The 144179-nt window shown below is 37.8% G+C and overlaps 2 protein-coding genes and 2 pseudogenes across 5 annotated transcripts; 1 reads left to right on the top strand and 3 right to left on the bottom strand.

Annotated features, from left to right (window-relative positions):
- Positions 1-6348: 6348 nt before the first annotated feature.
- LOC308648832 (serine palmitoyltransferase 1-like) lies at positions 6349-48737 on the bottom strand (annotated as a pseudogene). Its single transcript has 12 exons — positions 48673-48737; positions 46994-47101; positions 46005-46099; positions 32189-32282; positions 31146-31218; positions 24378-24510; positions 17639-17769; positions 14170-14259; positions 9779-9886; positions 8286-8381; positions 7898-7994; positions 6349-6407 (listed from the first exon to the last, which is right to left on the bottom strand). The product of its transcript is annotated as a serine palmitoyltransferase 1-like (transcript).
- A 12111-nt stretch (positions 48738-60848) lies between these two features.
- LOC308649350 (zinc finger protein ZIC 5-like) lies at positions 60849-63874 on the bottom strand (the record flags this gene model as incomplete). Its single annotated transcript, XM_081294954.1, is given in 4 exon segments — positions 60849-61592; positions 61595-61893; positions 61896-62235; positions 63815-63874. Coding segments are annotated over 4 exon segments (1443 nt in total).
- A 5187-nt stretch (positions 63875-69061) lies between these two features.
- LOC308648822 (myelin expression factor 2-like) lies at positions 69062-72104 on the bottom strand. Of its 2 annotated transcripts, XM_081293867.1 has the most exons (2): positions 70992-72104; positions 69062-70940 (listed from the first exon to the last, which is right to left on the bottom strand). In XM_081293867.1, exons 1-2 carry the CDS (start codon positions 72076-72078, stop codon positions 70276-70278), a joined length of 1752 nt encoding a protein of 583 aa, XP_081149993.1. In that variant the 5' UTR covers positions 72079-72104; the 3' UTR covers positions 69062-70275. The 2 variants fall into 2 exon arrangements, with proteins under 2 accessions (XP_081149993.1, XP_081149992.1); XM_081293866.1 differs by having other exon boundaries at positions 69062-72104.
- Positions 72105-75723: 3619 nt separating this feature from the next.
- On the top strand, positions 75724-118507 carry LOC308649351 (serine palmitoyltransferase 1-like; annotated as a pseudogene). The gene is made up of 12 exons: positions 75724-76518; positions 77690-77797; positions 78692-78786; positions 92507-92600; positions 93571-93643; positions 100280-100412; positions 107021-107151; positions 110533-110622; positions 114909-115016; positions 116413-116508; positions 116800-116896; positions 118389-118507. The product of its transcript is annotated as a serine palmitoyltransferase 1-like (transcript).
- Positions 118508-144179: the final 25672 nt, after the last annotated feature.

Below are 144179 nucleotides of genomic sequence, written 5' to 3' on the forward strand. Positions count from 1 at the left end.
GGGAGAAAGACAGGGGCAGGGGGAGTGATCTTTTTTTTTTTTTCTTTTTTTTTTTTGTGAGGAATACTGGAGCTTGAAAACAGGCTGCAGGTCTCATTCACATAAATCAAATAGCCTGGCCTCTGCTCAACATATACAAGGCACCTGAAGCCCAAATCTAGTTTGTACTTTGACCCAATGTGCTCAGCTTCTGTGGTGCGTAGGGCAGAGACTGGTGGGAGAAGAAATGAAATAGCATGGCCTATCTCTGTCACTAGAAGAGAAAAATCAAGTGAGTTTAACTAAAATCAAATAGACAAAAGCAATCATCAAATTCATTTGGAAAAATAAGAGATCCAGAATAGACAAAGCAATCCTTAGCAAGAAGAGTGAAGCAGGAGGCATCACAATACCAGAAGCCAAACTATATTACAGAGCAATAGTAACAAAATTGGCATTGTTTTGGCACCAAAATAGACAGGTAGACCAATGGGACAAAATAGAAGACACAGAGACAAACACATATAAATACTAGACAAAGGCGCCAAAAACCTACATTGGAGAAAAGGTAGCTTCTTCAACAAATGGTGCTGGGAAAACTGGAAATCCATATGTAGCAAAATGAAATTAAACCTCTCTCTTACCCTGCACAAAAATCAACTCAAAGTGGATCAAAGACATAGGCCCTAGAACAGACACCTTATGCCTAATAGAAGAAAATATAAGTCCAAATCTTCATCATGTTGGATTAGGACCCGATTCTTTAACAAGATTCCTAAAGTGTAAGAAGTAAAATTAAGAACCAATAAACGCAATGGATTCAAACTAAAAAGCTTCTTCTCAGCACAGGAAACAATCAGTAACACAAAGAGAGAGTCTTAGAATGGGGAAAAAAAAAAAAAACTTTACCACATGCACCTCAGATAGAGCACTCATCTCTAGGATATATAAAGAACTCAAAAAACTTAACACCAAAAACCCCCAAATAACGCATTCAATAAATGGGCTAAGGAACTGCACAGATACTTCACAGAAGAAGAAATACAACTGATAAACAAACATATGGAAAAATGTTAATTATTTCTAGCAATTAGAGAAATGCAAATCAAAACTACTTAAAGATTTCATCTTACTCTAGTCAGAATGGCAAGTGCTGGTGAGGATGTGGGGGGAAAAAGGTACACTCATACATTGCTGGTGGGACTGCAAATTGGTACAACCACTCTGGAAAGCAGTATGGAGATTCCTCAGAAAACTTAGAATTGACCCAGCTATCCTACGTGAAACAGCCACATCAATGTTTAGAGCAGCTCAATTCACAATAGCTAAATTAGGAACCAACCCAGATGCCCTTCAACAGATGAATGGATAAAGAAAATGTGGTATATATACACAATGAAATATTACTCAGTCTTAAAGAAGAATGAAATTATAGCATTTATAGGTAAATGCATGGAACCAGAGAACATCATGCTAAGTAAAATAAGCTGATCCCAAAAAACCAAAGGCCAAATATTTTCTCTGATAAGTGGATGCTGATTCACAGTGGGGGGAGAGATAGAGAAGAATGAAGGAACTTTGGATTGTGCAGAGGGGAGTGAGGGCACCGGGTGGGACTGTGGGGCTGTGAAGGACAGTAGAATTAGACAGACACTATTACCTATATGGTTACACTACTGGAGTGACTCTGCACCATCTGCCAGAGGAATGAAAAGCTGCGTTCAATTTGTATACAATGTGTCAAAATGTATTCTACTGTTATGTATAACTAATTAGAACAAATTAAAAAAAATAGAAGGAGGCCAGTAGAATAGAAGAAGGGGATGGGGGAGGGAGGGGAGGTACTGGGGAATGAAACTGATCTAATTACACTGTTGTATTATGTGCATGCATGAACATATTATAACAAATCCCACTGTTATGTATAATTATAATGTGCCAATAAAAAGGGGATGGGGGAACCCAAATGGACAGAGTGTTGCTCAAACCCCGAAACCGAGAATTTTTAAGAGCCTAATATACAGGCTTTAAAAAAACAAGTTTGGCAAATGTTTCATTTTATCCAAATAGGTAAATCCCATGCCCTGGGCTAGGTTTGAGCTCAGGGCAATCAACAAAGCAGTTACAGCCTCTTGGCATGCTCACAAGCTAGGGAGAAAGCTAGATGCCAATCACTGTCTTTCACAAGGGATGAGGAACCTATAAGTTTCTGAAACAAAGGCAAACCAGCACAGGCTGCTGAATTCTCCCCAACTCTATCTCAGAGATGACAAGAGTGAGTCAAGTGGAGAAATTAAAAAGAAAACAAAAGACAATGTAATGAAACAAGAGTGATAAAACGAAAGAAATTAATGAAAAAAAAATAACTACAATAAAAATATAGAGAGCCCCAAAATAACTTGCTATAGGGAAGACTGTGGAAAGATCATTCTGAAAATGGACAAGAGGGAAACACAAAATAAAAAGGGGAAATAACAGAGACACAGGAGAGATAATCACAGACTATCCCAAACAAAAAGAGGTCCCAGGCCTAGATATCCTTTAAGGATGGGGGCTACCCGACTCTAAAGAAACAAACCGCGGAGCCTTTTCTTCTCTGTGGCTCCATGAAGCTCTTGTTGAGCAAGAGTGACAAAGCTTCTACACAGGGAATAAGAGGAGGATGCCTGCTCTTTCTGCACAGACCAGACCAATCCAATAAAAGAAGATGTATAAGAATTGGGAAAGACAGAAAACCATTATTGCAGATAACGGGACTTCTGTGTACATCATTACAACACAATGAAACAAACTACAGGACACAATATCAATTTTAAAAATCATATTCTTACATATCAGCAATAGCCAAGTAGCAAATATAAAGCACAACATCATTCACAATAGCAACAAAATCTACAGATAGTCTAGACATTTTCTTTCTTTTTTTAATACTTTTTTTTAGTTATAGTTGGACACAGTACCTTTATTTTATTTACTTATTTTTATGTGGTGCTGAGGATCAAACCCAGGGCCTCACACATGCTATTTGAGTGCTCCACCACTGAGCAACAACCCCAGCCCCCTAGATATTTTCTTTAAAGGTCTCATAAAGATACAAGGGCCTTTCTGGAGGAAAATATTTAAATTCCATTAAAGAACACAAAGGAAGAGTTAAATGAATAGATGATGTTCATGGGTGACAATTCCCTCCATAGTACTGAAAAAAATTAATACAATTCCAATCAAAATGCTAGTAATAATTTTGGAGAAAACTGTATTCCAAAACTAAGACAGTAATAAAAGCAAATATAGTAACAAAAACAGAATTGAGCAAATAAACCAATAAATGGAAGAGACGGATCAAAAGCAGACCTATGTACAAATGGGAAATGTCTATGATGGTGGCTGCCCTATAAATCACTAGAAAAAAGGATGTGTCATCTGGATGTTTCTGAAGCTGTCCTTACTCATCTTCTCTTGACTCCAGTTTCTTCCTGTGGCCACTGTCCAGTTTCTGTTGCTTTTTATAGAAAACTGATAAAAATTGTCATCTACTTTGTGTTCAATCCCATTCTTCCCAGTTTCTGAGGAGCCTCCTGCTACCAGGCATCCCACCCCTCCTGAAGTGCTCACTGTCACAGTAAACTCCATATTATGAAATCAAAGACTCATCAACGTTTGGGGACCTGCCAGGACTGTCAGAAGCAGCACGCTGCATGGTGACCTACAAACCACCTTCTTCAGTTGGCCTCTTCTGCTCTGCCTTTTCCTGACTCGATCTCCTTGGCTGTTTTTTTGACTTCTTCACACTGAAATGTCTTGAACAGTATCTCTATGCTAATGGCTTGAAGCTCAGGACTCATTCTCAAACTTGTGTATCCAAATGCCATTCTCTACTGGAAGTCTGATGAGCATGCTAAGCTTAATAATACATTCAACACTGAATTTCCCCACCAAATATTTCTTCCAGTTCTATGCATTCACTTATCAGCTACTCCATTTTATTGCTCAGTCCAAAAACCTTAAGATCAACCTCGAATCTTCTTTCTCACTCACCCTGCATTTGAACTTCTGGCAGACAGAGTGGATTCCTCTTCAAATATATCCAGAACTCAAACACTTTTAACTGCTACTATGGAGGTGAAACTCAACACCACCTTCTGCCTGCATCAATCTCTTAACTAGTCTCCTTGCTTCTGTTCTTATTACAGTACAATATATTATTTCACACTACACAAGAGTAATTATGTCATGACTTAAATCTAGTTGTGCCGTACCACTCTTTCATGCATTGCTGTCGTGCCTGAGCCATGGCCAACAAGGTCATCACCTGGCCCTCACCTTCCATGGCTTTCCCTACTTCTCCCCTCTTGTCACACTGGCCTCAGACTTCTGTTTCATCTGTTGTCCCTTCTATCTCTCTTTCAGCATGTGTTTAGTATGAGGTACTTGGGAGAGTCTCCAAGTGTTGCTACTGAGTAGGTGAGTAGATGTAAGACCTGGAGTCCCGAAGTGTGGCAGAGAGAAACAAAATTTTGATTTGTCCACAGACGGGGGTCATGAAACAATTTAAAACTTCAGGTAAGGAAGAAGGCAAAAACCCTAAGACGAAAAAAAAAAAAAAACCCTAAGACGGTAATGAAAGAAAAGAGGGCCAGCAACGAAGTCCTAAAGAGCAGGGTTTTGAAGAAAGCCTTTAAAGGAGACAAAGATAATACAATTCAAAGCTGTAGAAGGAAACCCACAAATGTGGTGTGGCAGAATCTCAAGAAGGAAAGAGTGGTCACCTGTGTGAAAACCATGGCAACATAAGACAAGCCTGGTGGGTGTTGTATCACAGTAACGGCCAGTGGGGACCGGACCTCCACAGGACTGGTTAAGAGTAAAAGCCAGGTCTCAGCAGTAGGTTTCTAGTAGAAGTGAGAAATGAGAATGTAGAGAAAGCACACACAAATCTTGAGAAGATTAGCTACAAAGAGAAACCAAGAAATGGGGTAGATATGCTAGAGGGAAATGTGGAGCCATGAGTACAGGGAGTTTAAGGATAAGAGGGTCGAGAGGACTTGAATGTTACTGAAATAACTCAGCAGAGGGGAGGGACTGATGATAAGGCAGAGTGGACAACCAGTGGTGCTCAGTCCTTAAGAAAGATAAAGGGCCTGCAATGACTTGTATATAGTAGAGCAGGGGCTGGAAAATGGGGAAGACTAAGTCACAGCAATGTGGTTAGGTTGCCCACAAAAAGGAATTTCAGAGAGAATAAAAGGCAGGACAGAGCTGGGGGAGATGGAGGCCTGGACTCTGGAAAGGAACACAGTGAAGGACATCTGAGGTGTGCATGATGAATGTGCAGGTCTCCCAGCATCCTGCAGTGTGCTGGCATATTAATATTTCAGGAACCAATGTAACTGGAATCAACAAGTAATATCCCTCCAGCATGAATCATGCAAGACTAACTTCTGCTACTATCACAGACACACCTAGAATTCTAATTGTCTCTGCCCTACTTTATCTGGAACAGCTGCAATCTACTCCTTTACCTACTCCCCTTTTCTTTCAGCAGTCCCTGGTTTCCATATGGTGCAACAGAGAAAGATTTCCACAACTGAAGAGGCACTATGCCATAGGAGGCAACAAGGAAACCCTCAGGCAGTGTGAGATCATTTCCTATGAGACCAGAAATCAGCGTGAAGATGTCACCAACCTTAATTTTTTTCTCAAGAGGAATCTTAAAGAACTGTTCCTCTGCAATTTTTACTTTTTATAAAAAGAAAACAAACACATGTAACACTCACTGCAATTTCATTTCTTTTTCATGTCTTAATTTAAAATAAAACTTAGTTTATTAAAAAGTAACATGGGCAGGAGGAACTAGGTGCCATTCAGTGACATAACACTTCACACTCTTTATCTGTGCAGATTAAGAGCAATATGGGCTGGGGATGTGGCTCCAGCGGTAGCGCACTCGCCTGGCATGCGTGCAGCCCGGGTTCGATCCTCAGCACCACATACCAACAAAGATATTGTGTCCGCCGAGAACTAAAAAATAAATATTAAAAATTCTCTCTCTCTCTCACTCTCTCTCCTCTCTTACTCTCTTAAAAAAAAAAAAGATTAAGAGCAATATTACAGTGTTTACCTTGGTGATTTCTTGTGGGAAGATGCTGGACTGTTATTTTTATCTTCTGTGTTGCTATAATATGTTGTTTATAAAAACAAAGGCATGATTCTTTAAAACAATGACAGAAGAGTTGCCCCAGTTTTATACCTATAATAAACAGTTGAGTGAGCTGTTTTTGGTTTCTCGGCTGCAATGTGGTCAAATTTTAAACTTTTCATTTGTTGTTTAAGTATGGTACAGATAATTATGTTGGTTGAAAATTATATCACTTACCCTTGTAAAGCTTTATGAATTTGCTGGCACTTTTTCTTCAACACTGCAAAAATACCTAAATGAAAAAAAAAAAAAAACATTTGGTAGTATAACCTAAAAAAAATATATATATTTTTTTTTAAAGAGAGAGGTGAGAGACAGAGAGAGAACGAGAGAGAGAGAGAGAGAGAGAGAGAGAGAGAGAGAGAGAGCATTTTTTTAATATTTATTTTTAGTTTTTTTGGCGGACACATCATCTTTGTATGTGGTGCTGAGGATCGAACCCTGGCCACACACATGCCAGGCCAGCGCGCTACCGCTTGAGCCACATCCCCAGCCCAACCTTAAAATATTTTTAAAGGCCCAGTTCAAGTGCATCAATTTAAAATGCTGCAGGTATTTTTAATTAGTATCACTGAGCCAGTATTAGCACTCCTCTGAGAGCTTGAACTTTGTCTTTGGCACCTATTACCTGGCCTCTTCTCACTCGGACACTCCACTTTCAGCAAAATCTGGAATGACGATTTCTGAGTAAAACAACTACTCTTGTTATTCCAAGATTCTACAGATAACACGGCAAAAAATAAAAGTGTACAAATCTACTACTTATTTCTTTATTCTAAATTAATTTGGTTAAAAAAAAGTCAACTATAACATTTAAAAAAAAATTTTTTTTAATTCAAGGAAAATTCAAAAACAAAAGTATCTGACCAGGAAGCAGAGGAGTCAGGCCACCTCATAAGTAAGCTTCTGAATGTATGCACAAATTTGACTCATATCTTCTCATTCTCTGAATTAATGTCAACACTGAAGATTCAGGCATGCCAGGTATCAGGCATGCTTCTCCTTTTGTTTTAGTTTTGGTAAGGTGGTACTACTACAGCCAAAGACCACATTTTAAATTCTCTGTTGACTTTTATTCTGCTAAGTAAGCTATTGGTAAACCAGGCTTGGCCTCAGTACTAGCTGATGATTCAAAGGCTGAAAGAAAAAACTAAAATAGTTATAAATTCAGAAATACCAAAGAGCAGCACATTCTGGTTAATTTCTTAAAAAACTATAAACCAAACAGTGACTGGAAAATTTACATGAATGACAACGTCTAGGCCAGCACTAATGTAACCCCCCTCCTCTGGGCATCTTCTCTAGCTACAGCAGCCAGCCATGCTTTGGCTCCATCTCCAAGCCTAGGACAGAAGCTCTGATCCATGCCTTTGAGGCAGGGACAACTTCTTCACTGTCATTCTTCCTATAATTGCCAGATACAGAATGAGAACCCCTCATTCAAAATGCTTGGAACATTTCAGATTTCAAGAGTTTTTTGAATTTTGTAATATTTACATAAAACTTACTGATTGAGATTCCCTAATTTGAAAACCTGAAATGTGCATGTCTATCCTCAAAAAATACTGAATTCTGGATTTCAGATTTTCAGACTAGCGATGTTCAACCTGAAATGTAATTCGGAGCCTAAATTTTATTTTGGTAAATAATTTCCTTTAGCTAATTCCTCCAAAAACCAAGCCAGTAACATAGTTAAAATAACCTGAGTTTAAAAGATTGTACCTGGATTCTCTTCCATGATGTTGAGGGCTTCAATGGCAGCAGCAGCCAACAAAGGAGGTAATGAAGCCGAAAAGCAGTATCCCTGACCGGAGAGTCGCTAAGAAGAAATAAGTCAGAAGTATCACACATACTTCTTTGGGTAAATATTTGGATCATGACACTATCTACTGAACAGTGTCTCCACATGTGGTGAAGGGGTAAGATTCAGCCACGAGTAATCCATACAAAGACTTGTTAAAAGGGAGATAATTCCTAAAGGTATTGAGAGTCTCTTAAAAAATTGGCTTTTAAATAAAAACTGGTAAATTGAGAGTAAAATTCTGTATTATTCTGAGGTGACAATGAAGCAACCAGTGTCAGATTTTGCTTGTTTTTAAGAAAGGCTTACCTGATGGTCAATCACAAACGACCTGCCACAGCAGAAACCTCCAATGGAAGCAAGTGAATTCTCCATGTTGGCACTGATAAGATCAATATCATCAATCTGAGAAAATCAGGAGAAAGTGATAGTTATTCCTCCATGGAGATAAAACTTCAGTGTTAATTATGTCTGTAAATATATGAACTCAAACAAGCTACCTACATGAAAATAAAAGAGTAAAAAAAGATACAAAAAAATTTATTAAATCTATTGCTATAAGAATCACAGTTTTATGGTCTTCTCTGAAGTGTCTCATTTTACACTTTTCTGCTATTTCATCATGCATTCACACTTAGCTCAAAGCGGAAAAGTAAATTAAAAGATGAAATCTGAAGCTGTTTAATGTTAAAAATATAGTTTACAAAATAAGCTTTTTCCACTGCTAAAACAGTGGGCTAACTGGCTTTTACCCCAGAAAAAACTAAATCTACCTTTTTTTTTTTTTTTTTTTGAGAAATTACTCCAAAACTCCAAATATCATGGCAATAGAATTTCTGACCAAAGCAGACCAACTGGGCAGTGATAAACCTAACTAGCTACCCTGTGGGCCTCTAAGTTCCTACATCTTCTGATCTTGTACTTTTGCTCTCTCTTCTTTTGCTCCATCCCCTAGCATCAAGTTCCATTTTGGGTATATAGCAGGAGTTCAATTAAGTTCTTCCTTTTTTAAAAATTTATTTTATGTGGTACTTGGAATTGAACCCAGGGGCACTCTACTGCTGAGTTGCATTCCTGGTCCTTGAGTTAAGGTCTTTTGTTAGGTTGTTGAAGGTGGTCTTGAACTGGAGACTCTTGCCTCAGTCCCCTGAGCAGCTGGAATTATAGGTATGTACATGGCATCTTCAGTAATTACATCTTGAGGACTCTGATAATGAATTTGATAGTTAGTTCACATCTGGTGTGTTTTTAAGTGATTCACAGATGCAACAAAGATCTACATTCCTGCTAAACTTCTGTAATCTTGCTCTTAATAAAAAAAGATTGTTAACCTTTTATTATGAAAAGTTTCAAGCATATACAAAAATAGAATAGAATGAAGAATGCCCATCACCCAGATATAATCATTACCCACTCAAGAACACGGTTTTGTCTATGGCCCCATATTACCTGCCCTCCTCACTTCTTTGCAACAAATCCAGACAAATCCTTTTACTACTATCATAAACTTTTAAAAGGACTTCTAAGGCAATTTTTAATGATTTTAGTAAATGCATTGCAAGCTTTAACTGATTCTAGAAAGAGACATGAAAAGTCAAGATCACACACTCCCACTTCCAGAAGGAAGCTGGGGTCCCCTGGCCAGAATGACCAAACCCACTGTGGGCTCAGTGAGAAGACAGAGACCATAGTTTCATCCCTCTACAGGGATGAGAAGCACTGTCTTATATCTATGAAAACCCAGCACAATAGAGCCATATGTTTCCTATAGGAGGGGAATTTCCCCCAAATGGAGAACTTACACTGATTCCATAGTGCTCAGTGACTCCTCGGCCATGCTCCCCAAGGACTCCAAATGAAAGACTTTCTTCCAAAAAGATTCTTGCTTTGTATTTATATTTTAATTTAACCTAGGTGTTAAATAAAATCCAACTTTAAAATACTAATGATTAGCAGCAAATAGAGTATATTTCAATGAAAAAAAATTAAACCTGAAAATGTAAGCACAGTTGACTCAATATTTGTGAATCCTATATTTGCAAATTCACCTGTTAAAATTTACTTGGAATCTTCAAACCAACAACTCTCTTTACATATACAGTGTCAGAAGACAGGCATGTGTAGTGTTGTGGTGAAGAATTCAAGTTATTTGACACTTGTGTTCTTAGCTAAAGTTGAATAAGTCATTGTTTCAGCTCAGATACTTTTAACAAGTACCCTTTTCATGGACATTACTTATTGCCACACTTTTCTTGTTTTGGTGATTCTCTTGGTGATTCTGATATTTAAAATGGCTCCCAGTTGTAGGGTTGAAGTGCAAGAAGACTATGAAGTACCCTGAGAAAACCTGTGTCAGAGAAGCTTCTTTCAGGCATGAATTTTAGGGGCTGTTGGCTATAGGTTCAGGAAGAATGAGTAAACAATATGTATTATGTATTAAACATGGTGGCTTTACACAGAAACGCACTTAAAACAAGGTGTTTTAAGTGTGACAAAAATGTTGTGACTAGAGGCTCACAGAAACCTAATCTTAACCCTTATTTGCCTCAGTAGCATAGCTCAGCATTCCCATGTCAGCGTTTGTAGCAATACTTGGTAGAACATAACTATGGTGAATGAGAATTGAGTGTACTTTAGACCTCTAAAATGATCCAATTTAACTCAATAAAAAAGACAGCACAATACGAAATTTTTAAAAAGTAAATGTTAAAATAGTTATATGTACAGGCATGTAATCTATCAAAATTTTTAAAAAGTAAATGTTAAAATATTTATATGTACAGGCATGTAATCCATCTGTTATACACTGGTCTGACTGTACATACAAACTCCTGGGGATATGTAGATATTCCTCCATGGGTGGCTTTAATTTGGAATCTTGTTTTCATTAATATGGTTCATTAGTCAAAATGTTTTTCTCTTTATTTTCAGGCTTAGGTGGGTATTAATCTGTACCTTTTCTAATTATTTCACTGGTTTAAAAGAACACAATCTAATAATCCATTAGAAGCTGATATATGCATGTTTGTCTACAGATATTTTTTCTCTAATGTATAATTAATTTACCCATAAAATTTGAATATAATCAGTTTCATGACTGGATTAAATATAGCAATCAGCTACTACATTTTTATGTACATAACGTGAACAGTAGTTCTAAAGTCTTCCTCTGACTTATGTATCTGTTCTTGGGTCAGAATCACACTTCTAATTTTAAGTTTAATTAGATTAAATTAATTTTTCTGCTGAAGCTACAGAAATAATACATAAAATATATAAGCTGTTTTGGTGCCCCATATGACAAGTTTTTGATGATTTGTTTTTCATTGTTGAAATTTTACTGGCTATTCTTGCTAACCAATGTTAAACACGGAGGGGGAGTTGAAGGGGCTGGATGTCCATCAACAATGAATAAACTAATTTGGGGAGAATTACATCTTCTCAACACTGCTCTTTCCCATTCTTTAATATGAGATATTTTATAGTTTCTAAAAATCATATTTTAGAAAACATTTAATAATATCACAGTGCTAGCACAGAAAAAGAGCAATCAGCTAAACTTACTAACAGGAAACTCAGGATCAAACATTAGTTGCATCATGTAATCTTTACATGATCAATACTTACACATACTTGGTCTGTTCTCATATTTTTGTTTCACTGTATATTTCTTCATCAGCAATACCTTATGATCATACCCATGTAACATACAGTTTTAGAACCTTTTGGCCCATCACCTCCCCCACATCATCCTATCAGTCTTTGATACTCTCAAGAAATAGGGAGAAGAAAAATACATTTCTTGTGCTCTACAACACAGAAGTGAGCACCACATACAAAACAAAAAGATGTTGTGTCCGCCGAGAACTAAAAAATAAATATTAAAAATAAAATTCATTCTCTCTCTCTCTCTCTCTCTCTCTCTCTCTCTCTCCCTCTCTCTCCCTCTCTCCCTCTCTCCTCTCTCCTCTCTCCTCTCTCTTTAAAAAAAAAAACACAACTTATTTTAAAGCTACAAAAGTTGAGACAGTGTGGTACTGGTATAAGAATCGACATATAGATGAATGTAATAAAATTCAGAGTCTAGAAATAAACTTATGAATCTTTGATCAATTGATTTTTCACAATAATGCCAAAACCATTTCATGGGAAACAACTAGTCTTCAACGAACAATGCAAATAACTAGATAACCATATACAAACAAAGGAATAAAGTTGGATCACTACAGCATAGTATATAAAAAATTAACTCAAAATAAACCAAGGCCTAAAACTATGAGTGAAAACTATAAATTCTTCAAAGGAAAAAAGGAGTACACCTTCATGGCTTTTGATTAGACAAAAGATTTTTAGATATGACACGAAACAGCTAACTTGTACCACATCAAAATTAAAAATTTTGTGCATCAAAAGACAATATCAAAAAGTAAAGCAAAACTTCATATAATGGGAGAAGATATTTGTAAATAATATATATGATAAGGGCTAGTACCCAGAACATAAAAAAGAGCTCTTATAATTTAATAACAAAAAGACAACCCAAACAAAAAATGGGCAAAGCATTTGAACAGATATTTCTCCAAAGAAGATAAACAAAAATGGCCCATAAGTACCTGACAACAGGCTCAACACATTAGTCTTTTGGAAAATGCAAATCAAAACCACATGAGGTACTATTTCATACTACGATGGCTAAGAAAAGAAACAAATCAACCTAGAAAATAAGTGGTGGTAAGAATGTGGAGAATCAGAACACTGCTGATGGGAATGTAAAATGGTGCAGTCACTGTGGAGAACAGTGTGACAGTTCCTCAGGAAATCAAACAGTTTATCCTAAGATCCTGCTGATGGCAGCCCTACTCATAATAGACAAAAGATAGGAAAAAACCCACGGTCATTAAAAGATGAACAGATACAATGTGGTATATATTCACACAATGAAAGATTAGCATTAAAAAGGAATCAAGTATATGACACATAGCAGTAAAATGTATGTGAACTTTGAAAACATAGTAGTGAATGAAGTCAGCCATATTTAAAAGGTCTCATGTTATATAATGCCATTTATAGAAAGAATTCTGACTAGGTAAATCCATAGAGACAGAAAGCAGATTGGTGGTTGCTAGGAGTTAGGGAGAGAAGAATATAGACTGCTTAATAGGTATGGATTGTTTTGAAACTTGATGGAGTTGATGGTTGTACAACATGGTGAGTATACTAAATGCCATTAACCTGCAGACTTAATTTTTTTTTTTGGTGGTGTTGGGGGAGGGGTCAAACCCAGGGCCTAATGCATGTCGGGCAAGAAATCTATCACTGAGCCGCATTCCTAGCCTGACCTGTATACTTTAAAATGCCAGTTTTATGTTATGTGAATTTTACTTTGATATGGAAAATCTCAATGATCATGGTTTCTAAAAACAGTACACTGCTTTCAAGGTTATAAAGTTGAATTTTATAACATACATATTATTTAATTTGCATGAAATTCAATAAAGATCAAACTAATTTAAAGAAATGAAAAGCATACCAATGGTTGCATGGGACTAGAAACAGACACTGACTACAAAGAAGCATGAGAGAACTTTCTGGAATGATGGAAATGTTCTGTACCTTGGCTGTGGTGGTGGTGATGATGAGGTATATAAATCTATTAAAATTATCAAACTGTATACTAAGAGTTGGTGCATTTCACACACATCAATTGTGCCTCAATAACATGTTTTAAAAAAGAACTTTTTAAAAAAATTGTTGCTGTGGTGTTATGGATTGAACCTGGTGCCTTGTGCATGCTAGACAAGTGCTCTATACCACTAGGTTATATCCCCAGCCCTTTTAAAATTTTATTTTGTGACTGGGCCTAAGTTTCCTGGGCTGGCCTGGAACTTGTGATTCTCCTGCCTCAGTCACATGAATAGCTGGGATTACAGGTGTGCAATGCTGCAACCAGCAATAAAGTTGCTTTATAAAAAGTTTTGATTACTTTTTAAAGCCCAATGTTAGCATGTAAGTAATCTGCCTCCCTTGAATGATCAAAATATCTTTGATACCTAGTGTGCAAAGCACTGTAGATGTCACACACTCAATGTGGTCATGAGCAAAAGGCACATCTGCCAAACTATCCAATACTAAAATAATACTAAATAATGAATAAATGAATAAATACTAAAAAGTGAATAAACACGTTGCTTACCAATTCTGGAAGAGGACAAATAGTTCCAGTATTCATATACAATCCTTCTACTACAATGAAACGTCGAGTTACACGAGCCTTGCGAGGATTCTTAAAAAAAGAACCAGATATCTTAAATTTCAGTAATTCCAAGTCAAAAAATCTGTTACATACTCCCTACAAAGTTCACCTCACAAGATTTATTCATCAAAGAAAAATGGTCTAAATGAATTTAAAGCTCAATGTTTGAGATCCTGTTTTTTTTTTCCCCCCCTCAGACATGTTTTTCATTCACAGCACTGACTAGGGGACCTCACACATACTTACAGCACTTGAACTGTGTTAAAGCACAAAGGAAACCCTCCAACTCCAGAGAGACTGGGATGGGACCCAAGGAAACTCTGGAGAAATTTTATATCACGATGAAGCACTGATTCCTGGGCTACATGGGTAAAAATTACTGATCAAATAATATGGCTAGGATTTGTGCATTTCCATGTCTTTAATTTTTGCCTAAAAGAAAAAGAACCATAATGAAGATGATGATGATGAACAGCATCATCATCAAGCAGGGAGAGGTACAGATGGTACAAGAATGGCAGGATGCTGGTAACAATGTTGGGAAAAGGAATGGGAGAAACTGCAGCTCCCAAGAGCAATGCAACTGTTTCCTTTTGTGTGCATGGCAATTTTTACACAATCAAAAGTTATAACAAAAATCACAAACTCTGATCTCCCTGACATACCAAAGTATAGCAAAACCCTTGTCCTTCCTCACTCTCCCACTGACCTGTCACTGGGTCAAGTAAAACTCAACTATGACCTTGGTCTAATGATGTCGAAGGTTGGGTGGTGATGGAGAGCCTATTCAAATAATATGGATCTCCCAACACCCTGCTCACAGTAGGTCACTATAAATTCTTCACATGGTAAGAATCTGTAGATGCTTCAGGTGTGTCTGAATGAAAAAATACTGGTGGCCACAGATAAGAGTTAGAACTCACTTCCTACTCAAAAGGTTTCTTGCCTCTAGACATTTGCTCCATTGGACAGTTAGAAACTCAAGTATCAGCAATGCTTTAAGGGGGCAGTTTAGGCAGTTGAGGTCCAGCAAATTATACATCACTAAGGTTGTTCAATCTTGTCATTCAGTCAACTCAAAACAGAATGCTTCTCAGATAGCAATATGGATCTATCAGGAGTCAATGATGAAAAGAGGTCACCTTTATTTCACCATGGTGGCAGGCATTCTGCCTTAAAAAAAAAAAAAAAAAAAGTTCTATTTTACCTTTTTTTTTTTTTTTTTTTTTGGCTGGACTAGGAATTAAACACAGGGTCTTGTACACGATAGGTAAGTTTTATTATACTGAGCCATACCTCCAGCCCAAGTATTTTCTTAGGATTTTAAAATATTCATGTAAGAGTCATAAGAAATGAAAAAATATATTTAAAAAAAAGAAAAAAAAGAATTTAAAAATTAGCTATTTACATCACTCAATGATAATTTTTGTCTCTTTGTATATGTCTACTACTTTGTTCAAAGTTAGAATTATATTGCAATAATTTCAGAAACTGAAATTAAAATTAAAAAAAAACTGAAATTAAAAATATGTTATGACCATTTCTAGATTATTTAGTATTATTTAAAATATGATTTTAATGGAGATATTCTACTTTGTGGGAATAACACAAATAATCTAACTATTCTAATGTTGGATTTAAGTAGTTTCCCTCATTTTGCTTTTTGTTTGGGGAAAAAAAAAAACCCACCAACCTTTAACACCATTTCTGATTATTTTCTAAATGTGACACCCCACATATGGGTCAAAGGGGAATCTAAAGGGATATCTAAGTGGAATATATTTGCCCACTTACCTTCTAGGAGGTAGGTGCCAATTTAAACTCTTCCCACTGTTATAGAGCATCCTTTGTTTCAGTACACCTATGTGGGCACCGCTTAAAAAAATGTGCCATAATTTGAAAAACTAAATCCTTTAGGCTATTTCCTTAATCATACTGCAGTAAGGGTTATTTTTCACTTGCACAGTATGTGTAAGTAATCCTTCTATGAAATTTTATTTTTCATTATTCATGAAAACTTCCATGGATTAGAAATCTTATAAAACACATGGAATATGAATATGACATCTTCCAAATCTGTACAATATTAGCTAAATAAAATAATCTACAATACACTGAATTCTTGGTCATACTTTCCAAGGCAGTATTTTTCAATCTGGTGGCCAGCATGTTATTACTAAATAAGAATAATAGAGATCTTTTTTACAATCTATAGAAAGAAATTCAATGAAATGGATTCAAGTTTAGAAATTGTAGAAATTTCTCTGTAGCTTTTTTGTTTGTTTTGCAGTACTAGAGACTGAACCAAGAGACACTTTACCACTGAGTTACACCCACTGCCCTTTAAAAAAAAAAAAAAAAAGTCTATTTTTTGAGACAGAATCTCACTAAACTAGTGAGGCTGGCCTTGAACTTATGATTCTTCTGCCTCTGCCTCCTGAGTGTCTGGGATTATAGGTGTGCGCCATTGGGCCCAGCTTCCCTGTAGATTTTTCTAAACTGATCCTAAACAAAGATGACAGAATCCTAAATAAATAAAGCAAATATTTGGGAAAATGGAAATTAACACAAAATTGAGGAATGTGATGTGCATTTTCATCTGTTATTCTAGTTATGAATGAGTCAAGTCACATCTGCAAAGTCCTCTTGAAACAGTTGAGATAAAGGATACAACATTCAGGCTCCCAGAACAGTCCACCTATCACTATGTCCTGCTACAGAGCCACAGACCAGAACTACTCTTTCCATTCTTGTCATCATAGGAAAAATAAATTATAATCCTAATAGTGATGCTTTGAACGTACTTCCTCTGTGCCATTCTCTAATTAGAAACCAAGGGGGCAAATACAAACCACCACCACCAGGGGCTATTCATGTTCCTGGGACAAAGGACTGAAAACAGGGCTGCAGGTTGTAGGCAGTCCAATTACAGGGCAGTCCTTTCCCACAGGCAGCAGCTGCTTAGCGCTCCAGGGAAAGGATGGGGTGGGGAGAAAGGGTCTTACTTGGTTCATAAATAAATTAAAATCTGCTGCCATTCTTTCCTCCATGTAATTGGTACGTGATTTCTTCTGATATAATAAGCCTATTTTGAATCCACTAGATGCATGCCCTAATGAGTTTTGGTGGTACTATACAGAGCTGAGAGTGTGTATCTCCCCCACTCACTAAGTGCAAACTGTCCCTCAACCCCCTTAATTTTGCTGTATATAATTATGGCATTGACAAGGCAATTACAATCAGTCTTGGCTCTCCAACACGAAATATATTTAATAAGCAGGAACACGCTTACTTAATATCCAAATGTGATCCGCAGGCAAGTTTTCAATGACAAATTACCATTTCATATATAATTTAGCTGGTTAGAAAGTACAAAAGAACTGTATAATTTTCTTCAAAAGAATCATACCTTTTGATCTTCGATCTCTTGTTCTTTTAGTAGTCGCTCCAGGTCAGCTACATCATTATGCTTAAATAACTTAAATGTCACTACGTGATGCTTGTAATCCTTTCTGAATAGCAAAGCAGGCAGCACTATCTCTGCAAAGGAGAGAGGTTCACCAAATTGGGGTTAAAGGGCCTTGTCAACATTCTCAGGAAAGGAATGCTTGCTTTTGTGAGTTAACCAATCTCCAATTGTTAACTGGAACACAGCAAATAAAACATGTTTGAGCATTCATAGGTCACTGTTTGCTCTTCACTCTGCAAGTCCTTGTCACACAATTATCACATTTAATCTATTCTAAGCAGTGCATACTTGCCAAATTCTAACCTCTCTGAGATCAGGATGCACATATCAAATGACTCACATGCTTGCTCTTTCTAAGAAATACACAACATATTGGTGCAACTCACTATCAGTGTCATCTCTGATGTGACTGGTATTCTGCTATATTTTCTCATGGGAAGCAACAGTGGTAGCCCAGCTGGACAGAAGGGTTCTGAACAATAACCACTTAACTATAACCAAACGTTATAGGAAAAAACTATAGCTCCAACCTCACTCAAACCAGCAGAGACTGAGAAGGGAACCTCGACTTGACCCTTGAGGGGCTATAACAAAGTATCCCACACCCTCCCGGGGGCCATCAGAAAAGGCTAAGAAGTGAGCTGGGACTTTCATTGCTAGCTGGCGACAAGAGGACCCTGTCCTCCCCACTGGGGTGTTGGCAGAGACCACATGGGGTACATAAAATTCCATCCCAGTATTGGGGCACCCTCCTGGTTTTTGCTTGGTGGTGCCAGACGTCATTTAGGGAAAAATCAGTACTGTCTTCATCACCCAGCAGCAATGAAGAAACTTCCACCTCAGATGTTAATGGAGGCCAAGTAGGAACCTGGGATGGGACACCCTAGCAGCAGTAACAAGGAGGCAGTCCCCCACTCCTTCCCTTGTTAGAATAGTGTCAGAGAAAGCTGACTGAAAGAGTTGGTTTAAAGAAGGTATACACTATAGTACATAATATGACATGCTCAGGTTCCAATTAAATATTACTTATACCAAGAATCAGAAGAACTTACACAGAATGAAGGAAAACAAATGTCAATACTGAGGTGAAAGAGAAAACAAGATCATCTGACAATTATCTCAGAATATCCAACACAAAAATGTTTCAATGAGCAATTATTAACATGCCTGCAAAAAGTGAAATAATAGGAAGCCTCAGTAAAGAAAGAGAAGTTATAAAGAAGAATCCTGAGAAAATATTAGTACTGAAAAACAAAACAAGACTTTATTGAACGGATAGGAAAGAATCAGAGAATGGAAAGATGTACGAATAGAAATGATTCACGGTGCACAACAGAAAGAAAATAGGCTAGGAAGAAATGAGCAGAGATTCAGGGATCTGTGGGAGTATAATAAATGATGGAATATTTGTGTCACTAGAGTTGTAGAGGGAAAAGGGAAAAAGGGTGGGACTAATAAAAAGGTTCTCAAAGAAATAATGGCTCAAAACTTCCCAAATTGGACAAATGGCTTAAACCTATAGACTAAAGAAGCTGAGCAAAGCCCGGAACAGTAAACCCAAACAAATAGATGCCCAAACACACCATAGTCCAATTCCTGAAAACAAATGATCAAGAAAAATATCTGAAAGCAGCCAGAGAAAACAGACTTGGTAGAGTGCACAAATCTCAGTCTGATTTCTTTTCAGTGCTTATAAACCTGCAATGACCTCAATATTTTAGTTAATTTAAAAACATGAATATGAAATAAATAAGTGAACACAGACAACAGATTGAAGGAACAGACTTAAGTTCCTGAATAAACTTTGTGCTGAAATTTTCTGTGTGTGAAACATCATCACCATTCACTGAAAGGAAATGAAGCACTGTGCCTGATGGATTTGTCAAGACCAATTTATCAAACAACATTTTTACCTTTAGCATCCCTGCATTCAACTGAATTTCAGGCAAAAGTATTATATTTAAAATTATGCAGAATTGGAGGCCGAACAACATGGCAAGATCCTCTGAGTAAGATCTTCCAGCAATTGTCTCCCCAGATTCTGAATTTACCAGTTATTCATAAACTAAACTATTACCACCAAGAACTACGGAAGCCAGGTAAGCGAGAGACTACAGGGCTTGCTTTTAGTGTAACAAAATGAAAAGACACTGAAGAAAGCAGGAAGGAAGGAGTTACTAGAGAATCACCCCTTCCCTAACTCCAAGCAGAGAGAAACTTCCTGCATGGGGGAGAGACAGGGAATTAAGTTTAGGCCTTAGACTTGAAACACAGATACCAGGCCCACCATGATGAAACCTGGTACCAGAAAGAGTCCCATTACCCTTACCACCAGGGAAAACCTCTGAACTGAACCTATGGACCTGCATTAGCCAGGCTGCACAGAGACTGCCTCTGCCACCCCTCCTCCACGTTGGGGTGGCAGGCTTAGAGCAAGACTCTGCCCTTTGAGGAATAGGGCATGAAAGCTGGCATAGGAATGTTTTGAAGTGGGAGTGCCAGGCCTGCCATGTTAAGACTCAATGCTGGGTAGAAACCAAAGACCTCATTCACAAGCCAGAGCTCGAAGATGAGTGACTGAGACACACCTCTGCCTCAGGTGGAGACCCATGTGCCAGTGGGATAGGCCAAAGTTTTGGCCTGCATCACTGCCAGGACTGAAGTGGGCCTGAGGCACATTCCCCATGCTCCCGGACTGCATATGTCCCTGAAGCTGTGAGACTTTGGTGTGATCCAGTTCAAGTGTTAGCCTTGGTATCTGAAGAACTGTCTTTACCACTCCTTCCTCAATCTTGGGTAGTACAGCTACTGCTGGGCCAGTGCTCACAGATGGCACTCCAGATTTGCCTAAGCACCAGGTAGAAAAGGACATGCTGATTGGTGATATAGACTTGTGCAAATGAAAAGACACACTGAAGTCTTGGTATGTCCTTTAGACTGTGCAGGTCCTTATGGCTCAAGAAACTAGAAAAACACACATGTGAAGAACACACATACACACACACACACACACACACACACACACACACACAATCAATCAATTAAACACATAGGTGGCTCTTTGAAAAGATAGACAAACCCTTAGCTAAAAAAAGGATAAGACTCTGGGCTGGGGATGTGGCTCAAGCAGTAGCGCGCTCGTCTGGCATGCGTGCGGCCTGGGTTCGATCCTCAGCACCACATACAAAGAAAGATGTTGTGTCCACCGAAAACTAAAAATAAATAAATAAATAAAAAAGGATAAGACTCAAAAATCACAGACAAAACAACCAAAGAGATGAAAGATCTTTACAAGGAAAACTATAAAACAGTGGTGAATGAAATTAAAGAGGATACCAGAAAGTAGAAAGACATCCTATTTTCAAGGACTGAAAAAAAAATCAGTATTATTTAGATATGCAATCTAAAATCATCTACAGATTCATTGCAATCCCTAAAAAACAAAGACATTCTTCAAAGACAAGAAAAAAATATTTATATGGAACCACAAAAATCCCCAAATGGAAAAAGCCATCTTGAGCAAAAGAACAAAGCAGGAAGAACCATACTATTTAACTTCAAAATGTAATATAAACCTACAGTAACTAAAATAGCATTGTATCTGGTGTATAAGCAGATATATTAGACTAGTGGAACACAACGGAGAGGCTGTAAGTAAACAACCCGTTTCTAGGGTCAAATGATTTTGGGCAAACACGCGCCAGAGAAAAGATAGTCTTTTCAATGAATGGTGCTAGGAAAAAGTGCATATCCACATGCAGAAGAATAAAGTGAAACTCCATCTCTCACCAGTTACAAAAACCAACTTATAATGGATTAAGGATTTAAAGACCAGAAACTGTGAAACTATTAGAACAAAACAGGGAATATGCTTTAGGATATCTGAATGGTTAAACAAGTTTTTAGAAAAGGCCTCAAAAGCACAGAAAACATACGCAATAGTCAAACAGGATCACATCAAACTAGAAGCTTCTGTACAGCAAAGGAAAACAAGAAAAGTAAAGCGACAACCTACAGAATGGGAGAAAATACATGTGTTTCCTCAAAAACCTAAAAACAGCTGGGCATGGCAGTACATGCCTGTAATCCCAGCAGCTCAGGAGGCTGAAGGATCCTGAGTTCAAATCCAGCTTCAGCAACCACAAGGTGCTAAGCAACTCAGCAAGACCCTGTCTCTCAATAAAATACAAAATAAGGCTGGGGATATGGCTCAGTGGCTGAGTGCCCTGAGTTCAATTCCCACCCCCCCCCCACCGCCACCCCCCTCCAATAACTAAAAACATACCTGATCCAGCAAATCCCACTCCTGGTTATTTAACCAAGGGAAATGAAATCAGTCTGTTGAAGAGACACCTGCACTCCCATGTCTACTACAGCATAATTTACAATAGCTAAGAGATAGAAACAACCTAAATATCCATCAGCTGATAAATGGATTTTTAAAATGTGGTACAGTTGGGTATGGTGGCACATGCTTGTGATTCTACCTTCTTGGTAGGCCGAGGCAGGAAGATCGAAAGTATAATATAAGTGTGGGTAACTATCTGAAAATAAAAATTAAAAAGGGCTTGTGTGCAGTTCAGTAGCAAAGTACTTGCCTAGTATGGGTTTGACCCTTAGTACTATAAAAGGAAAGAAAAAGAAAGAAAAGAAATGTGTCACATAGAAAATGAAGTACTATTCAGCCATAAAAAAATGAAATCCTGTCATTTGTGGCAATCTGGATGGAAATGAAGATAACTACGTTAAATGAACCAGGCAGAGAAAGACAAATACTATATGATTTCACTCTTATGTGGAATCTAAAAACATCGGGAATGGGAAATTCAGAGTAGAATGGCAACTGTAAGATGACAGAAAGAACAGCAGGGAGGGAGAGAAGGGGAAAGTTTGGTCAATGGATACTAAGTTACAGTTAGATAGGAGCAAGAAGTTCTGGTGTGATTATAGACAGTAATTATGCACAGTATATTTCAAAACAATAGCTAGAAGAAAGCACATTAAGTCTTTACCATAAAGAAACCATAAGAGCTTGAGGGGATAGAAGTTTAAATTGATTTAGATAGTACATAATGTATACACGTACTGAGATATCACACTACCCAATCAATATGGACAATTTATATTTTTATGAATCAGTCAAAAATAGATCATGTAGAAGAAAATAAACTGTCTAATGATTCCCGGGAAGCAAAAAAGACACTAGGTATAGTGCATGGAAGGATATGTAGCTTAGGTTTCCCACCAGCTAAAACTCAAAACATAGTATTTATTGAATCTGATAAAGGTAGCTACAAGTTCACTTCTTCTGGACTTAAACTCAAAAACGAATTAATAGTGGGTCCTTGAATAAGTGGTAAATAGATGATGACATTGCAGTTATCTCTAACTCTGCTTTTATGGAAAACAAAGAAACACTGTTTAAATCAATGGCTTTCAAGTTAGTGGTGAGTCTTTCACAGTATTTAATTTTAATTAAAATGCCCAACTAAGCCTTCCTCAGTGCTCCAGATTACTGAAGGGTTCTGGTGAGGATTGGGTCACATATACCTTGAAAATCCCTAGGGAGACTCAGCTCTGTAGCGGGTGCAGTGGAAGGTTCTGCCACTGCACAAGCAGCACCTCCAGTGGTGAGTGGCAGGTAACAGGACAGTGCAGGGTCCAGGCAGGCCAGGCTCCAGCATTCAAGTACTCGGACCCCTCTTTTTTTTGTTCATTGATTTACTGAACTAATATTTAAATGAATACTATTAAATGATAAATGTGATCCTAAGCAATGGGCTTTCAGCAAGAAACAGAAGAAAATAATCAAAGATATAAAATTATTAACTGTTATAAGAACTAGAAAAGAAGAGTGGAGAGAGAATGTCTCTTCATGCTTGAGGGGAATGAAGGACAGGCAGTGGGAATGTCAGTGCATTGATTCATAAGGATATCAAATTCTTTCTGGCAGGGGTTTTGACCTGCTCTGAGAAGTTGAGCAAGGCTTCCCAGCAGAGCAGATATTATAAATATAATGAGCAGGAAATAAATTGATGACAAGAGGAGGGAACAGTATTCCAGGCATGGGGACTGCATGTACAAAGAACTTGAGGGGAGAGGAAACCAGTGTGTAAGGCTAATGAGGAGGCTACAGCTCAAATATCTGGGGAGAAATGGTTAAAAGGAGAAAAAAAAAAAAAAAAAGCCTGAAAAGGTAGTTCACATCTTCTCCTTGCCAGCCTTTGCATTTCTAGTGACAGCAGTATCATGCATCCAGGATCTGCTGTGGGCAGTAAGGACATTTTCAATTTATGGCTCCTGTGTCCTTAAATAAACTCTAAAGCGAGATTAGCAGAGATCTGAGTTTGGGATGGATGGGTGATGAGAAGTGACTGCCAGGCAGAATGAGCAGTGTGAGACCATGACATGGACTCAGGAGGCACCACAAGGCCACAGAACTGAACAGGGAGGGCAGGTGGTATGCCTCATCTAAATGTAAATAAATAAAATCTCAATAGCAGATGACAACTGAAACCTTCAAGCATCCTTGAGTAAATGTCTCATACCCTTTGTATATTTCTTTACAAATAAAAAGAAAACTTCCTATTACAGTATGTAGAAAACTTCCAATGGAAGAATTCTCTGAGATGGTCAACATTTCAAATTCTGACTGGAAGTACAAGTAAAGCTGACTTACACAAATACAATGTCTCCTCTCTTAGAGTAAGCAGGAATCGCACTGGCTATGGTGGAAAATCCATATGAATATATAATGGCTTCTTCAGTCTTCATAAATTTTGCCAGGCGCTCTTCCAAATCCAAATGAACATCTATTTCAACAAAAAAGTTGAATAAGTTAAAACTGTCTTATAATGATTGATTCTTCCTTTACACTAAAAAATAAAGAAAGGAACATAATAGCTTAATTATTAACACTTTCACCTTATGGATAAAATCTATTTTTTAAATAATAAACTATAAAAGATATATTAAAATAATTCTAGGCTAGAAGCACTTCTGAAAAACACGAAATTAACATCAACTACCTTCCTATCTATAAATGTGTGACAGAGGCAATTTTGCTTTTATTTCACTCTACTGTAGGAATTCCAGATCCACTGACTATCTACTTTAACTTCCTGGAGCAAAAACACTGAGGCCACGTTAATATACCGTCTTTTTGCGTTTTAGAGAAAGGACCTGTAAACTCTGCAGGAGATGGTAACATGTATTAGCAATTCAGTGACGATGTCTTTCACAATCTGTGTTAGTATTCTTTGTGGCATCTGCCATCTCTTTGTAGGATTGGGCTTCTGTCTGAATTTCTTAAGAGTATACCGGGAAATTCAAGTTTATAATACCTAAAGAAACAGGATACCTCCACAGAAGTAGCTTATGAAGAATGCTGATGTAATGATTAGATAATTTATAATTATTAAACTGACCTGTTTTTATTTCCCTCTTAAATCAGGGTTCCTTACAGCTGTGCCATGAGGCTTCATGTCCTGGGATGAAGGACAGCAATGCTTAGAGTGAACAGTCTACCAACTGCCTTTGATCCTTAGAACTTCAAAGTAGTTTTACAATGAGACATTATCAAGGAGAGAAATGAATTTTTAAACATTCCTTTTGCTCTTTTAACTGCAGCAGGACCCACATCTGGAGGACTAGATCACAGTTTTCCCATTTGCTCTGTGCAAGAAGCACTTCTGACACAGGAAGGAAGAAGCTGGGTCCTGCCAGCTCTGAGGGAGAAAGGAGCGGGTGATGATAAGAGATAGCAGAGACAGATTTTTGAGATGGTGGAAGAAGAAGCTGTGGTATGTTCCCTGAGGGGAAGTCTGAACTAGGGACAACAGCAGGGGCCAAGACATTTCCACGTGAGGGACGTTTCCAAGTGGTAGAGAGTGCGGATAGCTGGCAGGGCCCACTCTAGTTCTAGACTTCTTAAAAGGATGTTACAGAACTGTAAAAATGAAGTCACATTCCAGTCAAGTCATGATTAAACATAAAGCATGCTTCTCTTCATTTCATTTCAACTTATACAAATGGAATCTAGAGTCATGAAAGAAACACATGAAATATTCAATTTCCATTACCAATAGAGTTATCTTCAGACTGGATACTTTTCCTTATGTCAACATTAAACAAACGTGGGATTTTACAATAACACTAAGTTTAGTGGACTAGATCCCAGTTGAGCCAAGTAGGGGATATTGTGACATTACACCAAGTCCAAGGCACCTTCTAAGAGAGATGTTATTTAGTGAAAGGTTTCAGGCAAAACCTGGCTGGAGAGCGAAGAGTAGTTGAAAACTGAAGAGTCCAAGCAAATGAGTAAGGGTTAATCTCAGGGAGGTCATCCCTCACATCCTAGTGTTACCTCCCAGCCACTTCTCACTTTGCCACCAAGAAGACCCCAAGGAAGAGGCCTCCTTCAATTATAGTGCCTCTGATTGGGAGAATCTACCACAAACCTCCCCAAGTAGTCAGCAGATGGGCTGCCCAGGACATGGTGGACTGCTTTCATTAGACATCCCAATTTCAAAAAAGAAAATCATGCTATGGACACAGACACCTTGTTTTTGCTAACTATAAAAGGGATTTTATTTTAAATCATTCTATAGACTTCTTAGCTCTAAATGACTCCTGACTGATGAGAGATGAGACTGTAAAACTGAACATCGTTTTGTTTCAGGGCTTCAGAGTGAGCAAGTGAGTGGATGAAAACTGGCATGTTAGGACTACCCCATCATTACCTGCACTCCTAACTGTTTATATACAGGTGCTGTAAGGTAGCAAGAAAAACCTTCAAACTATAAATCAACACCTAAGTACAAAAGTTTCAGAAAGACTGGGCTTTCCTTTTATCTAAAGATTCTGGGTTTGGCAGATACTGGCCTTGCAGAGCAGGTTCTGTGACAGGGTGACTGCAGAACTAGTTTCTCTTGATGCTACTTTGTACAATGAAGAAACTCTCAACCCAAGGGAGGGGAGTCAGCAAGGAGGAAAACCGTCAGGGAGCTATTCTTTGACTTCTGATGTTCATGTCTTCTGTGAACAAATGCATTTCAGCAATTGATACTTCAGCTCTGGATGGAACAAAACTCAAGCACTGCATTCTCAAAGTCACAGCAGCAGATACCACTGCAGAAGGTGCTCCAGAGAGTCTCTACAAGACTCAGAGCACTGGGCCCATTTTCTCACACTGGCTTATCTTCATGTCTAGCTCCCAGATCAGAGGCTCTGGCAGCCAAGGCCACCATGAAGTTCAGATTACAGACAGGCCTTGGGGTCCCCCGTCACCTGGTGTGCATCTGGGAAAACCTAAAACTGCGCTGTGCCTCTCAGTGCCTCAGCCATATGGGATAATAGCTAGCCCTTCCTCAAAGGGATGTTAGATTCACATGGGTTAATGCCAATAAAGAACAGTGCCTGGAATGGAACAAGCAGGATGCTATGTAAGACTGCTCAATTAAAACGGTACCTGGAGAAGAAAAGGTTTTCTTTTAAAAGGGAAAACCCGGTTACAGTTTGCTATCTTAATTATCTGAATTTCTAATAATTACAGTCTCTTCTTCTAAGAACTACTTGTTTAGCTTCTTACTTAAAATGAAATCATGTGATAGCCTTCTGCACTGTTTTCTTGAGGAAAGACCAAAAAATAGTAAACTTTGTCACATTTTAGAAACATTTTACCTACTATGTTTTTCTCTAAGAGCTTCATATTTTTGCATTTATACTACTCTTTTGAAAAAGTCCTAGATACACAAGTTTTTCTGAAAGTAAAAATAATAAGACTTATGTATTCATTAGAACATAACTCTAGCACAGGATGTTTTTCAAAATGTTTTCACATGAGAATCCTACCAAACTTTTAAAAGCTATGCAAGAAGAGATATTCCCACCTGAGCCAACCACACCCTAGGACTGGCAGGAGAAAAGTGGCACATCTAGGAATTTTATGTCTAATGTTCTTCCCACTAAAATATGAAATGAAAGTTAAGTAGACTAACACAAAGAAAGAAGATGTTTTCAAAAAACACCCAAATGAACAACTGTTTACTAATGGCTCCAAACAGAATTAAATGCCATCATCTCTCACCAAGAAACCCTTACCACACAACTGTCTTTCCATTTGGTGAAGCCAAAGAGCCATGCAGGAATTACATATGTAAAACAGATCCCAGGGTACCAGGGAGAAAAATCACAGGTAAATATAGGTTTAAGTATATTAAAAGCAAAACAAAGAAAAAAAGTGTTCTTCAGAAGACACCCTCATGGGTGCACAGAGATCAGATAGCCTCGGAGGAAGAGAAGGCTCCTTAACTTCCTCAGAAGTCGGTGAGGAGACATTCTGGTCACCATTGTGAGAACTTGTTTAGCTCTACCTGCCATGCACCTGGGAGGCAGGAGAAGATTTAACCTAAAAAAAATGACATAAAATTTTAACTCAATCATTGCTATATTTCCTTTTTTTTTTTTTTTGTATTAACCATCTGGCTTATATGCTACTGTAAAAATAGTAAAAAGGGAATATTAAGGAGATTTACTTGTACCACAAATGATTTGTGTTCAGGATCTGAAAAATTGGAAAAAAAAAAAAGAGAGAGAGAGAGAGAAAGAGAACTAAAAGAGGGAATGGATTTGGAAAACAGATCCCTGAATATGATAACTCTAGAGAAGAACACAAAGAAGACAAAGTTAAAAGCTATCTTTTGGGGGCCCTGGGAAAAAGAGATCCTAAGCCTTGAACTAAACTCTTTAGGGATACACATAAGACTACAAGAGGGAAAGGGGTCCCTCATAACTGCTTCTGTGCTCAGTGCAAAGAGCAAATGTGCCCTAAATATTTAGAATAACTAAATTATACAGTGCATTTCAGAGATTTAAAATTTAGATTGAGATGACCAGAAATAGTTTGTGATATTGCTAAATGTTAAAAATTTAAGGTGCATTAATAAAACTAGAAATATTTAAATGATTACTTCCAGAATAAGGAAAAACAGAAAAAGTCATGCTGGAAACAAAAAAGTACAAATATGGGCATTTTATATATAGAAAGGAAAAAGATAACAAGAGAACTGTGCAACTATTAAGAAGAAAAGAAATAAGTTGTCTGAAGGACAACACACTCAGAAAACACGACAGATTACTTCCACCTGTCTCATTATAAAACTGTCCCACTGCAAATTAACTTGCAACTTTGGTCCAGATCCCAAAGTCTCTTCGAACCTTCAACTATAATTTTAGAATTAGGATGAATCAGTGACCAATAAAATAGCTTACAGAGGACTCAATAAGCAACTGTATTCACAGTTGCCTGGGGTGGCTCATTCAGATACCTGAAAGATCAAATCCAATTTAAATTTAAAACCCATTAATTTGGGGACTGGATTCCAGTGGTAGAGTGTTTGTATAGCTTGTGCAAGGTCCTTAGTTCCATTTCTAGCACCACAAAAAACAAAACAAGCAAAAATATATCAATTTCAATATCAAGGAAGAGAACAATAAATACTGTGTACAACAATTTTTCCAAAAATGGGGGAAACACATATGTATAAAAGAAGTTTTCATATTCTGCAAAACATATTCTGAAACACAAAATCTCTGGCAAAATTAAAAAACTAGTAATGGAAGCTTGTTTTTTCGAGGGGATGGAATGGTGATAGGGAGGACAGGGCAGAGGTTAAAAGGCTTCTCTTGTCTACTTCTGTCTTCTGTTTTGATGTTTACATCCTGTACTGAATTACCCGGTCAAGAAAATTAATTTAACAGCTATTAATCTAAGGACTTGATGTTTAAAAGCCCCCAGCATACTCTTATGCAAGTGATCCAAATGGAAAGTTAACTAGGCTATTTTAACAATGTATTTGATAGCTTTGGGAAACTGGTTTTGAAGATTTAAAACTTTTTTTCCCTTCACAATTTGATTTGGCAATAAATTTGTCTTCCCAGATTATCTTCTAAGAAGAGGTCAAGGCTACACATGCAAATAAAATCCACTATAAAGAGAGGCTTTTAAGAAAGCAATTTCTTTATCCCAGCAAATAGTCAGAGAAAGAAAGCCTCATTAATCAGTTGACAACCAACAACCTCATAAAAAATTGCCTTTTCTAGTTTTCTAGTACTTTGTTAAGGAAATAATTCCCTACCAATAAAAACCAAGCAAACAACGAGTGTTTGTCTTAAGACTAGAAGAAAGTGGGAGGCTCTGATCTAAACTCAGTCCTTTGATGTTGCCATTAAGACTGGGAGTCAGGACACTGGGTCTAATTTTAGGATTGAATTAATGAGCTGTGTGACTGAGAGGAAGATGCTTAACTTCTCTGGGATTTCTCCTCTTCTTCTGAGTAGTTGGGAGGGATGATAAAAGCAAGATTTTCAAGATCCATTAAGATGCAGGATTCTTGGACATTACTCTGTTTTCGAAATAAATTATGTAACCACCAAACAAGGAATAAAGAAAGATGTTCCCTTACATTAAATCAAGTTAACTGTTAAAACTAAAAACAAAATAAACAGAAAGATCCAGAAATGCAAATAAGGGTAGGAGACAGACGATGTCTCCCTTGATCTACTTACCCCACACTTGGATACTGGGTAAGCCAGAATGCTATTTTCAGCAATACAGTCATTTGAACAGTTATTTAACGACGTTTTCAGAAGAAAAGACCAACATACACTTAATAAAAATAGCCATAAAATGCCAAGATCTTTCTTAAAGACTAAGTTAGGGAGCTCATGACATTTGTTATACACTTACCCAAATATTTAATTAGCCTGCCTCGGGTCATAATCACACAAAGAAGTCAAAGAACTTTCATTCCAGAAAGAAAAAAGCTTGTAACTCCACCAGCAAATCTGTTGTTGCCTTTCTTCCTGGAACATGGTGCCCAGCTAGGGCTCTTTTCCAGTTCGGGCTCTTTCCCAGCCCCCTTTGTGGCTAGGTATGGCCTGGAGTTAGTGGTCACCAGAGGACAGTGGGTAGAAATGATGTGCAAAGCCACCTCTCCTTCAGAGCTACCCTGCACTTCTATTCCCCCATACTGTGACTTGTGTCCACCACAAAGACCAGGCCAATATCCTCAGACACTAGAGCAAAGAGATGGGGAAGACCTGGGTTCTTGGACAACTATGAGAACAGCACCACCTGCAAATGGGTCTTCTCCTAACAGCTGGCATGCATAATGCAAACAGTATTCTCCACACTGCTGTGTCTTGGGGCATTTGGGAACAGGAGCCCGATATGGCATGTTCTAAGGCACCCACAGCTCTTTTCCACAGGTTACTTTCAATCCCAGATCAGTGCACTTCCCAACAATGCTTCCAAACCACAAAATGAAAGTTAGGTAAGATATTGCGCATGTCAGCTTAACACCCAAACTGATCATATATTCCAATGAGCTCTGAAATCAATCTTAAAAGTAGAAGTGTTAAAAACAAGAGTATCACAACAACTTACCAAAAGTGCCATAAAATCCTCTAGGGCCACAGGTTCCCACTCCATACTTCTTAAGAGATGCTAAAGCTGCTGCCTATATTTTAGGAAAAATTTATATTTTAATAATTTATCTAAAAGTATAAAAATCAACATTTTCATGCTTTTTATTCTTTAACCCACACAGTTCCTTATCCTTCCTCTACTTCTCTTCCTTTCTTAGAACTAAGATAATTCTTTTTATTTTAATTTTATTTATATGCGACACTGAGAATTGAAACCAGTGCCTCATACATGCTAGGCAAGTGCTCTACCACTAGCCACAACCCCAGCCCAGGACTAAGACAACTCTAATAGGATGTAAGAAAACTACACGTGTGAAGACTCAGGTGTATGACTTAAAACATGGACAGTTATATTAGCTTGACTCTCAAAACCTGGTTAACCAAATGCCTTTATATTTTTTACATTGTGGATATAAGTCTTTCCTGAAAAATGTTTGCTACTTCACAATCCCAATATTGGGAATAAATCCCTAGCACCTTTCTGACTAATTCAAGTCTGGTTTACTTGGTACTTCGCTGTCACCCACACTAAGCTCTATGAGACATTCTTTTTTTTTTTTTTTTTTTTTTGGTACTGCTGATTGAACAAAGGGGCACTCAACCACTGAGCCACATACCCAACCTTATTTTATATTTTAATTGGAGACAAGGTCTCACTTGAGTTGCTCAGAGCCTCACTACTGTTGAGGCTGACTTTGAACTCATGATCCTCCTGCCTCAGCCTCCAAGCCGCTGGGATTACAGGCATGTGCCCTGCACCTGGCACTATTAGACATTCTCGCTTCCCTTTGTCTAAATCCAGGTTATGGGTCTGTCAAACAAAGCGTAATGGAAAATGCTTACACATCCCTTCTGATAGTCCACACTTACCTTTTATTTTATGTTCTGTTTCTTAAGTCAGTAATGTTATATGTGTCCTGGGGCATTTGGGAACAGGAGCCTGATATGGCATGTTCTAAGGCACCCACAGCTCTGCACACTTCAGCATTATGTGCTACTCACCTTAACCCTAGGATTATCCAGCAATCCAAGAAAATTAAAGGACGCAAAGTTCACACATTCTTTCCCATTCACCACAATGTTGTGGCTTGGAGGGCTAGGAAAAAGAGACAAAAGTGATACGCTTCAATACACATTCATGTCACATATTACCCTAGTGGTAGGCACAACAGAGTAGCGTAGCCATTCTGCCCTACTTGCATACCAATCTTCTCTTTTATTTTTAAGGAGTAAAAGGAAAGTAAAAACTAGACACCTTTCCATAAATTCTATTCTGAGTAACTTACCATGTACTACTTAAATAAAAAAGAAAAATGAGCTAGAATTCCGAGATGGGCAAATGGCAAATCTTTGCTTTGTTTTAAACTTTGCTTAAGAAAGAAGTAGCTAAATAAAGTATCTCAGAAATATCTGGAATTATACAAATAGGCAGGAAACATAAAATGATCAAGATCAAAAGCAAGAATAGGCAGAGTAAGCTATGATTAATGTTTAAAAATAAACAATATCTATAAGAAGTCATGAAAAAAATAATAGGGATTCCCCATCCTTACCCTACCATCTCCCCCCAAATTAGGAAACTGATCCAAGCATGGCTAAGATGGGAGAATGGGTACTTGAGGACCCCCTGGTAAGCCCTCTCCTGAATACACTGAAGTATAAGCCATGCTTCAAAAAATATAGGGTCAAACTACAGGTCATGAACCATTTATTCAAGGACTGTGAGACCATGTTCATTACAACCAGCCTATTTTGACTAAAGGGAACAACAAGAATATAATGGAACAAAGGAGACACAGCCATTGCACAGGGTGAGAGAAAGGACCATGCATGCCAGCAAACTCTGATTTCAGTTTTGTTTCTGTATTAGCCCGTGAACTGGGTCACTCTATAAAATGCACTGAAGCTAGAAAAGACTGAGAATTGTGGCTCCTGTCTCAAATAGAATTGGTAATTTCATGAGAAAAATAACACAAAATACTGGAAAACCAGAGAAGGAAAAGTCAGTCTGAAGTAAATTCACAAAAGCAAACTGACCCATACAAAGGCAAGAAGACTCAGTGAAAATAAAATGGACTGTAGATAGACACCATCTGCATTATGACTGCTGACAGCACTGGATGCTTGGGATGTCACCTGGACTCCATGATCAGGGTCATCACCTTTAAATTAGGGGGAGAATCTCTCTCTTAGGGTAACTGTGATTATAGAAGTGCATGCTCCATAAGAGATACTCTCTAAACATCTCCATTGTTCCATGGGCCTTTGAGGGCTTCTTTCAAATCCAGTGTTATTTACTTTCCTACTTATCAGGGCCTTCTGTGAGTGTCCCCAACTCTTCCCTGATTGTGGAGGTGCTGGCCATCACAAAAAGACAAACAGAAACACCTGAGTAGACAAACCCTTACTAGAGGTTGTTGACTCTGAGAATTTAAGTCATTCCATAAACACTGTAACACAAAAAGAATATAAAATATCAAGAGTAAGTACATCCACAGCTCCAGACTATATAGCCCTAAGCTGCCAGGGGGCAGCATGACATGATGTAGGGCTGGTATTCTGGTCTAGCGCTTAGAGAAGGAAAGGAAAGGAAATCAGCATCCAGTGCAAACTAAAGTCTCCTACCTGTCCTCCATGCAGGCTAGCTGGAATAAGTCAAACAAGGTACTAGACACAGGAATCTTGGAGCTAAAACCCTACACGGTACCTTGCAGAAGCAAGTCAGACCAAAGATACCTTCACAATCAAGGTTTCAGAGGACTTAAAAGGAAGGAAGAGAAAACTCTTCCCAATCACAATCACAACCCTCCCATGAGCAAGAGTCAGCAGACAAAAGAGTACAGAGGGGCGAGCACCTGAGAACTTGAGGTGTCAGAACAAGAAGGCGTTAAGGATCAAAAGCATAAACACAAGGAAAGATTGAGGCACTGTGAACAAAAGGACAGGCAGATAGATGTGTAAAATAACCATATGTAACTTCCAGAAATAAAAATTAAGTGTCAATAAAATTAGAAATCTAAGATACAGATTAAATACCCAGACACTATGGAAAATGAAAGAGCTGAGAAATATAAAGAAATGAAAAAATAGCAATCTGCACATACTGGACATGAAGGATACCAAGAAAAGGTTAAAAGAACATTAGGCACAAGGCTGGGTTGTGGCTCAGTGGTACAGCGCTTGCCTCACATGCGTGAGGAACTGGGTTTGTTTTTCATATAAATAAATCAATAAAGTCCACTGGCAACTAAAAAAAAAAAAAAAAAAAAAACATTAGGCAGATGTTCCAAATAAAACAATGGAGAAGAAAAGGAAAAGGGAAGAGATAACATTTCAAATAGATAACAGCTAAAAAGTTCTCAGAATTCATTTAGGACTGGAATCAGACTGAAAAGGAAAAACCTTAACAGGGTAAGAATAAATTATAGAAAGACACATATAGTCAAACAGCAGAATTCTACCAATAAAGAGAACAATTGTAAAAGCCACTAGGAAAAACAAAAGATGGGCACCAATTAGACTGACATTAGCCTCACCAAAATAGTGACAAAAACGTGATGGTGAAATTTTCCAAGGGCTGTAGGGAAAATACCCATCTAGAACTTATTTCTCTCTGTTACTCAAAAAGGTAAAATGAAAACATTTTTCAGTAAGAGATGAGATTATCTTCTACAAACCCCTACTGAGGGATCTAACAGAGAATATATTTTAGGAAAAAAACATTTTAAGTCCAAAGAAGTTGGATAGATAAAGCAATAAATACAGAGTAGCAAAGAAACTGGTAACAGGTAAAGGTAAGAAGTGGTATTTCACAAAAATAATAATCCAGGAGGGTGTAAACTGGGGGAACTGAAGAATTGGGAATAACCGAGGTAGAGAGTGGAGAAAGTCCCAGTCCTGTTCAGTAAGATGAGAAATTCTGATTAAAAGTTAGACAGAAAATGCTTATGTTAAATATGAGGGTTAAGAAAGAAATGAAGAAAAGTGAGTTGAGAAAATGAGATCAGGAAAACAGAATGCAAGGGGGAAAAAGAAATGAAACCAGTAAAAGCATGGTATTTAAGAAAGATGATGCTCAAAGTAGAATCTACAAGTCATCTGCTCCAATTTTTATCCCTGCAGTAACAGAGAGCCACATAGGTGAGCCCTCAGTCTCTCACATTACCCGGCACTTCTGCAATTACATCAGCTATTTGGGCAACACGAGCAGCAGAGATCAAGAGCTGCCAATCTAACATGTATTCTCTTATTTCTACCCTGCCACCTGGAACAGCAGAGGCATTTTCCAGTTGTTCCCGCAACTAGGTGTGGCCAGTGCTGCCTTAACCAACCTGACAAAGCAAAGCAGAAAGAGGACCTCTTTTCTTTTTTTTTTTTTTTTTTTTTTTTTTTTAGGATTTTAAATTAAACTAGAATAACAAGATTGGCTGTTCTCTAACTTGTTTCTAGTCCAAAACTACTTTTATTTTTTAAAAATTTCATTGGTGACTTATAATTGTATATGCCAGAGGGAGTCAATGCATTGTATTTGCACATGTACGTAACCTAATTTGATCTGCTTACCATTCTGTCTTAGGTGACTTATCAATAGAAGTCACACAACACCTCAAGAGTACAATAGCAGAATGGGAACCTGGGTCCCTGAACATTTGTGCAGCTGTCCCCTCCCTTCACCTGTAGGCAAAGGGAAATTAACAACTATTTTATTCAAACCAGGAAAGTTTGTATTTCCTATTATAAGGAGCAGAACTGAATTCTAACTACTGCCAGAAATGATCTCTATCAATTCTACTTTTAGGTAGTCAAAAGAAACAAATTTCTTCTTTCTACCTCCCTCTTTCCTTCTCTCTGCCTCTCTCTTAGACAGAGGTAAAATAATTTGACATAAATATAGCATAAATTCCCACCCAAATTATATATTCCTTGGAATAAGATTTCATAATGAAAGTATTACACAACCAAGTAAATAAACCTTTAAAACAAAAAGACAACAAAAAACTTTACCACAGGGGTCAAGTATAGGAGTGACAGTGAATAAATATTTGAGACTTGGGTAAAATACTGCAAAATACACAGATTTAAGAAATTATGGATCTCAAGTATTAATGAAGGTGAAAATGACATCTTGAAAATTAATTTTTGAAGTGATTAAAATGATAAATATGGTATCCAAGCTGTCTGTAAAGAATCAGAATAAGATTACTGCATGAAGTAAGGGGAATTGCAATATTTTCAAATAATACTATTTGTACAAAGAGATTTAATATATGTATGATTAAATTAGATAGATTATTTCTGGCTATTTCTTATATATCCATTTAATTTTACATATCAAAGTGGCCAAAAAAATACCTTAAATTTTACTAGGAAAATTATGAATTATCTCATATTTCAGCAGTATTAATATTTATTATACAAATAACTTAGTAATCACAATAAATGTATTCAAACCCCTCAGTTAAAAGATGAAGATACTGGACTGGGGTTGTATCTCAGTGGTAGAGCACTTGCCTAGCACAAGTAAGGCAGTGGGTTTGATTCTTGGCACCACATAAAAATAAACAAAATAAAGTTACTGTGTCCATCTATAACGAAATTGTTGAAAAAAAGACGAAGATACTGATTGGGCTTTTAAAACCCAATTATGTACAAAATAAACAAGAGTAAAGTTGAAAACAAAAGAGAGAATGATAATTATTAATTACTTATTAACTAAATTATTAATTACTTGTTAAAACTAAGCTGGTATAGCTACAGTGCTATCAGACAGACTTTAAGATAAAAAGTATTATTAGAAAAATGAGGAAAGCTGCTACAAGACGACAAAAGGAACATTCAAAACCACTAAAAAATACTGAGCCCTAAGACACCTAGCAACATACTTTCAAACCCACAAGATAAAGATCTGCATATGTAACACACAATATAACTTTAACATTTGCACAAACTCTCAATAAAGACAAAAGTAAATCTCAACAAGAGCACTAGTCTCATTCAGAAAGGATATCATCCACAACACTTTATGATCATAGTCAATAAATTATAAATTACTGAGAAGAACAAAGTTCAGGGAAAACACTTATGCTTTGGTTAAAGGAAAATATCAGAATGAAAATTAGAAAATACTTAGATCTGAATAACACATATATTAAAAATATAGGTTAATAGTATTTGTAAGGGAATTTATAGCCCTCAACACAGATACAGGAGTTTTTAAAGTTTGCCACAAATTCATTTGGCACTAAAACCTGTCCTAAACTGATGATGAACTATTTATTGCTTTTACTTATTCCACTGAGTGCAAATATTCACACGGGATGCTGCCCCAGGCTTCACGAAAAAGTGGTTCTCTAATAAGGAATAAGTACTTCATTATATTTCAAAACCTAAATAATTCTGAATTCTCCACTCTAAAGGTTTTGGAAAACTGACTGTGAATTAGTACTAGAAAACGTTAAAAATGTGTATTTTGTGAGTTCAACTGTATCAGAAAAAGAACAGTGTGAATCTAAAAGATGTAGAAGAAAGTTAAATATCAGGAAGCATCATTCAATTTGAGAAAAATACATGATATATAATGAAATAAAGAAAATTATGAATGCTCTTAATAGAGACAGAAATGATATTTGATAAAATCCAATATTTATTTAAAAATTAAAATTCTTAGAAAACTAAGATCAGAAAAGTATGTTCTCAAACTGAGAAGATAATATATACCCCAGATCTATAAATATTAAGTGGAAATTAATGGAGAAATATTCTGCAACAACAGGAACAAAACAAGAATGCTTGATTTTTTTTATTGCTCATCATATTATTAAAGGCCATACTGTATTATGAGGCAAAAACTATTATCTCTACAAACTTCAAAATTACATGGAAGGATAAGATAAGTAAACTAAACTCAGAAGGAAGAAGGTGGCACATATCAGTAATCCCACCAGAGGCAGGAGGATTTCAAGTTTGAGGCCAGGCAGGATGCTGTCTTATAATAAAACATAAGATCCTTAGTGAAATTCTGTCTCAAAATAAAATTTAAAAACGGCCAAGAGTATAGCTCAGTGGTAGAGTACTTATCTAGCATGTACGATGCCCTGGGTAGAATACCCAGTAATGCCCAAAAAGAAAAGGGGAAGAAAGTACTTTACACAAAGAAGCAGTAAATATTTCAGACCCTGGTAGTGCTAGATTTGGCACTGGTGCTGATAGGCAAAGAGACATAAGAACACGGAATGCAGGAAATTGTATACATAAAAATACTTGAAAATGAGAGCAGGTGCCCCACAAATTACTAGGTTACACATAAATTTCTCTATTTGGGCAAAGTTAAACTACCAGTACAAGAACGTGAAAAATATTTTTAAAAAGATCCTGTTAGCTTTTTAAAAATATCTTGTGACTTTGGAATTGACTTCTTTAAGTACATAAAAGCCTCCAAATAACAAATCAATGCCACACTGGATGCATTTGACCAAGTCAAAATTAAGGAATTTGTTTTCGTGATACCAAAGTAACAGGTGATAGAGATTTATTATATTATACTGAATCTAAGAGGTCATCAATTATATTTTATCTATCACTATGGAAGAAAAACAATGTCGATTAAAATGAAAGAATATATTTTTGTCATGTAGACCTATTTAGTTTATATTTAACAAAAAGGTTTATTAGTCATTCTTAGATACAGATCTTTGTCATACTGCTTTTATACTTACGGAAAGGAAAATATAATAGATACATCAAAATATACCTAAACCTCTTTATCCAGTTGTCTTTCTCTTCTGCGGAATCATCAGTATGCTGGGTATTCAGCAATATCCTCCTTGTGCTGTCAAGTGTATTTTAGCATTTTTAAAGCACCCCTAGACTACCTATTATTGTTATTGTCTTTCATTCTCAAGTTTTGATGCTAAAATTTTCCTACTGGAACAGTCTCACAGTTTCATCTTTCCCCCAATCAAATTACACGTTTCTATAAAGTAAGTTGTCACTGTCCAAAGGCAACAGGTAGTCTGACAAACTGATATTCAAGCCATGTTTTAGTCACAGCATCCTCTCTTCATCTGCTCAGTGTGGTCAGGCTATTTCTCCAGCCATACGTTGCCTTACTGACCAGCAGTGCATGTGACTTTATAGTAGCACTGACAGTAGGGAGAGCCAAGACCAAGTTCATCAGTACATAGGCAATGACAAACACAATATCTCTAGCCAACAATGACTCATCAATGACTCTCAGCAACTGATAATTCATTCCTACTTCAGAGATCTCAAAATAGGGGAAAAAACCCAAAACGTCTTAAAATCAATGCAATAGAGTACTACATCAAAAAACTAATGATTAAAATCTAAAATGCATGTATAACTTCTGCTACATAAAAGAAGACTGGGAATCCAGCAGAAAAAAATAGGTAAAAGACATGATGAGGCTAATCCATTTTTCAAGATGGCAGAAGAGACAGAGTTGCTAGGACACTTTCCTGGCTGCTCCATGGTGTGAAACCAGGAAAACAGGCAACTTCTTAGAAAGATGGGCGACAAAGAATTTTTAAAAGGGAGACTATACTGGGCTTTAATTCTGGACACCCAAAGTAGATTGGGGATCCAGGAGGTTGGATGTAATAAAATAAGGAAGAAATCCCCAGTGCCACCACAGCTGCAACAGCTGGAGACACCTCCATAAGCAACATGGAAAGAAAAGGGAATAAAGGAAACCACGTTTTTAGGATGCCTGAGGTGTGTCTGAGTATGGAGAGATCAGAGATCAAATACATTGCCTGACTAAACCAAAAGGCTGCTGAACAACATCATTGTGCAGTAAAGAAACCACCTCTCTCCCAGCAGCCTGTGGAAGATAGGAAAGGAACCATTTTGAAGTTGCGGAGCTTAGCAGCTGGAAAGGTTAATTCCTGGCAAACCTGAGTTTAGCCTGAAATACAAGCCTGGTAACCCACTGCACAACTCAGAGTGTGCCTAACTGACCAGAAGAAAATCAAATGTGGAGAGGGGTTTACAGTGGAGAATACTGATCGTGGAAACTAGCACCTGGCCAGGAATTCGAAAAGGTAGGGGTGGGATGTGAGAGACTGAGTTTGGGGACTGAAGACATGAGGAAATGTGGAGTCTGCAGGTGATGGAGTGGACTTAAGAATTAGCTTCTCCACTGCACCAGGAGAACCCAGGGGAGATTCCCCGGGTCTAGTCTTCCAGTGTGGACCAGCAAATGCAGGGCCCTAGTGGTACACAGATTTAAAATCTTCATATCAGTCACCACTCAACAACAACCTAGAGACTTCCTAAGCCTAAACTCCCCCTCCAGGATTCTGTCTATGGGATTTCCTCTTATATACTAGCAACCCCACCCTGAGGGCGAAGCAGGCATCACACTCCAGACACTAACACTGCTGAGAAGGGAAGGTGAGAAATATATGAACTCCAAAGGAAGCAATTCTTTAACTTTTGATCAAGATTTAAAATTTTTTTTTTCTTTTCTGTTTAATTGTGACCTGAATGGCTCATGGAGACCTATACATATTCATTTTTTTCTCCTCACTTCTAGCATTTTGGAAGCCAGTTATTTTTCATTGATCACTATTAAGATGTTTGATTAGTATATTTCAGTTTTATTATTAATATTTTTATTTTTAATTTAAAAATAATAATAATGTTGACTGTAAATGGTCTAAACTCATCAATCAAAAGATAGACTGGCAGACTGAATTAAAAACAAGACCTAACCACATGCTGTCTCAAAGAGACTCAGCTCTTAGGCAAAGACATCCACAAATTTAAGATAAACATCATGCACATGCATCATCTAAATAAGCAAGGCTTTTCATCCTAATTATCAGGAAAGTGATCTTTAAACAGAAGTTAATCAGAATGGATCAAGAACATCATTTCATACTGTTTAAGGAATTATATATCAAGACATAACAACTGTACATATTTTTCCCCCAAACAGTGGAGCACCTACATATATCAAACAAACCCTTCTCAATTTCAAGAATCAAACAGATCACAACAGAATAATACTGGGTGATCTTAACATGCTTCTCTCATCACCAGATAGAATCTCCATACAAAAACTAAATAAAGAAGGTGAGGAACTAAAAAATACAATAAATCATTTAGACTTAAAAGACACAGAATATTTCATCCATCATGCCTGAATATACTTTCTTCTCAACAGCAACAAATATCCTTCTCTAAAACAGACCATATCTTAGGCCACAAAGAAACTCTTAATACCTTGCATTCTATCAGATCATAATAGAAAGAAATTAGAAATCAATAATATAATAAAAAATAGAAGCTACTTCAACACCTGGAGATAAGATCAAGGATTAAATAAAAAAAAATTCTTAGAGGTAAATAAGAATAGCGACATAACATCAAAATCTCTAAGATACTATAAAATTAGTTCTAAGAGGAAAGTTCATTGCATTGAGCTTATTTATTAAAAGAACAGAAAGTCATCAAATAAATAATCTAATATTACACCCCGAAGCCCTAGGAGAAGAACAAATCAACACCAAAAGCAGTCAAAGACAGGAAATAATTAAAATCAGAGCAGAAATCAATGAAATAGAAATAAACAAAAAACAATTTAAATAACCAATGAAACAAAAAGTTCGTTCTTTGAAAAAAATAAATAAAATTGATAAACCCTTAGCCAAGCTAATGAAGAGAAAGAGAGAAAAAACTCAAATTACTAAAATTCATGATGAAAAAGAAATATCACAACAGACACTACTGAATTACAAACAATTCAAAACTACTTCGAAAATTTACATTCCAATAAAATAGAAAATCTTGAAGACATCAATAAACTCCTAGAGATACATGTCCTACCCAAATTAAATCAGGAGGACATAGAACATATAAACAGATCAATTTCAAGTAATGAAACTGAAGACACCATCAAAAGCCTACCAACAAAGAAAGGACCAGGACCAAAAATATTCTCAGCCAAGTTCTACCAGACCTTTAAAAGAAGAACTAACACCAATCCTACAAATTACTCCATGAAATAGAAAAAGAGGGAATCCTTCCAAACTCATTCTATGACGATGTATTACCCTTGATACCAAAATCAGACAAAGACACATCATGGAAAGAAAACTTCAGACCAATATTCCTGATAAATGCAGACATAAAAGTTCTTAATAAAAAGCTGTAAATCACATACAAAAATATACTAAAACAATAATGCACCATGACCAGGTGGGGTTTTTCCCTTGGATGCAAGGTTGGTTCAACACACAGAAATCAATAAATATAATTCATCACATCAACAGACTCAAAGTCAAGAGTCACATAATTATCTCAATAGATGCAGAAAAAGTATTTAAGAAAACACAGCATCTATTCATGATTAAAACACTAGAAAAAATAGGAATGAAAGGATCATACCTCAACACTGCAAGAACTATATATGACAAACTCAAGGCCAACATCATTCTAAATAGAGAAAACGGAAAGCATTCCCTCTAAAACAGGAACAAGACGAGGATGTTTTCTTTCACCACTTCTATTCAACAGTCTTCAAATCTCTAGTCAGAGCAATTAGGTAAAAGAATGAAATAAAAGGGGTATGAGTATGAAAACAAGAGCTCAAACTATTCTTACTTGCTGACAAGAAGATCCTATATTTAGAAGACCCAAAAAACTCCACCAGAAAACTTTTGACAACTCCTAAACAAATTCAGCAAAAGAACATGATACAAAATTAACACCCATAAATCAGTTGCGTTCCTATACACCAGTGATGAATCAACTGAAAGGGAAATTAGGAATAAACAATCTTATTCACAATAGCCTCATTAAAAAAAAAATACTTGGGAATCATTCGAACAAAAGAGGTGAAAGACCTCTACAACGAAAGCTACAGACCACTAAAGAAATTGAAGACCTTAAAAGATGGAAAGATATCTCATGTTCTTGGATAGGCGGAATTAACATTGTCAAAATGCCACACTACTAAAAGCACAATACTGATGAATATATAAAGTGATATATTCATATGAGGGAACAGTAATTAGTCATAAAAATGACTAATATATGCTACAATAGGATGATCACAAGTAAAATGAGCAAGACACCAAATGTTACATATTGTATGATTTATTTTATATGAAATATCCAGAATAGGTAAATAATACAAGTGGATTAATGATTGCCAGGATTGGGTATATGGAGAGGAATAGGAAGGAATGGAGCACGACTGCTAATAGGTTTGGGATATTTTTTTGGAAGTGATGAAAATGTTCTGGAATTAGAAAGTGGTGAGAGTTATATAACTCTTAATATATTAGTTATATAATTAAAGGTTATACAACTTTTAATATATTAAAAAACACCTAATTCAGGGGCTGGAGTTATGGCTCAGCAGTAGAGTGCTTGCCTTGCATGTGCAAGGCCCTGGATCCCATCCTCATCACCACACATAGATAAATAAGAATGAAGTTAAAAAAACAAACAAACAAACAAAAACCACCTAATTGAGCCAGGTAATCCCTGCTACTCCCAGGAGGCTGAGGTAGGTGGATCACAAGTTTGAGGTCAGCATGGGCAACTTAGAAAGATTCTGTCTCAAAGCAAAAAAATAATAAGAAGGGCTGAGGATACAGCTCAATGGTAGAGTACCCCTGGGTTCAATTCCCAGTACCAAAACAAACAACCAACAAACAAAAGAGACCAACTATCCTCCCAAACCACTTAATTATGTAAACTTCAAAATAAAAAATTTTATGTTACATAGTTATTTCAAAATAAAGCTGTTATTTAAAGGAATAAAATCAAGATAAAATATTTATTTATTTTTGTGTCAAGTCAGTACTGAATATAGTTACTGAAAAAATTGAAAAGCAATACACAATTTACCAATAAACAACAAAAAAATCCTTCAATTTTTTTTCTTGTAGTTTTTGCAAACAATTTACATAATATTCTGCATACTAAAAAAGAAGGGATACTAAGGATCACAAAAATTGAGGTGTTTCAACAAATCACTAAAAAATGATAAAATAATCAGTACAATGTGAAAAGTCAAAATAAAAAGCAACTTAAAAATATATAAAGTTCATACTACATCGATCTTTCCCAGGAATCTATTTATATTCTACTAATATAAGAGAGAAAACCAAGACAGAGCAAATAGACAATGCAGGAGAAAGAAAGTAAGTCCTGAGAGAATGGTGACCTGAGATTCCAGGCCACTGTGTGCAGCAGCTGCATTTAACAACCAATCAGGACTGGAGCAGAGTAAGAGTACTCTGGGAAGAAAAAAAGGAAATAAACCCAAGAGATAACTAATGTGTGTGAAAATCCCAAACGGAGATTTATACACCTAGAGGAAACTGAAGAGACAATACAAAGAACCAAACAAATGAGCAAAGAAAAATGACTGACACCAGGGAAAACAGAAGTGTAGGAAAAGAAAATGTAGTCACATAACACTGGCCTAATTAATGAATGATATTACCGTAGTCATTCGATTGTAGACATTAAAAAATTGAAGGACACCTTATAACTAAACTCTGCCAGAGAGGTGGGGCGTGTGGCTGCTGTTAGCTGAGCAGCAGATGTCCTGCTAAGGGCGCCTGGAGAACCGCACCACAGCCAAGGCCCACAGCTGACTATCGCACCTGCTAGAGGAAGGCTGCCTTTTTCTCATCCACACAAAGGCTGGAAAAGAGCTCCTACAGGCTTGGGGAGCAATCTGTTTTTATAAAGCCATTCTCTCTCTCACAATTAGAGGCTATAACAACATGGGAATGAAAGAAAAAACAAAACATGAAATAACAGCATAAGCAAGTTCCTTGGAAAAAGAGGTAAATACAAGGGAAAAAAGCTAAATAGAAAGTGATTCCTTCTAGAAAGTAGAAATCTGGAGTGAGGTAGGATGGTAGATTGCAGTTTTCCTCATTAAAAAAAATTTAAATTATGTACATGAATGACTAGTTATGAGAAGTCATGCTCATTTGAATAGAGGTACAGGACACAAAGGCACTCTTTCAGCTCTGAATATTAAGTGTTAGCTAATGCATTAAGAAAATCAAAACTATCTTAAGATTTCATCTCACTCCAGTCAGAATGGCACTGAATATTAAAAACAGCATACTATAGGGACATAGCCATATCAATGTTTATAGCAGCACAATTTACAATAGCTAAACTGTGAAACCTAGATGCCCTTCAGTAGATGAATGGATAAAGAAAATGTGGTATATATATATATATATATATATACAATGGAGTACTACTAAGTATTAATAGAAAATAAAATCACAGCATTTGCAGGTAAATGGATAGAACTGGAGAATATAATGCTAAGTGAGGTTAGCCAATCCCCAAAAACCAAATGCTGAATGTTTTCTCTGATATAAAGATGCTGATTCAGAATGGGGTTGGAGGTAAGGGAGCATGGGAGGATCAGACAAATTCTAGATAGAGCAAAGGGGGGGGGGGCATGGGAGTAGAAAAGATGATGGAATGAGATGGATATCATTACTCTAAGTACATGTATGAAGACAGGAATGGTGTGAATATAGTTTGTATACAACCAGAGATATGAAAATTTGTGCTCTATATGTATAATATACATTGTAATGGATTCTGCTGTCATATATAACAAATCAGAACAAAAAATAATTAAAAAAAAAAAAAGAAAAGAAAAGGAATAGGAAAAAGATGCTACTCATGATACAAAGGAAAACTATGGGTACCTAGAGACGAATCTATTGAAAAAGTACGCACTTTGGCAAACATAACCAGAGAAAACCAAGTTCAAGTTCTTCAAATAGCAAAACCAATTTACCCTGAAACAATGTTATAGTTGAGAGCAGGATGGTCTTTTGAAACAGGAGAAACAAGAGGTTCCGGTTGCCATTCTTCGATCAATTCTTCCTGTTCCTACAGGAGAAAAGGGTTACAACTCAGCACTGTCATTTCACACAGTCTTCAGCAATCTCTAAGCTACAGGTGTAGCCAGGCACAGTGGTGCACACCTGTAATCCTAGTGACTCTGGAGGCTGAGGCAGAAGGACTGTAAGTCCAAGACCAGCCTTAGCAACTTAGTGAGGCCCTTAGTAACTTAGTGAGATTCTGCCTCAAATAAAACAGTAAAAAGGGCTAGGGATGTGGCTCAATGGTTAAATACCCCTGGGTACAACCACCAATATCAAAAAACAAACAAACTCTCCCCTACCAAACTATAGGTTGTAATGGAAATTCATAATGAATTCACTATTAGAGATAACCTACATAGCTATTGTGGCTAGAATGAAAACAGAATCATTTCTGAATTTTATGTACTTTGTCCTTATTCCTTCCTTATCACAAGCTAAAGGTTCTATGGATGACTGATATTTAAGAAAATTTCATTTCTATGGTCAGGATTTTTTTTTTCTCCCTTACCATATACAACACATCAAGATTCCATTTTAGATGGGCGTAGGTAGGATTCTAACTCCAAATGTCCTTTGTAAAGTCCTCAGGGAGAACTTTCCCAGGGTTCAGAAATAGTTTAGCTTTTCTCAAGGAACTCATAATCTTTATATAAACTATTATAAAATACAATAGTTTTTCAGACTACTGCTTTCTCCCAGAAAATACAGGAATATAACTTTGGATACTGACTTTATCCCAAACTTTCCCAATATTTTGCCTATGGTGACATTTCATTCGTCTTAATTTCCTTACGTTTCAGAAGATATTTTAACATATCCTGTAGAGCTGAGGCACCACAATTCCTTTTGAGAGAGATGTAGCAATTACAATCATAACAAAACAAAACATGTTTCTTACCTTGACTGTAAGATCAGATCGTTCTTGTAATTTGTAAGTTTTAGAGAAAAGAAGTCTGATTATCCAGAGTATCAGAATTCCTTCCAAAATAAGATGATAAGCAGGGGCCTAGAAGAAAAACATAAAAGTGAAATAGAAAGCTTCAGCTTTTCAAATCTCTTTAGGACTGAAAATGAAATTTTAAAAATCTGACACAGAATCCCAATATTTACAACAGTATAAACTATCAGATCCTTCATGTTAATTTCAATTTTTACTGGTAGGAAATGACTAACAAAATATTTCAGTTTAATAACCCTTCTATCACCTCCATCGATCTACTCCAAGAGAAGCTAACAGAGTGATGTGGAAACCAGTTGCCACAATCTCTCTCTGTTCTTCTGCTTAACTGTATGTTTTCAGTCCAGGCTGACTTTCCTGTGGAAGATTTCAGATATTAATTACATCCTCAATTGGTTAGTTATGGGGTTCTGTACTCCAACACGTTGTTATTGGAAAAATCATTTCAAAAAAGTATTTAGAATTGTAAGCTAAATTACTTTCAAGCATTAGACTGAGTGACAATGATTCAATACAATTTTAAAAATGAATACACCAGAAATTGGAGACTGGAAAACTGCTGGCAAATTCACATATAAACTTTGAAGTCACGGCACAAATAATTTTAAAACTACATACACTCTATATACACACTCACACTCTCTTTTTAGATATACCATAGAAGCCTCCCCCAATATTACAAAGGACAAAGCAACCGGCCACAAGAACTGGTCTCTTCAAGACAATTTTAAAAAATTGCTGATTCTCCCTGAAACGTAATTTATTCAGTAACAAGTCTAAATATCCTTTTAGTTTTCTCAAGGACTAGAATTTAGCAGGTAGAGAGTCCATCCCACAAAGAAATCACTCTAAATGAGAAACTATCAGTCTAGTGAATTAATAAAATTCACAAATGCCACTTCTTTTCCTCCTCAAGAAATGTTCAGAGCTCCATGTGCTTAGTGATCACTGCCCTGAACAGACCCGAGAGACCCAGCAGAGCGTCCAGTTGTTCAGTGGACATTCTCTGAAACGGGTATTCTCATCTTTCATATGATCTCCACATCGCAAACAGCCAGCCCTTGAGGAACTCATTCTCTACCTAACATCTATTAAGAGACCTAAGTCGACGAGACGGACCATGGGATGACAATCGAGCTGATGGGCCTGAGTCCTCAGTCAGCAGCCTCTTTTCTCACCCACCCCGCCCCGTCCCCGTCAAGACAGGCTCCAGTCTCACAGGGCTCTTCCGAGCGGGCGCTCCGCCTTCTCCGGCGCCTCCTTCCCCGGCCCCGGACCGCGCTGGCCCACGGCACTCGCGCCCACACCGGTCACCCCTCCGTCCCACTCTGGTTTTCCCGGGCCCGCCGTTTCCCTCGGCCCCCTGCTCCTTTCCCGCGCCCCGAGGAGCCGGAAAACTGCGGCTCAAATCAAAACCTTCCGTCCGGGCCCGGCGGGTCCCTGCCCACAGCCCACGCTCGGCCGCCGGGACGGGGAGCTCCAGAGTCCTCTCAGCCAGGAACGCAGAGTCGGGCGGGACCGGGTCGGCCCAGCCGAGGCCTCCGACCGCAAGTCCACACGCACCGCGCCACCCTCCCCAGGGCCGGGGTTTCGTGGGCCTCCCGGCCCTCGGAGCCCACCTCGTAGAGAGCCTGCACCATCTCCACCAGGACCCACTGCTCGGCGGCGGTCGCCATGGTCGGCCCCGGAGCTCCAGCCCTTTCCCAGACCGCTCTGGGGACTGACCGGAGCCCAGGGGCGGGGGACACTTACTTCGCTATCTGCTTGCCTTCTTCGTTGGCATCGACCAGACAAGTCAACCCGCACCAGGCAAAGATAAATGACTCCTGGCTGCTCCAGCGGCTCTAGCGCCCCGGCGGGGGCGGAGCAGTGAGGAAGCCGACGGGCAGCCTAAGCTGGGGCGGCTGAGGTCCTCCTCCTGTCCACAAAAGAACATGCTCCTGCGGCCTGGACAGAGATGCACCCCGGGAAGAGGACTAATTGGGTAGTGAGCAACTAAACCGAGTTAGATGGGGAGCCTAGCACCCCAGTGGTCCAGGGGAGGAGAGTTGGAAGTATGGGGGAACCGACAGAGCAGAGTCCAGGGACAGGGCAAGGAAGGCGCGTTGGTCCACCCAGGAACTGTCTGAGACAAGGACAAGTTTTCTGCTCTGGGGTCTCAAGCATAGGAGAGGATCCTTGGATGTGGGCTTTGCCTGCCCCAAGAGAGGATAACCAGAAGACAAGTTGTAGACACGGGGAAGTCGTTGGGTGGAAGATTTGGATGTCCAGTCAGCCGCCCTGGCTGGGAGGCCTGGGAAGGCAGAGGGCCTTCGGGCTCCGGTCACTACCCTGGAGATACATGGTAACGCCCACCCTGGGGTGGGGGTGCGCTCCGGTTCCCTTCATTGTTTTCCAGGATCAAGAACTTAATAGGTGGATCTTAATAGGCGCTCCTTCTGCAGCAGCACAGCGAGAAAATGACTGTCCTGCTAATCTAGTTTATGTGTAGAAATCGACAGTAAACGACCGAGAGATAACAAGGCAAAGGGGGAAGAAAAGCCAAAAGAGCCGCCGCTACCTCCCCGCCCCCACCTCGGGGCTGCAGCGGCTGGGGCAGTGCTAGCTACCCGGTGCGTTTTCCTCCGGGAAATACCAGAGGGACTTGGGCCCAAGGTGGCGGCGAAGAACCCCGAGGTCTTGGCTAGTTGTTAAGGTCCCTCCACCTTCGAGACCGGGTCACTGCCGGGGTCTCGGCAGGGAATCTAAGCGTCCTCTTCCGACAGCGCCACCGCGTGGGCTATGGCCGAAACCTGCGACGCTGGCTCTGCAGGCCGCGTCCCGGAGCTAGCCCTTCCTCTTCGCCTACAGTCCAGGAGTTAAGGATGCGACGGGGGGATGGGCGGTCCCTGGACCTGGGCAACTTCCCACCATTCTACACAAAAAAAAAAAACGCCAGGGCGCTTGCAAAACATCATCACCTTCAGCTAGTCCCAACCCCTTTTAATAAAAGTACACCTGGAAAGTCCAAGCCACGGCACTCCAGCCGTACCCCAAACTCAGAGCAACCAGGCCTGCATCTCGAATTCCGCGCCCGCCCCTAGCAGGAGCCGGCCAGCTCCGGCAGCTGGTCCGAGGAGGACCAAACCGGAGCAGTTTTCTGAGTGCATTGCAGATCTGGGCCCCAGCGGGTCTTGAACTGCTCCTGAGAGGTTAAGAAAGCCTGCTGTTGGACCCAGCGTCCCCGGGCACTTACTGGGACCGAGGAAGAGGAGGGTAGTCGGTCTATCAAGCGATCCAAAGTCGTCGGGAGTGTCGGGGAACTTAGAGGGCTTCCACTGGCTGGAGCGCTCTTAGTTCTTTCGGTCGCATGAAGCCCCTCAGACACCCTCTCAGTCCACCAAGGCTTGACATCCGGGCTTGAGGTGAGCTATTTTGCTGTGCTGCCTTGTGTGGGTGTGAGCCTAATTGTTGGGCGGAGACCCAGTTCTTTGTTTTCAGCCACTCCCTAGAATGGAATGTATCAGTTGGTTAGTTCCTGGAACAAACTGTTATTGTTGTTTTGAGCACAAGCTGGAACTGGGTGTCTCTTGCCTTGTGGGACAAACAGCTGCACCCTTCCAAAACTAGTGTTGTTCTTCCACAGAAAGCGTTATTTTCTATCATTTTTTTCCTGCCCACATCTTAGTGGGCGTGTGACTGCTCTATTCCAACGGTTTATTCCACAGAAAATACCCTACTGATTAGATTAGACTTTGTATATTTGGTTTTCCAGGCGATACCTTCAGTATTCTTACGCACCCACCCTTTCAGTGGGTACTCACGGTAGCGCCCACTTTGGCAGAATTGATGATCCATTCAGCCCAACCGAGTGCTCATTGCAGTAACCAGCCGCATCGCATCGCACCTTTGCTGGGGGCATTGCGTACTGCTAGCTAAACGTGCTGGCAACCCCGAATTCCTGCAAGCATCTTCTGGCTTTGAAACTAATTTGTGTTCTATCCTTTCACCCCAAACGGGTCTTTCCCTTTGGGCACAACTGGAAACCCAGATGTAGGAGGGAAGGGCAGAGCCTGGGGCATTCCTCAGCTCACCTGAGTCCTTGACTTTGGAGGCCTCAATTAACTATCTGCTGTATCAGGATCAGTGGGTGCAAAGACATTGGGCCCGCGGAGGTGCTCTCTCCCGGAGTCCAGTCTTGGAGGGCAACTGGAGTTGGGGTTGGTTGTGCAGACTACCCAAAGCCTGTGTAGATCCCAAGAAGGGAAAAGGAGCTCGGTGTAACAGGAACGATGGGTTACCTCTTCAGAGATCAGCCTGACTTTGTGAGTAACTTAAGCAGCGCCTCTGAACTCGGGGAACGCGTGATGGTATACCTTCCTGTACCCCCATCCTCACCACCGGATCCTTTCCAGGACTCGCGTCTTTCCCACTACCCCCACGACACCCCTCCCCCCCCCTCCTCTTAAAGGCGTGCTGTGGGCACTTGGTTTACCCAGCCGGCGCTTCAGATGTTTATTTGCAGCTAATTGCTTGTGCTGGAAAGTGCTGGTTACCGGAGTCCAACGCTTCAGCCTGCGCAGGCTGACCCCGCCGGCTGCCGCTGGTTGATTCCACTCTCAGAAACCCTGCGACTGGGAGGCGGCTGTCACTCTGGACCAGGCCACCAGTGCTGCTTGGGACTCCCAGTAGGGGGAGCCACCGGGGACGCCATGACGACTTGCATACAGGGCCTCATGTGGGCATTGCAGCCAGGGTCCACCTGGAAAGCGCTGGTGGCTTCCTCTTCTGCCCTCCAGACACTAGCCACAAGCAAAAAAAGAAAGAAAGAAAAAGAAAAGAAAGAAAAACAGGGTCCACCCCACTCCCAATTGGTTTTTGTAGAGCGAAGAGGGCAAAGGAGAACTATAATAGGGCAGTGTGTAGTTTGCTCATGTCTATACACATATATGCCCAAACATATATATGCATATGTACATATGGTTGGAACTAGTTTTAGTTCCACAAAATTTGAGCCTCATTTTAAATATTTTAGGTGATTTAATTTCTTCTCATTGTATTTCCCAAGTCATTTATTTCCAGGAGCTTTTAGGTGGTCCCAGCTCAGTTGAGACCCACTGGCTTTGTCCTAATATCAGCAACAGATTCTCCTTTTGATCCCATAGACTTAAGTAAGTGTTTAGAAGTAAGAGTAAGAGACAAGTTTAAAGAGCAACATTAATCTAGGGTCAAGGCAAAAGCAGTTAGCTTAACTGTGAACCTACAGACCATTCTACTGTGTTCAGTGTGTCTGTACACTTGTACTTAGGGACCAGACAGTTCATGATCAATATTCTCCTGATAAAAGACTGCATCTTCTCCTTATACTAAAACACATCCATGGGAACCTGCAACTCATAAGAACTCTCCAAATGCCAAGTCATCAAATCCTCTCTGGAGGGAAGGATAAAAGCAAAGATTTTCAGACTTGGAAGGAAACCTGAAGATCATCTAGTCCTAGAGTTATAGTTTATTGGTGAGGAATTTGATCTTAGAGGCTAAGAATCACACTGCAGAGGAGAAAGCCCGGGAACACTAAGCTCAGACTGGAACTCTCCTCTTTTGACTCAGTCTAGTACAGTTTTGACTACAGGCACTATTACCCTTGTGATAATTATTTATCCCCACATATTTCAGAGTTTTTAGTAAGGCATACTCCTTTAATACTATTATTATTTAATATGGATATTGGTACTATTAGTGTTGTAATTATAACAAAGTCTGGAAGATAAATAGGGAGGCTGAAATTTAGAAATTGAATTATCTATAACATTGAAATATTTGGGGGAAAATTAAAAATATTGTTTTATACAGCTTAAGAATATTGAGTATATATACACTCTTGAATGAATGAACAAAACAGGAAAGGTGGAATTGGTAGTATCATAAAGGTATTCTTCAAGTTGAGTAATTTTTCTCCAAAATCAGACCCAACCAACTTAGTGCTTAATTTAATTCTGTGGATTTTTTTCTTGTCTTGCTTTTTTTTTGCCTTTTGCGAATTCTTTATTTTACTTTTAGTACTGGGAATTGAACCCAGAGGTACTTTACCACTGAGCTACATCCTTGGTCCTTTTTATTTTTTTATTTTGAAACAGGATTTTGCTAAGTTGCTGAGGCTGGACTCAGATTTTTTATTCTGCTGCTTCGGCCTCCTAGGTTGCTGGGATTACAGGTGTGCACCACTGCACCTAGCTCTCTTTTATAAATTCTCAAGTGTTAAATTCTGGTGTCATTTTCAAGGACCAAATGGAATGAAAGGATACATTTTTAAAATTTGAATTGAGAAAAATAAAATTTAATTTCTAAAAATTTGACTCAGCAACAGAAAGTTTCTAAATGAAATATTGTAGGATACCACCCCCCAATGCCATGGTTTTATAATAACCCCTATAAACCCCTATAAATATCAATGACATTTTCTCACTCTATCTATAATTACCTTCTTTTATATTTCCATAAGGTCAATACTAAAATTATTATTTACAGAGCCACTTTACTATTCTTTTTTGTATTCCTGTTCATAAAAGCAATGGAATACATTATCAAATGGAAATGTCTCAGTCTCTTTCCGTAACTAATGTCCAATATTTAGCAAATGGTGCTGTGATGTCATTCAAATGGGTATTGGGCAAGGTACCTATTGATGTATTGATTTCCCTTCTTCAAAGTCCTTTGGGAATTGGGGAGAAAGAGGAAAGTATAGGTTGTCTGAGATTCCCAATACCTACTCTAAAACACACGCGCGCGCACACACACACACACACACACACACACACAATTACATTCGGCTGATAAAATTGACAATTCAGAAGTATTGCTTACTGAAATTCATAATAGGATGACATTGAGGTCATTCAGCTGATCAACCCGAATTCCCCCCATCCAGTCATTTTATTTCCTTTTCAAATCTCAACCTTTTAAAAGTAAAAAAAAAACAAAAAAAAAAAAAACCAAATTTTCAGATAGTCTTCAGTGATGGGAGCAGGAGGAAAAGAGGAGGCTCACAGGAAAGAGTGGATATATATTTTTTAATACACTGTTTCTTTCAAACACACAAGCCCACAAATGCTGCTCTAGGGTCCTGTAAGCTCAACAGTATCCAAGAAAACTGGCACTTGCTGCAGATTTCATAAGGGATCTCAGTGTTCCATGGCTTGGTGTAACTTCTCACCTGGGAGGTCTCTGAGATCTTCTTATAGCCTAAACCTGTGATGGTTCACAGCACACTCATGGCAATAAAGAAGCTGCTCTGATTGTCTGGTTTTTCTAGGAGGGAATTTCAAAGCAGGGTTCCTTTCAGCCTCAATCATTAAACCAATTTTTGAGGAGAAAGACTTTTAATTCAAGTCCCAGTAAAAAATGCCAATTAAACTGCTCAGAAAAATTTCACATTGTAACATCTGTCTCAGAATTACCACACACAACAGTGTCTATAGCCAAGCTGCAAATATATGAATAAAAACTAACCCTAGACTTCCTCTCCTTTGGAACTAGGGAGGGTTGTGCTGCATTGAGTAACAGAGAAACTTTGCTCTAAGGCATTCCAAACACAACTGCATAGTAACTGCTTTGTTTTCTTGCTTTCTCCCCCCATTATAAGAGAAACTGAATATTTTTGTCTTCCAAGTTTTCTATACATTTGCCTCTAAGTTTAGCACTGTCATCTAGGAAATCCCTACTCATCAAAGCCACCTGATTATTCATTCTTGTGTGTGCTGGAGTTGGGGGAAGGCACAGGGAGAACATTCCCCTCCTTTCTCTAGCCCTCCCTGCTAGAAAAGGGGTGTATTTACAGGGCATGCAACTCATTTTCCTCCATTTGTGGGCCCCCTCTTGATGCTGGATTCCAAATACATACTCAAGAAGAAAGATCTAACACTGTCTATACCCATTTCTCTATACCAGGAAAGGCTGGTGGTGAAGATGTTGATGAGGGAAGTAGGGTGCAGAGGGAAAGGGAATTGGGACCTTCCTCTTTAAAGGGGGGATGCCAGTGTGTGTGACAAATGAATCTCTTTTTTAGAAGATAAATTGATTTAAACAATAGAATCCATCTTCTTGCAATGACTTAAAGACAATTAAAATTACTTAAAGATGATTAAAGTTTCTGTAAATATTGGGGGGGGGGAAGTAATTATGCTTCCAGATTTTAAATCTACACATTAATTCTGTCTTTGCCACTTACTAGTTGCATGAATTTGAGGAGGTCATTTTATCTCTCTGAGTCTCATATTCCTTATCTGTGGAATGGGCATAGTTCAGAAAGCTATCACATAAAACTGAGAATTAAACATAATACTCTATATAAATTGCACAGTCCCTAGAACATAGTAAAAATAGTAAAAACTAAGAAAATGTTCAGTATACTATTAAGATGTGGTAATTACTTATCTAGTTTCTCTCCCCACCCCCCGCCTCATTGATTCATAGGGCAAATGACTGAATTTGAATAAAGAGTCAAATATTGGCTCCCATTGTTTTCTTAGATCCATGGGTTTTTTTTAGACAAAATAACTCAAACTACACTATTATTTCACCCATAAGCAACTTTCTGTGAATTTTATTAAGTATCTCTCACTTGTCCTCACCTGTTTTTGCATCCTTTCTTCCTTTACAACAGCACTCCTCAGCTAGGCTCAGGGGTCAATGTTACCAGGACACTTCTAAGAGGCCATTTCAATATCATCCATAGAAGGCTGTGCTCAGGCATGTAGAACTTTCCGTCGTACACTTTAGAGCTGTGACATTATATTGGTTTGAAGTAGAGAAAAAGAGACTGATTCTTGCTGCAGGAACACAGGACAGGGTGTCATACTAAAAGGGGTGAGAAGACCATAGGCCCAACATTTATTTGACTTCTGCATTAATCATGCACAGTGGCCAATATTGTATGGTGTTGACAAAGAAATAAAACAAAGAAATAATCTGCTTTTCTGAAGGAAAATGGCTACACCTGGCTGGGGTGGGCAATGTTCTTCATTCAGTTTATAAATTGCTATGCTGTTCTCACTGTGATCAGATTTTTCTCAGGCTATATTCTTCCAGCTACACTGCTAATAGGAGCAGCCCCAGGACGGGGGCAGTGAAAAACAGAGTCTTCAGCAGAAGCAATGCCAAGGCATCTCTTCACCTACCTGCAAGACCCAAAGCAAAACCAGGGGCTCTGCAGGAAGCCTCAAAAGGGCTGCCTCTCCAGCCTCTAGCAGACAGAAGGGACAGTTCAAGATCAGTTTTCTTCCTCCTGCGGCTTTGGATCTCTTTTCTCTGACTTTCTCAGAGTCCCTCTTTATTCAGGGGGCCCAGCACTGCCTTGGACTGGAGAGACAGTTATTAAATAGGACACCAGTAGGGAAACACCCAAGGCACTGCTCAGTGGGGTTTTCTTTTTCATTCTATGTTTTGTCCTTTGTGAGCTCTGCCCAGATATTTACATCAGTTTGAAACATTGGGACAATAAAATTTCAATGACCATGCAAACTATGTTCACTCCCACAAACCAAACACAAATTGATTGCTCTTTACCAATCAATGTTCTTCAGCAGCTTAGGGGGAGACGCCAGGCTGAAAACCCTAGTCCCAAGATAAAAATCCTCAGGCTCTTGGGGCAACTGGGCTATTATAAACTGAGGTGGAACCATGAAGCCCGAAGTAGCAAGGCTCTGAACTTACCCTCCCCTCCTGCAAAAAAGCCATTTGCTTTTATTGCTTCTGTGGCTAAGCTATTTTCAGTCTTGGGAAAGGGAGGAGAATAAAGAGGGGATGGCCCTGGATAATAATCTTCAAACTGACGTGGATGACAGGTTCAGGCTTCCACTGACATCAAAAAACCTCAAAATGCAGTTCTTAGATCCAATCCAGTTTAACAAATATTCCGAGAAACTATTGTTACTATTACCATGTACATTTTACTTCCAAAAGTGAATTCAGAGATATCCATATAATTAGCACACCTTGCTAAATGGGGCTTACCTAAGATCAGACTTTCTTCTATGAGGTTCTATAATTGGCTTAACAGTGAAAAGTCAAAGCTGACATCTTATGAACAGGACCCTGTTTAAAGGCACACTTAATAATCATTTCAAAATGCTGTATTGTAAGGTAGGAACTGGTTCAGGCACATTGAAAAATATTATATTGCACCCTCTCAGAGCTTACAATCTAAAATCAACTATTAATAAGACTACACTCTGACCACACAGAGGATGAACAAAATACATAAGAAACAGAGATTTTATAGCCATATGTACAATGACACACAAATTTATGTTTTATAGTGTCAAATGCCAAAGAGTTGAATATTTAGAAATCCTGGTCTTAAAGGAGCTAGTTTCTACCCCCCACTGATGGTGTTTGGGTCTTTTCCATGGAGAGAGGGGCACCTCTAATGTTCATGGAAAGTACACCAATCAAGAGAACTATCTGCAACAGTGTAGAAAGAAACCTGGTGTAGACATTGAAGGCCACTTTCTGCTATGTACAGGAGCACATCTCACCAGACCATTGGTCAGAATAGGTTTTTGGAGACCACATAGTCAACTTGTTTCTAGCACAACCCAAACTCTCTCATTAGCTCTGTATTCCTTTGCGTTTGTGATTGCCATCCCCGTGAAATCCTCCTAAAAATATGTGTAGGAAGAATGACACACTGGTCTGACACATATTAAGTCATTCAGCTAAGATGTGAATAAAGTTCTCAAAATATAACCACTAACAGACTACCTATTATGTGTTTAGAACTATGCCAGATGGTGTGAGGAAAACAAGGAATTTACAAGATCTCACCCTTGTCCTTAAAGAACTGGGAATTCATTTAAGAGACAAGATTCACTCAGGTAGAACAGTTGGCAACAACGAAGACATAATCGATTTCCAAGGGAGGTGGCGCAGACTTAAGTAATATATCATGGAAGTGACAGATAAGCCTAAGAATTAAAATGGTCCAGAAATGTGAGGTTTTGGCTAGATCTGGAAAGATGGCTGAAACTGAGGTAGGCTGTGAGATGGGGATTGACAAGAACTGGGTGCTGTGAGCAAACTGCTGAGGCTTTGCTTCTGAGCCTGAACTGAGCAAGAAATTTGGTAGCTAGGGTAGGACTGTTTATGGAGGCTTCAAATTTTTCCCCAGAGGATACAGACATGATGGAGAAGAAACTAGAGCTACTAGTTTCTTAAATGCCCTTCTCTTAATTTCTAAGCCCTTTAAAAACAACCTTATCTTCTCAATATTACAAAAAGCATATGTATTTATGGTAGAGGCATTAAAAGGTACGGGTAAGAAAAAAATAAATAAAACAAACACAGCTCCAACAAAACAAAGGAAAAAGCAACAGAAAAGAACTCTAATGACTTCATTTGGTAAAGCTCGAGGAAAAGAAGGTTCATAATGAAAAGGATTTGGAAGAATTGTCACGACCACAGCAGACAATATGCAGGATGGCAGGAAAAAACAAAAGGTGAGTGGCAAGGAGACAACCTACAAGGTTAGAAAGAGCCTGCTTGTCAGAATCCTGAGGCCCAGACCCAGGGCAGGAGTAGTGGGAATGGTGAGGAGAGGCTGGACCTCAGAGGCCTCTCAGAGGAAGTCCGGGCAGGTGGGATTTCAGGCTTTCCCATAACTGAATAGCAGGGAGAGTCCTGCCTGCCTATTGAAGTCCCAGCTCCTGGGCACAGGGATCCTTGCCTGGATTTTCCCCCTCCAATTATTTTCTTCCAGAGTTGGGATTACCTAACATCTCAGAAACTGGTATGATCCCAATCAGGTATCCCCAAAGTATATCAAGAGGACACCCCAGTTCTAGAAATCACTTTCTGTAAGAGAGATCCTGGAGAATGTTTTTCAGCTTTTCAGAAAAACTTTCATGGATTCAGTCTCTTGGACAGACTTTCTGAAGCCTTCTTCACCCTTAGCCAGTGTAGAAGTGCTCCTGGGCTGGCTGAAGGCCAGATGAACATCGCCTTTGAGAAAGGGAATGTAAACTCCAGTGGTCCAAAAAGCAATGGCATGTCACAAGTCACCACACCACTTCCTCTCCATTGACAAGTCACTTTCCTCAGTTGCTTCATGGTTCTTGAACTCATTTTGCTGTAGTAATTCTTTTTTTTTTTTTTTTTTTTGGTTTTCACATTACGTTGTTCATTCAAGTAAGCTCAAAAATATATTTTTCCATTTCCTTTCCTTTTTTTTAAATAAACCATGAATCATAAATGATAATCTTTCACCAAAATGTATAATATAATTCTTTGGTGTGCTTTGAACTCTTCCGGGGAGTGGGAGGGAAGGGGGGAAACAATGTCTGAAAATAAATTAATTCAACTGTACAAATAAAAGTGTTCACATACAAGTTATTAACAATGACAAGACTACATCAACCACTCACAGCACACAAATTTCTACAAACCCTGGGGAGGGGGTGTCTTCAGGGTCTCTGAGGATAAATTAGTGCTCTTTAGTATATTTGTATGATGTTTCTGATGGACTACATTTTGCACAGGAGATGTGTATAGCAACTCCCTCCCCTCTTTCAATGTAAGTCATTTATTTCACATTATCATTTTCAAGAAGAGAGTTTGGGTGCTCAGTACTCAGGTGGAATAAAATGCACTCAAATGCATTTAGGCAGTAAAAAATAGAGACTTTTTTTTTAAAGGTTGACACAATAGTATAAAAGAGGAGTTGGCCCGTTTCAAAAACAACAGCTTTCAAAAAAAAAAAAAAAAAAAAAAAAGGCATCACACCTCCTCAGACTTGACTGTCAATGTTGGCATCCCAAAGAATTTATGCTCAAAAACAACCTCTTTATTACACAAGAAGTTTGGACACAGTAAGAAGGCAGCATCTGAGATTTCAGATTTTAAAAAAACAAAACAAAACAAAAACAAAAGAAAAAAAAACTCCAGAGAGGAAAAAGAAAGCACTTGAATTTCTTCTATTTTATAAAAGATCACAGTTTCACAGTTGTCTCTTGCAGCAGCTTTTCTTCTCTCCACTTTTGCTTGAACAATCACAGTAGCACAATACATGGAGATAGATTAAGGTTGCTGCACTTTTTTTTTTTAAATCACACAAGGAAGGGTTCTGAAGAAATAATCCTGTATAAAAATATCATGTTAAGATGAGATCAGTAATAAAAGCATGAAAATTAAAAATTATAAATATTAGAACTTAAAGGGCTTTTACAAATACTTTTGGACACAGGCACAGTCCAAGATCTGTTGGCGATGCAGCAAGTGTGTGGTTTACAATCAAGAGGCCTTTGCAGAATTAGGGCTTGACAAGGAGGCTCAAAAGCAGCCTACCTTATGGTGTCAAAGGCATTCAAGAGGCACTCCGGGAAACGCAGAGGGTCTGGTTGCTGTGTGAAGTTCTGACTTAATGCTCATCTTCTCCCCCCTTTAAATATATACACATACATGCATATATGTGTGTGATATATATACATACGTATGCACACACATATATATGTATCGGCAGTGTGTATCTCGGTTAATGTCTCCATTCATTTTCCTTGGTACAATTCGCCCTCAGCCCTGTCTCCCTGCAATGTACAAGTCCAGCTTGGATGTTTTTTGTTTTGCTTTTTTAAGAAGAAAGAAAAAAAAAGCCCAAATATCTTAATTAAATTAATTAAATGTACAAACACCATAGGGTTTCATACTGAATAAATAGGGCTAATTAGACCAGTAGCAAGTCTGAGTCACATGTTTGTCTCAGGCTCGGCATTGTCTCAGGTTAGGATATGGTCCAAGGACTCCCACTTATTAATAATGATAAATTCTAATGTATCGTCCGCACAACTTCAGGGTTCCCATACATTTCCTCATCTTCAGACTCAGAGGTGGTTCCGTTGCTGGAAGGTGTGTGGAGGTGGCTGGGGGCCCCACTGGCCTGGCAAACGTACCACTCATTGAGGTTGGTCACCTGAGGGGACAGAGTGCTAGAGCGACTCCTGGCTGGGTCCAGCACAGGGGACAAGGGGGTACCCACCGGAGTCCCCACTGATGAGTAACCAAGGGCTCCTGGAGAAGGTGGGGGGGGGGACTTGCAGTGAATCTTCATGTGCTTCCTCAGAGAACTCGGGTGAGTGTAGGATTTGTCACAGCCTCGGATCTTGCAGTAGTAGGGCTTGTCACTGGTGTGGACATGGGAATGTTTCTTTCGATCACTGCTATTGGCAAACTTCCTATCACAACCATCGAATTCACATTTGAAAGGCTTTTCCCCTGTATGAGTGCGCTTGTGGATCTTGAGGTTTTCAGAGCGTGCAAAGACCTTGCCGCAGCCCGGGAAGGGGCAGGGGAAGGGCTTCTCGCCAGTGTGCACGCGGATGTGGTTGATGAGCTTGTATTTGGCCTTGAAGGGCTTGCCTTCGCGTGGACAGTCCTCCCAGAAGCAGACGTGGCTGCTTTGCTCCGGGCCGCCCACGTGCTCCACCGTGACGTGGTTCACCAGCTCGTGCATGGTGCTGAAAGTTTTGGAGCAGGGCTTGGCGCCGCCGGCCGGGGGCGGTGGCGGTGGCGCCCGGCCAGCTCGTCGGGGTCGATCCGCTTGCAGATGAGCTCCTGCTTGATTGGCTGCCGCATGTAGCGCAGGAAGGCCCCGGCGGCCCCTGGGAGGTGGGGGTGGTGCTGGTGCGGGTGCTGCGCGGGCGCTGGCGGCGGCGGCGGCGCCGGGGGCGGCACGTGGTGCTGCAGGTGGGGCCCAGGCCCCGCTGCCGCTGCGGCCGCCGCTGCAGCCAGGTTCAGGTTTAAGTTCACGGCTCCATAGCCGTGCAGAGCGGCGGCCGCAGCGGCAGCCACCGCCCCGTAGTGCGCGTCCCAAAGCGTGGAGCGAAGGGCGGCTCTGCTCGGCCATACAGCTCAGCCGCCGCGGCTGCTGCCGCCGCCGCCAGCCCCAGACGCATTTGGCAGTTGAGCGGGTGTGGGTGACCGCCGGGAGCCCCTGGAGTGTCGTGCAGCGCGGGGAAGAGCGCCGGGCCACCGCCGCTGTCCGGGCCCGCGTAGGTGCCGCTGGCAGAGATGAACATGCTGGCCGAGTGGGGAGGCGGGGCCGGGTGCTGGGGGGAGCTGGTGCCGGACCTCTGCTCCCCTCCGAGCGGGGCCCCGTCGCTGTAGTAATTCTTTACCCCTCTTTTTACAACCCCCAGCAACCTTCCTGTCTTTAACTTATTTTTGAATCACAAGTCAAGAACAGAGCTATATTGCTAAAAGATACTTTTCTAAGCAATTAATATTTTTCTTCTCTGTTAAAAGTGGTTAGATCTTCAGAGATATCAGCACTTGCATTAACAGGAATTCTTATTGCTGGAACAGTAAAAGGAGTTTCAGGTTCTCATCTAATAGTGTTCTTCTTCATCCCATCACAAGTGCCCATCACAGGTCGACATTTTCCAGCTCCCCTTAGAGTGAAGAGTGATGCAGTAGCGTATGAACACGACCACGTTTTGGCTAAATGAGAGAAGTAATGGGTGCCACCATTTGATATTTATTTTAAAGAATCAGACAGGCACCTTCTCATCCCATTTGTCTGCTTGAGAAAATATAAAAATTGAAAATGTAAATTGGAACACAGAGATAAGATTCAAATGTTGAAGCTGATAGGCTGCTACCAGTTCTACATTACCCACCTCTGGAGCATTACATAACAATGATACAAGTTTCTACCCTGCATGTGCCATTCTACTTAGAACTCTTTATGTGGCTCTCAACATTTTATCCTGCTTTGTATATACATAAATTATGAAAAATAACATCCTTAATATTCATTCATTCATTCATACAATCTTCCATGAAAATATCACAGCATAACTAATAAGTTGGCGACTACATAGGCATGCAGACTTGAGTAGGATGGGGGAGGACTCATAATGTAAAGAATGAATTGTCTCTGGCATGGTGGCACATGCTTGTAATCCCAGTAACTCGGGAGGCTGAGACAGGGAAATTGCAAGTTCAAGGTCAGCCTCAACAACTTAGCAAAGCCTTAAGCAACTTAATGAGACCCTGTCTCAAAGTAAAAAATAAAAAGGGTTAGGGATGAGGCTCAGTGGTTAAGGACCCTTGGGTTCAATCTGCAGTACCAAAAACAAACAAACAAACAAAAGAATGACTTCTCACTTGGAAATCAGAAAAACTGAATCTTAATAATAGCAGTTGTCATTTACTGAATGTTTACTGTATTACTATAAGCAGGTAACTTATAAATGCTTCACTATAATTATCACAATTAACACAACCTTTTGAGGGAGATACCTTTTTAATCCCAATTTTTACAGATGAGGAGACCGAGATTTAAAAAGTTAAAAAACTTGCCCAAAGTCACAAACAAATAATCACCAAAACCCAGATTTGAAGCCAGATATGATTTCACAGCCAATATTCTCTTTCAACTCCTTCATCGCTCAGCTGAATGGCACTGGTTCTAAGGCTGTGCAGTGATATGCTGGGATCCAGACAACTAACTCAACCTATTTTTTTCAACACATGCATGTTGATGATAATGTTAACCTCTATATACATCACAAATGTGTGGTCAAGATCAATAAGATAATTTGTGGCACTGACTAGAGATTGTTGCTTTTGCTACCACTTTCCCCAGCCCTCTGATTCCCTAACTCCTCTGCTTTGCCTTCCTGCTTGTTCCTGATTAGGACTAACTGCCTTAACTGAAACAAATGATGGGAACTAAGGAAACTTGGTCCAGATTTCTAAATCACATCATACCCATTATGTAAGTGTGAATACAGGCTCCATACTTTTATCACCATCACCATCCTCATCCTCATCATCACCATCACCACCCATCACTCTACTGACAGGGAAACTCTTATAACCACCCTATTCTTAGATTTCCTCCTCTACCAGTGGTCCTTCCTGTAAAGCTAATAGTTCTTGCCCTCATCTCACCCTGAAGTTGGTTCTCAGCACCCTCTGCTGGGCTCTGTCTGCAGCTCAGAACCTCTTTCTGGTAGAGAGGGAAGATGGGAGGGGAGGGGAGGGGAGGGGGGATAGTAGGGGATAGGAAAGGTAGCAGAATACAACAGTCACTAATATGGCATTATGTAAAAATGTGAATATGTAACAGATGTGATTCTGCAATCTGTATTTGGGGTGAAAATGGGCTATACACGCCTAGCTTGCCTCACAAGATGTTGTGACAATAAAAAGTGTTAATTTGCTGAAAAGGACATTGAAAACTGTAAACTACTATGCAAAATCCACTTATTCCTGCATGATATCAATGTCTATGTGTCGATCCACAAAGTCGGTATAGAAAAGTAAAACAAGTTCTTCCACATAAAATGTATTGTTCAAAATTTTTTATATTAACCAAAGCAACACAACGATTAACCTTTACAAGCCTGAGAGGAATGTCAAGTTCATAGTAAACATCTAGTACTCTAAAATGTAGGTTCTGCATATAGAACCTGAGACCAGAAAAAGTCAGGATCCCTTCAGAAGTGAATCTCAAATCAAAGCTAGTTGGGGCCATGGGAATCTGTACCTCATCCCCACTCCCATTCCTGCAGGACAGGAGTCCATAGGACAGAAGTCAAAGTGAAACCCCTGGGTGTTTAGCCAGGCTGTACCCAGATTTGTGGGGTGTTTTTGTTATTGACCCTGTGTTGAAGCTGCCCTTTCCTCCTGTGCAGTCTACTTCCTTTGGCACTTTTGCCCATTTACTAGTCTTCAGCGCCCTCTAGGGTGGGGTCTGTCCTCTGAGCCACTAGAGCAGCACTGTCTGATATAAATATAATGCCACCTGTGGTATTAAAAATGTTCTAGTAGGGCTGGGGTCGTGGCTCAGTGGTGGAGCGCTTGCCTCACACATGTGAGGCACTGGGTTCAATCCTCAGCACCACATAAAAGTAAATAAATAAAATAAAGGTTTGTTTTCATCTGCACTAAAAACATTTTTAAAATGTTCTAGTAACCATCTTTTAAAAATAAGTAAGTCAAATGAATTTTAATAATGTATTTTATTAAGTCTAGCATATATTTTCAATAAGTAATGGATATAAAAGTTACTGAGATTTTTTCTCCACAGTAATTCTTTGAAAACTGTTGTATATTTTATAGTTATAGCACATTTCAATTTGGACTAGCTAGATTCTAAGGGCTCAAGGGTCATAGGTGGCTAGTGGCTACTGGATTCCACTGTGTGACACTAGTGTGAGTCACTGCCATGCTGAGCCTTCCTTCACCCAGTGCCATTTGGCTTTCCATATCTTCAAAGCCAAGTTTCCAAGGTTCCCAAAGTGCTAATAAAATAACCTGATAGAAACTCTTGTGACTGGATGGTAATAAGAGAGAATTAAAGGTCCTCTATACTTTTTCTCCCTTTGTTAACCTTTGTTATTTTGCTCTAGCTTCCACATAGGAGAGAGAAAACTTTGACCCTTGACTTTCTGAATCTGGCTTATTTCACTTAGCATTAGGTTATCCAGTTTTATCCATTTACCAGCAAATGTTATAATTTCATTCTTGTGTGTGTGTACACGTGTGTGTGTGTGTGTGTTTGTGTGTAAAATCATTCATATATATGTATGTGTATACATACACATGTAACATATATGCCAAGTCTTTATATTGAGTAATCTGGGAATAAAATTATAGTAGTAATGTTCTTGAATAGGTTGAGAAATCAGTTATTAAAGATAATAAAATTACTATTATACCAAATAGAAATTGAAAAGGAGAAGAGAAAAATGACAAAGAAAATAAAAAGAAAGAGTAAAGATAGAATGAATAAGTAATGCAAATTACAATAGAAACATCAGGGAAAAACTGGAAGGTATTTGAGGTAGAAGTAGGCAATGCAAGAAGGAAAAGAGAAGCTATGAGTAGCAAATGTCAACCTGAGCTAGGAAAACAAAAATAGAATGATCCCAGTAAATGCTTTAAAATATCAGAAGAAATAAATCAAATATGTTGAGTACTCCAATGTCAAATAATAGAACATCTGTGGATTCAATATGAAGAGTATTATCTGTAAGATCACTGCATGTGATAAGTCATGGCAAGGTAGGGAGATTTTTAAATGATTCTTTCTTATTTGTATTTCATCAGGATTTAGAAACTTTAAAAAATGTCCACTACTTCTCAACTTTATTTCTAGGTTTCCTTGGGTATGGAGGTAGTGATTACATAAGCTCCCAAATCTGATAGAATTGTAGGAGAACCCCCTAGTCCCTATCTTTGGTGTCATGCACCTACTAGCTTTCTCCTGGGTCAGAGGAGACGGTCGCTAATTGTGACTTAGTAACCAGGTTATTCCCTGCTAAGGTTGTTTTCTTAGATGTCCTCCTGAAGAAAACCTCCTTGTAGCATCCAGTATTGTCAAATCCAATTTGGAATCCCCTATGTATATTTTGGAGTGTGTGGGGTTTGGTGGTCTAAGGTAGAGATCTGGCTGATGTGCTGCTGGTTGACCTGCTGAGTGATATAGGGCTATCACCCCTTCTGAAGTGCAGAAGTTGTAGGTCAGTGGGCTTGTATCTGGATTGTGGATGGTGTCCCTGTGATTTTCATCTGTAAGTCCCTTTATGAGGTGTATTGCCATTGTGTCTGCATGAGGTTCTTTGCTGGCTGCTGGAAGTTATCTTGAGAACATGCCTTCTATGAGTTCATGAATCTAATTAAGAATTAAGTTAACTGGATGCTCTAGAATTCACAGCTATGGATGCTCCTAGAAGTACTGAGACACAAAAGCTACTTCTCTGGTTGCTATAGTTTTCCTCAGCAGCCAGTGTTTATTAGCCCTGAGGAGATCTGAGTTGGCATGGTTGGAGGGTGCTGAGTCTGCTGACTATTTCTATTGGGTGTGACAATGCAGGGTGCACAGCTCAGGGCTGTCACTGTCTGCTGTGGGATGCTTAGCACCTGCTCCTTTCTGCAGGGGCTTCTTTATAATGGCAGAGAGCTTGTTGGCTGTCTTCAACTGTAAGGCCTATAAATGTGGGCTCTCTGTGAGAAATCTGTGGCCCCAAAGCCTCCATCCTGGCTGCTGCAGATCAGTGGGTTACTGTTCCTGTGACTGGGGTAGAATTTCAGTTGGCCTGCCTTTGTCTGAACTCCTAAGGCTGGCAACTGGGAGCATCACCTTCCGTCCACGTGGGCTTCTTTGTAGCAAACAAAGTGCTTGGTGGCTGTCTGACAGTGTGGGGTCTGTGATGTCCATTCTCTTTGGGCAGTTTGTGGAATAGAAACCTCCACACTGGTTGCTGCAGATCACCAGGATTTTACCCATCACTGTGATGGAAGTGGAGTGTCAATTGGCCCATCTTTTCCTGAGGTCCTGCAGAAGCTGTGGGGTGCTCTGTACTGGGGTTAACACTACCCAGGAATGATTTATTCTTGGGTCAATTCCATCCCATTCCTCTTGTCCTAGGGGAGGGGGAGGGGGTTTTACTAACCTTCAGCTAGCAGCTATACCTCTGTAAGTTTCTTCCAATGAGATTACTGAAATAACCTGTTTCTAAGCAGTTTCCTCTGGTTTTATTTATCACTACAGGTGGGGAGAAGATTTATTGCTTTAATTTCTTCATAGGAGACTAGCTAGCTGTGGATTCTACTGAATGGATGTCCTGTTTGGTATAGTTTTCAGCCTACAATTTGGGTTAAACTGTGTGATCTTCTTCACCTTATATGCAGCTCCTGTCCTGTTTTAACTTGATCTGCCTTTTTTAAAGCAAATCTTGTTAAGGAAGTAAAATTACAGGCAATTTTCCCCCTCTCCTTCTATGTTACCCTTTCCCATTCAACAGACCTGGTCAGAGATTGGAGTCAAGGATTTCTGTCCTTATTTTCTGGTTCATTAAAAAATTCAATTCCCCATAAGTCTCAAACTGTCCCATATTGAGTTTTATGGTGTTTGCTCTGTCACTCAGCTGTCTGGTCAGCTGTTCTTTCTCTGCTTTGTTTCTGGCCATGGAGGAATTGAGTGTTGCTCTCCAGGTTCACTCTGTCATAAATTCCTCTCCTTGACAAAATTTATTCCTAGACATTGTACTATATTTTTGCAGCTGTCAAAAATGGGATTTCATTCTTGGTTTCTCTCTGAGCATTCTCATGATTGGTGTACAAAAGAGATACTTATTTTGGTGTGTTGATTTTGTGTACTGCAACTTTATTGAATTCATTTATCAGTTCCAGTGGTGTTCTAGTGGAATAGTTTATTTTTTTAAATATATAGAATCATATCTTTTACTATGAGGAATAATTTGACATTATGTCTTTCTATTTCTATTGTCTCTTGCCTGATTACTCTGGCTAAGATTTCCAGTACTAAACTGAGTAAGAGTGGCAGAAGTGGAAATAGTTGTCGTACTACAGGTTTTAGAGGAACAGTTTTCAGTTTATCCCTATTCAATGTTAAGTTGACTAGTGAGTTTGCCATATATACCCTCTATTATATTGAAATATATTGCTTCTATACCTACTTTGGTACAATTTTTATCCTAAAGGGATGTTGAACTTTTAGCAAATGCTTTTTCTGCATCTACTTAGATATTCACATGATTTTTGTCCTTCCATTTGTTGATAATGGTGTATTACATTTATTGAATTGAGTTGCAAATAGGTGCTTTAGTTGTGCTTTGTGAAAGGTGTTGAACCATTCTTGCATCCCTCAGATAAATTCCAATTAATCATGGTCAATAATCTTTTTTCAATGCTGTTGGGTTCCATTTGCTGGTATTTTATTGAGTATTTTATTTTGCATACATATCCATTAAATATATGGATCTAAAGTATTCTTTTGTGTGTGTGTGTGTGTGTGTGTGTGTGTGTCCTTGTTTAAGTATAGAGTAATACAAAGAGTTTGGTACAGTTCCTATCTTATCCATTTTTTTGGAATATTTTGAGAAGAATTACAATTAATTCTTTTTTTTTAATGTGAAAAATATTTATTTCTTCAGTAACATACTTTTGAAGAAAAAAAAATTGACTCAAGGGACAAGTTTATTATAACATAGCAAATTAATTTCATTCAATCTAATTCCCCAAATGATTAAATGAATTGTGCATTAAATGGTAATTAACTAAATTAAAATGAAAAGCAACGAGTAAGCTACATATCTTATTGAAAATGGTTTAATAAATAAAGATAATCATTATTAAATAAATGTTAAACTTAAATACTAACCCAAGAAAAATTTAAAAATACAAATTCAATAAGACTTGCTCTAACAATTTTCCAAAACTACCAACAACAAAAAAGTATCCAGTGTTTTTTTCTTATGAAGATTATTAATAAAACAGTATTATATGCACATTTTAACAACATGCTTTTCTTTTGCAGGTAAAGGAGACATGGCTATGTCTAACATTGTAGGATCCAATGTGTTTGATATGCTATGCCTAGGTGTTCCCTGGCTTATTAAAACTGCTTTTATAAATGAATCAGCTCCTGTAGAAGTAAACAGCAAAGGACTCACTTACATAACCATTTCTCTTAACATTTCCATTATTTTTCTTTTTTTAGCAGTTCACTTTAATGGTTGGAAATTAGACAGAAGGTTGGGAGCTGTCTGCCTGTTATTATACATTGGGCTTGCTTCATTATCAGTTCTATATGAACTTGGAATTATTGGAAATAATAAAATAAGGGGCTGTGGAGATTGATTATTCTTAATAGTGTTAATGTGGAAAATGTGAATGGTGGGGGTGGTAGAGAAGGAAAAACCCATTTCTTCATTTAAGTCAAATAAAAACATCCTAAATTTCAGAATCTAAAACTTACTTAATAGTAATTCTTTATCACCACAGAAAAGCAATTTAAAACCAACCAAAATCACATCCTAATTTGTCTGAGCCCTTTCTTTTCATGAACAATTACATATTATAAAACACAAGTTATGAAAAAACCATTTATCATTTACCTTACAATAAGTTGATAAAGGCTGGGGAAACTAGAACAAACACTACTATGTCATACTGAAAACAACAAGAAAATGGCTTATTTCATTAAAAACAGTATAACCATTCATTTAAACTGAATGACCAGACTTGCTGTCTTTAGGAAACCCAAACTTGAGATTAACAAAAATCACAGTATATTTTTAACATTATACTGTTAAAAGCTGGTGGGAATTTTAAAAGTTCATTTTTACAGCTTTTGTAAGCATACAGTATTACTAAAAAAATGACTTTTACTAGTAGATTCAGCAAAACAGATGAAGGAATGTTCCAACCGTGGTTTGAAATTATGCATTACGATCCAAGCGAACATCAATTTCTCTACCACTGATTTTTATGCCATTCATTATTCTGCAGGCTTTTTCAGCTGATTCTGGGGAGTCAAATCTGACCGTTCCACAACCTTTTGACTTTCCATTCTCCATTTTTATTTCTGCAAACATTACATGACCACACTGACTGAATTTCTCTTTGAGTTTCTGCCAAGTCAAGTCAAAAGGCAGATTTCTGACAAATATCTGGTTGCCTTTGGAGCCTATTCTGTCTCTCATTCCGCTTCCCATTGGCCCCGATAAAAATCCTCGATCCATATCGATGCTCCTTTCCAGTATAGCTCCTATACCTGGTCCCATTCTATCAAAGCTGGAACTCATGCGGTCTAGTCCCATCCCCATTCCTCCAGTCACACTGTTCATGCCACCCATTCCACCACTTATTCCAGATCCTACTGGACCCATGTTAGAAGCTCCTATTCTTCCTGCAAACCCTCCAATCATTGCACTGCCAAGTCTACCAAAGGAATCTCCAAAGCCCCGATTTATTCCAATATCACCACGTCCAAAATCTCGCTCCATGCTACTAGTCATCGCGCCACGGTATAGCTCTCCCATTCGGCCAACTCCACCAAATCCTCCCATGCTATTCATTGCTTCCAGACCACCAAACCCAATTCCTCCTCCAATTCTATTCATTCCTCCAAAACCTGGACCATCCATTCCCATACCACTTGGACCTAAATTTCCCATTACACCACCTATGTTCAATTGGCTAGCACTAATAGGCTGTCCACCTGGACCAAGTCCCATTCCAATACCTCCAAGACCACGTGGTAATTGTGGTGTTTTACTATCATGTGAACGGTAGTCTTCATGAGGGACAGACTTGTCATCCATTTTCACATGCATAGGTCTATCAAATAAAAACTGCCCATCGAACATAGAAATTGCTTGAACTGCTTCAATTGCTTGCTCAAAAGTGACAGTGCCCATTCCTCTGCTCTTTCCATCTTTGTCTTCTTTAATATCTGCCCGCTTTACAGTTCCAGCTATGCTGAACACTTCCTTTAGCTTCTTCCAACCAACTTTGAAGTCAAGATTAGCAACAAAAATTGTAGAACCAAGTCTACCAGCCTGCAAATTACTGATAACCTCAGGAGGAATGTTTGGATTATTGAGAATGGAAGGTGGTAAATTCATCAACCCCGATCCCATATCAGGGACATGTCCTCCTGGAAATGATCCTCCTGTTCGTTGCAATGCCCTACGAGCATTTTCTCCGTCAGGATCCTCTTTAATATTAAGGGGTCTTCCACTAAGATCATATTTGTTCATAGTTTCTAGTGCTTTCTTTACAAATTCTTCATCTTTGAATTCAACAACACCACAACCCCTTGATTTTCCTTCCGCATCCTTAAAGAGCTCCACGTATGTAACCTCACCAACTTTTTCTCTCATTAGATCTTTAATAGCTAGCCATTTCATGTCATACGGGATGTTGCTAATGAAAACTCTGTTACGATTTGGACCCTTCTTTTCTCCAGTGCCCAAATTCTTGTCTTTTGAATAAAGATGAAATCTATTGGCCTTCTTATTTCCTGAAGATTTTTCTTTTAAGTCAGATTTTTCTTCTTTCACTGATTCATCATTCTCCATTTTAACGCCATTGGAGCTACTGCTGTGCTGCGGAGGCTGCTTCTCCGGCTCCGGGGGGAGCGATTCTCGCCGCGATTCGCCCTGAGACTCTGCGGGCAGCTGATGAGGGCTGTCGTCGCCAGCGGCCCCGACCACCTCGGGCTCGTCAGCGTCCGCCATCCCGCCGCCGCTGGCTCCGCCTCGGCCGCCTGCGCTGAGGGGCTCCGAGCGCGACAATGGCGGCGGCCGGGCCAATTAATTCTTCTTTAAATGTTTTATAGAATTCAGTCAAAAAGCCATCACATCTTGGACTTTTCTTTGATGGGAGATTTTAAATCACTGTTTTGATCTCATTACTCATTATTGGTCTGTTCAGATTTTCTATTTCTTCTTGATGCAATCATTTTAGGGAGCATATGTTTAGGAATTTGTTCATTTCTTTCAGGTTTTCCAGTTTTCTAGCATCCGATTATTGATAGTAGTTTTTTTTTATGATCAATTTATTTCATGGAATCAGTTGTAAGATCTCCTTTTTATACCTCTGATTTTATTTATTTGGGCTTTTCTTTTTCTTTCTTTATTGTTTTTGTTTACCTAGCTAAATAGTTGTCAATTTTATCTTTTTTTTAAAAAAGCAATGTTTGCTTCATTTATATTTTGTATAGTCTTTTAAATTTTTACTTTATTTCTGCTCTGATCTTTATTTTTCGTTTGAATAATTTTACATTTGGTTTGTTCTTTTATAAGTACTTGAGGTGTATCATTAGGGTGTTTATTTGAAATCTTTCTATTTTCTGTTGTTTTCATTTATTATTATAAGTTTCCCTCTTAGTACTACTTTTGTTGTAGTACACAAATTTTTATGTTTTCATTTCAAGAATTTTTTTTTTCATTTTTACTCTCTTCAATGCCCCATTGGTTATTTAGGAGTATGTTGTTGAATTTTGATTTAATTGAATTTTTCCCGTTGTACTTGTCTATTTCTAGTTTTATTCCATTTAGCCCTTGGAAAATATATGACAGAATTTCAATTTTTAAAATACTTTTTAAGACCAGCATATGATTTAACCTGGAGGTTTTTTTCCATTTGCTGATGAGAAGTATATGTATATTGCTGTATTGGATGGGATGTTCTGTAACTGTTTTTCAGGTCAAAGTCATTTAAAATATGGTTTAGTTCTGATGTATCTTTACTAATTCTCTGTATGAATGGCTTGGTTATTGAGGAAAGTGGGATATTTATTTCAACAATTATTATGGTATTGAAATCTGTCTCTCTCTTTAGATGTAATAATATTATACTTATGATAATCATCTCTTCTTGCTGAATTTATTCTTTTAATATATAATGACTTTCTTCATATTTTTTTATAATTTTTGATTTAATTTTTCTTCTATTTGATATGATTTGAGCTGTTATTGCTTGCTTTTGATTTTTGCAGAATATCTTTCTTCAAACCTTCCTTTTTAGTCTGTTGTGTGTATCTTATTTAGTGAAGTAAAGTGAACTTCTTTTAGGGGACATATAATTGGAACTTGCTTTTTTAATCCCTTGACCAACCTTTTTTTGACTGGAGAATTTAATCCATTCATATTCAAAATTATTATCAATATGGTGTGAACTTACTCTGTCATTTTGTTGCTTTCTGACATTTTTACATATCCTTTCTTCCTTTCCACCTCTGGAAAATTTCCTCCGTTTTTCCTTACCTGAGAAGTGTTTTATTTCACTTCATTTCTGAAGAATAGTATTGTGGGACATAGTATTCTTAGTTTTCAGGGTTTTTTTTATCCTTCAGGACTTTGAAGATGTCATCATGTTGTCTTATGGCCTACACGATTTCTGCCAAGAAATCTGCCTTTATTCTAACCAGGATTTCTTTATATGTGACTTGACACAATTTTCTTCCTGTTTTTTTATTTTCTCTTTGGCTGGTACTTTTGAAAGTCTGACTATAATGTTCCTTTAAAAATGTCTTCTAGGGTTGAGTTTAGTTGATGTCCTTTGAGCTTTTTGATTCCTGATGTCCATATCCCTTTGAAAATGTGGGATTTTTTGCTATTAGTTCAATTAAAGGTGGTTTTGATTCATTTTTTCCTTTTTTTCTTATTCTACAACTCATATAATATGAATACTTTTTCACTAATAGTGTTCTATATATCTTCTTGACTTTCTTCATACCTTTTATTTTTCTTTATTTTTTAAAAAAGTATTACTTTTTCTTCCTTTGTTTTAGTAGGCTTTCTAAAATACCTGTCCTCAAGTTAGTAAATTCTTTCTTCTGCTGGATCTAGTTTGCCGAAGAAGCTCTCAATTACATTCTTTATTTCACTGATAGAAATTTTCATTTCCAAGTTTTCTGATTGATTTTTTTCAATGATTTCTCTCACTTTGTTAATATTCATGACATTCGTATCATGCATCGTTTCTTCTCATTTTATTGTATTATCTGTATTCTCCTGTTTTTTGTGTTTCCTTAAGATCATTGCTTTAAATTCTTTGCTGGAATTCCATAGATTTACTTTAAATTGGTATGTATTTCTGAAGAACTGTGTTCCATTGGAAGTGGCATGCTTCCTTGCTTTTTCATGTTTCTTGGGCCCCTACTTGATGTCTGTGTATCTTGTGTAACAGGTGCTTCTTCCTGTTTTATTTAGTAGCTTTCATAGGAATAATATTTTTTCGTTTATGTGTGATATAGGTTGTCAGTTGAATTGGGGCTTCGGTTTTGCTCTATGTACGCTCAGAATTATAAACTTCAGCTGTAATCAATTTCAGAAATGTCTTTGAGCCCCTCAACAGTCTAGGCTACAGCAATTCTTAAAGATAATGGTGCAAATTTGCAATGGATTTGGGTTTCCTGTAGTGTGTGTCATCAGGCTTCACTGAGTCTAGTTTTGATGGGGTAGGATCTTGTGATAGTGGCGACTGTAGTTCCATGGTTGTAGGAGGCAGAGAGAACCATCCAGTCACTGGAGGTGTGCAACACTGGCAGCATTAGTGCTGGAGTCATGCAACATGAAAGAGACTTTCCTAAAGACCTTGGGATGGTACAGGCTATCCCTGGACTTGAGGTATGGAAGCTGCAGGTTTGTAGCCACAGGGAATGGAAAGGATCTTTTCCAGGTACTGCAGTATTAGCATGGGCGATACCAGTATGTCTGGCACCAGAAATTGTTATCCCAGGACTTTGGATTCAAAGGAGATGTTGAGCACAGGTGACACCAAGGATTTTGGCATCATTATCTATAGACTCAAAATCATGGGATTTGAAAGGCACCATTCCTAGGCCCATATGGTAAGTGTGGGTCCTTCTGGGGCCAGTGATACTGGAGCTCTAGGACATGAATGATGCTGCCCCAAGGTCTGGTGGAAAAATTGCTGCTGGTGGTCGCAGTTTCAGTCTGGAGCTGCAGAACATGAATGGGACCATTCCCACTCCCACAGGGCAATTGTGGACAGTACTGTTATTTCTAAACTCAATAGCCTTGGTCCCATATCTTCAGAATGCATAATGGCCTGTCTTATGCTATGAGGTATACATAGGCCTTAGTCTCCTTACAGCATCAGAGGTTTGCTACAGGATTCTAATGCAGGATAGAGTCTAAGACTGACTGTTGTAGAACATTGGGTTGTGGGGCTTGTGGCACGTGTTGGAGCCCATGGAGAGCTTCATCTTTAGGTGAAAGCATTGGTTAGACCACAGAAAGCTTCTCAAGCTGGATTTAAGTGAGTACTATGGAATTCTGCAGTTAGAATTACAGGTTTGCTGCAATAATGGGTTACTGATACCTTCTGATTTCTGGGGTTTTTCAAAAACGAGGATGCATTCCCGAAAGACTCAGGTAGTTGAGGAGTGGAGAATTATGCGGCGACCTCTCTGTGTGGCACCCACTGCAGGCTCACACGGAGGCAGAAACCGGTCCGCCCTCCGTCCGCCCACGCCCGGGCAAGCTCCTCCCCCTCCAGGCCCCTCCCCTCCAGCCAGAGGCCCTTCTCCCTCCGCCCCCGCCCCACCCCTCCCTTTCGCTCCCGCAGGCCTCCTTCGGCTCAGTGCGCCGGCGCCAGGAGGTGCTGGGCATCAAGACGTCACTAGGCCGCGCCGCGCGCTCTTTGACGTCCGGGTGACCCGCCTTCCGGAAGGAAGCTCCGGGGCCGACCATGGCGACCGCCGCCGAGCAGTGGGTCCTGGTGGAGATGGTGCAGGCTCTCTACTGAGGTGGGCTCCGAGGGCCGGGAGGCCCACGAAACCCCGGCCCTGGGGAGGGTGGCGCGGTGCGTGTGGACTTGCGGTCGGAGGCCTCGGCTGGGCCGACCCGGTCCCGCCCGACTCTGCGTTCCTGGCTGAGAGGACTCTGGAGCTCCCCGTCCCGGCGGCCGAGCGTGGGCTGTGGGCAGGGACCCGCCGGGCCCGGACGGAAGGTTTTGATTTGAGCCGCAGTTTTCCGGCTCCTCGGGGCGCGGGAAAGGAGCAGGGGGCCGAGGGAAACGGCGGGCCCGGGAAAACCAGAGTGGGACGGAGGGGTGACCGGTGTGGGCGCGAGTGCCGTGGGCCAGCGCGGTCCGGGGCCGGGGAAGGAGGCGCCGGAGAAGGCGGAGCGCCCGCTCGGAAGAGCCCTGTGAGACTGGAGCCTGTCTTGACGGGGACGGGGCGGGGTGGGTGAGAAAAGAGGCTGCTGACTGAGGACTCAGGCCCATCAGCTCGATTGTCATCCCATGGTCCGTCTCGTCGACTTAGGTCTCTTAATAGATGTTAGGTAGAGAATGAGTTCCTCAAGGGCTGGCTGTTTGCGATGTGGAGATCATATGAAAGATGAGAATACCCGTTTCAGAGAATGTCCACTGAACAACTGGACGCTCTGCTGGGTCTCTCGGGTCTGTTCAGGGCAGTGATCACTAAGCACATGGAGCTCTGAACATTTCTTGAGGAGGAAAAGAAGTGGCATTTGTGAATTTTATTAATTCACTAGACTGATAGTTTCTCATTTAGAGTGATTTCTTTGTGGGATGGACTCTCTACCTGCTAAATTCTAGTCCTTGAGAAAACTAAAAGGATATTTAGACTTGTTACTGAATAAATTACGTTTCAGGGAGAATCAGCAATTTTTTAAAATTGTCTTGAAGAGACCAGTTCTTGTGGCCGGTTGCTTTGTCCTTTGTAATATTGGGGGAGGCTTCTATGGTATATCTAAAAAGAGAGTGTGAGTGTGTATATAGAGTGTATGTAGTTTTAAAATTATTTGTGCCGTGACTTCAAAGTTTATATGTGAATTTGCCAGCAGTTTTCCAGTCTCCAATTTCTGGTGTATTCATTTTTAAAATTGTATTGAATCATTGTCACTCAGTCTAATGCTTGAAAGTAATTTAGCTTACAATTCTAAATACTTTTTTGAAATGATTTTTCCAATAACAACGTGTTGGAGTACAGAACCCCATAACTAACCAATTGAGGATGTAATTAATATCTGAAATCTTCCACAGGAAAGTCAGCCTGGACTGAAAACATACAGTTAAGCAGAAGAACAGAGAGAGATTGTGGCAACTGGTTTCCACATCACTCTGTTAGCTTCTCTTGGAGTAGATCGATGGAGGTGATAGAAGGGTTATTAAACTGAAATATTTTGTTAGTCATTTCCTACCAGTAAAAATTGAAATTAACATGAAGGATCTGATAGTTTATACTGTTGTAAATATTGGGATTCTGTGTCAGATTTTTAAAATTTCATTTTCAGTCCTAAAGAGATTTGAAAAGCTGAAGCTTTCTATTTCACTTTTATGTTTTTCTTCTAGGCCCCTGCTTATCATCTTATTTTGGAAGGAATTCTGATACTCTGGATAATCAGACTTCTTTTCTCTAAAACTTACAAATTACAAGAACGATCTGATCTTACAGTCAAGGTAAGAAACATGTTTTGTTTTGTTATGATTGTAATTGCTACATCTCTCTCAAAAGGAATTGTGGTGCCTCAGCTCTACAGGATATGTTAAAATATCTTCTGAAACGTAAGGAAATTAAGACGAATGAAATGTCACCATAGGCAAAATATTGGGAAAGTTTGGGATAAAGTCAGTATCCAAAGTTATATTCCTGTATTTTCTGGGAGAAAGCAGTAGTCTGAAAAACTATTGTATTTTATAATAGTTTATATAAAGATTATGAGTTCCTTGAGAAAAGCTAAACTATTTCTGAACCCTGGGAAAGTTCTCCCTGAGGACTTTACAAAGGACATTTGGAGTTAGAATCCTACCTACGCCCATCTAAAATGGAATCTTGATGTGTTGTATATGGTAAGGGAGAAAAAAAAAATCCTGACCATAGAAATGAAATTTTCTTAAATATCAGTCATCCATAGAACCTTTAGCTTGTGATAAGGAAGGAATAAGGACAAAGTACATAAAATTCAGAAATGATTCTGTTTTCATTCTAGCCACAATAGCTATGTAGGTTATCTCTAATAGTGAATTCATTATGAATTTCCATTACAACCTATAGTTTGGTAGGGGAGAGTTTGTTTGTTTTTTGATATTGGTGGTTGTACCCAGGGGTATTTAACCATTGAGCCACATCCCTAGCCCTTTTTACTGTTTTATTTGAGGCAGAATCTCACTAAGTTACTAAGGGCCTCACTAAGTTGCTAAGGCTGGTCTTGGACTTACAGTCCTTCTGCCTCAGCCTCCAGAGTCACTAGGATTACAGGTGTGCACCACTGTGCCTGGCTACACCTGTAGCTTAGAGATTGCTGAAGACTGTGTGAAATGACAGTGCTGAGTTGTAACCCTTTTCTCCTGTAGGAACAGGAAGAATTGATCGAAGAATGGCAACCGGAACCTCTTGTTTCTCCTGTTTCAAAAGACCATCCTGCTCTCAACTATAACATTGTTTCAGGGTAAATTGGTTTTGCTATTTGAAGAACTTGAACTTGGTTTTCTCTGGTTATGTTTGCCAAAGTGCGTACTTTTTCAATAGATTCGTCTCTAGGTACCCATAGTTTTCCTTTGTATCATGAGTAGCATCTTTTTCCTATTCCTTTTCTTTTCTTTTTTTTTTTTAATTATTTTTTGTTCTGATTTGTTATATATGACAGCAGAATCCATTACAATGTATATTATACATATAGAGCACAAATTTTCATATCTCTGGTTGTATACAAACTATATTCACACCATTCCTGTCTTCATACATGTACTTAGAGTAATGATATCCATCTCATTCCATCATCTTTTCTACTCCCATGCCCCCCCCCCCTTTGCTCTATCTAGAATTTGTCTGATCCTCCCATGCTCCCTTACCTCCAACCCCATTCTGAATCAGCATCTTTATATCAGAGAAAACATTCAGCATTTGGTTTTTGGGGATTGGCTAACCTCACTTAGCATTATATTCTCCAGTTCTATCCATTTACCTGCAAATGCTGTGATTTTATTTTCTATTAATACTTAGTAGTACTCCATTGTATATATATATATATATATATACCACATTTTCTTTATCCATTCATCTACTGAAGGGCATCTAGGTTTCACAGTTTAGCTATTGTAAATTGTGCTGCTATAAACATTGATATGGCTATGTCCCTATAGTATGCTGTTTTTAATATTCAGTGCCATTCTGACTGGAGTGAGATGAAATCTTAAGATAGTTTTGATTTTCTTAATGCATTAGCTAACACTTAATATTCAGAGCTGAAAGAGTGCCTTTGTGTCCTGTACCTCTATTCAAATGAGCATGACTTCTCATAACTAGTCATTCATGTACATAATTTAAATTTTTTTTAATGAGGAAAACTGCAATCTACCATCCTACCTCACTCCAGATTTCTACTTTCTAGAAGGAATCACTTTCTATTTAGCTTTTTTCCCTTGTATTTACCTCTTTTTCCAAGGAACTTGCTTATGCTGTTATTTCATGTTTTGTTTTTTCTTTCATTCCCATGTTGTTATAGCCTCTAATTGTGAGAGAGAGAATGGCTTTATAAAAACAGATTGCTCCCCAAGCCTGTAGGAGCTCTTTTCCAGCCTTTGTGTGGATGAGAAAAAGGCAGCCTTCCTCTAGCAGGTGCGATAGTCAGCTGTGGGCCTTGGCTGTGGTGCGGTTCTCCAGGCGCCCTTAGCAGGACATCTGCTGCTCAGCTAACAGCAGCCACACGCCCCACCTCTCTGGCAGAGTTTAGTTATAAGGTGTCCTTCAATTTTTTAATGTCTACAATCGAATGACTACGGTAATATCATTCATTAATTAGGCCAGTGTTATGTGACTACATTTTCTTTTCCTACACTTCTGTTTTCCCTGGTGTCAGTCATTTTTCTTTGCTCATTTGTTTGGTTCTTTGTATTGTCTCTTCAGTTTCCTCTAGGTGTATAAATCTCCGTTTGGGATTTTCACACACATTAGTTATCTCTTGGGTTTATTTCCTTTTTTTCTTCCCAGAGTACTCTTACTCTGCTCCAGTCCTGATTGGTTGTTAAATGCAGCTGCTGCACACAGTGGCCTGGAATCTCAGGTCACCATTCTCTCAGGACTTACTTTCTTTCTCCTGCATTGTCTATTTGCTCTGTCTTGGTTTTCTCTCTTATATTAGTAGAATATAAATAGATTCCTGGGAAAGATCGATGTAGTATGAACTTTATATATTTTTAAGTTGCTTTTTATTTTGACTTTTCACATTGTACTGATTATTTTATCATTTTTTAGTGATTTGTTGAAACACCTCAATTTTTGTGATCCTTAGTATCCCTTCTTTTTTAGTATGCAGAATATTATGTAAATTGTTTGCAAAAACTACAAGAAAAAAAATTGAAGGATTTTTTTGTTGTTTATTGGTAAATTGTGTATTGCTTTTCAATTTTTTCAGTAACTATATTCAGTACTGACTTGACACAAAAATAAATAAATATTTTATCTTGATTTTATTCCTTTAAATAACAGCTTTATTTTGAAATAACTATGTAACATAAAATTTTTTATTTTGAAGTTTACATAATTAAGTGGTTTGGGAGGATAGTTGGTCTCTTTTGTTTGTTGGTTGTTTGTTTTGGTACTGGGAATTGAACCCAGGGGTACTCTACCATTGAGCTGTATCCTCAGCCCTTCTTATTATTTTTTTGCTTTGAGACAGAATCTTTCTAAGTTGCCCATGCTGACCTCAAACTTGTGATCCACCTACCTCAGCCTCCTGGGAGTAGCAGGGATTACCTGGCTCAATTAGGTGGTTTTTGTTTGTTTGTTTGTTTTTTTAACTTCATTCTTATTTATCTATGTGTGGTGATGAGGATGGGATCCAGGGCCTTGCACATGCAAGGCAAGCACTCTACTGCTGAGCCATAACTCCAGCCCCTGAATTAGGTGTTTTTTAATATATTAAAAGTTGTATAACCTTTAATTATATAACTAATATATTAAGAGTTATATAACTCTCACCACTTTCTAATTCCAGAACATTTTCATCACTTCCAAAAAAATATCCCAAACCTATTAGCAGTCGTGCTCCATTCCTTCCTATTCCTCTCCATATACCCAATCCTGGCAATCATTAATCCACTTGTATTATTTACCTATTCTGGATATTTCATATAAAATAAATCATACAATATGTAACATTTGGTGTCTTGCTCATTTTACTTGTGATCATCCTATTGTAGCATATATTAGTCATTTTTATGACTAATTACTGTTCCCTCATATGAATATATCACTTTATATATTCATCAGTATTGTGCTTTTAGTAGTGTGGCATTTTGACAATGTTAATTCCGCCTATCCAAGAACATGAGATATCTTTCCATCTTTTAAGGTCTTCAATTTCTTTAGTGGTCTGTAGCTTTCGTTGTAGAGGTCTTTCACCTCTTTTGTTCGAATGATTCCCAAGTATTTTTTTTTTAATGAGGCTATTGTGAATAAGATTGTTTATTCCTAATTTCCCTTTCAGTTGATTCATCACTGGTGTATAGGAACGCAACTGATTTATGGGTGTTAATTTTGTATCATGTTCTTTTGCTGAATTTGTTTAGGAGTTGTCAAAAGTTTTCTGGTGGAGTTTTTTGGGTCTTCTAAATATAGGATCTTCTTGTCAGCAAGTAAGAATAGTTTGAGCTCTTGTTTTCATACTCATACCCCTTTTATTTCATTCTTTTACCTAATTGCTCTGACTAGAGATTTGAAGACTGTTGAATAGAAGTGGTGAAAGAAAACATCCTCGTCTTGTTCCTGTTTTAGAGGGAATGCTTTCCGTTTTCTCTATTTAGAATGATGTTGGCCTTGAGTTTGTCATATATAGTTCTTGCAGTGTTGAGGTATGATCCTTTCATTCCTATTTTTTCTAGTGTTTTAATCATGAATAGATGCTGTGTTTTCTTAAATACTTTTTCTGCATCTATTGAGATAATTATGTGACTCTTGACTTTGAGTCTGTTGATGTGATGAATTATATTTATTGATTTCTGTGTGTTGAACCAACCTTGCATCCAAGGGAAAAACCCCACCTGGTCATGGTGCATTATTGTTTTAGTATATTTTTGTATGTGATTTACAGCTTTTTATTAAGAACTTTTATGTCTGCATTTATCAGGAATATTGGTCTGAAGTTTTCTTTCCATGATGTGTCTTTGTCTGATTTTGGTATCAAGGGTAATACATCGTCATAGAATGAGTTTGGAAGGATTCCCTCTTTTTCTATTTCATGGAGTAATTTGTAGGATTGGTGTTAGTTCTTCTTTTAAAGGTCTGGTAGAACTTGGCTGAGAATATTTTTGGTCCTGGTCCTTTCTTTGTTGGTAGGCTTTTGATGGTGTCTTCAGTTTCATTACTTGAAATTGATCTGTTTATATGTTCTATGTCCTCCTGATTTAATTTGGGTAGGACATGTATCTCTAGGAGTTTATTGATGTCTTCAAGATTTTCTATTTTATTGGAATGTAAATTTTCGAAGTAGTTTTGAATTGTTTGTAATTCAGTAGTGTCTGTTGTGATATTTCTTTTTCATCATGAATTTTAGTAATTTGAGTTTTTTCTCTCTTTCTCTTCATTAGCTTGGCTAAGGGTTTATCAATTTTATTTATTTTTTTCAAAGAACGAACTTTTTGTTTCATTGGTTATTTAAATTGTTTTTTGTTTATTTCTATTTCATTGATTTCTGCTCTGATTTTAATTATTTCCTGTCTTTGACTGCTTTTGGTGTTGATTTGTTCTTCTCCTAGGGCTTCGGGGTGTAATATTAGATTATTTATTTGATGACTTTCTGTTCTTTTAATAAATAAGCTCAATGCAATGAACTTTCCTCTTAGAACTAATTTTATAGTATCTTAGAGATTTTGATGTTATGTCGCTATTCTTATTTACCTCTAAGAATTTTTTTTTATTTAATCCTTGATCTTATCTCCAGGTGTTGAAGTAGCTTCTATTTTTTATTATATTATTGATTTCTAATTTCTTTCTATTATGATCTGATAGAATGCAAGGTATTAAGAGTTTCTTTGTGGCCTAAGATATGGTCTGTTTTAGAGAAGGATATTTGTTGCTGTTGAGAAGAAAGTATATTCAGGCATGATGGATGAAATATTCTGTGTCTTTTAAGTCTAAATGATTTATTGTATTTTTTAGTTCCTCACCTTCTTTATTTAGTTTTTGTATGGAGATTCTATCTGGTGATGAGAGAAGCATGTTAAAATCACCCAGTATTATTCTGTTGTGATCTGTTTGATTCTTGAAATTGAGAAGGGTTTGTTTGATATATGTAGGTGCTCCACTGTTTGGGGGAAAAATATGTACAGTTGTTATGTCTTGATATATAATTCCTTAAACAGTATGAAATGATGTTCTTGATCCATTCTGATTAACTTCTGTTTAAAGATCACTTTCCTGATAATTAGGATGAAAAGCCTTGCTTATTTAGATGATGCATGTGCATGATGTTTATCTTAAATTTGTGGATGTCTTTGCCTAAGAGCTGAGTCTCTTTGAGACAGCATGTGGTTAGGTCTTGTTTTTAATTCAGTCTGCCAGTCTATCTTTTGATTGATGAGTTTAGACCATTTACAGTCAACATTATTATTATTTTTAAATTAAAAATAAAAATATTAATAATAAAACTGAAATATACTAATCAAACATCTTAATAGTGATCAATGAAAAATAACTGGCTTCCAAAATGCTAGAAGTGAGGAGAAAAAAATGAATATGTATAGGTCTCCATGAGCCATTCAGGTCACAATTAAACAGAAAAGAAAAAAAAAATTTTAAATCTTGATCAAAAGTTAAAGAATTGCTTCCTTTGGAGTTCATATATTTCTCACCTTCCCTTCTCAGCAGTGTTAGTGTCTGGAGTGTGATGCCTGCTTCGCCCTCAGGGTGGGGTTGCTAGTATATAAGAGGAAATCCCATAGACAGAATCCTGGAGGGGGAGTTTAGGCTTAGGAAGTCTCTAGGTTGTTGTTGAGTGGTGACTGATATGAAGATTTTAAATCTGTGTACCACTAGGGCCCTGCATTTGCTGGTCCACACTGGAAGACTAGACCCGGGGAATCTCCCCTGGGTTCTCCTGGTGCAGTGGAGAAGCTAATTCTTAAGTCCACTCCATCACCTGCAGACTCCACATTTCCTCATGTCTTCAGTCCCCAAACTCAGTCTCTCACATCCCACCCCTACCTTTTCGAATTCCTGGCCAGGTGCTAGTTTCCACGATCAGTATTCTCCACTGTAAACCCCTCTCCACATTTGATTTTCTTCTGGTCAGTTAGGCACACTCTGAGTTGTGCAGTGGGTTACCAGGCTTGTATTTCAGGCTAAACTCAGGTTTGCCAGGAATTAACCTTTCCAGCTGCTAAGCTCCGCAACTTCAAAATGGTTCCTTTCCTATCTTCCACAGGCTGCTGGGAGAGAGGTGGTTTCTTTACTGCACAATGATGTTGTTCAGCAGCCTTTTGGTTTAGTCAGGCAATGTATTTGATCTCTGATCTCTCCATACTCAGACACACCTCAGGCATCCTAAAAACGTGGTTTCCTTTATTCCCTTTTCTTTCCATGTTGCTTATGGAGGTGTCTCCAGCTGTTGCAGCTGTGGTGGCACTGGGGATTTCTTCCTTATTTTATTACATCCAACCTCCTGGATCCCCAATCTACTTTGGGTGTCCAGAATTAAAGCCCAGTATAGTCTCCCTTTTAAAAATTCTTTGTCGCCCATCTTTCTAAGAAGTTGCCTGTTTTCCTGGTTTCACACCATGGAGCAGCCAGGAAAGTGTCCTAGCAACTCTGTCTCTTCTGCCATCTTGAAAAATGGATTAGCCTCATCATGTCTTTTACCTATTTTTTTCTGCTGGATTCCCAGTCTTCTTTTATGTAGCAGAAGTTATACATGCATTTTAGATTTTAATCATTAGTTTTTTGATGTAGTACTCTATTGCATTGATTTTAAGACGTTTTGGGTTTTTTCCCCTATTTTGAGATCTCTGAAGTAGGAATGAATTATCAGTTGCTGAGAGTCATTGATGAGTCATTGTTGGCTAGAGATATTGTGTTTGTCATTGCCTATGTACTGATGAACTTGGTCTTGGCTCTCCCTACTGTCAGTGCTACTATAAAGTCACATGCACTGCTGGTCAGTAAGGCAACGTATGGCTGGAGAAATAGCCTGACCACACTGAGCAGATGAAGAGAGGATGCTGTGACTAAAACATGGCTTGAATATCAGTTTGTCAGACTACCTGTTGCCTTTGGACAGTGACAACTTACTTTATAGAAACGTGTAATTTGATTGGGGGAAAGATGAAACTGTGAGACTGTTCCAGTAGGAAAATTTTAGCATCAAAACTTGAGAATGAAAGACAATAACAATAATAGGTAGTCTAGGGGTGCTTTAAAAATGCTAAAATACACTTGACAGCACAAGGAGGATATTGCTGAATACCCAGCATACTGATGATTCCGCAGAAGAGAAAGACAACTGGATAAAGAGGTTTAGGTATATTTTGATGTATCTATTATATTTTCCTTTCCGTAAGTATAAAAGCAGTATGACAAAGATCTGTATCTAAGAATGACTAATAAACCTTTTTGTTAAATATAAACTAAATAGGTCTACATGACAAAAATATATTCTTTCATTTTAATCGACATTGTTTTTCTTCCATAGTGATAGATAAAATATAATTGATGACCTCTTAGATTCAGTATAATATAATAAATCTCTATCACCTGTTACTTTGGTATCACGAAAACAAATTCCTTAATTTTGACTTGGTCAAATGCATCCAGTGTGGCATTGTTTTGTTATTTGGAGGCTTTTATGTACTTAAAGAAGTCAATTCCAAAGTCACAAGATATTTTTAAAAAGCTAACAGGATCTTTTTAAAAATATTTTTCACGTTCTTGTACTGGTAGTTTAACTTTGCCCAAATAGAGAAATTTATGTGTAACCTAGTAATTTGTGGGGCACCTGCTCTCATTTTCAAGTATTTTTATGTATACAATTTCCTGCATTCCGTGTTCTTATGTCTCTTTGCCTATCAGCACCAGTGCCAAATCTAGCACTACCAGGGTCTGAAATATTTACTGCTTCTTTGTGTAAAGTACTTTCTTCCCCTTTTCTTTTTGGGCATTACTGGGTATTCTACCCAGGGCATCGTACATGCTAGATAAGTACTCTACCACTGAGCTATACTCTTGGCCGTTTTTAAATTTTATTTTGAGACAGAATTTCACTAAGGATCTTATGTTTTATTATAAAGACAGCATCCTGCCTGGCCTCAAACTTGAAATCCTCCTGCCTCTGGTGGGATTACTGATATGTGCCACCTTCTTCCTTCTGAGTTTAGTTTACTTATCTTATCCTTCCATGTAATTTTGAAGTTTGTAGAGATAATAGTTTTTGCCTCATAATACAGTATGGCCTTTAATAATATGATGAGCAATAAAAAAAATCAAGCATTCTTGTTTTGTTCCTGTTGTTGCAGAATATTTCTCCATTAATTTCCACTTAATATTTATAGATCTGGGGTATATATTATCTTCTCAGTTTGAGAACATACTTTTCTGATCTTAGTTTTCTAAGAATTTTAATTTTTAAATAAATATTGGATTTTATCAAATATCATTTCTGTCTCTATTAAGAGCATTCATAATTTTCTTTATTTCATTATATATCATGTATTTTTCTCAAATTGAATGATGCTTCCTGATATTTAACTTTCTTCTACATCTTTTAGATTCACACTGTTCTTTTTCTGATACAGTTGAACTCACAAAATACACATTTTTAACGTTTTCTAGTACTAATTCACAGTCAGTTTTCCAAAACCTTTAGAGTGGAGAATTCAGAATTATTTAGGTTTTGAAATATAATGAAGTACTTATTCCTTATTAGAGAACCACTTTTTCGTGAAGCCTGGGGCAGCATCCCGTGTGAATATTTGCACTCAGTGGAATAAGTAAAAGCAATAAATAGTTCATCATCAGTTTAGGACAGGTTTTAGTGCCAAATGAATTTGTGGCAAACTTTAAAAACTCCTGTATCTGTGTTGAGGGCTATAAATTCCCTTACAAATACTATTAACCTATATTTTTAATATATGTGTTATTCAGATCTAAGTATTTTCTAATTTTCATTCTGATATTTTCCTTTAACCAAAGCATAAGTGTTTTCCCTGAACTTTGTTCTTCTCAGTAATTTATAATTTATTGACTATGATCATAAAGTGTTGTGGATGATATCCTTTCTGAATGAGACTAGTGCTCTTGTTGAGATTTACTTTTGTCTTTATTGAGAGTTTGTGCAAATGTTAAAGTTATATTGTGTGTTACATATGCAGATCTTTATCTTGTGGGTTTGAAAGTATGTTGCTAGGTGTCTTAGGGCTCAGTATTTTTTAGTGGTTTTGAATGTTCCTTTTGTCGTCTTGTAGCAGCTTTCCTCATTTTTCTAATAATACTTTTTATCTTAAAGTCTGTCTGATAGCACTGTAGCTATACCAGCTTAGTTTTAACAAGTAATTAATAATTTAGTTAATAAGTAATTAATAATTATCATTCTCTCTTTTGTTTTCAACTTTACTCTTGTTTATTTTGTACATAATTGGGTTTTAAAAGCCCAATCAGTATCTTCGTCTTTTTTTCAACAATTTCGTTATAGATGGACACAGTAACTTTATTTTGTTTATTTTTATGTGGTGCCAAGAATCAAACCCACTGCCTTACTTGTGCTAGGCAAGTGCTCTACCACTGAGATACAACCCCAGTCCAGTATCTTCATCTTTTAACTGAGGGGTTTGAATACATTTATTGTGATTACTAAGTTATTTGTATAATAAATATTAATACTGCTGAAATATGAGATAATTCATAATTTTCCTAGTAAAATTTAAGGTATTTTTTTGGCCACTTTGATATGTAAAATTAAATGGATATATAAGAAATAGCCAGAAATAATCTATCTAATTTAATCATACATATATTAAATCTCTTTGTACAAATAGTATTATTTGAAAATATTGCAATTCCCCTTACTTCATGCAGTAATCTTATTCTGATTCTTTACAGACAGCTTGGATACCATATTTATCATTTTAATCACTTCAAAAATTAATTTTCAAGATGTCATTTTCACCTTCATTAATACTTGAGATCCATAATTTCTTAAATCTGTGTATTTTGCAGTATTTTACCCAAGTCTCAAATATTTATTCACTGTCACTCCTATACTTGACCCCTGTGGTAAAGTTTTTTGTTGTCTTTTTGTTTTAAAGGTTTATTTACTTGGTTGTGTAATACTTTCATTATGAAATCTTATTCCAAGGAATATATAATTTGGGTGGGAATTTATGCTATATTTATGTCAAATTATTTTACCTCTGTCTAAGAGAGAGGCAGAGAGAAGGAAAGAGGGAGGTAGAAAGAAGAAATTTGTTTCTTTTGACTACCTAAAAGTAGAATTGATAGAGATCATTTCTGGCAGTAGTTAGAATTCAGTTCTGCTCCTTATAATAGGAAATACAAACTTTCCTGGTTTGAATAAAATAGTTGTTAATTTCCCTTTGCCTACAGGTGAAGGGAGGGGACAGCTGCACAAATGTTCAGGGACCCAGGTTCCCATTCTGCTATTGTACTCTTGAGGTGTTGTGTGACTTCTATTGATAAGTCACCTAAGACAGAATGGTAAGCAGATCAAATTAGGTTACGTACATGTGCAAATACAATGCATTGACTCCCTCTGGCATATACAATTATAAGTCACCAATGAAATTTTTAAAAAATAAAAGTAGTTTTGGACTAGAAACAAGTTAGAGAACAGCCAATCTTGTTATTCTAGTTTAATTTAAAATCCTAAAAAAAAAAAAAAAAAAAAAAAAAAAAGAAAAGAGGTCCTCTTTCTGCTTTGCTTTGTCAGGTTGGTTAAGGCAGCACTGGCCACACCTAGTTGCGGGAACAACTGGAAAATGCCTCTGCTGTTCCAGGTGGCAGGGTAGAAATAAGAGAATACATGTTAGATTGGCAGCTCTTGATCTCTGCTGCTCGTGTTGCCCAAATAGCTGATGTAATTGCAGAAGTGCCGGGTAATGTGAGAGACTGAGGGCTCACCTATGTGGCTCTCTGTTACTGCAGGGATAAAAATTGGAGCAGATGACTTGTAGATTCTACTTTGAGCATCATCTTTCTTAAATACCATGCTTTTACTGGTTTCATTTCTTTTTCCCCCTTGCATTCTGTTTTCCTGATCTCATTTTCTCAACTCACTTTTCTTCATTTCTTTCTTAACCCTCATATTTAACATAAGCATTTTCTGTCTAACTTTTAATCAGAATTTCTCATCTTACTGAACAGGACTGGGACTTTCTCCACTCTCTACCTCGGTTATTCCCAATTCTTCAGTTCCCCCAGTTTACACCCTCCTGGATTATTATTTTTGTGAAATACCACTTCTTACCTTTACCTGTTACCAGTTTCTTTGCTACTCTGTATTTATTGCTTTATCTATCCAACTTCTTTGGACTTAAAATGTTTTTTTCCTAAAATATATTCTCTGTTAGATCCCTCAGTAGGGGTTTGTAGAAGATAATCTCATCTCTTACTGAAAAATGTTTTCATTTTACCTTTTTGAGTAACAGAGAGAAATAAGTTCTAGATGGGTATTTTCCCTACAGCCCTTGGAAAATTTCACCATCACGTTTTTGTCACTATTTTGGTGAGGCTAATGTCAGTCTAATTGGTGCCCATCTTTTGTTTTTCCTAGTGGCTTTTACAATTGTTCTCTTTATTGGTAGAATTCTGCTGTTTGACTATATGTGTCTTTCTATAATTTATTCTTACCCTGTTAAGGTTTTTCCTTTTCAGTCTGATTCCAGTCCTAAATGAATTCTGAGAACTTTTTAGCTGTTATCTATTTGAAATGTTATCTCTTCCCTTTTCCTTTTCTTCTCCATTGTTTTATTTGGAACATCTGCCTAATGTTTTTTTTTTTTTTTTTTTTTTAGTTGCCAGTGGACTTTATTGATTTATTTATATGAAAAACAAACCCAGTTCCTCACGCATGTGAGGCAAGCGCTGTACCACTGAGCCACAACCCAGCCTTGTGCCTAATGTTCTTTTAACCTTTTCTTGGTATCCTTCATGTCCAGTATGTGCAGATTGCTATTTTTTCATTTCTTTATATTTCTCAGCTCTTTCATTTTCCATAGTGTCTGGGTATTTAATCTGTATCTTAGATTTCTAATTTTATTGACACTTAATTTTTATTTCTGGAAGTTACATATGGTTATTTTACACATCTATCTGCCTGTCCTTTTGTTCACAGTGCCTCAATCTTTCCTTGTGTTTATGCTTTTGATCCTTAACGCCTTCTTGTTCTGACACCTCAAGTTCTCAGGTGCTCGCCCCTCTGTACTCTTTTGTCTGCTGACTCTTGCTCATGGGAGGGTTGTGATTGTGATTGGGAAGAGTTTTCTCTTCCTTCCTTTTAAGTCCTCTGAAACCTTGATTGTGAAGGTATCTTTGGTCTGACTTGCTTCTGCAAGGTACCGTGTAGGGTTTTAGCTCCAAGATTCCTGTGTCTAGTACCTTGTTTGACTTATTCCAGCTAGCCTGCATGGAGGACAGGTAGGAGACTTTAGTTTGCACTGGATGCTGATTTCCTTTCCTTTCCTTCTCTAAGCGCTAGACCAGAATACCAGCCCTACATCATGTCATGCTGCCCCCTGGCAGCTTAGGGCTATATAGTCTGGAGCTGTGGATGTACTTACTCTTGATATTTTATATTCTTTTTGTGTTACAGTGTTTATGGAATGACTTAAATTCTCAGAGTCAACAACCTCTAGTAAGGGTTTGTCTACTCAGGTGTTTCTGTTTGTCTTTTTGTGATGGCCAGCACCTCCACAATCAGGGAAGAGTTGGGGACACTCACAGAAGGCCCTGATAAGTAGGAAAGTAAATAACACTGGATTTGAAAGAAGCCCTCAAAGGCCCATGGAACAATGGAGATGTTTAGAGAGTATCTCTTATGGAGCATGCACTTCTATAATCACAGTTACCCTAAGAGAGAGATTCTCCCCCTAATTTAAAGGTGATGACCCTGATCATGGAGTCCAGGTGACATCCCAAGCATCCAGTGCTGTCAGCAGTCATAATGCAGATGGTGTCTATCTACAGTCCATTTTATTTTCACTGAGTCTTCTTGCCTTTGTATGGGTCAGTTTGCTTTTGTGAATTTACTTCAGACTGACTTTTCCTTCTCTGGTTTTCCAGTATTTTGTGTTATTTTTCTCATGAAATTACCAATTCTATTTGAGACAGGAGCCACAATTCTCAGTCTTTTCTAGCTTCAGTGCATTTTATAGAGTGACCCAGTTCACGGGCTAATACAGAAACAAAACTGAAATCAGAGTTTGCTGGCATGCATGGTCCTTTCTCTCACCCTGTGCAATGGCTGTGTCTCCTTTGTTCCATTATATTCTTGTTGTTCCCTTTAGTCAAAATAGGCTGGTTGTAATGAACATGGTCTCACAGTCCTTGAATAAATGGTTCATGACCTGTAGTTTGACCCTATATTTTTTGAAGCATGGCTTATACTTCAGTGTATTCAGGAGAGGGCTTACCAGGGGGTCCTCAAGTACCCATTCTCCCATCTTAGCCATGCTTGGATCAGTTTCCTAATTTGGGGGGAGATGGTAGGGTAAGGATGGGGAATCCCTATTATTTTTTTCATGACTTCTTATAGATATTGTTTATTTTTAAACATTAATCATAGCTTACTCTGCCTATTCTTGCTTTTGATCTTGATCATTTTATGTTTCCTGCCTATTTGTATAATTCCAGATATTTCTGAGATACTTTATTTAGCTACTTCTTTCTTAAGCAAAGTTTAAAACAAAGCAAAGATTTGCCATTTGCCCATCTCGGAATTCTAGCTCATTTTTCTTTTTTATTTAAGTAGTACATGGTAAGTTACTCAGAATAGAATTTATGGAAAGGTGTCTAGTTTTTACTTTCCTTTTACTCCTTAAAAATAAAAGAGAAGATTGGTATGCAAGTAGGGCAGAATGGCTACGCTACTCTGTTGTGCCTACCACTAGGGTAATATGTGACATGAATGTGTATTGAAGCGTATCACTTTTGTCTCTTTTTCCTAGCCCTCCAAGCCACAACATTGTGGTGAATGGGAAAGAATGTGTGAACTTTGCGTCCTTTAATTTTCTTGGATTGCTGGATAATCCTAGGGTTAAGGTGAGTAGCACATAATGCTGAAGTGTGCAGAGCTGTGGGTGCCTTAGAACATGCCATATCAGGCTCCTGTTCCCAAATGCCCCAGGACACATATAACATTACTGACTTAAGAAACAGAACATAAAATAAAAGGTAAGTGTGGACTATCAGAAGGGATGTGTAAGCATTTTCCATTACGCTTTGTTTGACAGACCCATAACCTGGATTTAGACAAAGGGAAGCGAGAATGTCTAATAGTGCCAGGTGCAGGGCACATGCCTGTAATCCCAGCGGCTTGGAGGCTGAGGCAGGAGGATCATGAGTTCAAAGTCAGCCTCAACAGTAGTGAGGCTCTGAGCAACTCAAGTGAGACCTTGTCTCCAATTAAAATATAAAATAAGGTTGGGTATGTGGCTCAGTGGTTGAGTGCCCCTTTGTTCAATCAGCAGTACCAAAAAAAAAAAAAAAAAAAAAAGAATGTCTCATAGAGCTTAGTGTGGGTGACAGCGAAGTACCAAGTAAACCAGACTTGAATTAGTCAGAAAGGTGCTAGGGATTTATTCCCAATATTGGGATTGTGAAGTAGCAAACATTTTTCAGGAAAGACTTATATCCACAATGTAAAAAATATAAAGGCATTTGGTTAACCAGGTTTTGAGAGTCAAGCTAATATAACTGTCCATGTTTTAAGTCATACACCTGAGTCTTCACACGTGTAGTTTTCTTACATCCTATTAGAGTTGTCTTAGTCCTGGGCTGGGGTTGTGGCTAGTGGTAGAGCACTTGCCTAGCATGTATGAGGCACTGGTTTCAATTCTCAGTGTCGCATATAAATAAAATTAAAATAAAAAGAATTATCTTAGTTCTAAGAAAGGAAGAGAAGTAGAGGAAGGATAAGGAACTGTGTGGGTTAAAGAATAAAAAGCATGAAAATGTTGATTTTTATACTTTTAGATAAATTATTAAAATATAAATTTTTCCTAAAATATAGGCAGCAGCTTTAGCATCTCTTAAGAAGTATGGAGTGGGAACCTGTGGCCCTAGAGGATTTTATGGCACTTTTGGTAAGTTGTTGTGATACTCTTGTTTTTAACACTTCTACTTTTAAGATTGATTTCAGAGCTCATTGGAATATATGATCAGTTTGGGTGTTAAGCTGACATGCGCAATATCTTACCTAACTTTCATTTTGTGGTTTGGAAGCATTGTTGGGAAGTGCACTGATCTGGGATTGAAAGTAACCTGTGGAAAAGAGCTGTGGGTGCCTTAGAACATGCCATATCGGGCTCCTGTTCCCAAATGCCCCAAGACACAGCAGTGTGGAGAATACTGTTTGCATTATGCATGCCAGCTGTTAGGAGAAGACCCATTTGCAGGTGGTGCTGTTCTCATAGTTGTCCAAGAACCCAGGTCTTCCCCATCTCTTTGCTCTAGTGTCTGAGGATATTGGCCTGGTCTTTGTGGTGGACACAAGTCACAGTATGGGGGAATAGAAGTGCAGGGTAGCTCTGAAGGAGAGGTGGCTTTGCACATCATTTCTACCCACTGTCCTCTGGTGACCACTAACTCCAGGCCATACCTAGCCACAAAGGGGGCTGGGAAAGAGCCCGAACTGGAAAAGAGCCCTAGCTGGGCACCATGTTCCAGGAAGAAAGGCAACAACAGATTTGCTGGTGGAGTTACAAGCTTTTTTCTTTCTGGAATGAAAGTTCTTTGACTTCTTTGTGTGATTATGACCCGAGGCAGGCTAATTAAATATTTGGGTAAGTGTATAACAAATGTCATGAGCTCCCTAACTTAGTCTTTAAGAAAGATCTTGGCATTTTATGGCTATTTTTATTAAGTGTATGTTGGTCTTTTCTTCTGAAAACGTCGTTAAATAACTGTTCAAATGACTGTATTGCTGAAAATAGCATTCTGGCTTACCCAGTATCCAAGTGTGGGGTAAGTAGATCAAGGGAGACATCGTCTGTCTCCTACCCTTATTTGCATTTCTGGATCTTTCTGTTTATTTTGTTTTTAGTTTTAACAGTTAACTTGATTTAATGTAAGGGAACATCTTTCTTTATTCCTTGTTTGGTGGTTACATAATTTATTTCGAAAACAGAGTAATGTCCAAGAATCCTGCATCTTAATGGATCTTGAAAATCTTGCTTTTATCATCCCTCCCAACTACTCAGAAGAAGAGGAGAAATCCCAGAGAAGTTAAGCATCTTCCTCTCAGTCACACAGCTCATTAATTCAATCCTAAAATTAGACCCAGTGTCCTGACTCCCAGTCTTAATGGCAACATCAAAGGACTGAGTTTAGATCAGAGCCTCCCACTTTCTTCTAGTCTTAAGACAAACACTCGTTGTTTGCTTGGTTTTTATTGGTAGGGAATTATTTCCTTAACAAAGTACTAGAAAACTAGAAAAGGCAATTTTTTATGAGGTTGTTGGTTGTCATCTGATTAATGAGGCTTTCTTTCTCTGACTATTTGCTGGGATAAAGAAATTGCTTTCTTAAAAGCCTCTCTTTATAGTGGATTTTATTTGCATGTGTAGCCTTGACCTCTTCTTAGAAGATAATCTGGGAAGACAAATTTATTGCCAAATCAAATTGTGAAGGGAAAAAAAGTTTTAAATCTTCAAAACCAGTTTCCCAAAGCTATCAAATACATTGTTAAAATAGCCTAGTTAACTTTCCATTTGGATCACTTGCATAAGAGTATGCTGGGGGCTTTTAAACATCAAGTCCTTAGATTAATAGCTGTTAAATTAATTTTCTTGACCGGGTAATTCAGTACAGGATGTAAACATCAAAACAGAAGACAGAAGTAGACAAGAGAAGCCTTTTAACCTCTGCCCTGTCCTCCCTATCACCATTCCATCCCCTCGAAAAAACAAGCTTCCATTACTAGTTTTTTAATTTTGCCAGAGATTTTGTGTTTCAGAATATGTTTTGCAGAATATGAAAACTTCTTTTATACATATGTGTTTCCCCCATTTTTGGAAAAATTGTTGTACACAGTATTTATTGTTCTCTTCCTTGATATTGAAATTGATATATTTTTGCTTGTTTTGTTTTTTGTGGTGCTAGAAATGGAACTAAGGACCTTGCACAAGCTATACAAACACTCTACCACTGGAATCCAGTCCCCAAATTAATGGGTTTTAAATTTAAATTGGATTTGATCTTTCAGGTATCTGAATGAGCCACCCCAGGCAACTGTGAATACAGTTGCTTATTGAGTCCTCTGTAAGCTATTTTATTGGTCACTGATTCATCCTAATTCTAAAATTATAGTTGAAGGTTCGAAGAGACTTTGGGATCTGGACCAAAGTTGCAAGTTAATTTGCAGTGGGACAGTTTTATAATGAGACAGGTGGAAGTAATCTGTCGTGTTTTCTGAGTGTGTTGTCCTTCAGACAACTTATTTCTTTTCTTCTTAATAGTTGCACAGTTCTCTTGTTATCTTTTTCCTTTCTATATATAAAATGCCCATATTTGTACTTTTTTGTTTCCAGCATGACTTTTTCTGTTTTTCCTTATTCTGGAAGTAATCATTTAAATATTTCTAGTTTTATTAATGCACCTTAAATTTTTAACATTTAGCAATATCACAAACTATTTCTGGTCATCTCAATCTAAATTTTAAATCTCTGAAATGCACTGTATAATTTAGTTATTCTAAATATTTAGGGCACATTTGCTCTTTGCACTGAGCACAGAAGCAGTTATGAGGGACCCCTTTCCCTCTTGTAGTCTTATGTGTATCCCTAAAGAGTTTAGTTCAAGGCTTAGGATCTCTTTTTCCCAGGGCCCCCAAAAGATAGCTTTTAACTTTGTCTTCTTTGTGTTCTTCTCTAGAGTTATCATATTCAGGGATCTGTTTTCCAAATCCATTCCCTCTTTTAGTTCTCTTTCTCTCTCTCTCTCTCTTTTTTTTTTTTCCAATTTTTCAGATCCTGAACACAAATCATTTGTGGTACAAGTAAATCTCCTTAATATTCCCTTTTTACTATTTTTACAGTAGCATATAAGCCAGATGGTTAATACAAAAAAAAAAAAAAAAGGAAATATAGCAATGATTGAGTTAAAATTTTATGTCATTTTTTTTAGGTTAAATCTTCTCCTGCCTCCCAGGTGCATGGCAGGTAGAGCTAAACAAGTTCTCACAATGGTGACCAGAATGTCTCCTCACCGACTTCTGAGGAAGTTAAGGAGCCTTCTCTTCCTCCGAGGCTATCTGATCTCTGTGCACCCATGAGGGTGTCTTCTGAAGAACACTTTTTTTCTTTGTTTTGCTTTTAATATACTTAAACCTATATTTACCTGTGATTTTTCTCCCTGGTACCCTGGGATCTGTTTTACATATGTAATTCCTGCATGGCTCTTTGGCTTCACCAAATGGAAAGACAGTTGTGTGGTAAGGGTTTCTTGGTGAGAGATGATGGCATTTAATTCTGTTTGGAGCCATTAGTAAACAGTTGTTCATTTGGGTGTTTTTTGAAAACATCTTCTTTCTTTGTGTTAGTCTACTTAACTTTCATTTCATATTTTAGTGGGAAGAACATTAGACATAAAATTCCTAGATGTGCCACTTTTCTCCTGCCAGTCCTAGGGTGTGGTTGGCTCAGGTGGGAATATCTCTTCTTGCATAGCTTTTAAAAGTTTGGTAGGATTCTCATGTGAAAACATTTTGAAAAACATCCTGTGCTAGAGTTATGTTCTAATGAATACAGAAGTCTTATTATTTTTACTTTCAGAAAAACTTGTGTATCCTGGACTTTTTCAAAAGAGTAGTATAAATGCAAAAATATGAAGCTCTTAGAGAAAAACATAGTAGGTAAAATGTTTCTAAAATGTGACAAAGTTTACTATTTTTTGGTCTTTCCTCAAGAAAACAGTGCAGAAGGCTATCACATGATTTCATTTTAAGTAAGAAGCTAAACAAGTAGTTCTTAGAAGAAGAGACTGTAATTATTAGAAATTCAGATAATTAAGATAGCAAACTGTAACCGGGTTTTCCCTTTTAAAAGAAAACCTTTTCTTCTCCAGGTACCGTTTTAATTGAGCAGTCTTACATAGCATCCTGCTTGTTCCATTCCAGGCACTGTTCTTTATTGGCATTAACCCATGTGAATCTAACATCCCTTTGAGGAAGGGCTAGCTATTATCCCATATGGCTGAGGCACTGAGAGGCACAGCGCAGTTTTAGGTTTTCCCAGATGCACACCAGGTGACGGGGGACCCCAAGGCCTGTCTGTAATCTGAACTTCATGGTGGCCTTGGCTGCCAGAGCCTCTGATCTGGGAGCTAGACATGAAGATAAGCCAGTGTGAGAAAATGGGCCCAGTGCTCTGAGTCTTGTAGAGACTCTCTGGAGCACCTTCTGCAGTGGTATCTGCTGCTGTGACTTTGAGAATGCAGTGCTTGAGTTTTGTTCCATCCAGAGCTGAAGTATCAATTGCTGAAATGCATTTGTTCACAGAAGACATGAACATCAGAAGTCAAAGAATAGCTCCCTGACGGTTTTCCTCCTTGCTGACTCCCCTCCCTTGGGTTGAGAGTTTCTTCATTGTACAAAGTAGCATCAAGAGAAACTAGTTCTGCAGTCACCCTGTCACAGAACCTGCTCTGCAAGGCCAGTATCTGCCAAACCCAGAATCTTTAGATAAAAGGAAAGCCCAGTCTTTCTGAAACTTTTGTACTTAGGTGTTGATTTATAGTTTGAAGGTTTTTCTTGCTACCTTACAGCACCTGTATATAAACAGTTAGGAGTGCAGGTAATGATGGGGTAGTCCTAACATGCCAGTTTTCATCCACTCACTTGCTCACTCTGAAGCCCTGAAACAAAACGATGTTCAGTTTTACAGTCTCATCTCTCATCAGTCAGGAGTCATTTAGAGCTAAGAAGTCTATAGAATGATTTAAAATAAAATCCCTTTTATAGTTAGCAAAAACAAGGTGTCTGTGTCCATAGCATGATTTTCTTTTTTGAAATTGGGATGTCTAATGAAAGCAGTCCACCATGTCCTGGGCAGCCCATCTGCTGACTACTTGGGGAGGTTTGTGGTAGATTCTCCCAATCAGAGGCACTATAATTGAAGGAGGCCTCTTCCTTGGGGTCTGCTTGGTGGCAAAGTGAGAAGTGGCTGGGAGGTAACACTAGGATGTGAGGGATGACCTCCCTGAGATTAACCCTTACTCATTTGCTTGGACTCTTCAGTTTTCAACTACTCTTCGCTCTCCAGCCAGGTTTTGCCTGAAACCTTTCACTAAATAACATCTCTCTTAGAAGGTGCCTTGGACTTGGTGTAATGTCACAATATCCCCTACTTGGCTCAACTGGGATCTAGTCCACTAAACTTAGTGTTATTGTAAAATCCCACGTTTGTTTAATGTTGACATAAGGAAAAGTATCCAGTCTGAAGATAACTCTATTGGTAATGGAAATTGAATATTTCATGTGTTTCTTTCATGACTCTAGATTCCATTTGTATAAGTTGAAATGAAATGAAGAGAAGCATGCTTTATGTTTAATCATGACTTGACTGGAATGTGACTTCATTTTTACAGTTCTGTAACATCCTTTTAAGAAGTCTAGAACTAGAGTGGGCCCTGCCAGCTATCCGCACTCTCTACCACTTGGAAACGTCCCTCACGTGGAAATGTCTTGGCCCCTGCTGTTGTCCCTAGTTCAGACTTCCCCTCAGGGAACATACCACAGCTTCTTCTTCCACCATCTCAAAAATCTGTCTCTGCTATCTCTTATCATCACCCGCTCCTTTCTCCCTCAGAGCTGGCAGGACCCAGCTTCTTCCTTCCTGTGTCAGAAGTGCTTCTTGCACAGAGCAAATGGGAAAACTGTGATCTAGTCCTCCAGATGTGGGTCCTGCTGCAGTTAAAAGAGCAAAAGGAATGTTTAAAAATTCATTTCTCTCCTTGATAATGTCTCATTGTAAAACTACTTTGAAGTTCTAAGGATCAAAGGCAGTTGGTAGACTGTTCACTCTAAGCATTGCTGTCCTTCATCCCAGGACATGAAGCCTCATGGCACAGCTGTAAGGAACCCTGATTTAAGAGGGAAATAAAAACAGGTCAGTTTAATAATTATAAATTATCTAATCATTACATCAGCATTCTTCATAAGCTACTTCTGTGGAGGTATCCTGTTTCTTTAGGTATTATAAACTTGAATTTCCCGGTATACTCTTAAGAAATTCAGACAGAAGCCCAATCCTACAAAGAGATGGCAGATGCCACAAAGAATACTAACACAGATTGTGAAAGACATCGTCACTGAATTGCTAATACATGTTACCATCTCCTGCAGAGTTTACAGGTCCTTTCTCTAAAACGCAAAAAGACGGTATATTAACGTGGCCTCAGTGTTTTTGCTCCAGGAAGTTAAAGTAGATAGTCAGTGGATCTGGAATTCCTACAGTAGAGTGAAATAAAAGCAAAATTGCCTCTGTCACACATTTATAGATAGGAAGGTAGTTGATGTTAATTTCGTGTTTTTCAGAAGTGCTTCTAGCCTAGAATTATTTTAATATATCTTTTATAGTTTATTATTTAAAAAATAGATTTTATCCATAAGGTGAAAGTGTTAATAATTAAGCTATTATGTTCCTTTCTTTATTTTTTAGTGTAAAGGAAGAATCAATCATTATAAGACAGTTTTAACTTATTCAACTTTTTTGTTGAAATAGATGTTCATTTGGATTTGGAAGAGCGCCTGGCAAAATTTATGAAGACTGAAGAAGCCATTATATATTCATATGGATTTTCCACCATAGCCAGTGCGATTCCTGCTTACTCTAAGAGAGGAGACATTGTATTTGTGTAAGTCAGCTTTACTTGTACTTCCAGTCAGAATTTGAAATGTTGACCATCTCAGAGAATTCTTCCATTGGAAGTTTTCTACATACTGTAATAGGAAGTTTTCTTTTTATTTGTAAAGAAATATACAAAGGGTATGAGACATTTACTCAAGGATGCTTGAAGGTTTCAGTTGTCATCTGCTATTGAGATTTTATTTATTTACATTTAGATGAGGCATACCACCTGCCCTCCCTGTTCAGTTCTGTGGCCTTGTGGTGCCTCCTGAGTCCATGTCATGGTCTCACACTGCTCATTCTGCCTGGCAGTCACTTCTCATCACCCATCCATCCCAAACTCAGATCTCTGCTAATCTCGCTTTAGAGTTTATTTAAGGACACAGGAGCCATAAATTGAAAATGTCCTTACTGCCCACAGCAGATCCTGGATGCATGATACTGCTGTCACTAGAAATGCAAAGGCTGGCAAGGAGAAGATGTGAACTACCTTTTCAGGCTTTTTTTTTTTTTTTTTCTCCTTTTAACCATTTCTCCCCAGATATTTGAGCTGTAGCCTCCTCATTAGCCTTACACACTGGTTTCCTCTCCCCTCAAGTTCTTTGTACATGCAGTCCCCATGCCTGGAATACTGTTCCCTCCTCTTGTCATCAATTTATTTCCTGCTCATTATATTTATAATATCTGCTCTGCTGGGAAGCCTTGCTCAACTTCTCAGAGCAGGTCAAAACCCCTGCCAGAAAGAATTTGATATCCTTATGAATCAATGCACTGACATTCCCACTGCCTGTCCTTCATTCCCCTCAAGCATGAAGAGACATTCTCTCTCCACTCTTCTTTTCTAGTTCTTATAACAGTTAATAATTTTATATCTTTGATTATTTTCTTCTGTTTCTTGCTGAAAGCCCATTGCTTAGGATCACATTTATCATTTAATAGTATTCATTTAAATATTAGTTCAGTAAATCAATGAACAAAAAAAAGAGGGGTCCGAGTACTTGAATGCTGGAGCCTGGCCTGCCTGGACCCTGCACTGTCCTGTTACCTGCCACTCACCACTGGAGGTGCTGCTTGTGCAGTGGCAGAACCTTCCACTGCACCCGCTACAGAGCTGAGTCTCCCTAGGGATTTTCAAGGTATATGTGACCCAATCCTCACCAGAACCCTTCAGTAATCTGGAGCACTGAGGAAGGCTTAGTTGGGCATTTTAATTAAAATTAAATACTGTGAAAGACTCACCACTAACTTGAAAGCCATTGATTTAAACAGTGTTTCTTTGTTTTCCATAAAAGCAGAGTTAGAGATAACTGCAATGTCATCATCTATTTACCACTTATTCAAGGACCCACTATTAATTCGTTTTTGAGTTTAAGTCCAGAAGAAGTGAACTTGTAGCTACCTTTATCAGATTCAATAAATACTATGTTTTGAGTTTTAGCTGGTGGGAAACCTAAGCTACATATCCTTCCATGCACTATACCTAGTGTCTTTTTTGCTTCCCGGGAATCATTAGACAGTTTATTTTCTTCTACATGATCTATTTTTGACTGATTCATAAAAATATAAATTGTCCATATTGATTGGGTAGTGTGATATCTCAGTACGTGTATACATTATGTACTATCTAAATCAATTTAAACTTCTATCCCCTCAAGCTCTTATGGTTTCTTTATGGTAAAGACTTAATGTGCTTTCTTCTAGCTATTGTTTTGAAATATACTGTGCATAATTACTGTCTATAATCACACCAGAACTTCTTGCTCCTATCTAACTGTAACTTAGTATCCATTGACCAAACTTTCCCCTTCTCTCCCTCCCTGCTGTTCTTTCTGTCATCTTACAGTTGCCATTCTACTCTGAATTTCCCATTCCCGATGTTTTTAGATTCCACATAAGAGTGAAATCATATAGTATTTGTCTTTCTCTGCCTGGTTCATTTAACGTAGTTATCTTCATTTCCATCCAGATTGCCACAAATGACAGGATTTCATTTTTTTATGGCTGAATAGTACTTCATTTTCTATGTGACACATTTCTTTTCTTTCTTTTTCTTTCCTTTTATAGTACTAAGGGTCAAACCCATACTAGGCAAGTACTTTGCTACTGAACTGCACACAAGCCCTTTTTAATTTTTATTTTCAGATAGTTACCCACACTTATATTATACTTTCGATCTTCCTGCCTCGGCCTACCAAGAAGGTAGAATCACAAGCATGTGCCACCATACCCAACTGTACCACATTTTAAAAATCCATTTATCAGCTGATGGATATTTAGGTTGTTTCTATCTCTTAGCTATTGTAAATTATGCTGTAGTAGACATGGGAGTGCAGGTGTCTCTTCAACAGACTGATTTCATTTCCCTTGGTTAAATAACCAGGAGTGGGATTTGCTGGATCAGGTATGTTTTTAGTTATTGGAGGGGGGTGGCGGTGGGGGGGGGGTGGGAATTGAACTCAGGGCACTCAGCCACTGAGCCATATCCCCAGCCTTATTTTGTATTTTATTGAGAGACAGGGTCTTGCTGAGTTGCTTAGCACCTTGTGGTTGCTGAAGCTGGATTTGAACTCAGGATCCTTCAGCCTCCTGAGCTGCTGGGATTACAGGCATGTACTGCCATGCCCAGCTGTTTTTAGGTTTTTGAGGAAACACATGTATTTTCTCCCATTCTGTAGGTTGTCGCTTTACTTTTCTTGTTTTCCTTTGCTGTACAGAAGCTTCTAGTTTGATGTGATCCTGTTTGACTATTGCGTATGTTTTCTGTGCTTTTGAGGCCTTTTCTAAAAACTTGTTTAACCATTCAGATATCCTAAAGCATATTCCCTGTTTTGTTCTAATAGTTTCACAGTTTCTGGTCTTTAAATCCTTAATCCATTATAAGTTGGTTTTTGTAACTGGTGAGAGATGGAGTTTCACTTTATTCTTCTGCATGTGGATATGCACTTTTTCCTAGCACCATTCATTGAAAAGACTATCTTTTCTCTGGCGCGTGTTTGCCCAAAATCATTTGACCCTAGAAACGGGTTGTTTACTTACAGCCTCTCCGTTGTGTTCCACTAGTCTAATATATCTGCTTATACACCAGATACAATGCTATTTTAGTTACTGTAGGTTTATATTACATTTTGAAGTTAAATAGTATGGTTCTTCCTGCTTTGTTCTTTTGCTCAAGATGGCTTTTTCCATTTGGGGATTTTTGTGGTTCCATATAAATATTTTTTTCTTGTCTTTGAAGAATGTCTTTGTTTTTTAGGGATTGCAATGAATCTGTAGATGATTTTAGATTGCATATCTAAATAATACTGATTTTTTTTTCAGTCCTTGAAAATAGGATGTCTTTCTACTTTCTGGTATCCTCTTTAATTTCATTCACCACTGTTTTATAGTTTTCCTTGTAAAGATCTTTCATCTCTTTGGTTGTTTTGTCTGTGATTTTTGAGTCTTATCCTTTTTTATTTATTTATTTATTTTTAGTTTTCGGTGGACACAACATCTTTCTTTGTATGTGGTGCTGAGGATCGAACCCAGGCCGCACGCATGCCAGACGAGCGCGCTACTGCTTGAGCCACATCCCCAGCCCAGAGTCTTATCCTTTTTTTAGCTAAGGGTTTGTCTATCTTTTCAAAGAGCCACCTATGTGTTTAATTGATTGATTGTGTGTGTGTGTGTGTGTGTGTGTGTGTGTGTGTGTATGTGTGTTCTTCACATGTGTGTTTTTCTAGTTTCTTGAGCCATAAGGACCTGCACAGTCTAAAGGACATACCAAGACTTCAGTGTGTCTTTTCATTTGCACAAGTCTATATCACCAATCAGCATGTCCTTTTCTACCTGGTGCTTAGGCAAATCTGGAGTGCCATCTGTGAGCACTGGCCCAGCAGTAGCTGTACTACCCAAGATTGAGGAAGGAGTGGTAAAGACAGTTCTTCAGATACCAAGGCTAACACTTGAACTGGATCACACCAAAGTCTCACAGCTTCAGGGACATATGCAGTCCGGGAGCATGGGGAATGTGCCTCAGGCCCACTTCAGTCCTGGCAGTGATGCAGGCCAAAACTTTGGCCTATCCCACTGGCACATGGGTCTCCACCTGAGGCAGAGGTGTGTCTCAGTCACTCATCTTCGAGCTCTGGCTTGTGAATGAGGTCTTTGGTTTCTACCCAGCATTGAGTCTTAACATGGCAGGCCTGGCACTCCCACTTCAAAACATTCCTATGCCAGCTTTCATGCCCTATTCCTCAAAGGGCAGAGTCTTGCTCTAAGCCTGCCACCCCAACGTGGAGGAGGGGTGGCAGAGGCAGTCTCTGTGCAGCCTGGCTAATGCAGGTCCATAGGTTCAGTTCAGAGGTTTTCCCTGGTGGTAAGGGTAATGGGACTCTTTCTGGTACCAGGTTTCATCATGGTGGGCCTGGTATCTGTGTTTCAAGTCTAAGGCCTAAACTTAATTCCCTGTCTCTCCCCCATGCAGGAAGTTTCTCTCTGCTTGGAGTTAGGGAAGGGGTGATTCTCTAGTAACTCCTTCCTTCCTGCTTTCTTCAGTGTCTTTTCATTTTGTTACACTAAAAGCAAGCCCTGTAGTCTCTCGCTTACCTGGCTTCCGTAGTTCTTGGTGGTAATAGTTTAGTTTATGAATAACTGGTAAATTCAGAATCTGGGGAGACAATTGCTGGAAGATCTTACTCAGAGGATCTTGCCATGTTGTTCGGCCTCCAATTCTGCATAATTTTAAATATAATACTTTTGCCTGAAATTCAGTTGAATGCAGGGATGCTAAAGGTAAAAATGTTGTTTGATAAATTGGTCTTGACAAATCCATCAGGCACAGTGCTTCATTTCCTTTCAGTGAATGGTGATGATGTTTCACACACAGAAAATTTCAGCACAAAGTTTATTCAGGAACTTAAGTCTGTTCCTTCAATCTGTTGTCTGTGTTCACTTATTTATTTCATATTCATGTTTTTAAATTAACTAAAATATTGAGGTCATTGCAGGTTTATAAGCACTGAAAAGAAATCAGACTGAGATTTGTGCACTCTACCAAGTCTGTTTTCTCTGGCTGCTTTCAGATATTTTTCTTGATCATTTGTTTTCAGGAATTGGACTATGGTGTGTTTGGGCATCTATTTGTTTGGGTTTACTGTTCCGGGCTTTGCTCAGCTTCTTTAGTCTATAGGTTTAAGCCATTTGTCCAATTTGGGAAGTTTTGAGCCATTATTTCTTTGAGAACCTTTTTATTAGTCCCACCCTTTTTCCCTTTTCCCTCTACAACTCTAGTGACACAAATATTCCATCATTTATTATACTCCCACAGATCCCTGAATCTCTGCTCATTTCTTCCTAGCCTATTTTCTTTCTGTTGTGCACCGTGAATCATTTCTATTCGTACATCTTTCCATTCTCTGATTCTTTCCTATCCGTTCAATAAAGTCTTGTTTTGTTTTTCAGTACTAATATTTTCTCAGGATTCTTCTTTATAACTTCTCTTTCTTTACTGAGGCTTCCTATTATTTCACTTTTTGCAGGCATGTTAATAATTGCTCATTGAAACATTTTTGTGTTGGATATTCTGAGATAATTGTCAGATGATCTTGTTTTCTCTTTCACCTCAGTATTGACATTTGTTTTCCTTCATTCTGTGTAAGTTCTTCTGATTCTTGGTATAAGTAATATTTAATTGGAACCTGAGCATGTCATATTATGTACTATAGTGTATACCTTCTTTAAACCAACTCTTTCAGTCAGCTTTCTCTGACACTATTCTAACAAGGGAAGGAGTGGGGGACTGCCTCCTTGTTACTGCTGCTAGGGTGTCCCATCCCAGGTTCCTACTTGGCCTCCATTAACATCTGAGGTGGAAGTTTCTTCATTGCTGCTGGGTGATGAAGACAGTACTGATTTTTCCCTAAATGACGTCTGGCACCACCAAGCAAAAACCAGGAGGGTGCCCCAATACTGGGATGGAATTTTATGTACCCCATGTGGTCTCTGCCAACACCCCAGTGGGGAGGACAGGGTCCTCTTGTCGCCAGCTAGCAATGAAAGTCCCAGCTCACTTCTTAGCCTTTTCTGATGGCCCCCGGGAGGGTGTGGGATACTTTGTTATAGCCCCTCAAGGGTCAAGTCGAGGTTCCCTTCTCAGTCTCTGCTGGTTTGAGTGAGGTTGGAGCTATAGTTTTTTCCTATAACGTTTGGTTATAGTTAAGTGGTTATTGTTCAGAACCCTTCTGTCCAGCTGGGCTACCACTGTTGCTTCCCATGAGAAAATATAGCAGAATACCAGTCACATCAGAGATGACACTGATAGTGAGTTGCACCAATATGTTGTGTATTTCTTAGAAAGAGCAAGCATGTGAGTCATTTGATATGTGCATCCTGATCTCAGAGAGGTTAGAATTTGGCAAGTATGCACTGCTTAGAATAGATTAAATGTGATAATTGTGTGACAAGGACTTGCAGAGTGAAGAGCAAACAGTGACCTATGAATGCTCAAACATGTTTTATTTGCTGTGTTCCAGTTAACAATTGGAGATTGGTTAACTCACAAAAGCAAGCATTCCTTTCCTGAGAATGTTGACAAGGCCCTTTAACCCCAATTTGGTGAACCTCTCTCCTTTGCAGAGATAGTGCTGCCTGCTTTGCTATTCAGAAAGGATTACAAGCATCACGTAGTGACATTTAAGTTATTTAAGCATAATGATGTAGCTGACCTGGAGCGACTACTAAAAGAACAAGAGATCGAAGATCAAAAGGTATGATTCTTTTGAAGAAAATTATACAGTTCTTTTGTACTTTCTAACCAGCTAAATTATATATGAAATGGTAATTTGTCATTGAAAACTTGCCTGCGGATCACATTTGGATATTAAGTAAGCGTGTTCCTGCTTATTAAATATATTTCGTGTTGGAGAGCCAAGACTGATTGTAATTGCCTTGTCAATGCCATAATTATATACAGCAAAATTAAGGGGGTTGAGGGACAGTTTGCACTTAGTGAGTGGGGGAGATACACACTCTCAGCTCTGTATAGTACCACCAAAACTCATTAGGGCATGCATCTAGTGGATTCAAAATAGGCTTATTATATCAGAAGAAATCACGTACCAATTACATGGAGGAAAGAATGGCAGCAGATTTTAATTTATTTATGAACCAAGTAAGACCCTTTCTCCCCACCCCATCCTTTCCCTGGAGCGCTAAGCAGCTGCTGCCTGTGGGAAAGGACTGCCCTGTAATTGGACTGCCTACAACCTGCAGCCCTGTTTTCAGTCCTTTGTCCCAGGAACATGAATAGCCCCTGGTGGTGGTGGTTTGTATTTGCCCCCTTGGTTTCTAATTAGAGAATGGCACAGAGGAAGTACGTTCAAAGCATCACTATTAGGATTATAATTTATTTTTCCTATGATGACAAGAATGGAAAGAGTAGTTCTGGTCTGTGGCTCTGTAGCAGGACATAGTGATAGGTGGACTGTTCTGGGAGCCTGAATGTTGTATCCTTTATCTCAACTGTTTCAAGAGGACTTTGCAGATGTGACTTGACTCATTCATAACTAGAATAACAGATGAAAATGCACATCACATTCCTCAATTTTGTGTTAATTTCCATTTTCCCAAATATTTGCTTTATTTATTTAGGATTCTGTCATCTTTGTTTAGGATCAGTTTAGAAAAATCTACAGGGAAGCTGGGCCCAATGGCGCACACCTATAATCCCAGACACTCAGGAGGCAGAGGCAGAAGAATCATAAGTTCAAGGCCAGCCTCACTAGTTTAGTGAGATTCTGTCTCAAAAAATAGACTTTTTTTTTTTTTTTTTTTAAAGGGCAGTGGGTGTAACTCAGTGGTAAAGTGTCTCTTGGTTCAGTCTCTAGTACTGCAAAACAAACAAAAAAGCTACAGAGAAATTTCTACAATTTCTAAACTTGAATCCATTTCATTGAATTTCTTTCTATAGATTGTAAAAAAGATCTCTATTATTCTTATTTAGTAATAACATGCTGGCCACCAGATTGAAAAATACTGCCTTGGAAAGTATGACCAAGAATTCAGTGTATTGTAGATTATTTTATTTAGCTAATATTGTACAGATTTGGAAGATGTCATATTCATATTCCATGTGTTTTATAAGATTTCTAATCCATGGAAGTTTTCATGAATAATGAAAAATAAAATTTCATAGAAGGATTACTTACACATACTGTGCAAGTGAAAAATAACCCTTACTGCAGTATGATTAAGGAAATAGCCTAAAGGATTTAGTTTTTCAAATTATGGCACATTTTTTTAAGCGGTGCCCACATAGGTGTACTGAAACAAAGGATGCTCTATAACAGTGGGAAGAGTTTAAATTGGCACCTACCTCCTAGAAGGTAAGTGGGCAAATATATTCCACTTAGATATCCCTTTAGATTCCCCTTTGACCCATATGTGGGGTGTCACATTTAGAAAATAATCAGAAATGGTGTTAAAGGTTGGTGGGTTTTTTTTTTTCCCCAAACAAAAAGCAAAATGAGGGAAACTACTTAAATCCAACATTAGAATAGTTAGATTATTTGTGTTATTCCCACAAAGTAGAATATCTCCATTAAAATCATATTTTAAATAATACTAAATAATCTAGAAATGGTCATAACATATTTTTAATTTCAGTTTTTTTTTAATTTTAATTTCAGTTTCTGAAATTATTGCAATATAATTCTAACTTTGAACAAAGTAGTAGACATATACAAAGAGACAAAAATTATCATTGAGTGATGTAAATAGCTAATTTTTAAATTCTTTTTTTTCTTTTTTTTAAATATATTTTTTCATTTCTTATGACTCTTACATGAATATTTTAAAATCCTAAGAAAATACTTGGGCTGGAGGTATGGCTCAGTATAATAAAACTTACCTATCGTGTACAAGACCCTGTGTTTAATTCCTAGTCCAGCCAAAAAAAAAAAAAAAAAAAAAGGTAAAATAGAACTTTTTTTTTTTTTTTTTTTAAGGCAGAATGCCTGCCACCATGGTGAAATAAAGGTGACCTCTTTTCATCATTGACTCCTGATAGATCCATATTGCTATCTGAGAAGCATTCTGTTTTGAGTTGACTGAATGACAAGATTGAACAACCTTAGTGATGTATAATTTGCTGGACCTCAACTGCCTAAACTGCCCCCTTAAAGCATTGCTGATACTTGAGTTTCTAACTGTCCAATGGAGCAAATGTCTAGAGGCAAGAAACCTTTTGAGTAGGAAGTGAGTTCTAACTCTTATCTGTGGCCACCAGTATTTTTTCATTCAGACACACCTGAAGCATCTACAGATTCTTACCATGTGAAGAATTTATAGTGACCTGCTGTGAGCAGGGTGTTGGGAGATCCATATTATTTGAATAGGCTCTCCATCACCACCCAACCTTCGACATCATTAGACCAAGGTCATAGTTGAGTTTTACTTGACCCAGTGACAGGTCAGTGGGAGAGTGAGGAAGGACAAGGGTTTTGCTATACTTTGGTATGTCAGGGAGATCAGAGTTTGTGATTTTTGTTATAACTTTTGATTGTGTAAAAATTGCCATGCACACAAAAGGAAACAGTTGCATTGCTCTTGGGAGCTGCAGTTTCTCCCATTCCTTTTCCCAACATTGTTACCAGCATCCTGCCATTCTTGTACCATCTGTACCTCTCCCTGCTTGATGATGATGCTGTTCATCATCATCATCTTCATTATGGTTCTTTTTCTTTTAGGCAAAAATTAAAGACATGGAAATGCACAAATCCTAGCCATATTATTTGATCAGTAATTTTTACCCATGTAGCCCAGGAATCAGTGCTTCATCGTGATATAAAATTTCTCCAGAGTTTCCTTGGGTCCCATCCCAGTCTCTCTGGAGTTGGAGGGTTTCCTTTGTGCTTTAACACAGTTCAAGTGCTGTAAGTATGTGTGAGGTCCCCTAGTCAGTGCTGTGAATGAAAAACATGTCTGAGGGGGGGAAAAAAAAAACAGGATCTCAAACATTGAGCTTTAAATTCATTTAGACCATTTTTCTTTGATGAATAAATCTTGTGAGGTGAACTTTGTAGGGAGTATGTAACAGATTTTTTGACTTGGAATTACTGAAATTTAAGATATCTGGTTCTTTTTTTAAGAATCCTCGCAAGGCTCGTGTAACTCGACGTTTCATTGTAGTAGAAGGATTGTATATGAATACTGGAACTATTTGTCCTCTTCCAGAATTGGTAAGCAACGTGTTTATTCACTTTTTAGTATTTATTCATTTATTCATTATTTAGTATTATTTTAGTATTGGATAGTTTGGCAGATGTGCCTTTTGCTCATGACCACATTGAGTGTGTGACATCTACAGTGCTTTGCACACTAGGTATCAAAGATATTTTGATCATTCAAGGGAGGCAGATTACTTACATGCTAACATTGGGCTTTAAAAAGTAATCAAAACTTTTTATAAAGCAACTTTATTGCTGGTTGCAGCATTGCACACCTGTAATCCCAGCTATTCATGTGACTGAGGCAGGAGAATCACAAGTTCCAGGCCAGCCCAGGAAACTTAGGCCCAGTCACAAAATAAAATTTTAAAAGGGCTGGGGATATAACCTAGTGGTATAGAGCACTTGTCTAGCATGCACAAGGCACCAGGTTCAATCCATAACACCACAGCAACAATTTTTTTAAAAAGTTCTTTTTTAAAACATGTTATTGAGGCACAATTGATGTGTGTGAAATGCACCAACTCTTAGTATACAGTTTGATAATTTTAATAGATTTATATACCTCATCATCACCACCACCACAGCCAAGGTACAGAACATTTCCATCATTCCAGAAAGTTCTCTCATGCTTCTTTGTAGTCAGTGTCTGTTTCTAGTCCCATGCAACCATTGGTATGCTTTTCATTTCTTTAAATTAGTTTGATCTTTATTGAATTTCATGCAAATTAAATAATATGTATGTTATAAAATTCAACTTTATAACCTTGAAAGCAGTGTACTGTTTTTAGAAACCATGATCATTGAGATTTTCCATATCAAAGTAAAATTCACATAACATAAAACTGGCATTTTAAAGTATACAGGTCAGGCTAGGAATGCGGCTCAGTGATAGATTTCTTGCCCGACATGCATTAGGCCCTGGGTTTGACCCCTCCCCCAACACCACCAAAAAAAAAATTAAGTCTGCAGGTTAATGGCATTTAGTATACTCACCATGTTGTACAACCATCAACTCCATCAAGTTTCAAAACAATCCATACCTATTAAGCAGTCTATATTCTTCTCTCCCTAACTCCTAGCAACCACCAATCTGCTTTCTGTCTCTATGGATTTACCTAGTCAGAATTCTTTCTATAAATGGCATTATACAACATGAGACCTTTTAAATATGGCTGACTTCATTCACTACTATGTTTTCAAAGTTCACATACATTTTACTGCTATGTGTCATATACTTGATTCCTTTTTAATGCTAATCTTTCATTGTGTGAATATATACCACATTGTATCTGTTCATCTTTTAATGACCGTGGGTTTTTTCCTATCTTTTGTCTATTATGAGTAGGGCTGCCATCAGCAGGATCTTAGGATAAACTGTTTGATTTCCTGAGGAACTGTCACACTGTTCTCCACAGTGACTGCACCATTTTACATTCCCATCAGCAGTGTTCTGATTCTCCACATTCTTACCACCACTTATTTTCTAGGTTGATTTGTTTCTTTTCTTAGCCATCGTAGTATGAAATAGTACCTCATGTGGTTTTGATTTGCATTTTCCAAAAGACTAATGTGTTGAGCCTGTTGTCAGGTACTTATGGGCCATTTTTGTTTATCTTCTTTGGAGAAATATCTGTTCAAATGCTTTGCCCATTTTTTGTTTGGGTTGTCTTTTTGTTATTAAATTATAAGAGCTCTTTTTTATGTTCTGGGTACTAGCCCTTATCATATATATTATTTACAAATATCTTCTCCCATTATATGAAGTTTTGCTTTACTTTTTGATATTGTCTTTTGATGCACAAAATTTTTAATTTTGATGTGGTACAAGTTAGCTGTTTCGTGTCATATCTAAAAATCTTTTGTCTAATCAAAAGCCATGAAGGTGTACTCCTTTTTTCCTTTGAAGAATTTATAGTTTTCACTCATAGTTTTAGGCCTTGGTTTATTTTGAGTTAATTTTTTATATACTATGCTGTAGTGATCCAACTTTATTCCTTTGTTTGTATATGGTTATCTAGTTATTTGCATTGTTCGTTGAAGACTAGTTGTTTCCCATGAAATGGTTTTGGCATTATTGTGAAAAATCAATTGATCAAAGATTCATAAGTTTATTTCTAGACTCTGAATTTTATTACATTCATCTATATGTCGATTCTTATACCAGTACCACACTGTCTCAACTTTTGTAGCTTTAAAATAAGTTGTGTTTTTTTTTTTAAAGAGAGAGGAGAGAGGAGAGAGGAGAGAGGGAGAGAGGAGAGAGGAGAGAGGGAGAGAGGGAGAGAGAGGGAGAGAGAGAGAGAGAGAATGAATTTTATTTTTAATATTTATTTTTTAGTTCTCGGCGGACACAACATCTTTTTGTTTTGTATGTGGTGCTCACTTCTGTGTTGTAGAGCACAAGAAATGTATTTTTCTTCTCCCTATTTCTTGAGAGTATCAAAGACTGATAGGATGATGTGGGGGAGGTGATGGGCCAAAAGGTTCTAAAACTGTATGTTACATGGGTATGATCATAAGGTATTGCTGATGAAGAAATATACAGTGAAACAAAAATATGAGAACAGACCAAGTATGTGTAAGTATTGATCATGTAAAGATTACATGATGCAACTAATGTTTGATCCTGAGTTTCCTGTTAGTAAGTTTAGCTGATTGCTCTTTTTCTGTGCTAGCACTGTGATATTATTAAATGTTTTCTAAAATATGATTTTTAGAAACTATAAAATATCTCATATTAAAGAATGGGAAAGAGCAGTGTTGAGAAGATGTAATTCTCCCCAAATTAGTTTATTCATTGTTGATGGACATCCAGCCCCTTCAACTCCCCCTCCGTGTTTAACATTGGTTAGCAAGAATAGCCAGTAAAATTTCAACAATGAAAAACAAATCATCAAAAACTTGTCATATGGGGCACCAAAACAGCTTATATATTTTATGTATTATTTCTGTAGCTTCAGCAGAAAAATTAATTTAATCTAATTAAACTTAAAATTAGAAGTGTGATTCTGACCCAAGAACAGATACATAAGTCAGAGGAAGACTTTAGAACTACTGTTCACGTTATGTACATAAAAATGTAGTAGCTGATTGCTATATTTAATCCAGTCATGAAACTGATTATATTCAAATTTTATGGGTAAATTAATTATACATTAGAGAAAAAATATCTGTAGACAAACATGCATATATCAGCTTCTAATGGATTATTAGATTGTGTTCTTTTAAACCAGTGAAATAATTAGAAAAGGTACAGATTAATACCCACCTAAGCCTGAAAATAAAGAGAAAAACATTTTGACTAATGAACCATATTAATGAAAACAAGATTCCAAATTAAAGCCACCCATGGAGGAATATCTACATATCCCCAGGAGTTTGTATGTACAGTCAGACCAGTGTATAACAGATGGATTACATGCCTGTACATATAAATATTTTAACATTTACTTTTTAAAAATTTTGATAGATTACATGCCTGTACATATAACTATTTTAACATTTACTTTTTAAAAATTTCGTATTGTGCTGTCTTTTTTATTGAGTTAAATTGGATCATTTTAGAGGTCTAAAGTACACTCAATTCTCATTCACCATAGTTATGTTCTACCAAGTATTGCTACAAACGCTGACATGGGAATGCTGAGCTATGCTACTGAGGCAAATAAGGGTTAAGATTAGGTTTCTGTGAGCCTCTAGTCACAACATTTTTGTCACACTTAAAACACCTTGTTTTAAGTGCGTTTCTGTGTAAAGCCACCATGTTTAATACATAATACATATTGTTTACTCATTCTTCCTGAACCTATAGCCAACAGCCCCTAAAATTCATGCCTGAAAGAAGCTTCTCTGACACAGGTTTTCTCAGGGTACTTCATAGTCTTCTTGCACTTCAACCCTACAACTGGGAGCCATTTTAAATATCAGAATCACCAAGAGAATCACCAAAACAAGAAAAGTGTGGCAATAAGTAATGTCCATGAAAAGGGTACTTGTTAAAAGTATCTGAGCTGAAACAATGACTTATTCAACTTTAGCTAAGAACACAAGTGTCAAATAACTTGAATTCTTCACCACAACACTACACATGCCTGTCTTCTGACACTGTATATGTAAAGAGAGTTGTTGGTTTGAAGATTCCAAGTAAATTTTAACAGGTGAATTTGCAAATATAGGATTCACAAATATTGAGTCAACTGTGCTTACATTTTCAGGTTTAATTTTTTTTCATTGAAATATACTCTATTTGCTGCTAATCATTAGTATTTTAAAGTTGGATTTTATTTAACACCTAGGTTAAATTAAAATATAAATACAAAGCAAGAATCTTTTTGGAAGAAAGTCTTTCATTTGGAGTCCTTGGGGAGCATGGCCGAGGAGTCACTGAGCACTATGGAATCAGTGTAAGTTCTCCATTTGGGGGAAATTCCCCTCCTATAGGAAACATATGGCTCTATTGTGCTGGGTTTTCATAGATATAAGACAGTGCTTCTCATCCCTGTAGAGGGATGAAACTATGGTCTCTGTCTTCTCACTGAGCCCACAGTGGGTTTGGTCATTCTGGCCAGGGGACCCCAGCTTCCTTCTGGAAGTGGGAGTGTGTGATCTTGACTTTTCATGTCTCTTTCTAGAATCAGTTAAAGCTTGCAATGCATTTACTAAAATCATTAAAAATTGCCTTAGAAGTCCTTTTAAAAGTTTATGATAGTAGTAAAAGGATTTGTCTGGATTTGTTGCAAAGAAGTGAGGAGGGCAGGTAATATGGGGCCATAGACAAAACCGTGTTCTTGAGTGGGTAATGATTATATCTGGGTGATGGGCATTCTTCATTCTATTCTATTTTTGTATATGCTTGAAACTTTTCATAATAAAAGGTTAACAATCTTTTTTTATTAAGAGCAAGATTACAGAAGTTTAGCAGGAATGTAGATCTTTGTTGCATCTGTGAATCACTTAAAAACACACCAGATGTGAACTAACTATCAAATTCATTATCAGAGTCCTCAAGATGTAATTACTGAAGATGCCATGTACATACCTATAATTCCAGCTGCTCAGGGGACTGAGGCAAGAGTCTCCAGTTCAAGACCACCTTCAACAACCTAACAAAAGACCTTAACTCAAGGACCAGGAATGCAACTCAGCAGTAGAGTGCCCCTGGGTTCAATTCCAAGTACCACATAAAATAAATTTTTAAAAAAGGAAGAACTTAATTGAACTCCTGCTATATACCCAAAATGGAACTTGATGCTAGGGGATGGAGCAAAAGAAGAGAGAGCAAAAGTACAAGATCAGAAGATGTAGGAACTTAGAGGCCCACAGGGTAGCTAGTTAGGTTTATCACTGCCCAGTTGGTCTGCTTTGGTCAGAAATTCTATTGCCATGATATTTGGAGTTTTGGAGTAATTTCTCAAAAAAAAAAAAAAAAAAGGTAGATTTAGTTTTTTCTGGGGTAAAAGCCAGTTAGCCCACTGTTTTAGCAGTGGAAAAAGCTTATTTTGTAAACTATATTTTTAACATTAAACAGCTTCAGATTTCATCTTTTAATTTACTTTTCCGCTTTGAGCTAAGTGTGAATGCATGATGAAATAGCAGAAAAGTGTAAAATGAGACACTTCAGAGAAGACCATAAAACTGTGATTCTTATAGCAATAGATTTAATAAATTTTTTTGTATCTTTTTTTACTCTTTTATTTTCATGTAGGTAGCTTGTTTGAGTTCATATATTTACAGACATAATTAACACTGAAGTTTTATCTCCATGGAGGAATAACTATCACTTTCTCCTGATTTTCTCAGATTGATGATATTGATCTTATCAGTGCCAACATGGAGAATTCACTTGCTTCCATTGGAGGTTTCTGCTGTGGCAGGTCGTTTGTGATTGACCATCAGGTAAGCCTTTCTTAAAAACAAGCAAAATCTGACACTGGTTGCTTCATTGTCACCTCAGAATAATACAGAATTTTACTCTCAATTTACCAGTTTTTATTTAAAAGCCAATTTTTTAAGAGACTCTCAATACCTTTAGGAATTATCTCCCTTTTAACAAGTCTTTGTATGGATTACTCGTGGCTGAATCTTACCCCTTCACCACATGTGGAGACACTGTTCAGTAGATAGTGTCATGATCCAAATATTTACCCAAAGAAGTATGTGTGATACTTCTGACTTATTTCTTCTTAGCGACTCTCCGGTCAGGGATACTGCTTTTCGGCTTCATTACCTCCTTTGTTGGCTGCTGCTGCCATTGAAGCCCTCAACATCATGGAAGAGAATCCAGGTACAATCTTTTAAACTCAGGTTATTTTAACTATGTTACTGGCTTGGTTTTTGGAGGAATTAGCTAAAGGAAATTATTTACCAAAATAAAATTTAGGCTCCGAATTACATTTCAGGTTGAACATCGCTAGTCTGAAAATCTGAAATCCAGAATTCAGTATTTTTTGAGGATAGACATGCACATTTCAGGTTTTCAAATTAGGGAATCTCAATCAGTAAGTTTTATGTAAATATTACAAAATTCAAAAAACTCTTGAAATCTGAAATGTTCCAAGCATTTTGAATGAGGGGTTCTCATTCTGTATCTGGCAATTATAGGAAGAATGACAGTGAAGAAGTTGTCCCTGCCTCAAAGGCATGGATCAGAGCTTCTGTCCTAGGCTTGGAGATGGAGCCAAAGCATGGCTGGCTGCTGTAGCTAGAGAAGATGCCCAGAGGAGGGGGGTTACATTAGTGCTGGCCTAGACGTTGTCATTCATGTAAATTTTCCAGTCACTGTTTGGTTTATAGTTTTTTAAGAAATTAACCAGAATGTGCTGCTCTTTGGTATTTCTGAATTTATAACTATTTTAGTTTTTTCTTTCAGCCTTTGAATCATCAGCTAGTACTGAGGCCAAGCCTGGTTTACCAATAGCTTACTTAGCAGAATAAAAGTCAACAGAGAATTTAAAATGTGGTCTTTGGCTGTAGTAGTACCACCTTACCAAAACTAAAACAAAAGGAGAAGCATGCCTGATACCTGGCATGCCTGAATCTTCAGTGTTGACATTAATTCAGAGAATGAGAAGATATGAGTCAAATTTGTGCATACATTCAGAAGCTTACTTATGAGGTGGCCTGACTCCTCTGCTTCCTGGTCAGATACTTTTGTTTTTGAATTTTCCTTGAATTAAAAAAAATTTTTTTTTAAATGTTATAGTTGACTTTTTTTTAACCAAATTAATTTAGAATAAAGAAATAAGTAGTAGATTTGTACACTTTTATTTTTTGCCGTGTTATCTGTAGAATCTTGGAATAACAAGAGTAGTTGTTTTACTCAGAAATCGTCATTCCAGATTTTGCTGAAAGTGGAGTGTCCGAGTGAGAAGAGGCCAGGTAATAGGTGCCAAAGACAAAGTTCAAGCTCTCAGAGGAGTGCTAATACTGGCTCAGTGATACTAATTAAAAATACCTGCAGCATTTTAAATTGATGCACTTGAACTGGGCCTTTAAAAATATTTTAAGGTTGGGCTGGGGATGTGGCTCAAGCGGTAGCGCGCTGGCCTGGCATGTGTGTGGCCAGGGTTCGATCCTCAGCACCACATACAAAGATGATGTGTCCGCCAAAAAAACTAAAAATAAATATTAAAAAAATGCTCTCTCTCTCTCTCTCTCTCTCTCTCTCTCTCTCTCTCTCTCGTTCTCTCTCTGTCTCTCACCTCTCTCTTTAAAAAAACATATATATATTTTTTTTAGGTTATACTACCAAATGTTTTTTTTTTTTTTTCATTTAGGTATTTTTGCAGTGTTGAAGAAAAAGTGCCAGCAAATTCATAAAGCTTTACAAGGGTAAGTGATATAATTTTCAACCAACATAATTATCTGTACCATACTTAAACAACAAATGAAAAGTTTAAAATTTGACCACATTGCAGCCGAGAAACCAAAAACAGCTCACTCAACTGTTTATTATAGGTATAAAACTGGGGCAACTTTTCTGTCATTGTTTTAAAGAATCATGCCTTTGTTTTTATAAACAACATATTATAGCAACACAGAAGATAAAAATAACAGTCCAGCATCTTCCCACAAGAAATCACCAAGGTAAACACTGTAATATTGCTCTTAATCTTTTTTTTTTTTAAGAGAGTAAGAGAGGAGAGAGAGTGAGAGAGAGAGAGAATTTTTAATATTTATTTTTTAGTTCTCGGCGGACACAATATCTTTGTTGGTATGTGGTGCTGAGGATCGAACCCGGGCTGCACGCATGCCAGGCGAGTGCGCTACCGCTGGAGCCACATCCCCAGCCCATATTGCTCTTAATCTGCACAGATAAAGAGTGTGAAGTGTTATGTCACTGAATGGCACCTAGTTCCTCCTGCCCATGTTACTTTTTAATAAACTAAGTTTTATTTTAAATTAAGACATGAAAAAGAAATGAAATTGCAGTGAGTGTTACATGTGTTTGTTTTCTTTTTATAAAAAGTAAAAATTGCAGAGGAACAGTTCTTTAAGATTCCTCTTGAGAAAAAAATTAAGGTTGGTGACATCTTCACGCTGATTTCTGGTCTCATAGGAAATGATCTCACACTGCCTGAGGGTTTCCTTGTTGCCTCCTATGGCATAGTGCCTCTTCAGTTGTGGAAATCTTTCTCTGTTGCACCATATGGAAACCAGGGACTGCTGAAAGAAAAGGGGAGTAGGTAAAGGAGTAGATTGCAGCTGTTCCAGATAAAGTAGGGCAGAGACAATTAGAATTCTAGGTGTGTCTGTGATAGTAGCAGAAGTTAGTCTTGCATGATTCATGCTGGAGGGATATTACTTGTTGATTCCAGTTACATTGGTTCCTGAAATATTAATATGCCAGCACACTGCAGGATGCTGGGAGACCTGCACATTCATCATGCACACCTCAGATGTCCTTCACTGTGTTCCTTTCCAGAGTCCAGGCCTCCATCTCCCCCAGCTCTGTCCTGCCTTTTATTCTCTCTGAAATTCCTTTTTGTGGGCAACCTAACCACATTGCTGTGACTTAGTCTTCCCCATTTTCCAGCCCCTGCTCTACTATATACAAGTCATTGCAGGCCCTTTATCTTTCTTAAGGACTGAGCACCACTGGTTGTCCACTCTGCCTTATCATCAGTCCCTCCCCTCTGCTGAGTTATTTCAGTAACATTCAAGTCCTCTCGACCCTCTTATCCTTAAACTCCCTGTACTCATGGCTCCACATTTCCCTCTAGCATATCTACCCCATTTCTTGGTTTCTCTTTGTAGCTAATCTTCTCAAGATTTGTGTGTGCTTTCTCTACATTCTCATTTCTCACTTCTACTAGAAACCTACTGCTGAGACCTGGCTTTTACTCTTAACCAGTCCTGTGGAGGTCCGGTCCCCACTGGCCGTTACTGTGATACAACACCCACCAGGCTTGTCTTATGTTGCCATGGTTTTCACACAGGTGACCACTCTTTCCTTCTTGAGATTCTGCCACACCACATTTGTGGGTTTCCTTCTACAGCTTTGAATTGTATTATCTTTGTCTCCTTTAAAGGCTTTCTTCAAAACCCTGCTCTTTAGGACTTCGTTGCTGGCCCTCTTTTCTTTCATTACCGTCTTAGGGGTTTTTTTTTTTTTTCGTCTTAGGGTTTTTGCCTTCTTCCTTACCTGAAGTTTTAAATTGTTTCATGACCCCCGTCTGTGGACAAATCAAAATTTTGTTTCTCTCTGCCACACTTCGGGACTCCAGGTCTTACATCTACTCACCTACTCAGTAGCAACACTTGGAGACTCTCCCAAGTACCTCATACTAAACACATGCTGAAAGAGAGATAGAAGGGACAACAGATGAAACAGAAGTCTGAGGCCAGTGTGACAAGAGGGGAGAAGTAGGGAAAGCCATGGAAGGTGAGGGCCAGGTGATGACCTTGTTGGCCATGGCTCAGGCACGACAGCAATGCATGAAAGAGTGGTACGGCACAACTAGATTTAAGTCATGACATAATTACTCTTGTGTAGTGTGAAATAATATATTGTACTGTAATAAGAACAGAAGCAAGGAGACTAGTTAAGAGATTGATGCAGGCAGAAGGTGGTGTTGAGTTTCACCTCCATAGTAGCAGTTAAAAGTGTTTGAGTTCTGGATATATTTGAAGAGGAATCCACTCTGTCTGCCAGAAGTTCAAATGCAGGGTGAGTGAGAAAGAAGATTCGAGGTTGATCTTAAGGTTTTTGGACTGAGCAATAAAATGGAGTAGCTGATAAGTGAATGCATAGAACTGGAAGAAATATTTGGTGGGGAAATTCAGTGTTGAATGTATTATTAAGCTTAGCATGCTCATCAGACTTCCAGTAGAGAATGGCATTTGGATACACAAGTTTGAGAATGAGTCCTGAGCTTCAAGCCATTAGCATAGAGATACTGTTCAAGACATTTCAGTGTGAAGAAGTCAAAAAAACAGCCAAGGAGATCGAGTCAGGAAAAGGCAGAGCAGAAGAGGCCAACTGAAGAAGGTGGTTTGTAGGTCACCATGCAGCGTGCTGCTTCTGACAGTCCTGGCAGGTCCCCAAACGTTGATGAGTCTTTGATTTCATAATATGGAGTTTACTGTGACAGTGAGCACTTCAGGAGGGGTGGGATGCCTGGTAGCAGGAGGCTCCTCAGAAACTGGGAAGAATGGGATTGAACACAAAGTAGATGACAATTTTTATCAGTTTTCTATAAAAAGCAACAGAAACTGGACAGTGGCCACAGGAAGAAACTGGAGTCAAGAGAAGATGAGTAAGGACAGCTTCAGAAACATCCAGATGACACATCCTTTTTTCTAGTGATTTATAGGGCAGCCACCATCATAGACATTTCCCATTTGTACATAGGTCTGCTTTTGATCCGTCTCTTCCATTTATTGGTTTATTTGCTCAATTCTGTTTTTGTTACTATATTTGCTTTTATTACTGTCTTAGTTTTGGAATACAGTTTTCTCCAAAATTATTACTAGCATTTTGATTGGAATTGTATTAATTTTTTTCAGTACTATGGAGGGAATTGTCACCCATGAACATCATCTATTCATTTAACTCTTCCTTTGTGTTCTTTAATGGAATTTAAATATTTTCCTCCAGAAAGGCCCTTGTATCTTTATGAGACCTTTAAAGAAAATATCTAGGGGGCTGGGGTTGTTGCTCAGTGGTGGAGCACTCAAATAGCATGTGTGAGGCCCTGGGTTTGATCCTCAGCACCACATAAAAATAAGTAAATAAAATAAAGGTACTGTGTCCAACTATAACTAAAAAAAAGTATTAAAAAAAGAAAGAAAATGTCTAGACTATCTGTAGATTTTGTTGCTATTGTGAATGATGTTGTGCTTTATATTTGCTACTTGGCTATTGCTGATATGTAAGAATATGATTTTTAAAATTGATATTGTGTCCTGTAGTTTGTTTCATTGTGTTGTAATGATGTACACAGAAGTCCCGTTATCTGCAATAATGGTTTTCTGTCTTTCCCAATTCTTATACATCTTCTTTTATTGGATTGGTCTGGTCTGTGCAGAAAGAGCAGGCATCCTCCTCTTATTCCCTGTGTAGAAGCTTTGTCACTCTTGCTCAACAAGAGCTTCATGGAGCCACAGAGAAGAAAAGGCTCCGCGGTTTGTTTCTTTAGAGTCGGGTAGCCCCCATCCTTAAAGGATATCTAGGCCTGGGACCTCTTTTTGTTTGGGATAGTCTGTGATTATCTCTCCTGTGTCTCTGTTATTTCCCCTTTTTATTTTGTGTTTCCCTCTTGTCCATTTTCAGAATGATCTTTCCACAGTCTTCCCTATAGCAAGTTATTTTGGGGCTCTCTATATTTTTATTGTAGTTATTTTTTTTTCATTAATTTCTTTCGTTTTATCACTCTTGTTTCATTACATTGTCTTTTGTTTTCTTTTTAATTTCTCCACTTGACTCACTCTTGTCATCTCTGAGATAGAGTTGGGGAGAATTCAGCAGCCTGTGCTGGTTTGCCTTTGTTTCAGAAACTTATAGGTTCCTCATCCCTTGTGAAAGACAGTGATTGGCATCTAGCTTTCTCCCTAGCTTGTGAGCATGCCAAGAGGCTGTAACTGCTTTGTTGATTGCCCTGAGCTCAAACCTAGCCCAGGGCATGGGATTTACCTATTTGGATAAAATGAAACATTTGCCAAACTTGTTTTTTTAAAGCCTGTATATTAGGCTCTTAAAAATTCTCGGTTTCGGGGTTTGAGCAACACTCTGTCCATTTGGGTTCCCCCATCCCCTTTTTATTGGCACATTATAATTATACATAACAGTGGGATTTGTTATAATATGTTCATGCATGCACATAATACAACAGTGTAATTAGATCAGTTTCATTCCCCAGTACCTCCCCTCCCTCCCCCATCCCCTTCTTCTATTCTACTGGCCTCCTTCTATTTTTTTTAATTTGTTCTAATTAGTTATACATAACAGTAGAATACATTTTGACACATTGTATACAAATTGAACGCAGCTTTTCATTCCTCTGGCAGATGGTGCAGAGTCACTCCAGTAGTGTAACCATATAGGTAATAGTGTCTGTCTAATTCTACTGTCCTTCACAGCCCCACAGTCCCACCCGGTGCCCTCACTCCCCTCTGCACAATCCAAAGTTCCTTCATTCTTCTCTATCTCTCCCCCCACTGTGAATCAGCATCCACTTATCAGAGAAAATATTTGGCCTTTGGTTTTTTGGGATCAGCTTATTTTACTTAGCATGATGTTCTCTGGTTCCATGCATTTACCTATAAATGCTATAATTTCATTCTTCTTTAAGACTGAGTAATATTTCATTGTGTATATATACCACATTTTCTTTATCCATTCATCTGTTGAAGGGCATCTGGGTTGGTTCCTAATTTAGCTATTGTGAATTGAGCTGCTCTAAACATTGATGTGGCTGTTTCACGTAGGATAGCTGGGTCAATTCTAAGTTTTCTGAGGAATCTCCATACTGCTTTCCAGAGTGGTTGTACCAATTTGCAGTCCCACCAGCAATGTATGAGTGTACCTTTTTCCCCCCACATCCTCACCAGCACTTGCCATTCTGACTAGAGTAAGATGAAATCTTTAAGTAGTTTTGATTTGCATTTCTCTAATTGCTAGAAATAATTAACATTTTTCCATATGTTTGTTTATCAGTTGTATTTCTTCTTCTGTGAAGTATCTGTGCAGTTCCTTAGCCCATTTATTGAATGCGTTATTTGGGGGTTTTTGGTGTTAAGTTTTTTGAGTTCTTTATATATCCTAGAGATGAGTGCTCTATCTGAGGTGCATGTGGTAAAGTTTTTTTTTTTTTCCCCATTCTAAGACTCTCTCTTTGTGTTACTGATTGTTTCCTGTGCTGAGAAGAAGCTTTTTAGTTTGAATCCATTGCGTTTATTGGTTCTTAATTTTACTTCTTACACTTTAGGAATCTTGTTAAAGAATCGGGTCCTAATCCAACATGATGAAGATTTGGACTTATATTTTCTTCTATTAGGCATAAGGTGTCTGTTCTAGGGCCTATGTCTTTGATCCACTTTGAGTTGATTTTTGTGCAGGGTAAGAGAGAGGTTTAATTTCATTTTGCTACATATGGATTTCCAGTTTTCCCAGCACCATTTGTTGAAGAAGCTACCTTTTCTCCAATGTAGGTTTTTGGCGCCTTTGTCTAGTATTTATATGTGTTTGTCTCTGTGTCTTCTATTTTGTCCCATTGGTCTACCTGTCTATTTTGGTGCCAAAACAATGCCAATTTTGTTACTATTGCTCTGTAATATAGTTTGGCTTCTGGTATTGTGATGCCTCCTGCTTCACTCTTCTTGCTAAGGATTGCTTTGTCTATTCTGGATCTCTTATTTTTCCAAATGAATTTGATGATTGCTTTTGTCTATTTGATTTTAGTTAAACTCACTTGATTTTTCTCTTCTAGTGACAGAGATAGGCCATGCTATTTCATTTCTTCTCCCACCAGTCTCTGCCCTACGCACCACAGAAGCTGAGCACATTGGGTCAAAGTACAAACTAGATTTGGGCTTCAGGTGCCTTGTATATGTTGAGCAGAGGCCAGGCTATTTGATTTATGTGAATGAGACCTGCAGCCTGTTTTCAAGCTCCAGTATTCCTCACAAAAAAAAAAAAGAAAAAAAAAAAAAGATCACTCCCCCTGCCCCTGTCTTTCTCCCTCTCTCCTAGTGTTATGTTTGTCTGGGGAGTCCTGACTAATACAGAAGGAAAGGAAGCCAATAAGTGCATTAAAGAGCAGATTGCCATTGTGGGCAAATAAAGCCCAGTGACAATGGGGATTTCTTAAGTGCTATGTAAACATACCTGAGTTGTCCCACCAAGGGACAAGCAAGCCTGGGTTATATACTCACTAATTTCTTTCTAACTATCAATAAGGAGCTGCTTCTGAATGCATTAACTTCCCGGGACTGTTAGTCTGTCCAATGAAACATGCTTCTTCAGTTCAAGATATTGCTCAGGAGAGTTACAGGTGCTTGCAGTAAGAAGCTCTTGGCCTGTGTGAGGGTTGCAAAAGCTAAGGAATGTAGTTGGGGCAAAGTATGTCTGGTACAGAGGGAACCTTCTGGGAGAGGAGAATCTGAAACAGAAAATAAGAAAGAAAATAAACGGGGGATTTTCTTCATATTTGGCCAAAGGATATCTTAGTCCCACATAAATGAGGGGTCAAAATGTTGACATTTCAGGTAGTAAAGAATTAATGAGGGAAAAAATGACTATTTGAAATCATGGATTTGGTGTTTTCATGTTAGGACTAATCCCTGAACAATAAAATATAATGAATTGATTTAAAAATCAAGTTTTTGTGAATTTCATTATATTGTTAGTTCTTAATAGTATAATGAGTTTGATTTGAGGAGCATATTAGTTTCAAATGAGTTATGAAAATTTAAATGTGAAAGATGTGTAGAAATTGGAATAGATGATGTCACAAAGATAGCATATTAGCACTTTATTCCTGAACATTTGTAGAGTTTTGGTTGTTTAACACATAAATAAGTCAAGTTAACTTTATAAGGAACAAAGAAACCAACAATAAGTGATTTAGAAAGTCAAAATAATTTTTTCAGAATAATTTACTTGGTCAGAGTCTTAAGATTTTGTAATCTACTGTCAGACATGTTTAGTTTTCAACATAATCATAAAAAGAGAGGTTAGTCTATGTGTAGAAAGAAACAAACCAGAATTTTTGTAAGTTGAATTTCTGTTTTACTTATCAAAGTATGGTTTGTCTGACAATCTAATTATTGACCATGTGCGCATAGGTCACATATACATTACTTCTTAATTTTGGAAAAGTTGTAATGATGTCCGAACAGTGGTATTTTTTGAGAGAGATACCATTTTAATGACAGAATACAATTTTTGATACTTAGAGCAAAGTATTTGCATTTTCTTTTAAACTCTTAAAGTCTGAGTATGGCTTAAGAAAAGGTCAAATCTGCATGATGAAGTTTAGCAGTGTCATTAAGATGCTGCAAGTCTGCTAAATAGTTTGTTCCTTTGTACTGTGGAGTCTTCCACTAAAAAAAACTTCTAAGGAAATCATAAATATAATTAAAGAGTTAGAAAATATGACCCTTCAGAGAAAAGGTAAAAGAACAGACATTAGTTGACCTCAATACTGAAGTTCATTTTCATAATTGTTTTCAAGTGTTTGCATAACATGTACTCAAAATTTGCATAACATGTACTCAAAACCAAAGGGATAAGGAGCCTAAATTATAGTCCAATGAATTTCATTCAGTAGATTGTAAGGAAGAATTTTGGGAGGGATAGTAAGGAATTGAAAGTTATAATAAGGAACAGAGACAATTTGTGTCTTCTTTTGAGGAAATTAAAATAGTATTACTTTTAGTACTATCTTTGTTTTTTTTTTATATTATTTTATTGTTGGTTGTTCAAAACATTACATAGTTCTTAATATACCATATTTCACAGATTGATTCAAGTGGGTTATGAACTCCCATTTTTACCCCGTATACAGATTGCTGTGTCACATCAGTTACATTTCCATTGATTTATAAATTGCCTTTCTAGTGACTGATGTATTCTGCTGTCCATCCCATTCTCCACTATCCCCCCTCCCCTCCCGTCCCCTCCCCTCCCCTCCCCTCCCCTTCTCTCTCTCCACCCCCTCTACTATAAATCGTTTCTTCCACTTATATAATTTTTATCCTACTCCTCCTTTCCTCTTATATGTAATTGTGTATAACCCTGAGGCTCACCTTCCAATTCCATGCAATTTCCCTTAACTCTCCCTTTCCCTCCCGGCTATCATCCCTGTTTAATGTTAATCTTCTTAATACTATCTTTGGAAAGAAGAATGAAGGAATTACTTCTTAATGATTCTACCCATATTTTTGACTTTAAAAATCTACCTGGATATTTTCAATCTGGATAATAATTTCAGAATGTGTATTGTATGTTACAGGGTACATTTCCCTATGTATTCTAAGGAGCCTTTGTTTTCATTTTTTAAGGATTATTTTAGATTTATAGAAAACTTAAGAGTATAGAGAGTGCTTATGTATTCCACATTTAGTGTCCCCTACTGGGAAACTTAGGTTAGTATGCATGTTATGTTAGTATAGTACATTTTCTCAACTAATGAACCAATGTTGACGTACTGTTATTGACTAAAGTCCACATTTTATACACATTTTCTTAGTTCTTACCTAATGGCCTTTTTCTATTTCAGGATTCACTGTACCATATCATATTTAGATATAATATATTCTGTGATGCCTCTTTCGACAGTTTCTCATACTTTGCCTTTTTGATGACCTTAAGAATTTTGAGAAGTAGTGGTCAAGTATTTTGTAGAGATGATTAATGACCTAAAATTTTACCCATGAGGGAAAAGGAAAAAGAATAGATACTTGAAGTCATTTGACCCCTCAATGGAATTCTGTTTAATTTTTTAAACACTCCTCTGTTGAAGTATAATTGGCACACAAAATATATATATACACAACTTAGTAAGTTTGCAGGTAAGTGTATACCCAGGAAATATCACCACAATCAATACCATAAATATATCTATCACCCTCAAATATTTCTTCCTATCCCTTTATTGTATTTGCTAATTTTTGCCTGATGTTTTTCACATGATTAGATGGTACATATGAATTTTGGAGGAAGAGCACAGATCTTAAAGTACCATTGTCATGAGATTTTGTATTAAAAGTGCATACCCAACATGATCTATCATTGGTGATGTTAATACTGAACAACTGACTGAGGAAGTATTTTTCAGTTTTTTTTCTAAATATTTATTTTTTTCCTCTTCTTTTCATTCATTACTCTTTGGAAGGAAGTCACAATGCAGAGACCCCCACCTATGGAGTGGGGAGTTATGCTTTATCTTCTTGAAGGAGTATCTTCATAAATGATTTCGATTTCTGCATGGGATATTTGACTCTTTGCTCTCATTTATTTATTTACTTACTTTTCCAATAATTTAGTGACACAGTATGAATTCATGGAGATTTATTGTAATTTAATGCCACTTAATTTTGTTGTTTAAATTGTGCTAGCTTTGACCACTGGGAGCTCCTCATTTGGCCTCTTTGATATACAGCTGTCACTGTATAAGTACATGTCTTTAGAAATTCATTTTTTTAGCACTTTCTTATTTTTTGGCACTTCAAGGTGTTTCAAACTCATTTTTATATATGTTATTTCCTCCTTTGAGGGTCAGCTATTTCTCAAAGGAGCCCCGATTCCTTCTACTGGAGGATGATGATATTGATAAGAATGACCTGGGTACTGCGTTCTTTGCTACTGAGTTATCATTGTTTCTAGGTCATCTTAGCTGACAGTGTGTGTGTGCGTGTGTGTGTGTGTGTGTGTGCGTGCATGCACAACTGTGAATAGTCATGTATACTTTTCATTTATATCTGTATCAAATTAAACATGAGTTCGTATTGATGTCCTCAATTCGAACTTACTGCCACATGGATCATTCTAGCATTCTCCCTTCCTCTTTTTTATAAAAAAAATTTTATTCCAATAATGAAAAATCTATTCCACCATTTAGTTAATTAGATACTAATTCCAGTACAAATGTTCCTTACTCCCCAATATTAGTCTGGATGTCTTTTTTTTTTTTTTTGAGAGAGAGAGAGAAAAAAATTTTTTTAATATTTATTTTTTAGTTTTCGGTGGACACAACATCTTTATTTATTTTTTTTATTTTTATGTGGTTCTGAGGATCGAACCCAGTGACCTCTGCATGCCAGGAGAGCGCAGTACCGCTTGAGCCACATCCCCAGCCCATAGTCTGGATGTCTTTTTAAGGGAGTTCCTACCAAATTTTCATGGCTCAACTGATTTCTCTCTCTCATGTGTGTGTGTATATATATATATATATATATATATATATATATATCTTTATTTTATTTCTTTATTTTCATGTGGTGCTGAAGATTGAACCCAGGGCCTTGCACGTGCTAGGTGAGCGCTCTATTGCTGAGCCACAACCCCAATCCAATGATTTCTCTTAATTTTATAAATTCTTCCAGAAAATGAAAAAGAACAAAAGTTGCCCTCTTATTATATGGAGCTAGTATAATCTTGATGGTAAAACCAGATACAGGCAACACAAGAACAGAAAATTAACTTTTATAAAGGCAGTTGCAAAAAGCTTAAATTTAGTATTAGCTAAGCAAATTTAGTAGTGTACAAATTTAATTATGTATAAATATTGAGTGTTGGTTATCCTACAAAGGAAAAGATGTTCCATACAAGAAATCTATCATTATAACTTATAATTATTGATCTAAAGAAGAAAATTATAGGTTTATTTTAGTTGCTTCACAAAAAAATCTTTAGATAAGATTCAATACCTAATTATTATTAAAAACTTTTAGCAAATGAGATCTATAAAGAAACTTACTTATTTATTAAAAGATTCAGTATCAAAAATGTTTTTCCTAAATATTAAAATTGATGGAGACACTTTACATTCATTAAAAGAAGTGAGGTATGGACATTGGAAAGGAAGATACAATATTCAGATTTTATAGTCATTTCCTTAGAAAAACCAACTATAGTAATCCATGTTTTGTTGCTATAATGAAACACCCAAGATTGGGTAACTTCATAAAGAAAAGAAGTCTACTTATTTAAGATTTAGGTCACATCTGCTGATGGCCTTCTTGCTGACAGATTCTTGAGGTGATGCTGGGTAGCATATAGCAAGGGACTGTGTGTGTGTGTGTGTGTGTGTGTGTGTGTGTGTGTGTGTGTGTGTGTTTGTGTGATCTAGCCTATTATTTTAACACTGAACTAGTATTCAGTTATGAAGTCTTCACCCTGATGAATTTATCCAATCCTAATCACATCACAAAGTCCCACACACGTAACCAACATAGTTAGATCAAGTTTTCACCCTTTTCATACTTCACAATGGAGATTAAACTCCAGTACATGAATGCTTAGTGGACACACTGATACATATCTACACCATAGCACCACGTAAATTAACACATCATTTGAGATCATTTTCCGCTAACTTCTAGCAGCTTAAAAATATTATGTTGTAATGCTAAGGGTTATTTTTTAAAAAATCAAGACTTTGACATGTTTTTTAAAAAATAAAACACATTATTTTTCTTATAAGCCTGTTTTGTGCCTTGGTTTCATTTCAAATTCAGGTAAAGCTTCACCACAAGAACCTATATTGTCTAGTTCTCTTCATATAACCTCAAAAACAACGAAGTTTCTAGGATTGCCATTATGAACACTGGAGATGAAACACCCTTGGCTATTTTCTAAGGGGAAACAATTCATGATTTAATTGAGAGAAGTTAGGAAATGCATTTTGGTCTGATCATAAATGTCTTATAATTAATTTCAATTTTAGGTTTTGTATGTTGAGTTTAGGTGGATAAATGGGATTGATTTCACGGACCTACTAATGTTATTGATATTAATGATATGAATTTGCATTTTTTTATAATGGCAAAAAGGATGCATTAATCTCTGCTATTTTGTTAACACAAATCACATTTAAGATTGTGTAGTAAACATTAAATCATCATTAACTATCCTTTCTAATAATCAATGAATCAACTAACCAACTAGTTAATCAGTTATTATTCAGAACCTGCCTTCTATTCACCCTCTAAAATTTAGTAGTAACTTTGTTGTTTCTGAATATTCACTTCTATAAATAGATTTTATAGATAGACAATTTTAAAAATAAAGAAATGTTTAAATAACTTACCTTTGTTTCCTTGAACTTGAAGAAAAATCCAAATAACAAAAATAGCCCTTTTAGTTTCCAAATACATTCGGGCTTTTGTGTATTGGTAATTCTGAAAATTATAGAACACCCCCAAATTTCATTAAAAGAAATAAAATGACAGAAGGATGAAAAAATTAATTAAATGTTGGTGCCAGCTGAGTGAAAATAACCTTTTTGATTTATCTTTATGAGGGTGCTAATTTATGAAGAGCATGCAGCAGTGTCTGTTTCTGGAATAATCCGCTCATCTTCCACTCAGGTGTAATCTCTGCTTACGAGCCAGCTGGAGGAACCTTTATCTCATTAACCTTCTGGAGGAGCATCTGTCAGCCCAGCTCCAGCATTTTAAACAAGTGTCCACAGGCAGACTTTTTTTTTTTCCTAGTTATTCACCTGTCACAGTGACACAGAGAGCTAGAAGAAGGCTAGCAGTTGGGGTCAGATGTTTTCCAAAATGACATGTCCAAGAATCATTCATAGAAGGAGCTTAATTGCTATCCCTGGAAGTATATGTTTATTCAGTGTGTTATTATCTACAGATAGCAAAGCTGCTACCATTCTATGTTCTGCTTTGTAAATCACTTTCTATCTGGTATTACATACAGAGAGGTTTATTTTTGGTTAAATTCTGGTTTCATTTTTAAAATCTGTTCATGCACAGAGTTCAAGGAGTCTAATGTTTTTTTAAATCATGAAAAATGTGCCTGCCTTCTCTTCATTTCTCCGTTCAAAGGAATTCTTTTTAATGCTTTAAGTTAATTCTTCTAATCTTCTGATTTGTAATTCTAAACAGTACACTACTATTACTATTTTGGGGATGATCACTTTTAGGTATTATTAGATAAGGGAATTGAGAATATTTTCCTTCTACACACCCTTTTTACTCAGTATAAGGTCTCAATTGTCACATCATCCTTTCATCTTTCTCCCTCTATATCAGTGTATTTTCACTTTATTGAATATTCAGTTTTGCATTATCGTGACTGCATGCATGTTAGATATACCTGAAACATAAAGCATACTGCAATTACTAGTATGTATTGAGCTCTTGTGTTGTGGACAGACACTGTTTTTAGAGATTTCTATAGATTATCCATATATGTATCAATACAACATACAAGGTAAATGTACTATTATCTCTGTTTTACATTTGAGGAAAATTAGGTGTATGTGGCAGAGTCAGGGGTTGAATTCAAAGAGTTTGGTTCAAGAGCCTACACTTAAAAATTTTTTAGTTGACATATAGTAATTGAATGTTTTCTGGGGTACAGTGTTGGTATTTCAACACAAGTGTATGATATATAATGATCAGATCAGAATAGCTGGCATATTAATTACCTCAAACATTATAAATTCTTTATGTGGGAACATTCAAAATCCTCTCTACTAGTTATTTTGAAATACATAATTATTATCAACCATGGTCAACCTACCGTGTTATAGGATATTAGAAGTTATTCCTCCTGTCCATTTGCACTTCTGACTATTAACCATCCTTTCCCAGCACTTTTTTCTACCCCTGCCTCTTCTCAGCTTCTGGTAGCCACTATTCTACTCTGTATTTCTAAAAGATGTATTTTTGTAAGCTTCTACATACAAGTGATAACATGTAGAAATTGTCTTTCTGTGCCTGGTTTGTTTCACTTAACATAATGTCTTCCAGGCCATCCATATTGCTGTAAATGACAAGATTTCATCCTTTTATGAAGAATTTATACTATTTTTTAAAAATGTATTCTTTATTTTAATTAGGTATATATGTCAGCAGAATGCATTTTGATTCAGTGTATACAATTACAGCACAACATTTTTCATTTCTCTGTACATGATATAGCATCCCACCATATGTGCAGTCATACATGAACCTAGGGTAATAATGTCCATCTCATTCCACCATCTTTCCTGCTCCCATGCCTCCTCCCCTGAACTTATACTCTCAACAACTAATCTGCCCCTGATGCCTTTTGCAATTTTCTCATTAAAATTTTTTTCTTCATTTTCTGAATGAAAAACATTAAATTATCCCCACATATTACCTTACATGTGTAAATTTTCTCTTCATGTAGTTAAACACTTCAGATTGTCTTTCCTGGGGCTTTTTAACCCCCTCCTCTATGTATTGTTTAATTTCTTGTCATGGTTCTCAGCAGTCATCTGAGGAATTGCACTTACAATTATCTTGGGGCTTTTCCCACCTCTCTCGTGTTATTGAATCCTGCATGTTCTGTACTCTGTGTTGTCTTCTTTCTTAATCTCTTCTTTTAGCAGAGCACATGCTCTGGTGGATTACTGAAAATTCATGGTAGATAAATTTGAACATTCTTGTTTGAAAATGGTTTCCATCTACCCTTATACTTGATTGATAGTTTGGCTAGATAGAGAATTCTACATTGGAAAGAGCATTCACTTTGAACACTGAAGATATAGATATTTATTATAGAAATTCCAGAATTTTCTTACTATTGTTTCCTTTTTCATTGTTTGTTGTGGCTTCACACTTAAAAAAAAAACTTTCCTTTAACATTGTTTTCTTGGGGTATCCATAAGTAGCAGAGGGTAATGGATGTTTGGCTCTCATCTTTAAATTCAGATTATTTTGGTAATGTTTAAAGAAAATTATTATCAAATTGGACTAGAATCATACTTACAACAGTGGGTCTGAAAATGAGCAATGCATTACATGGAAGATAAATCTGTATTTAGATAACCATATCTAGGAAAATGATAATGAGAGTGCAATAAAACAGATGCATGCTTATATGTAAACATTTCTAATATGTATTTGAACAGGCTGGAAAGGCGGCAGGAGCTATGAAATGCTTCTCTTTTGGTTTGCTGTATAACCTTGTGTTATGCTTATGTTTCTTACTCCATTGTGAAATGTCAAGATTTTATCTCTAGAAAAGAAAGCAACAATTTCAACTTATGAAAACAATTTCCACTTCATAGTCATCTTAGTGAAACATGTTACTTCAAGAAAGCTGTGGTGTAGACTAACTTGTCCTTAAAAAATATCCTATATGGTAGATATGGATATAAGGGTATTTAATTTATTTTAAAGTGACAAGTATTTAAAAGTTCTTGACAGCAGCATCATATGCATTTTCCCCATTGTTGATTAAAAACTTGGGTAAATAAAATGTTGATAACTGCTACTTAGGAAGCAAACAAGATTGATAAACACTCATTCTTCTTCTTCTTTTTTTTTTTTTTTTAGAGAGTGCAGCCCGGGTTCGATCCTCATTATTCTTTAGATAATGCTTTCTGGGAACATCAGGTGTTTCTCTAAGTACTGTTGTTTAATTATGGGTCACGGTGGTTAATCCAGAAATGCTTCTTCAAGCTGGTTGACTGTCAACAGTAGTTACATGTTCTTAATAAAGGAAGACTTTTCCTTTAATTTTGGCAGAATTTCAGTGATGCATTTAAAATATACAAGGTAAGGTGAAAGGTTAGTATGTCTTCGTAGACACATTCCTTCATTTGAGATTAGAAGACATATAAATGAGATATGATTACCAAAATGTATCAGATAATATCATAAAGAAACAATTTCATTTTTTAGTTAAAATAGGTACAGTTTTTTGGTTCCCCTTGAATACCCAAATCTCAATTATGTACTTTATATGCATAGCATCTTACCAGCACACTGATGAGTTAGGTCCTAATTTTATTTCCACTTCACAGAAAAGGAAACTGAGGTTCAGAGATGGTAAATGTATTATCCAGCTTTGTAACTTGTAGAACTGAAGCAAGGTTTCCAACTAAGGAATTTTTAATTCCAAAGCCTGTGTTGTCTCTGCATTCCCTTTATAAGGAAAACAGGTGCCAAGAGAGTAACAAATACTCACAGGACAAATTCGCAACGCTAAAGGAGAGGAGCTGTTGAAAACATGGGTCACGTTCCAAGTTCACTGTTTTGCTTTTCCCCTTCATACTGCATCTATTAATTGGGCAATAGGTGAGGTAACTAGGTAAGAAGCTAGGAAATTTCCACCTCTGGAACTGCATTGCTTTTTCTTTGGCAGAAGGACAACTATTCTTAGATTTTTAGCTTTTTATTTGCTCACATTGTTGATTTGTCTCTCCATTTCAGGCAGGTAAAGGGATTCTTTAAGTATTTTCATCACCATCGATATGTGTGACTAATCAGGAATAGCTGAACCACTTCTAAAAGGAGCCAGTCTTAGGAGAGGCAGGTAGGCAGGCCTTGAGTATTCTGTGATCTGGAAAGAATAGGATCTGCCACTTCTGAAAACAAAGCAAAACAGTGTCCTCAACTGTAGGTCCTGGTGTTTTGAATAAGTGCTTTTCTTGTTAATACAAGATTTATTTGGTGTAGCTTAGAGAATTTTCCCTGTATTGTTACTCATATTTTGGGAAGCAGAGATACAATATACAGAAAGAAACACAAGGGCAATACCAATTGGAATGCCATCTAAGGTAGCCTTTCGTCATCTGAATTTATGCTCCAGTTCCATCTTACTTTGGCTGTCAGCTAAAGACTACAGCATCCAACAAGAAAGGGATGCTTTTGGCATAAAGAGGAGAGGAGCAAAAGATACAGTCTGGCAAAACTGTACTAGGACATGAGTGCAGGGAGGTAATTATAGGGTCACAGGATGACAGTTTTAATGAGGATGTGAATGATAACCACCCAGGGAGGAAGACCCTATGTCCTCAACTACCCTCATTATTTTCTAAGAACTTTTTGCTGAATCCTTGCATGGGAGGTCTTGAATAACCCCAGTTTTCTTGTGGAGACTGCAGAGGGACGGTCAGCCTTCCTCCCAGACTCTTGATGTAGGGCTCTTGCCTGTCTTGCCTCCTTTTTCCTCTTAAAGATAAGAATACAGTGAATGCAGAATAAATTGACTTAGTTTCTCAGTAAAAATAATTAAAAGGTAAACACTAGAAAAGTAGATAAGCAGTTAACTTTTTTAATCTTAAAAGTGTCAAATGGCATATATTTTGGAATACAGCTTTTTCAAAAATAATTAGCCACATCTGCTAAGAGAATCAACCAGATATATTTGGTATTGGTAAGTTACATACACTGCCTTTTGTGTGTGTGTTCAGAGGCCATAATAAATATTGTACATTCTAAAAGCACAGAGACTTTCTTCAGTGACTTGAATTTTATTGACATTAAAATTCAGTTTAGGGGCTGGGGATGTATAGTTTAGCGTTAGAGTGCTTACCTAGCATGCAAGAGGCCCTTGAGTTCAACTCCCAGTATCAAAACTCAACCAACTAAGCAAACAAAAGCCAAAAACAGGCAAGGGCTGAGGAAACACTGTCGGATCTGTTATAGGAAGGAATTCACAACCTTTCAGAGACAAGTTCAGTCACATAGTGTGGAAGGAAGTCAGTTTATGGTGCATTACACAGTAATTGGATTGTGAAAAATGGACAGCAAGTGAGACTTTTTTAAAAACTAAAGTCTACAAGTGAAAGATCAAGATTAGTTTAATAAGTCAATTGGGCCAAAGCACTTTAATAATTGTTTAGAGGCAGGTCAGCAGGCATGGGAGAGGTGTGAGTGAGTTTATATCACAGTTGGATCCTATGGAAGGTGGGAAGAGAGAGAGAGAGAAAGAAAATCACCACCATATGCTTAATAAGCTTTTACCTTAAAAGGAAGTTTTCAAATTGCTTCATTTTTGTAGGACTCAAAGAAGTGCTATAGCATGAAGCCTAGAGGTATTACCCTGGGAGGGCTTACTGTACAAAAGTGATATGAAGTACTATGCCCAGGGAGATAAGGAAATGGAGTTATCAATTTAGGGTCTTTCAAAGCAATGTCATCCCAAAGATGATAGGTAAAACACTTTAATCACAATAACAAACATTTTGAGTACCCACTAAAGTGGTGGGTACTGATCTAAGCACTTTAGATGGTTGTCTTTCATATGTATATTAACCACATATTATCATGTTTCATATGAAGAAACTTGAGCTTAGACAGGCTTGGAAAGTTCTGACTACCTCATGGCTAATGAGTGATTTAAGCCTGGTCTTTGATCACAAGCTAGAATTCCATGACCAGTAACTGTCAAGAAAGATGACGTTGAGCCTCAAAAGGAAGTTCAACAGTGACTGTTTTGTTTTACACAAGGAAGTTCAACAGTGACTGTTTTGTTTTACACAAGGTAATATCTGTAACTTACTTTAAAATGCTTTGGTGCATGAACAGATGTTTGTATGAATGTTTGTATGAATTTGAGCCACACTGTAGGTTTTCTTAACACTTTTGTCATCAATACAAAGTCTAAAAGAAGAAAGGCCGTGGTTGGCATTTAATCAAAAAGGCCACATTTCAGAAATGGCACTTTGGTCTTCCACAATTTTTAATTCCAATTTATGCTAGATTTTAAAACATCAGCATAATGAAAGATAAAGATAAAGGCTATTCATTGGTGAAATTATCAGCTTGTTACTTAGATAGTGGATGATGGATATGGGCATTCATTAGTGAGATTAGTGACAATTAAAATTTGTGAATTGGTTACAATATTTTAGAAGTACTCCCTGTTCTGGCATGAGTCTAGTATGTCAGTGTTCACCTGTAGGATGAAGTTAGAAGCATGGTGTTGAACAATTCTCTTGTCCAGGTATCTCTTTGGAGGGTTTGGCAGACTAAATGATGGACATAAGGCTAACTGTATCCTGTCTTCAGGACGTTCTCATGTTTGTCTCAGAAGCAGTCTTTCACTCAAGGTATGGTGGAGAGATTTCAATCCTTTTCTCAAATTAAAAAGGGACTTGATTTGGCTTATTGAGCAGGCTTTATGATCTAATTGGATTCTGCTTACTGGCTCTCATTCACTTTCAACTCTCAGTGTCCACCATAGTCTACTAGAATCAGCTTATTTATGTTTAGCCTGAGCGATGTTGGTCAGTTCAACACATAACTTTGTGATTTTACTCTGTCAATCCACTTTCCCATTCTTACAAAGATCTATTCCTCCTGTCCTTCTTACTACTTCCATTTTGGTGGCTTTCTCACCAGTTTCCAACTGTCTTCTCTCTAGTTTTACTGAGAAGATACTGATGGTCAGCTTTTCAGCTCTCCTCATCTTCCATCATCAACTTTAATCTGAGTTTAGTGTTTTATCATGTTCATGGGTGTTTCCTCCCCCCATGGGTATTTTTATACTACACTGCATGAATATACATACACAGTCCAAGTATTCCAATGCTATATAAATAATTTATTTTACATGTCATTTTACAATAGTCATCTTTGGCCAACATTATGTTCTTGAGTTTTCTTTAAAAGTAATAATAATAATACTTATTTATGTTAATATCAAATTCTCTGTAGTCTTTCATTGAGTAACTACTGTCCATATTATTCTACCTTGGGAATATCACACCAGTTTCTTTTTTTTTTTACTGTTTTTATTTTTTTTAATTTTTTTTTATTGGTTGTTCACAACATTACAAAGCTCTTGACATATCATATTTCATACATTAGATTGAAGTGGGTTATGAACCCCCAATTTTACCCCAAATGCAGATTGCAGAATCACGTCGGTTACACATCCACAATTTGACATAATGCCCTATTAGTAATTGTTGTATTCTGCTACCTTTCCTATCCCCTACCCTCCCATCTTCTCTCTCTACCCCATCTACTGTAATTCATTTCTCTCCTTGTTTATTTTCCCATTCCCCTCACAACCTCTTATATGTAATTTTGTATAGCAATGAGGGTCTCCCTTCATTTCCATGCAATTTCCCTTTTCTCTCCCTTTCCCTCCCATCTCATGTCTCTGTTTAATGTTAATCTTTTCTTCCTGCTCTTCCTCCCTGCTCTGTTCATAGTTGCTCTCATTATATCAAAGAAGACATTTGGTATTTGTTTTATAGGGATTGGCTAGCTTCACTAAGCATAATCTGCTCTAGTGCCATCCATTTCCCTGCAAATTCTATGATTTTGTCATTTTTTATTGCTGCATAGTACTCCATTGTGTATAGATGCCACATTTTTTTATCCATTCATCTATTGAAGGGCATCTGGGTTGGTTCCACAGTCTAGCTATTGTGAATTGTGCTGCTATGAACATCGATGTGGCAGTATCCCTGTAGCATGCTCTTTTAAGGTCTTCAGGGAATAGTCCGAGAAGGGCAATAGCAGGGTCAAATGGTGGTTCCAGTCCCATCTTTCCCAGGAATCTCCAAACTGCTTTCCAAATTGGCCGCACCAATTTGCAGTCCCACCAGCAATGTACAAGTGTACCCTTTTCTCCACATCCTCGCCAGCACTTGTTGTTGTTTGACTTCATAGTGGCTGCCAATCTTACTGGAGTGAGATGGTATCTTAGGGTGGTTTTGATTTGCATTTCTCTGACTGCTAGAGATGGTGAGCATTTTTTCATGTACTTGTTGATTGATTGTATATCCTCCTCTGAGAAGTGTCTGTTCAGGTCCTTGGCCCATTTGTTGATTGGGTTATTTGTTATCTTATTGTCTAATTTTTTGAGTTCTTTGTATACTCTGGATATTAGGGCTCTATCTGAAGTGTGAGGAGTAAAAATTTGTTCCCAGGATGTAGGCTCCCTATTTACCTCTCTTATTGTTTCTCTTGCTGAGAAAAAACTTTTTAGTTTAAGTAAGTCCCATTTGTTGATTCTTGTTATTAACTCTTGTGCTATGGGTGTCCTATTAAGGAATTTGGAGCCCGACCCCACAATCTGTATATCGGAGCCAACTTTTTCTTCTATCAGACGCAGAGTCTCTGGTTTGATATCAAGCTCCTTGATCCATTTTGAGTTAACTTTTGTGCATGGCAAGAGAAAGGGATTCAGTTTCATTTTGTTGCATATGGATTTCCAGTTTTCCCAACACCATTTGTTGAAGATGCTATCCTTCCTCCATTGCATGCTGTTAGCCCCTTTATCAAATATAAGATAGTTGTAACTTTATGGATTAGTCTCTGTGTCCTCTATTCTATACCATTGGTCCACCCGCCTGTTTTGGTACCAGTACCATGCTGTTTTTGTCACTATTGCTCTGTAATATTGTTTGAAATCTGGTATCGCTATACCGCCTGATTCACACTTCCTTTCCCCTTGAACTAAAGTCACTGCTTATTAAATGCCACACATCATCTGTCTTTAGGTGAAGGCTGTAGGACTGGCTTCATCCTCATTTCAGGTAATAGCAAAACCCATCAGGACAAAACAAAGCAAAAAGCAAGCAGGCAAACAAAAATTGATCTCTCCTCTATTTTTTTAAATTAAATTATTTATTTATTCTAATTTGTTATACATGATAGCAGAATGCAATTCATTCATATTGCACATATAAAGCACAATTTCAAGGCACTTACTCTACATAAAGTATTTTCACACCATTCATGTCTTTTTTTTTTTTTTGATTTTTTTTTTTTAAAGAGAGAGTAAGAGAGGGGAGAGAGAGAGAGAGAGAATTTTTTAATATTTATTTTTTAGTTCTCGGCGGACACAACATCTTTTTTGGTATGTGGCGCTGAGGATCTAACCCTGGTCGCACGCATGCCAGGCGAGCGCGCTACCGCTTGAGCCACATCCCCAGCCCCATTCATGTCTTTATACATGTACTTAGGGTAATGATGTCTAACTCATTCCACCATCATTCTTATCCCCTTACCCTCTCTTTTAAGGTAACATTATCAAGAAATCATGTTAATGGAACCATAAAGACCAACCTTTAAATAGCTCTCTTGGTTTACAATCCAAGAGAGCTGCCCTTTGTAATGGTTTTCGATGTTGGTTTTTCTTGATGGGAAGTGTGGCCACAATAATTTTCGAAAAACTATTTTGCCAAGATGGTATAGTAACTTCACTGATTTATGGAAATCTAAATGACTAATGAGTTTATAATGAATTTGCCAATTTTAATACCTTAAAGTTTTTTTTTTTATAAAGAACTGAATTATTAATGATCATGTAGTAATGCACTGGTAAATTTCTTGATGACACTACATTATTTAAAAAATCATTAGTTTTATAATCTAGTGTCATTGATAATTAATAAAGGTAACAACTAAATTTGTGAAGAAGTGTTTATATAATTTTGCCATCTGGGATCTCATTATCTTCTGAGGAAGATTTTGATGGTATTTAAGCAATTAATTTGTCTCTGAAAAGTATATCTATATCTGATAAACGTCTTACATAAAATGCATATTAGGGATGTATAATTTTGGATAGTCAATAAGAAGAACAGATATAGCAAGCAGATAACAAGTGTTAGCATGGGCATGAATAAAAGGGAAACTATACATAGTTGTGGGTATATAAATTAGTACAGTTATTAATAAAATTATGTAATTTCCTTTAAAAATTAAAATAGAACTATTATACATTCAGCAACCCCATATGTTGGTGTCTAATTAAAGAAATGAATTCTGTATATCACAGAGATTTCTGCACTCCCATGTTCATTGCAGCATTCTTCACAGTAGTCAAGATATGATAATAACTTAAGCATCCATCAGTAGATGAATGAATAAGGATAATTTGATACACAGGAATAATATTGAATTATATAAAAGAAGAAAATCCTGCCATTTCTGACAACATGGATGAATCTGGAGAATATTATGCAAAGTGAAATTAGCCAGAGACAAAGACAAATACTGTGTGATGTCACTTATATGTGGAATCTTATAAGAGTAGAACAGTGATGTAATGGGGAAAGGGGAAATGCTGGTCATAGGGTACAACTTTCAGTTTAAGATGAATAAATTCTGGGTATTAATGTGCAGTGCAGTGATAATAATTAATAATACTGTATTGTTTAATTTTAATTGAAGTTTGATAAAAAGAGACTTTAAGGGCTTTCACTGCATACATACATAGATGCAAAAATGTAACTATAGTTGGAGATGGAGGTATTACTTAATTTGACTGTGATAATAAATGTATACATATATTGAATCATCACTTTGTAAAGCTGAACAACAATAAATTAATGAATTAAGAAAGTTAAGGGCTGGGGATGTGGCTCAAGCGGTAGCGCGCTCGCCTGGCATGTGTGCGGCCCGGGTTTGATCCTCAGCACCACATACCAACAAAGATGTTGTGTCCGCCGAAAACTAAAAAATAAATATCAAAAATTCTCTCTCTCTCTCTCTCTCTCTCTCTCTCTCTCTCTCTCTCTCTCTCCTCTCTCACTCTCTCTTTTAAAAAAAAGTTAATATCTGGTTACATATTTTAAAAAATAAAAACCCCTCCTAAGCAATCTTGTTCCATTATTTTTTGACTCTAACTATAATTCAGATTCATCTTTATGAGTGAAATAAGGGCTCAATGGCCAATGAAACACCCAAAGGGAAGATTTGTTTTGGAGGAGTTATGTAATTTTAGCTGCTCTGACTTTGATTCACGCATCTTACACATTAGCATCTGGAGGACAAATTAAGTCATTTGGATGTGCTATTTGGAATGGCAGATCCAAAAGGGTAACAGAGAGCTTGCTTTACCATAGTCTGTGACTTTGAATAAGCTAATATACAGTACTGGGAAACTTAATTTCCATAGGTGAAAAAATAGGATTTACAAAAATAGCATTTACAAGTTGAAAGAAAGAATCAACGATATTTCTTAAAGTTCTTTGGCTTACCTACCACCTCCCTGAAGTTTTTTTTTTTTGGCTCATATGCATAATTTATAGAACAATGCTGTCTAAAACTAAAAGACTTAGGTGAATGTTAAGTAAAGTAGAAGAAGAATAAAGTAAATCCTTTTTGAGGCAATTTAAAAATATTGAGGAGTCTAATTATGTTTTATGAATAATTTAAGTGTGGATTAAAAAAAAAAAACAAACTCATGCCTTTGACCAGAAGCCTAAGTATCCCATGACATAAGTGGGTCTTGTATAATAGATGAATACTCAGAATTAAAAACAAACACGAACTGGAAGGCAGCACACTTTCCCGTGACTTCCATTTTTCTTTCTTAAATTGCTGAGATAGAGTCTTAGTGTCACTAATTTTTAAAAATCACAATTATAGGATTGAGGTTTTATTGTGTAAATTCAAAACAGGAATAAATGTAATTCTTCCCAGCCCCCATTTTGACTTGCCTTTTGCTAAATTACAGCCAGAAAATAAACTCTTGGAAAACATTTTGGGAAAAGTGACAGAAAATTATATACCCACTGTTAAAAAAAATCTCTTCACTGGAGGTAAATTATGATGCAAAGTAAGAACTTTACATATTTTCTTCACATTTTGTATGATGGGCCTGGAAGCTACTGCATGGACACTGATTACAGAATTGCAAGAAGCTTTTTGACAACAAAGCGTTACATTTGCAAAATTAGACTAAGTTCCATCACCTGAAAAGAGTCTTAGTCCTAGTATGTTAAAATAAGAACTTTTCTAGAATAAATCTAAGATGTTTCTTTAGGCAGGAAAAAAGTTATGCCTTGGAAAATATGGCAATATATGTTCACATATATGTTCAGATTATATGTATGAAATTAAAATAACTATAGAACAATGTTGTATAGGGATCCAGTAGAATCCAGTGCACCTCTTCCTATTCCTTAGCTGAGACTGCTGATAAGTCTGCACCTGACTGCCCATGAGCATACTTTGACTTTCCTCCTTCTAGAGCATACAAACCGAGTCTCCAGCGTATTTTCCCATGGACCTCTTACACTTCTCTTCAGTATAAATCTTTTGCTTCACTCAAATGACTGATCCACTCTCCTGCAGACAACTCTTCTGTTGCCCCAAATTTCTCTTTCCTTAGATCTCCTTCTGTTGGGGACCCCAAAACCAGTCAAGATGGCACCTGGCTGTTTGCCAGGAGGAGTGGTTTGTTAGGCAATGCCAGGGAGCTATTAAGATGGTGAGGATTCCTTATTGGCTGACTGCTATATCTAGATGATGCTAATTGAGTCAAGCTGTGTGTAATCAGTTAGGTATATATACCTCTGCTGTCCCGCAATAAAGTGGCTCCTGCTACCTTGGGTGACCACTATCTTGAGTTCCCGCTCAGCTCCCGCTGAGTTCCCTTGCAGTAAAGGAGTTCCAACTCCAACCTTCAAGTTGCTTGTCACACCCGGTTATTTTGCCCAGCCAGACTGCGGCACCCTTCCCTCTTCCTTTAGTTCAAAATCAAATCTCTACTGAAAAGCTGTCCCAGTGATATTTTTATTTGTGCTGAACTCTTTATAACATACATTATTGTATCATAAATATGATGCAGAATAAATATTCTTTAGTTAGTGTATCATAGTGTGCAATCCTCAAGGCATCAGGACACAATATTGTGTACATAGTAATATTCCAAC

Source organism: Spermophilus citellus (assembly GCF_964194105.1).
Source record: "Spermophilus citellus genome assembly, chromosome: 5".
Taxonomy (NCBI): Eukaryota; Metazoa; Chordata; class Mammalia; order Rodentia; family Sciuridae; genus Spermophilus; species Spermophilus citellus.

Coding starts and splice junctions, on each gene's coding strand:
- LOC308648822 (XM_081293866.1), bottom strand. CDS start 72,078: ATGGCGGACGCTGACGAGCCCGAGGTGGTCGGGGCCGCTGGCGACGAC.